This window comes from Ammospiza caudacuta, chromosome 14 (genome assembly GCF_027887145.1).
Source record: "Ammospiza caudacuta isolate bAmmCau1 chromosome 14, bAmmCau1.pri, whole genome shotgun sequence".
NCBI lineage: Eukaryota > Metazoa > Chordata > Aves > Passeriformes > Passerellidae > Ammospiza > Ammospiza caudacuta.
In genome coordinates, this window is record NC_080606.1 from 5,492,448 (window position 1) to 5,635,624 (window position 143,177).

At 43.5% G+C, this 143,177-nt stretch overlaps 3 protein-coding genes and 1 long non-coding RNA gene across 11 annotated transcripts; 2 read left to right on the forward strand and 2 right to left on the reverse strand.

Moving 5' to 3' along the window:
* Positions 1-5,820: 5,820 nt before the first annotated feature.
* Positions 5,821-27,062, reverse strand: IL13RA2 (interleukin 13 receptor subunit alpha 2). Of its 4 annotated transcripts, none has more exons than XM_058814231.1 (11): positions 26,904-27,062; positions 19,021-19,138; positions 18,001-18,136; positions 14,184-14,335; positions 12,034-12,187; positions 11,450-11,570; positions 9,556-9,740; positions 8,318-8,463; positions 7,420-7,564; positions 7,037-7,139; positions 5,821-6,146 (listed from the first exon to the last, which is right to left on the reverse strand). In XM_058814231.1, exons 3-11 carry the CDS (start codon positions 18,080-18,082, stop codon positions 6,104-6,106), a joined length of 1,131 nt encoding a protein of 376 aa, XP_058670214.1. In that variant the 5' UTR covers positions 18,083-18,136; positions 19,021-19,138; positions 26,904-27,062; the 3' UTR covers positions 5,821-6,103. The 4 variants fall into 4 exon arrangements, with proteins under 4 accessions (XP_058670214.1, XP_058670216.1, XP_058670215.1 ...); XM_058814233.1 differs by having other exon boundaries at positions 19,021-19,135; positions 26,904-26,936; XM_058814232.1 differs by lacking the exon at positions 26,904-27,062 and adding an exon at positions 19,823-19,865 and having other exon boundaries at positions 19,021-19,135.
* A 7,888-nt stretch (positions 27,063-34,950) lies between these two features.
* Positions 34,951-74,721, reverse strand: LRCH2 (leucine rich repeats and calponin homology domain containing 2). The gene is made up of 22 exons (XM_058813951.1): positions 74,436-74,721; positions 61,568-61,712; positions 60,306-60,432; positions 59,274-59,379; positions 59,035-59,171; positions 58,675-58,808; positions 58,462-58,549; positions 58,059-58,170; positions 57,646-57,743; positions 57,478-57,545; positions 57,143-57,247; positions 55,560-55,637; positions 52,034-52,102; positions 50,639-50,687; positions 49,404-49,520; positions 47,375-47,419; positions 46,929-46,979; positions 45,813-45,870; positions 45,054-45,166; positions 43,811-43,948; positions 43,437-43,514; positions 34,951-42,321 (listed from the first exon to the last, which is right to left on the reverse strand). The coding sequence occupies exons 1-22, from the start codon at positions 74,719-74,721 to the stop codon at positions 42,202-42,204; spliced, it is 2,322 nt and encodes a 773-aa protein (XP_058669934.1). The 3' UTR covers positions 34,951-42,201.
* Positions 74,722-82,693: 7,972 nt separating this feature from the next.
* On the forward strand, positions 82,694-94,803 carry LOC131563894 (UAP56-interacting factor-like). 4 transcript variants are annotated; one of them, XM_058814098.1, is made up of 9 exons: positions 82,694-82,865; positions 85,148-85,291; positions 88,984-89,126; positions 90,429-90,553; positions 91,385-91,469; positions 91,909-91,952; positions 92,034-92,108; positions 92,749-92,860; positions 93,618-94,803. In XM_058814098.1, exons 1-9 carry the CDS (start codon positions 82,784-82,786, stop codon positions 93,711-93,713), a joined length of 906 nt encoding a protein of 301 aa, XP_058670081.1. In that variant the 5' UTR covers positions 82,694-82,783; the 3' UTR covers positions 93,714-94,803. The 4 variants fall into 4 exon arrangements, with proteins under 4 accessions (XP_058670081.1, XP_058670083.1, XP_058670082.1 ...); XM_058814100.1 differs by having other exon boundaries at positions 91,912-91,952; XM_058814099.1 differs by having other exon boundaries at positions 91,388-91,469.
* Positions 94,804-97,491: 2,688 nt separating this feature from the next.
* LOC131564048 (uncharacterized) lies at positions 97,492-100,472 on the forward strand. 2 transcript variants are annotated; one of them, XR_009275341.1, is made up of 4 exons: positions 97,492-97,661; positions 98,052-98,251; positions 99,169-99,232; positions 100,020-100,472. It is a non-coding gene; the product is annotated as an uncharacterized LOC131564048 (long non-coding RNA). The 2 variants fall into 2 exon arrangements; XR_009275342.1 differs by lacking the exons at positions 97,492-97,661; positions 98,052-98,251 and adding an exon at positions 98,266-99,004.
* The last annotated feature ends 42,705 nt before the right edge of the window (positions 100,473-143,177 follow it).

Here is a 143,177-nt window from a genome sequence, read left to right on the forward strand (position 1 = left end):
GGGGTATTCCCATTGGGACTGCATTTCCTGGTGAGGCACAGTAACAGGAACTGAAATGCTTGTTGAGGGCTCAGCTCTTGCATTCACACAGGAATTTATCCCACAGGAACAGCAGGAGGGCCCAGGTCAGCCCATTTGTCCTCATCCTGTAGTTTGGCAGAGCTCAGGCACCAAGCCAGCCATCTGCACAGCAGCACCGCCCCAGAGACACCTCCCAGAGTGTGGGAGGAACAAACATCCCAAAGGGAGAACACTATTTTTGGGCTATGGCCCTTCCAAGTCCTAGCAAAGCCACGAAAAATGCTCCAATTTTGGAGGAAGGCAGGAGAGGCCGTGCCAAGTCGGTGCAACTCCCACATGCAGGACAGCATGAAGTCAAGGCATGGCAAAGGCTGAATGTTCCCAGCCCTGGGCCAGCCCCAAGTTCTATGAAGCAATATTTCATTTGCATTCTCAGAAGCATCCAGAATCAAGCTAGCCCGAGCCTGGCTGCATGCGGTCACAGAAGTATGGTTTGGTTTATACAACAGCATTTCCATGGACATTTAGTGTTGCTGGAGTCTACTCAGGAGAGCAACAGCATTGAGGTAATGTCCTTTTGGGCTGCCTTCAGCTGCTGTGGTTGAGCAAATACTGCTGAGAAACTCTCAGGGCTGAACCTGCTTCGTGCCTGCACTGCCTGGCTTTTTAAAAACACTTTTCTTTGTTGCTGTAGCCAGGAACTCCATGGTTTTTATTCAGTGAAGTAAATTGTGCTGTTGGCCTTTTAAGCTCTCTGTTGTTAAAAGTGAACTTTGCTGAACCTGGCAGGCAACAAGGTTATTGTTTTCTCAGCATGAGTGTTTCTAAACAAATTGGCATCATGGGCACAAAGTTCTGGGCAGCTACCAGCCAAGATCAATTTGAGAGTCCCAAAGGTTGGGACATATTTCCATTTCAACAGGTAAGAGCTGGAACATCATCAGGCAAAAGGCAAGGACTATTCTCTTCTGGGCTTCATGCATCAGGTGGGACCTCTTGGTGGCACCAGGGCTCCCTGGGCAGCCCTGGCTCTGCAGTCAGACCCTGCGGGGGTACAAAGGATGTTTGGGTACCACTGCCTGGTTGCATTTGTTTATGTTTAGAGCAGCTTCACATCTGTGTGTGCTGCTGCAGTTTGTGTCTCCTGCAAGACAGCTGTTGCTCTGAGTGGTTTAACATGCTGTTGGCATCTGCTTGCTCTCACCAGCGTGCCATGGCCATGCAGGGAGGGTGCCTGGGATGGGTGACATGGCCAAGAGCAGCCTTGGAGGGAGGCTCTAACCCCTAGGGATATCAGTCTCTGTGTGTCTGTTTGCTGTGCATGTTTTCTCCATTACTCCATCAATTCCAGTGAAGAGTGTTCTGCCACTCTTTGTTTGTTTTTAAATCCCAATGATATCTAAATAACATCAAAGGAACGTGTTCTTTGGTTTGCAAAAACCCCCTGGTATTAAATACTTCTTTTTCCCAAATGAAAATAACTCCTGCAAGTCGCTGGTGCTTGGGTGAGGTGAGACTTCCGAGCGCACAAAAGGTGTGACCTCCAAGCACACCAAAGGTGTCACAAGCCTTTGTCACCTCCATTCACAGCTTCCCAGGCAAGGAAACAAAACCCATCCTTTGTGGATGATCGCTGATGGCCATGGCTCAAACCCTGTCACTGCAGCTGCAGGAACCTTTCACAGCTTCCATCAAAGGCAAGGCAGTGCAACCTCGTGTGGCCTCTCAGAGAAGTCAGAGGTGCTGTGCAGGCTGTCCTTGCTGTCCCACATGAGTGCAGGCACCACTGGGGGCCACAGCAGCACTGCCACCGTGCTCATCCCTCCTCCCAGCCTAAGGAAGCACCCACACTCAGCCCTCCCTGGGCTGAGACACGCTCAAACACTGAGATTGTTTCCTGAGTAGACTCATCAAGAAAGGAAATATCAAAGCCACGTTTAATATTTTTCAATTATATCCTTTTTTTTTTGTAATTTGTCTGATGGTGTGGGACTTGCTGAAATGACATTTTATTTCCTGGATGTAGCAGTCCTGTGTTGTGTCTGGATGCAGATCCACACAGGAGGCAAGCAGCCCAGGATGGCAGCAGGGACGTGAATCCTCAGTTTGGGGCTAAGCCTTGTGGTGTGTCATTTTTCAGCTGGTTGTTTTATCTCTCTGTGCTCTGGGAAGGGTATCTTGACACAGACAGTTTGCAGAGCTATTTCAGCTGTTCAGACAGCTCAGCCACAATATGTTGCCTCAAATTGTTCTGTCAAGCACATGCATCAGCTGTATTTGCTTGCCTTGAAGCTGTGAAAACCAGAGACCCTCCTGAGAAAATTTAGCTTCTACATAGAAATAAAGAGGGTGACAATGTTCTCAAATGTACAAACGCCACACGAGGCAGTGAGCTGCAAACCTGCCATGGTCTGTGAAGCTCTTTAGATTTCAGATGAAATCATTAGCTGCTACAGTCCCAAGGCCTTGGCATGGAGAAGCTGCAGGAGAAGCTGCAGCTGAAAGGCTATGTTGTCCTTCCAAGGTGCCTGCAGTGGCTCAGGGGTGGCTGCTGAGCTCCTTGGGGGCTCAGGGGTGCAGGAGCTGCTGCCAGTGAGGCAGGGACACACAGCAGGGCACAGTCAGACCAGTTTGGGCTGATGGGACCTTTCTGTGCGTGCTCAGTGGCATGAGCATGGGGGAGGGCAGTGGCAGGGGCTGGTTTTGGCTGGTACATGCCCTGGGGGACCCAAATCTGGTCAGAGGAGCAGCACTGGGCTGTGGGCACGAGGCACAAGGTGAGGCTATCCCTCGGTCACACCAGAGCTGAATGATGGAGCAAAACTGTGACACTTCTCTGCTTCTCAGGACACTTCTCAGCTTCTCAGAAAGAACAAGGCTCCTGTTCCTTATGGTGACAGACACATTATCCCTTCTGTTTCATTTTTGTGCACTAAATACCAAATTCTGGCGGCACGATGCTGCACCTGCTTTCCATGTCCTCTGCATCCAAGCACAGAGGCTGACACCCAGTGGCCATGGGATTTCTAGCACCTGTACAAGATGGAAAATTTCAGCAGAGATGCCTCAGCCGGTGAGATCCAACACCCACCTTTTCATTCCTCGAGTGCAGGAGGAGTAAAGAGTTCCTGAGAGATCACAGAATGGGCAATTCTGTAAGGGAACTGGAGCTCATCTTGTTCAAACCCCTCTCAAGCAAGGTCCCCAAGTGCTCTTTAGTCAGGATTGTGTCCAGACAGCTTTTTAATATCTCCAGAGGAGACTCCACAACCTCTCTGGGCAGCCTGTTCCAGTGCTCTGTCTCCTTCACAGTAAAGTTCCTCATGTTCAGGTATCAATTCCTATGTTCCTATGTCAGCCTTGCTTTGTGTCAAGTTAGAGTGGTTGAAACACTTGTACTGAGGCCACTCAGAAAAATTAAAAAATATGAGGATGAATATGAGGAAAAAGAATGTAAGCTGATTTTCAAATTATTCTCTTGCTGGCAGCTTGAAAATACACCTCAGTGAGAGAAGAAGGGTGAGTTTGAGTTCAAAGACCTTGGTGTTCCTCTTCCCTGTTTTGCTACTTCCCAAAAGCAGCTAGAATATGGCAGACTAAAAGGATTTTGCATTTCCCTTGAGCATGCACAGGATCGTGCTTTTGTATGTGTGACAAGTATTGACATTCTCTAGGGAGAAAAAAGCTGGGTAGGAAAAGTTGGGTTTATTCTTCGACAAATGGCTCTAAGACTTTATCAGTCAAAGACAGAAAGAAGACTCTAAACTCATGGGTATGCAAAGACAAAGACATGTCTCACCAAACATGTGGAGCTTAGTTGGTAAAAATATGTGGAACCCAGACATGAGCTGGGAACAATAAGAGCAGAGCATGCCAAAGGAGGGATTTTGAAAGTGCTTTACTAAAAATATTAATTATGGAACTACAGCAAATGAATTAAAACACTCTCATGAGACAACTGTGTGAAAGAAATACTTTGGTGTAATTCTATAAACACAGGATAAAAAATCACTACTGAAATTCTAGCGAGGTTCAGGGTGTTAGGAAGGCAAGTGCCATCTCTTAGGGCTGGATTTTGCAAATGAGGCAGATGTGATTCTGTGAGAAAGCAGGAGGGAGGTGTTCTGGTGCTGCTGCAGTGAGGACCCTCTGCAGGGATGAGTTTGGGGAGCAGGGAGCCCTGCACTGGGGCCAAGCCCAGCTTTCCTCACCTAAATGCTCCTGTGAAGATGCAGCATACAGATACCATAAGTAGATGTACTTAATTTATCACTCTGTTACTAGGCAGGTTTCTAGGCAGGCTTCAGCCCAACTTTTATATTCTGTGGTTACTGAAATAGCTCTGATCTTTTTTGGGGTGAGTTCTAGCTGTGGAGGTACAACAGCCTTTCCTTTGCTCTCTCTTACTTGCACCCGTGCACTTTAATTCTTCCTTTCTTACTTTGTTTTGGGTAAAACCGGACTAGAGCCTTTAGCCCAGTTTAGACCCATCCAGCAGGTTGGGGCTGCTGCAGTATTTGCCCCAATCCAAATGCCTTGCCCAGCATTCCCACCTGGTAAAGTAGGTGAGATTGCACCAGATGTACCCAGGACAGCAGGCTGGGCTTGGCTACCTGCCCTACTTCTTCCCTTGGGGACATTCACAACGCACTCACATGTTTTTAGTAGATATTTTAACAGTTTAAGAGTCTGGCAGAACATCAGAGGCTGGTGGCAATTCTGAAAATCCACATCCAGTGCATGCTCACAGGTGTTTTTCAAAGTAAAGCCGTCCCGTGGTGGCTGCCCAGGAGGCAGCAGAGGCAGATTGTGTCTCAGCAGAATTACAGCAACCATGAAACTTCATTTCTGCTTCAGTTCATGCAGTGACCTTTTTTTCCTGGTTCTTTCCTCCTTAGGTTGCTCCCCAAATTACACTGGGCTGTTTCCCATTTAGCAGTGGAAGCAGCTGATAGTGATTGAATAATTTTGCAGTTGGATGTGTAAGACGTCCAACTGCTTGCATCCAACAACACTTGCTGTGTTGTTTTGTTTCTGATTGGATTAGTATGGCTCTTTACATAACTGATTGACACAAACTTGATTTTCTCTCTGGGCTTCCACTGTTCATTAGAAATTCCCAGTTTGAATGAATTTCCTTCAAGAAAATACATTTTCAGGGTTGTTGTGATGAAATGAAACCACACTAAACCCCTGTGTTTGCCTTGGTTAGTTCTTCAAGCAAAAAAAACCCAGAATGGGCTTGGAAAAGGGTATTTCATCCAGTGGATGCTTTTTAATTTTTTTTTTTTCTATCATCATCATCATAGGGAATCATTCCTAAAAATCAGTCAACAATTTAATCACCTGACTACATGAGAAACATCAGGTGTGCTTCATTGAATTCTGGTGCCAATGTCCAGTTCCTAGAGAAATTCCCAAGAAGAAGAGACCCTCACTTCTCTGAATCATCTTGCAGTAGCTGTGGTCATGCCTCTTTAAAGGAAAAGTTTCTCTCAGGGCCTCTGCACCTGAGCTTTTCAGCAGATGAGCTTTTCAGCTGATGAAATGGATATCTCAGGTAGCTCCTGTTCAGCATTTAGGTGCTCTCAGCAGGCTGAGTGGGAAAAGGGAAGACCTGGTGAGAGCAAGGTGGGCACAGGGGCTGGATGCAGGTGTTTGCACACGTGTAGCATTTGCACACGTGTAGCATGGTGTGTGAGCTGCTGCCCTTCAGTGTGTGTGTCCTGCTGACAGATTTCTGGAGTCCTCACAAAAGAAAAAACCCAAACAAGCCCACAGAAGAACATGTTATCTTTATTCATGGCAGTTTCCACTGCCTCTTTTTCTCCCTTGTCCTGGTATCAGAAACACCTTTGCTTCAGAGGCAGGTCAGATCTCTTTCAGTTTTCCTGCAGTCAGTTCAAGCCCCTCCAGTTTTCCTGGGCCTGTTGAGGACTGGGATTGCAGCAGCTGCCTCCACAAGTGGCAGCAGGCAGGGAAGACCCACGTGGGCTGCAGAAAGCTCAGGGCTCCTGGGCTGTCCTTGGGATCGTTCCATGAGCAGCCCACCAAACACCAGCAGTGCAGCAGGCACAGGCAGTTAGAATCCCACAGATGTGTGCAATGGCTTTCCTGCTGGGGATCTGAAAGGGACACAGGCTGTTATTCCCAACACTCACAGAGCTGAGGCCATGCTCCAGCGTCCCCGTCACACATCCCAGTGGCAATGCAGGAAGCATTTGCTTTCCACAGATTTCTCACTAGCATCTACAATTTGTTCAAATTTCACAAACCAAAACATTTGGAAGGCAGATGCACAGCAAAGATGAAGGGGTGTGATTCTGGGAATGCAAACAGGTGTCAGTTCATCTCTGGGGACCACACAAGGGTCTTTCTAGAGCCAGTTCTCCCTCATGAGTGATGCCTTAAAAGGCTTATTAGAGAAGCTTTCTGCTTGGTTATGCTACATAGCCATCAGTAAAAGAAAACAGTTATCAGTACTGGGGCATCAGTTCTCTCAGACCTGAAGAAATTATCATCAGTAAAAGCAGACAAATTCATCTACTCATCTGCTTTCCCCTCATGGCATCACTGACATGAATGTAAACAGCTGGGATGAGAGTACCAAAAGAATGAGGATTTAGCCCATTAAAATGGCACTGCTATAACACAGCTAGGACAAATCTCTGCTCTTGAGTGGTTTGGGGCATGATAATAGCTTTATTTATGCTGCTGTGCATGCAAGCAACTGCTGCATTTAACAGAAGCAGTCTGAGCTCTTATGAGCAGTATTTGAGTCTCTGCAGTGAGTTTATGGGTTGCTGTAGGGGCATTTCATATCAGAAACAGACACACTCAGAAGGGTTGTTTACTGAAAATGAACTCTTGTTTGCTGTCCAATCTTAGAGCATCTATTAATGTTTGGCCCTTAGACATTCAATGTGATATTTCAGTTACAGCTAGCTGTAGTTATAAATAGTTACAGACACCGACAAAAAAGCACATTGCTCGGACAGGCATCCTTGGTGCTTACCTTTTCTTGCACTGGCCAATCAACATAAATATTATGAGGCTAATTGACAAACTCAGGATTACTGGAATGAGAATAAATAGCTGCTTGTCCTCTTTTCTGGGCACTGCAAAGATAAAGGGCAGGAAATAAGAAGATGGTAAAATGGATTATATTACCTCCTACAAAGCTTGAGTTCAGACACAAACTCACCTTTTCCATGTTGTCCTACACCTTTTTATTTATTTATTTGTTTGTTACAGGTATATATTACTGTGTTGAAGGTGGAACTAAGCCAGCAGCCCGCCTGCAGGGCTGGACACCAGCATATCCCCAGGGCAGCACCTGCACCCAATCAGGTTTTATAAGCCATATTAAAGAAACACAATTTATTTTGAGTTCCATACCAGAGAAACAGTCTTGCGTCCATTCACTCCAGAAGCCTTGGTCTGCACAGAAAATGTTTGTTCTCCCCCTGACACGAACACATGAAACATGGCTTTGGTTTGCTCTGGAAATTGTTACAGCAGTTTCCATTTGGGTCGAAACAAACTGAGAAACAAAACAGAAAGAAATATCAAGGAATTACGTGCCACCACCAGAATCTGCCTGGTGTGGCCTGATGTTCCAGCACATTTTCCAGGCTCTGTAAACCTTTGGATTATCTTTTGGCAGTTTTAAATGATTTCACAATAGTTTTGTACAAGCTAATGCAAATAACATGACTATGAAGACAAATCTACTGAAAATACTTTTTGGAGGTGTCATCATGTATGTTGCCATTTATGCCTGTTAATTTATAGAATCTTTCTTTTAATTACCTAAGAGGACTCATGAGTGGAATACAGCAATTAAAAAAGAGATGTCCCCTATGATTAATTAGCCCTTTTTGGTTTTGCCTCCAAACTGAACCTGGATAACATACAAGGAAAAATCACCATGCATAAAATATATATTCTGTCCCAGGCCACTCCTTTTGAGAGATTAGAATTACAGTTTCATAGGTCCAAGTTATGTCACCCTATTCAGGGAAACAAACCGTAGCGACCTTTAAATTTCCTCGACGGCAGATTTCTGAGATAGCAGGCAGGAGGAAACGCTCTCTTGGAGCCTCCCGCTGGGCTCCGTTCCTGCTCCAGCCGAGCCGCAGCTGCGGGTCAGGGGGTTAAGGAGGAGCGTGTGCGGTGCAGCCGCGATCCCCGCGGGGTAACCCACACGCCCTGCCGCAGCCTGTGCCCCCGCCGCCGGCTCGGCCGCGCTCCCCGACCCCCTCCCGTCCCTGGGACACCCCGGCGCTGTCCCTACCGCCCAGGCCGCCGCGTCTTCGGCCACCTGCACCTCGTACTCCAGGCAGTGCGGCGGCACCCGCCCGCCCGGCGGGCTCCAGGCGGCCCTCAGCTCCTGGGCTGCGGACAGCGAGAGCTGCAGCTGCTCCGGGGCCGAGGGCTGGGCTGGGGAGAGAGACAGAGAGAGGGTCAGGGGTGCTGGGACAGCTCCTGGGCTGCGAACACCGAGAGCTCCCGCTGCTGCGGGGCCGGGGCTGTGCTGGGGAGAGAGAAACAGAGGGCCAGGAGGTGCTGGGATAGCTCCTGGCCGAAAGGCTGCGGCTGATCCCCGCCTGCCTCTGTCCCTGTCCCCGCTAATGGATTTCTGAGCGCTCCTGGCTCTCGGCCACCACGCTGGAGGAGCAGGATGTCACCGAGGCTGCAGGGTGTGTTGTTTATTTTAACTTAGCACACAGGCTGGCCGGGGTCCCTGCTCTGGGCTGCGGGGCAGGGGTTTGGAGGCGCGGGGTGTGAGCGCGGTGCCCGGCATGTTCCCTGCCCGCTCTGCCTCCCAGAAAATGTTCTGATTCCTCTCCCAGACCCAGAGCCACACGCGAAGCACGTGGCAGCACTAATTGAATTCAGAAATCCTGCTCGTTAGCCCAGTGGCTCAGCTGGATGATTGGCTATTTGTCCTTCTGGCATGTAGGCAAATGCACCAGCATGGTTTAATAAATATACACCGTAATAAACACGGAGTACATGTAGTGTTTGCACATCATGCTGTGCTCCGCTCCCTTTCCGTGTCTGTCACGGGTTTGAAATCCATCTCTGACAGACCCCATCGCATCTGGCACTCAGCTCACCCCAGACCTTAGCTTGGTTTGAACAGCAGAGCCCAAAGAGCTCTCCTGTGCTTGCAAGGAGTGCAGCAGTGGTTTCAATCCCAGCAGGAGTAAATGAAGAGATCTCTGTGACTGTGCTGCTAGAGCCAAACACCCATAGCTGCTCTGCCACATGCCCAGCAGGCCATTTGTGTCCTGAGCTGTCCAAATGCAGCACTTGGAGGCACCCACGCACCTCCAGGGCTATGCTGGGTGGTGTTGCTTCCCTGCAAACACTCCTGGAAACTGAAATCTTGCTTGGCACATGCCACAGCCCTTCCCTGGGGGAAATGCACACATTCCAACCACCCAGGCTCCAAAAGCACACATTGAATGGAAAGCCCTAACGCAGGCAGTGGCCCTGGGCTGTGTGCTGGCCAGCAGGGTCCCTTACCGAGGTTGTGCAGGCGCAGGGTGCTGTACAGCGGCCGGAGCTGGGCGGCTGCTGCCGAGCCATTGACGCAGATGTGGAGATCCCGGTACTCTGCCCGGCTCAGGTTGTGCAGCACACAGCCCAGGTTCAGCCCATGCTCCTGGATGTACTGAGCACACTGTGTTGTCTGCTCCAGCCCCTCGTACCTGGCACGGAAACAGAAAGAAGAACAAAGCAAATTACTGCTTAGTAAGATGGTTTTTATGAGATTGGACCTCAAGTACTGCCCATATCCCAGCCTTTGTCCTAAGCACAGTGCTGTGGGTCAGTCACCTGCACTCCTGCTATGGCACTAGTGTGGAGAAGAGAAAAAACCCAAATTAACATGCACAGACAGCTTCTCAGGTTGGTTTTCAGGTTGTGCCAGGCTCTCCCCAAGCCCATTCCTGGAGCACGAGAGGTGCCACTGTGTGACTGGAGCTGGGGAAGGATCTGGCCTCTATTCATGGAGACAGTCCTGCTCCTCTAGGGCCCTTCCTGCACCATCAGCCACGGACTCTGGAGTTGCAGAAACCCTCCCAAACCAAATTGAAGTGTCTTTGGGCAGGAGATGTGTGCCTGAGTGCTGCTGAGCTGCTCTGGCTGACTGCAGGTGGTTCCCATGGCTCTCCATGGGCACTCAGGGTTTGCTGTTTGTTACTTGCTGTGCAGCCACAACCCTGTCCCTCCTGCCTTTGGGGGCCACTCCCCAAAGCTGAGCTGCTGGCTGCATCCTGGAAACACTGACTGGTGTCTCATATTGTCTTTCAAGATTCCTGCTGCTCTGTGCCCTCACAACAGGGCTGAATTTGGCCCCTGTACTCCAGACCTAATGAAAGTCTCCTTGCACAGCACATTATGTTTGGGGGAAAAACTTCATGTTCTAGTACTATAAAAATTTGCTCACAGGGATCAAAGGATGCCGTGGTGTCCACCCAATCTTGTGATAAAATGGGACCCAGATCCAAATGCCTGGTTTTATTGAAGGCAATTGACTCAAGGTTGGGTTATTTTAGTGTTTGTTTTCCTTTAAGGCATGAATCATGCATTTCCATGGTTTCCTTCAAGCAGATCTTTGCAGTTAGCAAAATGGTTTTGAATTGGGGCTTCTCCTTTGAAGACTATTTCCAAGAACTCCATGGAAGCTCTTTAAAATGCAGCTATGCTTTTGTCCACATAGCCCAGTGGCACGAAACCCAGCCTAAGTCATCCTTTCCATAATATCATAGGAGCTGAAGCACAAATACAGTATTTACTTTGTCCCAAACCACTAATTCTAGCTGTGTTTTTCCTGCAGAACAGAATTTAGGCACCAGTTTAAAAGAAACAGCTGAGAATTATGTATTATTATTATTATTACCTTGTGGCAGCGTGTTTGCTTGTATGGGATGTGCTGAGGCTATGGAAATATATTTGAACACTAAAGCTCTGAGTTGCTGAGAAGCTCCACTCTGTGTCTAGGGTTCACTGAGCTCAGTAGCCTTGTGCTAAATCCTGTCCAATTGAGATATATGCACTGTGATCATGGGAAATGTGCAGCCAGAACTACCCAGGTGTGTTTAGCAAAGAGAAAACACAAGTCTTTATGGTGGACAACATGCAGAAAACACCTCCTGGGGATGAATAAAAGGAAAGGAGGAAGAGAGAAGACATTTCCTGGCAAAGATCAGCATGGGCCTGATTTAAGAAAGTAAGAAAGGATTTGGTGTTTTCTTGCCAGAAGCCATGTGTTGCTTGGGACATTATTTTGGCTCGTTCTGGGTGAACTGGGCAATAGCACTGCCAGCTATAAAAACATATTTCCTGTGGCATTTTTGTACTTTGAGTGGCTCACTTGATTGCTGCCTGGCTGTTTTCCTGTTTTGCTGTTACATACCAATAATAGAGCCCATAATGTGCACCACGCGGTGTGAGGAGACCGGGCTGCCAGGTGCACTTCAGGTATTCCCAGTCATGATAGATGCACTTGAAATTCTGGATCTCTGATTCAAGTTTTCCTGTCAAATGAGAAGGAAATAACCACTATTTAGCAGTGTGCAGCAAAACCACAGTTTTATGCCTTTGAACAACTGTGTGCTGCAGTTCAAAGATAAAAAAATGTAAAAAAAGGAAAAAAGAAAAGGCAGCCAGTCAGAATTATTAGTTTTACTGCCAAGTGCTCTGTTTCTCATAAAAGTCAGTCCACCTTGGAGCAGAAAGATGCTAAACTGACCTTTTCACTCAGCAGTGGAGCTCTTGCAGGGCAGCTGAGCCAAGCTTGGGCAAGGGCAGAGGGAAACAAGCCCCAGGGATCCAGTGACCACAAGCACAGCCTTTGGTAGCAGAGCTGCTCTAGTGTCTTAAACATCAGCAAACCCTGCAATAACTTATCCATCCAGGAACCCTCCAGCCAGCACTGGCTCATGCAACAGGCTCATGCAAAGCACCCAACTGCAGCAGGTGCCACAGGCTGCTCCTGACCTTGTGGTGGGATCTGAAAGGTTGCATAAATCCAGTCACTCTGCACCTCCACGTCACCTGTACACCTTCCTTTGAGCAGTGTCTGCAGCCTCACTTCAGCAGTCCTGCTGAGGTCAAATCCAACTCTGAGTTTTAGCTTCCTAGTAAAAATAACCTGGTTGAAAGACAGATTTTTTTAAGCACCTCTTCTGTCACTAAGTGGGCAGCAGAATTAGGTACCCTTGCTCTTGCTCCAGCTGCAAATTTGTGTGCTTTATTGTCTCTTTATAATTCTGTCCTGCCTCACTTGCCCAGGGCTCCTCCAGCAATAATTCAAGGCTGTGCCCAGCCTTGCTGGCTGTGAGCCCCCTCACCCCACAGGACCCAGCCAGGACAGGGCAGAGCAGGCTGATCAATGGCACCCCAGCAGCAAGGAGCACAGCCTGAGGAGGATACCACCACAAACCCACATTAAAGGCAATTTTTTATGGTGTGAAATAATGAGAAACAGAAAGAACAATGAGTCTTGTAAGGCTGGTTCCTGTGGGAAGTCAAGCAGCCCCTGAAAGGGTGAACCAGCAGCCAGGCAGAGCAGCACTGCCTCACCCACCGTGTGCCGCATGGCTTGCCCTTTGGGGGACTTTCTGAGCACCCCCTTTGAGGATTTTCTGGTTTTGTTTCCCCTCAGACTTATTCCCCTTCACTTTATGCGAGGACAACAAAGTTGATAAATGATGGGACAAAGTGTTGTGTTAGCTCATGTAGGACAGAGGTAACGTGCCCTAAATGCATCTGTGCCATAAAATGCAGTGGGAACAGCAGTGGCACAGCCCACAGTGCCCTCAGCACTCCCCAGGTGTGAGAGCTCTGGTGAGCCAGGTATTTCTAACAGATACCAGTGATGTTGTCATTGATCATCTTCTGCTGATGTCCTATGGATTCTCTTCAGCCTGACTGTTCTTGGTGACCTTATCTGAGGTCAACATTTTGGCAAGGTGTCAGAGGTGATTTTGCTCTAGTCTGTACATCTGCCTCATATAAGAAGCTTTTATTACTCCTAACTAAAGGAATTCAGATTTTTTTTTTGAAACTGCATATGGTTTTCCTTTAATTACAGTTAAAATCATCCTGGAGAGCTCTGCACTGCTGCACAGCTGGGAGCATGAGGTGCATTGTGACCAGCACCAGGTCCAGGAGCCCCTTTCCATGCCCTTGCAATTGCAATCCATAGCTGAAACAGGAATTTCCCCTCTGCAGGCTCCTCTGGGATGAGCCTGACACCATTTCTGTGGGGCTGAGCACAGCCCAGCAGCCCTGGCTTTGCTGCCCAGGCAGGTGAAGCAGTGACCTGTTCCAGCACTGCCAGCCTGACTGACTGCTCCTTCTCTCTCCCTGTCTCTTGAGCTGGCAAGCCCTCTAGCTCTCTTGCTTTAGGATTGTGCAAAAAAATCCCTTTTTCTTTCAGGATTTCAATCTGTGTTTTGGGTTGTTGAGGGAGATCCTCAGCATATTTTTCATGTGCTCCTCAGTACCTTGTGCCAACCAAACAGCCCCCACTGCTGGGTTTCTCCTCTCCTCGTTCCATTTACCTTCCCAACCCTGCAGCAGCTTTCATCTTCTAAGCACTCACAAAACAAATTCCAACAGCCCTTCCTGTGCTGTGCCTGCTGCTGCCCTGCTACCCATCAATGAGAGATGACTGACAATTTTATCAAAGAGCTGAGTTACAGTCAACCACATCTAAAGAGAGAAGTAAATTGCAATTAGAAACACAGTTCTGGATAGAGGGAATTTTAGAGCATTAGGATAATTAATGAAATCTAACTTTTATTTATTCATCGCTCTGCATCCCTAAGGATCTGTTGTTTCAGCTCAAGCCCCATAAAGATGCTTTAGAAAACTGTAAATATTTTTTCCTTTTACAGTGAGGAATGTTATTATTCTGGGCAGCAAACACCCAGCCCTGTGACAGAAAGAACCCCTTCCCTGGCTGCTGCTGCTGTTACATTTCAAAGCACATTCCCATTCAAACCACTGAACCAGTCTGGTTTCTCATGGAAAACTGGAACAGCTTTGGTTCCACTCCTGCTCAAAATGCAGACATGAATTTGTGCAGGAAGGAAAGGCAGAACAGCCCTGGTTTGGGAGGAGTAATCCATGCTGTGCCTTACCTTCCACTCTCTATCCCCAGTGCTGTGATATTCAAGCTTGTATTTTACTGTGCACTCCTGCAAGGTCTGGGCGTGGGGAGGAGGCTTCCACTCCACATCCAGGGAGCCCAGGAGCCCGGGGTCAGTGATCTGCAGGTCTTGTGGGGGAGCAACTGCATTAAAGACAAACAGAGGGTGAAACACAGAGTCCAAGTGGAGAAAACAACCCCAAAGCAGCCATGAAACATCAGCGTGATGCTTTGCTATGAATTGTTGAAATGCAGCTGCTGGATGTGAAGTGCTGCAGCCCTGGCTGTTCAACAAACACACATGAGCTCTGTCCTGCCCACCAAAAACCAGTTTTTGCTGGTGCTCAGAGAGAGCACTCAAGGATCATTGAAAAGGCACACAGAAGGCCACTTTTTCACACCCTTTTTCAAGATGTTTTAAGCAAAACTGCTGCCCTGGGATGACCTTTCATGTGCTGTATTTGCTTACCTTCAACCCCTGGTATTTACCAACCTTCAGGACACTTATCTCTGCAAACATTGTGTTCAGCACATCCACCAACACAGGATGGCAGATCAAAGTGTGCTGTCAGGGGGATTTATATTCCTTTGCCTTAATAGACACAAATCACCCATATTGCTTTAAATATTCCTTTCAAGTATATTAAAGATTATTGGGGGGGAAAAAACAGGGGAAAAAGGTAAAAAGCAGAGAATTAGAATAATTCTTATTTTGGACATCTATCAGCTATACAAAAATGTGCCTTTACAGCTGATCTGCCTTTTACAAAGGTATTTCAAGGTGCTGGTATGTGTCAATAAATAAGGAAGTGTGGATGAATTCCATCCTAAGACATGTCCTAAAGGTCCAGCTCTATATGGAGTTGTCATTCACATGACAAAAACTGTTTGGCTGCTCAGTTTTAGTAACTGAAACAAAGCCAATTTTTGTCAACATCAAAGGTCATTTTTCTCCACTATCTACAGGTGAGATTATCCATTTTGTTTCTATATACTCATTGCATGATACACTTTATTTCACAGGAATTTGGCAGTGCCAGTCCAGAATTACCACCATTCTCCCTTTGAATCTGGCCCCCAGATCATTTCTCTAACACCCTTTTCACGTCTTCATCAGGATTTACACCATTTTTTCCCTTTTATTCTTTTAATAAATCCATTGTGAAAGCAGACCATAAGGATATTTTTCTGTGGAAGATGGTGACATAAATCCAGCTTTAATGTGCTCCCTGGAAAGTTTGCAGGGTATATTGCTGGAGGATTTGTTTCTTCTACAGGAATTTTCCCAAATAAAACACACTCCAGGCAGCAGTTTGAAAATCCCACTGTTCCCAGAATGTGAAGGTCCATGGGAGATTTGTTACTACATTAGGTGGTGAAGTAGGAGATGCATTTAGGATGACACTGGACCAAGGGCTTGGGAGGCTCCTCCTGGGTGTATAAATGCTGAACCTCATAAGGAAAAAACAAGGAAGAAAAAAGCTGCTAGCCTTTGTCATGATAAGCTGTCAAGAGGGGATTGGATTGGTCAGAACTGGAATTTCTGTCTGGGTAGGACAATACTCTGAAATTTATTTATATCTTGAGCTTAAGCAAAACAGAAGTTTTTTTTAAAAACAATTGTAATTGTAAACAGCAATTCTTGCAAAAAAAATTGTCTGGATTTCAGAGAGAACAAAAAAGCTTCTCTTTGGGATGGTGCTTGCATTCTGGGATTTTATTGTTTTTAAATGCCAGCACTGCCTCCCGCAGTTTCTCATTTTCACAATAACACATTACCAGTCTCACTCACATCCCCATCACTCACACTGAACACAGGACTGGAAATGCACTATTTCATCATGCAGTCTTGAAGGAGAGCTGCTCCTGGATGTTTCTTGGAGAAAACCAAACCGACAGCTTCTCCCCCTGAGAACGTTTGTGGAGGTGAGTCAGGCAATGCTGAGCTGGCTGTGGGACAGCCACAGCCCTCAGTGCCACCAGCACCCCTGCTCTGGGGACTGCTGGGACCCAGGGCACAGGGAATGTTCCTCTGCCTGTCCTGAGAAGCCCTGACCCCCAGGAGAACACTGCTTTCAGCCTTCACCCATGGAGAAAGCTTCCAAGGCTTTGGGATGAACTGGAATCCACGAGTGTGTGAAATAGATGGTGGTGTAGTTCATCACAGGGTGAAAACCTCAGAGTTTTGGGTTTTTAGTTTGGAGGTAGATGGGAGACAAGATGGAGGATTTTGGGCATTGTCTGATCTCCTTCTCATTCTTCATCTGCTCCGTTTTCTGCAGTGTTGGTGGCACAGGGTAATTGGTTAGAAAGAGCCCCAGTGCAGATGTTGTGTGAACAGACAAATAATTAATTATTGGTAGAAAGGCAGAAATAAAATTAATTCTAAGAGTTAATTGGACTAAATAGTTTTAAAAGACCTTGAACCTGCGTGGCTTGTGACCTTTTTGGAGCCTTTCTCTTTGTGTGTTGTCTGGAATGGCATGCAGAACTGTTGATAAGAGAAAAAATAAACAACAACCTGAAGACTGACAAAACCAAAAGTCCCCTTCATTTCTCAATCCTGGCACAGAACTTTTTAGGAGTCTCCCTGTCAGGGGGATTTTCACAGGTGACAAACCCCTGCCTGTCCCCAGCTGCCCCTCACCACCTCTGTCCACAGCACACCCTCTGAGATGCAGGTAGGGTTTGCAATTTCCCACCTATTTTGCCAGTGGAAAAGCAGCAGCCTGCCAGCTGTCCCCAAATGTCCCCTCCTGTCTGCCCTTCCCTGTGCTGCTCAGAGAGGCGGAGGTGCCACTCATGTTTTCTGGAGCCCATTTCAAAGGCAGCAGGCTTTGCTCAGAGTGGCAGCAGGGGGTTTGTCATAGACAGGTAAAAGAACTATAAAAGAAAAGCCTCATAAAGTCAGGGTTGATAGCTGGCCTGTCATTTCTTCTAAGTGCAGCTAGTACTTTGCAACTTCCCATGTGAAAACAATCTTGGTATGAATAGTTTGTTAACATAACAACTTATTCTTGGGTGAAAAATAAGTCCACCTGCATAAACATTAGATCTGTTCCATGAGAACCCACAAAAAATGTAAACACCTGAACCTTAGCACGTACACACAAATCACCTTCTGACCAATAAATGGAGTAGTAAGAAAACTACCAGCCAAGAGATGTTGCACATGAGGTCTGTGAAAACTGAATAAAACAAATAATGTGAATAAAGATTTGGCTTTTCCCACATTAAGAAAATGGAGCCTTGCCTGATTCATTCTGACAGGGGTTGTGGCAGCTTTCTGTGCCTGCTGGCTGGCAGGACAGGCAGCCTCTCAGTGGCCTCCTGGGCATGTTCTCAGCTCTGCACCGTGCTCTGCTTCCATCAGGGAGGGCCAGACCTGCTCAGCATCTCTCTGGGTGCAAAAAAGAGCCAGCAGGTGCAGTGCAGCACAGGGATGCTTGAAGGGCCATGGCCATGAATGGCAGCTTGCAGAGCAGTGCTCTCTTAGCAGCATGACTCTCCAAGTGCAAATAAGCCTTGTGTTTCTTACACCAGCACTGTCTGTCTGTCTGTCTGGGACCATGCTCAGGAGCATTTACAGCAGTGTTTCTATTTGATATCTCTCTATCAAACACCAAAGGCAGTCAAATCCACTCAGAAAATAGCCACTAAACACAACGTAATCACACCACGGATTGCACGTTTATGAACCAGCACTCACACAGCAATGCACACACAGAGAAGAGCAGCTCTGGCTGAAGGACAAAGCCCCAAAGTCCCAATGAACCCAAGCAGTGCCACAAGAGCCTGCTGGCCTTTACCTGTGCTGGGTGAGGAGGAGGAGGAGGCCAGCAGCCAGCCCCACAGCAGAGGCACGAGCAGGGGCGGCCTCCAGGGAGCCATCAGGGCTCAGGCTGGCGCTGGGCAGAGGAGCAGTCCTGCAGAGGCTCTCAGGGGCTGTGGAGACACAGCAGAGGTCAAAGGCTTCAGCACTACCCTGCGTTCCCTCTGCAGGCTCACACAATCAGCCTGGCTTTATTTGTTTACCAAGGCTGATTAATTATTCCCCAGGGGAATTCTCTTTGCAACTTTTGGTGATGGCCAAACGTGGCTTCGTTTGAAATAGCTTCTGGCCAGCTAAGCTCACTGTGCAGAAGTGTGTCGGTGCTTCAGTCACCAGCCCTCTGTCTCATGCCTTCTGTGGAAAGTGATTCAACTCCCTGCCTTGGGAAGTGCCTTGGACCAGTGATACTCTCATTTAAAAAAAAAGAAAATAGAATGCCTGAGCCTTGCCTTATGTAGACACATGTTATGCAATCATCCCCACCTTTTCCCTTTGCTGTTTCAGGACTTGATAGGAATGGTAGGAATGCTTGGGAGAATTCTTCTTAGTTGTCATGGCAATATTTGAAGGGGACAAATTTCTATTCCTGTGCAAGTCTGCTGGAGGGAAGATGGGGACTGAGAGGGAAAGAAGCAGAGTTTGCAGGGAGGGGGCTACTCTTTCCTTCAGATTTCATGCTAAAGGTGGGTAGAAATTACTGTCTACAGACACCCAGCTCAGCATGCTTCCCTGTGCCAGAAAGCACATGGGTTCTGACAGGGCTTTAATTTTTTCATATAGATACAGGTGGAGGTATAGATTAGATAGAGATGGAGGATGAGAGAGAGATATAGATTAGATATAGATAGAGATCTAGGTATATAAATGGGTTTAGATAAAGACATTAATCTTCCTGGAACCTTGAGACCACTGCTTGAGCTCCACTTGAGCAAGAGCTTGGCAGCCTAAGTGTGAGCGTGCAATTCATCACTGAGATCTGTTCAGAAAACAAACTCACTTTATATTGCCCACACAAGCCTGGCTTAAGCAGGTGAAATCCCAGGTCAGGCTCTGGCACAGCTGCTTCCTCCTCAGCAGCCACAGCTACCATGCAGCAATGGGAAACTTGGGCTCTGCTGAACAACAGAACTTCAGGTCAGAGGGATCTTTGGAAATCTGAGGACTGGAGCCAACACAAACCCCCCATCATTGAAAGAAGTGGCTCTGGAGAGCCAGAGGAGGAGACAGGTTGTGCTGGCCAGGGTATCTGTACCTGTTTAAAATTAACCAGAAAGTCGAGCTGGCAAAACATAGCAGCAACTAAAAACACACAACAATTTTAAGAGCAAATGTTCAATTTAAATTAATAACAAATCCCCCTAGTCCATCACATAATTGTAACTATTATATCACATAAATCCATCACATAAATATAGTTATTACATAAGTATTATTATTATTATTATTATTAGAGCAATAGCAGCAATTTTTCTGTTTCACTGTGAAGCAAGAACGTGTAGGCAGAAGAAATCATAGGAATTACTTCTTTAACCTATGAAACACAGGGTAAAACCAGTGTCAGTACAAACCTGCAGGCAGTGGCTCTGTGTTTCAGAGAGCTCTGGGGTGCAGGGACAAAGGAGAGCTGCCCTGCAGAGCTGGGGGAAGCAGCAGCAGCATCCAAGGACTGTGCGTGCATGCTAGCACAGAAAGCTGCTCTTCACTTCCAGTATTTGAATATATTCATATGATTTCAGAAGGCAAGTAAAAATAAACAAATGCTTTCACAGGGAAGTTTAAAATCATCAGAGTGCTCTTACCTTGACCTCTAAGTGCGTGGGAGCCCATCTATCTCTGTAGTGTGGGGCTCCTCAGCAGCTCCATGGCTCAAAGCTTTGCATTTCGCAGAAGTCCTGTGGTTTTTAAAGACTCCTCTCTGAGCTCCCCAGGGATCAGATGTTGCATTGCAATGTGATGGCTTTGGCCACACGGTCAGAGGCTTTGCTAAGCATCAGAGGGAGCATTGCTGGCTTTTATGAGGTGCTGGTGCTAATTGTTGTTCTTATGTGCTCAAATGGGTCAAAGGTATGTTTGAAATATTGAAGTGATTCACGAAGATGAAAACCAAATGTCAGAATCAGCGCGGGCTGTCTGCTGGCGCCGGTGATACGCAGCTGTCCCCAGCAGGTGGCAGCCACAGCCCCTGGCTCCCTGCATTGCCTTGACCCCTGTGGCTCCCCAGGACCACCCCAGCGTGACCCACCGCAGAGCATTCCCATCATCTCCCTGGCTCTGGAACCAGCCCAGCCTCTCCTGGCTCCGGGGGCTCTGCAGGGAACACAGTGAATTATCTGAATTATCCCCTCCTCGCCCTCTGCTGTGGCCAGCATTCAGCCCTGACCTTGTGCAATGCCTGTCTCCGTTCCCTTCATCCCTCCCTGGCCCCGGCCTGGGGAGCTCTGCAGGGAGCAGGTGCTGCCCCCACACCTGGTTTAGCCCAGGTGAGACATCCATTGCCAAATACACCTTGCTGGAAAAGCATCTGATGGCTCTGCTGATCTGCCCAGGAGCGTTCAAGGTCATGGGCAGTCTCACATGAGTCAGCCAGGCCGTGGTGCCTCCTGTGAGCTGCAGGGGCGGGAGTGCAGTGGGTGCCCTCCAGGAGGGACAATGGGGATGTTTTGGGAGGAGCAGAGCTGTGCCCCATGTGCCCTGACATGCAATGGGCTGTGGCTCAGGCTGACTCTCCCCATGGCCGAGTTTAGGCTTGTTGGGAAAGAGTTCAGGCATACAAAGAGCATGAGAGATGGTGCCAGGAGCTGAAGGAATGCTTCTTGTTAGGAAGAAAAGTGTCCTCCAAGCACCTGTCCAGGACTTAGGGTATCACTGTTTGATGAGAGGCTGAAGGATGTGCTGTCACTTCCCAGTTGCTGTCAGTGGGAATGTTTTGGAGCAGCAGGGGTAGGATCAGGCTCCTTTCCAGCTGCCAGGTGTCCTCTGCATTTCTCTGTGTGCATAGACATGCAGAAATGTCTTGCACTAACACTGTCACCTTGAGAGCCCTGTGAATTCTGGGGGTGAGAGGATTATGGGTGACTTGTCCCTTCACTGAAATTGCACACTGCTGGATTTCCTTCTTACTTCCTGCAAAGGATGGGGAAAAAAGTCCCTTACTGCTGGTAAATGTATGGCCCTGCTTTCAGAGTTATGCAAGATTAGAATTTAGCATTCATGTATTCCTGTTGTGTAAGCTATTTAAAAAAGAAAAGGTCACACTGGACAAATTGTTTGAAACAAATAAGAAACATTTGCCAGTAGAGTGAATGCCAGTTCCCAAATGCTAGAACTGGGTCAATTCCTGAGAAAATTGGGTTGGAAAAAATGCACAGTTGGGATTTGCAACAATAGAGCTCCACCACCCATCCAGCAGCACTGGAGCACCTGGGAAGGGGCAGAGGGTGCAGGTCTGTGCTGAGCAGAGCCTGCTGGGCCAGCTGCTCTGGCCATGTCCTGCCCAAAACAGCCCCTGGGTGAGCTGCAGGTGCTTTTCCCTTCCTCTCCCTGTGCCATTCTCTTTTCCCTTCCTCTCCCTGTGCCATTCTCTTCTCCCTTCCTCTCCCTGTGCTGTCCCTGCTGCCCCTACTCTGTCCCTCCCTGGCAGGGCTGGTGCAGCCAGGCTGCTCCTGCAGGGGCTCAGCTGAGGCTCCTGGAGAGGATCCATGGCCATTGCAGCAGAGCTGGGGAGGCCCTGCCATGGCTGGGAGAGCCATCAGGGCACAGCTCAGCCCCTGGCTGGCTCCAGCCTCGCTGACAAGCTCTGAGCAGTGTCCCAGCACTGAGGGACAGGCAGGGACAAATCCCTGCCTGGGCTGCACCAGAGCCTCAGGGCCCCAAGGTCAGGGCAGGGACAGGCAGAGGATTTGAGTCTTATTAACTGTTGTGTAAAAGGGATAAAGCTGCAAAAAAAAAAAAAATTTAAAAAATCCATCATAAGGTGATGTCAAGATCATGGAAAAAGACGTAAATGAAACCAGAGCAGCTCTGGCTCACCAGCAAGCCCTGCCAAAGCTCTGTGCAATGAGCTGAGCCTGTGGCATCACTGCAGGCTGGGCTCATCCCTCCCTCTGTCCCCTGTGTCCCCTGGTGTCAGCAGCAAAGCCCCAGGGGCTGTGTCCCCTTTGCTTGTCTGCCTCCCTTGCTGCAAGGATGTGGAAGTTGACTCGCTTGCTTTGCTCATGAATGAGTTTTTAGGATTTGTCATCGGGGTGACAGACTCCTGGAGTCACTGTGTGCTCAGGAACACCTCAGCTTCCTCCTCTCCCACAGCCTGGCCAGCTCCCAGAGCCCCACAGCTGCTCTCTGGGGGCAAGAGTAATAAAAACACTAAAGCTTGTGAAGGTGCCACCAGGCTGAAAAAGAGATTTCAAAGAGCCAAGAGTGCTCTGAGCTGGGTTCTTGGACTATGACAGATATGCAGCTGCATGAAGAAATTAAAAAGGCCCTTCTGTAAAAATCTGCTTCTGTTTGAGGAAATAAAGGAACAGCAGCATCATTGCTGAAATACTTCATTGCAAATGGCAAAGCAGTTGGAAGAGGTCATTAATGGAGCTAAATATAAAAAATGGGCCAAATCCTTTTTGGTTGAAATATATTTGATATATTCATCCCATTTGTGCTAAATTGGTTCTGTCAAGCAATCCATTGTAAACCTAGGTTAAAATATTGGGATGCCATAGCTCAAAAGCTTTCAACTTTGCAACTTCCATGTTTAGAAGCAGCTTCCTAATCATCAAAATAAAAACCAGAAAGGCTCCAGCTATGAACAGACCATTTGGTAGAAAAGAGCAAGTTTCATTTGATCCAGAAGGATAGTTTTGAAATTGCCAGGGGCATGGAAAATGGATGATTTATAAAAGCCTCATAACTGCCTGGTGTTTCAGGGAAATCAGTCTCTTTTACAGAACTTGCATTAAACAAGCTCTTTCAAAGGTGCCAGGATGAAGCACTCAGTAATTCCAAGCAGACCTGTGGCCTCCAGCACAGGGTGATGGATTGCACTGCAGAGGGGATGTCACCACAAGGACAAGGGCTGGGAAAAGGAGCACGGGACACTGAGTGTTGCAAGGAACAAAATCCCTTCTTTACATTCATAAATTAAATACTTATGGCTGTTAGAGGATTTCAGGAAATGATGGAAGGAATCCAGGCTCTCTAGCAATGTCCAGTGTCAATATTTATTTTTCTGGTGAGCGAAGACCTCGGTTTTCCATATTTCTTTGCTGATGGCTGCTATCCTGGCTTGGATGGCATCTTGGGAAGGACAGCAGCTGTTGGAATGTGCCTGTGTCATGTGAGCCAGCCAGACTGGAGGTGGCTCCACTGAAATCTCTGCTTTCTGTAATCAGTGCTGCTCCCAGAGAGACCCATCCAGCCCAAAGTCAAACATGTCACACTCCCTCTGCCTTTCAGACGAGTCTGTGGCAGCCTCTCCACTGCCTGTGAGGCAGCCCTTGCACAAACCCATCAGCAGTTTCCTGCAATTCCTGATGAAATGGTTTCTGTGTGCTGTGCCTGCTGCCTGGGGAGCACACCCTGACTGAAGCATCCCCAACCTGCTGGCTCCTGTCGCCACTCTGAGTCAGCTCCTGCTCCTGGAGCCATTCCTTCCACAGCCTGCATGTACCTTTGCCCACACAAGGACTGCCTCTGCCTCTGCTGCAGCTGGCCTTGGGCTTAGCAGAATAATCGAGTTCTTCTCATGGCACAGGGCCAGGCTGGATCAGGAACTCGGTGACTCTACCCTGGAGCAGCAGTGCACGTAAAGCTTCTGTAGGAAAGCAGAAGTTTTCTACAAAGCAGCTGAGGAATTAGTGCTGACCAAAGTGCACAGCAGTGCCTGGGAATCAGCCTGCAGGAAAAACAGGGCTCCAGGGGCTGGGGTGAGCAGGGCAGGCTGGGGAGAGGCTGGAAGGGGAAGAGGAGTGCCAGGGACCAAATTCTGCCACTAAATGCACCAGGGCATTACAGAAGCAACTGAAGACAAAGCTGGCAGAGCAACAACTGCAACAGGCTGCAAGTACATCCAAAGGGAGATGTAAAAGAAGGTAAAAATTCTCTCCAGAACAGAAAGGCTCTGCCACAGAAGCATTAGGGGGGACAAAGAGCCACATTTGTGCAGGCAGCTGCTCCTGGCTGCAGCCTCAGCACTGGGTGCAGTGGGTCCTGCCAGGGGTCCTGCCAGGCTCTGCCAGGGATGTGGGCTAACAGGGAAGATCTGTGTATCCCTGTTCTGAGAAAGGGATTTCCCCTGTTGCTCCTGCTCCCCCCTGCCTGCAGACTGGGATCTCTGCTGCCCAGAGTCAGGGGCAGTGCTGACCCCAAGGCTGCTCCAGGACCACTCTCTGCTTTCAGGTGAGAGCAGGCAGAAAGAACACCCTGTATCCAACAGACTGAGCCCTGCTGGAGCACAGAAAATGGAGACACCCAAAGATAAATGGTGTCACCCACAGCATCTCCCCTGCTGTCCTGCAGGGTGGGCAGGAGCCTCCTGGGTCTCAGGCTCTGACTGTGCAGGTGTTCATTCAGAGTTACACAACACCCTCCTCTTTCTTCCTCCCACCGAATGCCCCAGCCTGTGAGGGGACAGGTGAGCACAACTGTTCCCTACCTGGCCCAGAGGCTGCCTTAAAATCTTCCCATCACATGGCTGTGAGCCTGGCTTGAAGGCAGAGTTTATCTGGAATGTCCTAAATCTTGCTGCAATCCTGAACCCTTTCCAGAGTTACAGGAGAGGGCAGAGCAAGCTCCCAGGCTGGCTGGATGGTTTTCTGCCACTGAACACCTGAGTGCAGCCCAGAGCCTGCTGCCTTTCCACAGAGCAGTTTTGTCCCCAGAGTGATGTGGGTGATGGCAGCCAGGGGCTCAATCCCTTCCTCAGAGCTAAATCCTGGGAGGGGCTGGCATGTCCCACTGGGACCCTCCTGCTCAGCCTTTCTGCTGTGATGGGTGCCCGGGTGCCAGCCCAGCCTCCTCCCTGCTGCCAGGCCATCACCATCTCCACTGGCACCTGCCCTCCCTTGTACCAATCCTATCCCAGCAGCATTTGCCCCCAAAAGTAATTACAACTGTGGTAAAAGTAATTGAAGGAATGATCCCCAGTGGTAAGCACTTCCAGTCTCCTTTTCAGGTTGCTCCAGAATTAGAGAGACATCCAAAAAACCAGGTTGAGAGTTGTTATTAAGGCAGAAATATTTCACATGAGGTGCTGTCCCAGCAGCTGTGACAGCAGGACAGAGTGACAATGGGGGAGGCAAAACAGGATCCAGGCAGGCAGGGATCAGCTGCCTCTGGTGGCTCTGGCACAGGCAGCAAAGGGGGCCAATGCTCCATTCAGGCCATCCTAAAGGGAGAAAAACCTCCTGGTTTCTTCTTCTCTGCCTTGTCTTTTAAAACTGATTTGCCCTCCACAAGCCTGTAAGCCCTTGGAATAAGGAAAATAAATTTCCCTTTCCTTCTCCTTTAAACTTCATGCACCAGAGGGTTTATGGAGGTGTTGGCAGAGGTGTTCTGGTGCAACCACTGCGCAATGGGACCAACAAGTGAAAAAACAGATATTCTGGTTTTAATTCATGCAGTTATTCATACAGCTGAACACCCTGACTTGGGAGCTGGCAATTCCCAATCTCTTCCTTTTTGCTTCCTGCCTTTGTCTCCAGTGGTGCCGTGGGCAGGGCAGGATCTGCCAGGGTGGAACAGCACCACAGTCACTGCTGGGGCCACAGGCAGGGAAAGGACCTGCACAGGGACGCCAGGACAGCCAGGCTGGCTGGGAGAATGGTCAGACAGGCAGCCACAACCCAACGCTGCCTTTGCTGCTGAGGGCAGGGTGTGGGATCCTCCAGAGGGATGGGCACAGGGTCAGTGCCTGGGCAGGGAGCTGGCACACACAGGGGAAAGATCAACCTCCAGGTCAGCCTCACAGACTGGTCCTTGAGCCCTGAGCTCAGCCCTGGGCATATAAAACCACATTTTCCCTGTGGGCAGGTGGTTTTCCTGGAGTCTGAGGGGGCAGCAGTGCTGGGCTGCTCTCCTGTGCCTTCCAGCATGCAAACAGCAGCCCGAGCCTTTATTGCTCACGTCAACAGCTGCTGGTGTTGAAAGCTGCTTTGTGAAATGTTAGATGTGCAGTTTGGTCTGAGAGTGAGCAAACTGAGGAGAAATTCTTTTAACAAGAAAAAGGGAAAGACAGTCCAAAAATGCTGAATGGGTTTGCCCTTTTCAGAGGCAGATCTTTGACACCTCCCCCAGGAGAGGAGTGCTAGCCCAGAATAAATGCTTGGCCAGACAGCCCTTGCATGATATCAGCTGACAGCTCTTATCAGCAAGCCAGGGCTGGATTAGGACATGCCTAAAGGCTGTCACTGATATGAAAAGCTGTTAAATCTTCCCATAAAAGAAAAAATATAGGAAGGTACTTAAGGAATGACCACCAGAAGGATTTCAGAATGGAGAGAATGTGGCTTGAAAGGGATGAGACAGCAACAATGGTGTAAACACACACGCACACAACTGTCTGAAATTCTGCAATTTAAACATCACCCTGCACTCTGAGCAGATACAACCAAAGTTATTTCAAGAACACAAACATCAGTGCCACTTAAAAATAAAGAGGTGCTGGAAACTCTTACAAATTTGAACAGAATTTTTTTCAAATTTATATAGAAATTCTTTCAAATTTATATAGAAATTCTTTCAAATTTATATAGAAATTCTTTCAAATTTATACAGAAATTATGGTATGCACAAATCCATATTCTGCACTACAACTGAACAGCTTTGGAGAGTTTCAAACACACACAGACACACAAAATAAAATCATAATCTAAAGTAACTACAACTTACCATCACACTTTGGGATTTTCCTTTAAACCAGGTAACGTGTTAGACAGAACACTTACTAGCTCTTTATAAAAAAAGAAAGCTGGAAGAGTGAAATGAAAAAAAAAAGTTCTGTGTAGATTCCTGTTTCTAGAGAGCGAGCTTTGATCAGCTGCGTCTGACAGGGCAGCCTGGGAGTGCTCTGTGTGTAGGATGCACATGAGGAAATAGGGCAGGCAGGGAGAGCTGGCAGACGTCAGGCTCAGCATCCCCTCCCAGCTCACAGCGGCCCCACAGCCTCCCCAGGGTGAGGGACTTTCCCTTCTCAGTGAGAGGAACAGCAAATTTGTCTTTCCAAACAAGCTGTGGGTCGGCTGGGAGATAAAATCAGCGCTGGGAGGTAAAAGAAACAATGGGAAGGATTCTGTCACAGACATCTTTTATGGAAAATCCTTTCCTTAGGGTTTTTCCTCCTGAGAAGCTGAGAGGCCTCAGGAACAAAATGTGAACAATGGTTATCTGCTGCTGTGGAATGCAACAGGTGCATCTGTGATTGGTCTCATAGAGCTGTTCGTAATTAATGGCCAATCACAGTCAGCTGGCTCGGACACTCTGTCTGAGCCACAAGCCTTTATCATTCCTTCCTTTTCTATTCTTAGCTAGCCTTCTGATGAAATCCTTTATTCTATTCTTTTAGTATAGTTTTAATATAATATATATCATAAAATAATAAATCAGCCTTCTGAAACATGGAGTCAGATCCTCGTCTCTTCCCTCATCCTTGGACCCCTATGAACACTATCACAGGATTCCACTGATTGATGAATGGAAAAAGAGATTTGCTTTTACAAATAAGCTTTAGGTTTGCTGATAAATGAAATTAGACATTGAGAGATGAAAGAAACAATGGGGAAGAAAAACCACTAAATTCCATAAGAATTAAAAATTAAAAGGGAGAGTTATACATCAGAGGGAAATCTCTGGTATCAGGTGCACTGGGGAGTCTGTACCTCTCAAGTACCTCAGAAATGGAGAAAGAGAGAAGGGAAATGTACCCAGGAAATTGGGATAAAAAGGAGGCTGCATCCTCCAAAAATCCCCAGGGCAATGCCCCATGGCCTCTCCCTTTATTGGAATAAAGCCAGAAAGGACTCCTCTGTCTCCTTTTTGGACATAAACCTCTGGTGTTTGTGGATTAATTTTCCTAACAACAGGATGCAGTACGGTTGGGGTAACCTTGATTAGTGTGACCTGAAGAGCCCTGCCTGGCTGTGGGACACCGTGGGGACAGCGCCACAGGCAGGGCCCAGCAGATGGGAAAGAAATCCTTGGCAATCCTGGCTCCATCACCTGTGGCTGCTGCAGCTCTGCACAGCCTGGACCAACATCAGCACCTCAACTGGGCACAGGCGTCCACAGACTGCTGGGCTTCTTCATTTATGGGGAAAACCTCCCACAAAACAAACACAAGTGTCAGAAAGTAAAACGCTTTTTATCCAATGAGAAATTTTCTTCTCAGCTTCCACTGGGTCCTTTCAAATTGGGTGGGGCTCCTTCATCAGGGAAAAATCTTGCTCCATTGTTATTTCCTGTGAGATGGGCTGTGAGCAAGGTCCTGCCCAGATGACTGCAGCTTTCAGACAGCAGCTCAGCAGCTCTGCAGCCACAGGTCCTTGTGCTAAGGATGTGCTCACGGGGCTGCTCCCCGAGGCACAGCTGGCTGCTCTTCCCAGCACTGACTCCAAGTGAAATCAGGCACAGCTTTGATCTCCCCTGGCTTGTGGATGCTCTTACATAGCTTTGCTCTGCTGCAGGAAATATGGAAATATGGTTGGGAAGTATGATTAGGGAAAAAGGGTAGACCAGCTGAAATAGGGGTCTCCTCTAGCCAGGTGTCAGAAGCTCTTGGAGATCTGTTTCACACCCAAGATAGCTCAGCTACCTTAGGAGGCATAAAATCAGCAGGATGGCTTCTGTGGTAGTGTTGGAAACAAAAAGGTTTTATTAAAAGGCAAAATAACAAACTCTTTACAAAGAAAAACAGATTCAGGTGCAAGAGGCCCTCCTGCCCCTGGTAAAACACCTCACAAAAGCCATTAGTTTCTTTGTTCTCTTCTTTTTCTGGTAAAGTGCCCAGGCAGGACTTTTTGTCTCCTGTCCAACTGGCTATACTTAAGTTTGAGGTGAAGTCCCCCAGGCCTATGAGATGTCTTTTCATTTAATGGAGGAGAGAAACTTCTGGGCTTGTTTCCTTTTTAAGGGGACAAAGGATAATTTTGCCACTCTGTGAGCAGGGGGCACACTCCTATAACCAGCCCAGGAGCACTCACACATCAGGGCACAGTGGAAGGGAAGCAGAGGGGCTGGAGCAGCTGCTGTGATCTCTGGAAGGTGCTGCTGGCAGGATCCTTCACCCAGCAGCTGCTGCAGGGCTGAGGTCAGCACAGGGAGGGAGGGGGGACACCCTGACCCTGCTGAGGGGGTGTCAGGCTCATCCCACCCAGTGGGCTTGGACAGGACAGCATTGGGTGCTGGGAGAGATAAGCTCTGGCCAGAGATGTGCCTGGGATGCTTTTGCCAGATAATTCACCAACAATTTATAGCACTGATAAAGGCTTGGGTCAGTGTGACCAGACCTGAACTTAACACTGTTCAGACCTCTACAAAATCACAGCAAATTTCCAAAGCCTGAGAGAGCCATTCCCATGTCAGTGTCCTGAGGATCCTTTTCCGTAGAGGCTGTGTTGGGCTTTCCTTTCAGAGGGGTTCACCAAGCACCATTTGCATCAACCACTGCACTTTAGCTCGGGTTAAAGGAATCTGAGGATTTTCATCTCTGCTGAGAACCAACACTTAGAAAACAAAACCATGCTGGGATGGCTTCATTGCAGATCTGTTGCTGGAAAGAAAGAATGAATGTTCCAGTTTCACCTTGAAAGCAGGGCTCAGTTTAAAAACTGCTTTTGCAAACAAAAATATTGCCTAACACCTAATTCTGACATTAAATTCTTGAGAAATTAGAGGTCCCACGGGTACAGGCTCTTGTGGGTGTGCAGTATTAAGCCCAAAGATCATCCTGTTATTTCCTAGTTGTTCCCTTTTCTGAATTTCCCTGGTGTTACGTTCTGTTCTTGGGGCTTGCCCTGCATTAGAGATGACTTCATGGATTTGAGTAATACTACTCAAAAGATTTACAACAGCAAAAACAAAGATTTCAACAAGCTTTAGTAAACATACCAATAAATCCTTCACCAGTGTAATTATCAACTGCCACTTGCAAGATGGATTCTAGCTGGTGGGGGAAGATTTGTCTTAATAGAGAAAATAAAAAATATTTATTTTAATGAAAGGATCTCAGTAGTTTGCCTGCTTTGTGAAAGACATTCCTTTACCCTGTGGGTGCAGCAATCTGCACTCCTCTAAAATTGACTTAATTCCCCACAAGGTGACTGAGCAGTGACTTTTTTAATCCCACTATGAGCCTTGAAACTTGAAGAGTTGCCTTCTTCTGAAGCATCTCCCAGTCCTACACCACCAGTTCCTGCAGGAAGCCCCTGGGAAGATGCCATGGGGGCAGAGGAACCCTGTGATGCTTCCTGTGTGAAGTCCTACAGCACACTAAATCCCTGGAGGCCTGAACTCCCTTGCTTCTGACATTGGCTCAGCCCAAAACAATTATATGGCTCATTACACACCAAAATATATTTAAATAAACCCATATAATGTCAGGAAAAGGATAAACAGGGAGAGTCTCCACATTGAGCCATTGAAGTGGGTCTGTTCCAGTGGATGCTCCAGGGCATCACCTTTAATTCCAAAGGCTGGGATTGCAGGGAGCAAAAGAGAGCTGGAGCTGCTGTGTGTGCTGGGGCAGGAGCTGCAGCTCAGCTGGGCACAGGGGTGGGCACTGGGGGTCCTGTGCTGGGCACAGGGGAGGGCACTGCCCAGAGCAAGAGGGACCCTGCTGCAGCTGGAGCTAAGGAGCCGCAGCCTTGGCTCATCCTCCGGCCCACAGCATCTGCCCCTCATTGGTTTCCTCTTTCCCAGTTTGGAAGGATCAGGCATAAAGCAAATATTCCTGTGCTTGTAGGTTTTGTTTCTGTGAATGTCTGGCGCAGAAAAAAATCATCAGAGGTCAGAAGTTCATCCCCTGTGAGAAGGACTGGTAAACAAAACAAGTTAACCACTGTCTTCTTCCTGCTGGGTGGGAGACAAGTAAATAAACTCTCCAGCCTTAATCAGTTCTGACAGCCTGATTTTAAATGCCTCATTTTGACTTCCAGTTTGTCTCCTACACTGTCTAAAAGAGCTCTGGTCTGCAGCAGCACTTTCATGGCACCACAGTGCGTGAACTGTCCACTCAAAACTGAGCCCAGCTAAAGAGTGTCATGTGGGGCAGGGTAAAAACATCTTTGGATTCCTCCTTTGGTCCACCAGAATCACAGCATGCCTGACAAATTACCCAGCAACTGGGACACATTTCACGTCAATCCAGCTATACAGTTTGAACACACCAGAGCACAGGATGCTTGTGAAGGAAGGAACATCCCACCCTCTGTTCTGCCAGCTGACAGGAGTACCTGTGTGCTCCCCAGCCATTTTCCTAAAAAACCTGTGGGATTTGTCACAAACCAGCATTTACAGCTGTTTAGGGCCTGCTGGCCAACAGGGACAGCCTGAGGCAGCATCCTGGGGCCCAGAGCCAGCAGGACACTGCAGCTGAGCCTGGAGGGGGCTGCAGGAGGTTGTCCATCCCACCCCAGTCCTGGCAGAGGTGCCTCAAACGCAGCAGCAGTGAGTAAAACCTGAGCAGAAGGAGCAGCAGTGAGTAAAACCTGAGCAGAACGTGCAGCAGTGAGTAAAACCTGAGCAGAAGGAGCAGCAGTGGGTAAAATCTGAGCAGAACGAGCAGCAGTGGGTAAAATCTGAGCAGAACGAGCAGCAGTGAGTAAAATCTGAGCAGAACGTGCAGCAGTGAGTAAAATCTGAGCAGAACGTGCAGCAGTGAGTAAAACCTGAGCAGAACGTGCAGCAGTGAGTAAAACCTGAGCAGAATGAGCAGCAGTGAGTAAAATCTGAGCAGAACGTGCAGCAGTGAGTAAAATCTGAGCAGAACATGCAGCAGTGGGTAAAATCTGAGCAGAACGTGCAGCAGTGGGTGAAATCTGAGCAGAAGGAGCAGCAGTGAGTAAAATCTGAGCAGAAGGAGCAGCAGTGAGTAAAATCTGAGCAGAAGGAGCAGCAGTGAGTAAAATCTGAGCAGAACGTGTTTCAGCCCTGCAGGGCAGGCAGGGGGGAGCTCACCTGACCTGGTGGGGCATGGAGGGATGCCAAGGCTCAGAGACACTGCTGGAAGGTGATGGAGAGCTGAGACTCCTTTGGGCAGCCCTGAGCAGCACCCAGGTGTGTGTGTTTGACTGCCACAGCCTTGGCTTGGGTTTCTCACGTTTATGAGCTGGGAAGGGTAGCAGCTTCAGTGGCATCAAGTGTTTATTTGTATAAACAGGCTGCAGAAGTGGCAAACAGCAGAATGCCCTGGTTCTAGAGATCAGGGTGCAGGAGAAGTTCTCTGGTCAAAGAAAAGGGGCTGCACTGTCTGTAGGCAGAGCACAACCTGCACTCACAAGGAAATATGGGATTAATTCAAGTTGCAATGCTGTCAAGCAGATGCAATCTGTCAGAAAGTGAAAAATACCTCATGTTTTTACCATTGTTGAGTAAGCTGTCAATTTGGACATGAATTTGTTGTGGTTTTTTTTAAAGACAATTATAAATTTAGTTTTAAAAATTTGTATTCACAGAAACTAAATTTACTCTTCTATGCATAAGGCTTTCTTGGTTTATGGGAAAGTCCAAGTGAGAAAAGACAGATGGTGGTGAGGTTTCTTTCCCCATCTGCACCTGTGGGAACAGAAGTGATAAGATCTGCTCTGTTTTATAGATGCCTTCAAAGCATATTACAGCAATTCTGAGTTTGTTTTTAGTCAAAACAGAACTCCTTGCAATTTGTTGATATCTGAAAGGGCAAATAATTTTGCCAAAAAAAAAAAAAAAAAAAAATGAACGCACCCATCTGGGGACCCATAAGTCCTGAAAGAATCAAGTATTTTTCCTAAATAAAATGTTTGTCATTTCAATTTATGCATCAAACACAATTCCTGAATTTGCAGTGAAAGCTCTTTGAATAAAATGTTAATGCAAGTTATCAGAAAGAGCACACATCAGAAGCAGCCTGTGTGATAAAGCTGTTTCTAAGCCAGTAGCAAAAGTAAAAATTGGGAATGGGAGTTTCAAAGTCCCCAAATACACAAATAAGGCTCAGTGATGCCATAGACAGGCAATACACAAAAACTGATAATCAGAGCAGTAACACTGAATAATAACTCATGGCTCATTCACTGGGTGGTCTATCTGATACCTCTCTTTTGTAATCCTGTTGCATATACAGGAGGAAGAAAACTTTGGGAATTCCCCTATGATTTCATCAGAAAAAAAAAGTATCGCTATCATTTAAACTAATATTCCTGGGAAACAGAAGTTTATGTTGCTTGAGCCAAAAATTACAAGATGATCACTGTCCTTACTGGAGAAAGAACAGAATGCACTTACTATTTCAGTACACAGTGAAAAGTGCAAGCTAGACACAGCACCCAGTGGTTTGTGGAGAAGAGCTTTCACATAAACATTATTTGGAACTGAATCCAGTAGTACTTATCTATTTGTAAATTATACCCCTGAGAGTTTTCAGAGATAATCCTTCTTTTGGTTCTGTTTCTTAGGGCTTGGAGAATACAGGGAGTGTGGGATGATTTATCTAATTAAGTATTCTTCAGAAGTTCATGCACTTGGAAGCTTCTGCTAGGAAAGCCTGTGTTGGCTGTTGCTTTGCCTTCTTCTCTTTCTGAGAGCTGGAGATTTTGGAAATCAAAAGGAAGAGGATGAAATGAACAACACAGCATCAGCTCATGGATTTATACCTGTCTGTCTGGAATGTCATATTCTTATTAACACAAATAAACATTTACACTGAAGATATCAGTACTTCTCACTCAAGCTGCAAAAGGATTTCAGCCTCCACTAACTGTGGAGAGGAGAAATATCTGGAATTGCATTAGGAGAGAAAGTAACAAACATCATTGGGCTGCTGAGGAGTAGGAAGTTTCGTTTCATGGAAGATAAAAATTTCTTTGTATGTCATTGTCTTGGTTTCAACAGGGACAGGGTTAACTTTCATCTTAGAATGGCACAAGCACAAAGGTTGGAAAAGACTCCTGAGACCCTTGAGTTCAACCATTAGCCCAGCACCACTGAGCTCACCATCAAACCTTTTTCCCAGTGCCACATCCCACAGAGCTCTTGCCCACTTCCAGGTATGGTGATTCCACTGGGCACTGTTCCAATGCCTGACCACCTTTCAGAGAAGAAATTTTTCCCAGTATTCAATTGAACCCTCCCCTGACACAACTTGAGGCCGTTTCCTCTCATCCTGTCACTTGTTACCTGGGGGAAGAGACCAACCCCCAGCTGGCTCCACCTCCCTGAAGGGGCTATACAGAGTGGCAATGCTCCCCTTGAGCCTCCTCTCCTCCAGGCTGAGCCCCTCCAGCTCCCTCAGCTGCTCCTCCTCAGACCTGAACTCTGTGGAGTTCAGCTCGGAACAGAGGCTTTTGAACCTGGCATCATTGCCCTTGAATGTCCTTTTCATAAGAGGGAAGTTTTCTTCAGAGCTGAAAACTAAACAACAGACTCAGAATATTTCAACTATAAATCCATCATTGGCAACTGCAAAAAAAAAGTTCCAGCTGCTGAGATGCTTTTGTCAAGGAATGGCGCTCACTTTCTTTGGAATGCTGCTCCTCAGTTTCTGCTTTACTGTCCCCAATGTGCCTCAACAAAGAGCAGCTGGGTGTGTGCAGGTGCAGAATAAGGTCTCACAGGGAAAAACATCTCTCAAAACAGAGTATTTATTTTCAATATTCAGGTCTAATAATAAAATTGACTACATCTTTAAATAATCTAAAAGAAATGAAGGTAAAATAAATTTGGTCCTATAAAACACTCTGTTAACCTACATTTGAATAACCCAATTCAACTGCAGCTCCAAAACCTGGCAGTTCAGTTTCCCTGAGCTGGATCAAGCAATTGATGACTGCAAACCACACAGATTATCTGTGCTAGTGCCAGAGCCAGCCCAGGGAACAGAAGGGAAGCAGATCACCTCTGTCAGGAGGAACTTCTGTGCTGCTTTAAGGTTATCATTAGCAAGACTCAAAAATCTGTGTTGTTCCAAATATAAATGTGAGAAGACATTGGGTGGTTCTCACAGCAAAGTGTGTAAATGTATAAAGATTGCTACAAATGAGGGCAGCTTGATCCTTGTGTATTCTCACCACTGTTGGTCAAAACCAAAATCCCAACACACTTATACATATGTGGATGTGTTCTACTTCCCTGAACCAGGAATTAGCTTTCCTTCTGTTTGTCAGAGGATGTATTTCCTGACAGGAATAAAGCAGGTCACTTATCTATCAAAATGAAAACACAGACATTTGAGAGAACATACAACAAATTCTCATTATTTACTACAAATATATAAACTGAAATGAAATCAAATTGAATAACTTGACTACATGAAAATTATGAAACAGTTTGTATTTTATACACAGCGTATGTACACTGGTTTTGGAAATGTGGGGTTTATCCATGCAAATTTAATACAAAACACTATTTACAAAAACAAATAACAGTAAGAACATTTTTCAAAAGAAACATGTATGTTGGAAGCTCCAGCAATAATGGAAATCCTGGAAAAAGGCTTAATACAGTATAGTACAAGTAGACAACCCTCAAAAGTATGAAAGATGCACTTTACAAGAACATGAACTGCAAAATCAATTGAAATGCACTATCAAAAACTTTGCAAGTATATACACAATTTGAGCATCTATTTTTAAGAATCACTCTCCTGCTGTGCCCTCAGAACTACTTCTGCCACATCCTGCACACATTTACATGTTGACCATTTGGTTACATGGCATCTTCTGAGTTTCATAACCACAAATTACAAAATAAAATAACTGAATACTAACTGAATGATAACTGTAAAGCAATCACATTTTCATTGTTCTAGACATTCCACAATAGTAAAAAGTATTCACATTACTCCCCAATGTATTCCACCAACCCACCCTTTCTCACTACACCTGTGTATTCCTCCTGGGAATGTCAGCCTTGCCAGGAACTCTCAGGATTTGCTCCAGGTATCACATCCCTTCAGCAAACACAACTGCATCAGCAAGAGCACAGTCCTGCACAGCTGCAGAATACAAATTAATACTGAACAGCTACTGCAAATTCCTGTGCCAGTCATGGCACAACCAAACCCTACACAAATATAGTCATTTTGGAAATATTTCACTGGTTCACTCATTTTAAAATGAAACAAAGTGTAAAGGTATCCTTGTGGCATTTCCAAATATTCTCTGTTTTACAATTTGCCTTCATAAAACTGTGATGGAAAAAGTTATGTTTGCCTTATTTCACTTAACTTTGAATGAACTGAGAAAACCCTCCTCAGTGCCAGGAATTTAATTTAAATGACTGACTTTGTACAGTAACTGAGTTACAAAACTCTGGAGGGAAATTCTGGTCTCACTGAAGCCTTACAATCATAGATATTTAGTTTGGAAGAGACTTTTAATGGATCAAGTTCAACTGTAAATATAACACTGCCAAAATCAAAACTTTTACAAAACAATTTAATTGCTATCAGTCCAAGCTGTTCTTCTGCTTCAGAATTTCCTAAGATACTAGAGTAGCCATGGAAAAAGTTTTTGGTTTTTGCTTGTTTTAAGATTCTAAAATGTAAAAAACACTCTGAAAATTCTTTTTTGAAAATGCAATTGGCTATATATAATTTGAACTAAAAATGATAGATTAGATGTCATTTTATGATAATTGGTGTGCCTTCCCTAAAAGCAGCTGCAGAAATCTTGCTGCCCTTTGCCTCTCATGCTGAAAAAATAATGGTCAAACCTAATGAGGGAACAAAGACTTCATATAACCACAATTTTAATACAGTATGTTAGCAAAACTGTACTATGTGAAATACTTAAAGACAAATAAATCCAAGGGCATTTTATTATGTAACAAACACAGGAGCCAGAACTGCTTCTGTGCAGTGGCAAGTTTAAACTAAAATTCAATTAATCACATCTATTCTCTATTTAAGCAGTGAAGATCAGTAGAATTTTTCTTCACAAGAAAAGAGAAATTTATCTTCATATTTTCCAAAACAAACCTGTACCATAACATTGCTCATTAAGAACAGACAGTTTACCTGTCCCTCTGTCTGTAAATGAATGACACATGACCAATGTGTGGCATATGGAACAAACCCAGCAGTTCTGTTTGCAATTCCTCCTGGAAGTGCACACATTAATCCCTTCAGAGCCACAGTGCCATTTGCAGTCAGAAAAGGTCTGCAGTTCCCAGAGCAAAAACTGCATCACCCACTGCTGGGGCAAGTTAAATATTGCTGAAGATCTATTAGTGATTACTCTCAAATTATCCCTTGGTGGTTTTGCTCAGGTTGCAGCACCTCTTTAGGAGCAGGGAGGTGTTTTTGTCAGCAGCTGTCCTGCACAGCCTCACTGGCACACAGGCAGGGGAGCACAGGTGGCACCAGCCAGGTCCCCTGCCCACGGGCAGTGCCCCCTGCAGCATCAGCCACTGATGCACCAAATGGCTCTGGGAACACAAAGCTGGCAAATCCCTTGTTCTGAGCTCTACTGAAAGCTCCACACACTCCAGGATCCTCAGCCCTCAGCTACAGAACACAAACTTCTTTACTGAGACTGAAGGCTTTTCCTGGAGTGATTCACTGTGAAATCAATTCAGAGCACTCTGCTTGGACAACTCTACTTTGCCTTTTCCATCGGTGGTCTTAATGACATTCTCTTAATTCCAAATTGTGTGTGTTGGGGTGTGCTTATTTACTTTTGCTTTTCAAGTAGAGATCCTCTAACAGAAACACAGACATTAGCTCGATTTGGTGAGGGAAAAGTGACATTTGATTTGCCAATACCAACCACATCTCCTATCTGCAGAAGGGCTAAAAACTCCCACAGGTTGTTTTCAGTTGAAATCAGTGGAATCAGCCTTTCAAATAAACATTTAAGGAATCAGCAAAGGGAAGAAGAGCCAGACCTTCGTCTTTGTCTTCAGTACCAACATGACATATAAAATTCCATTTTAGTGAAAATAAATGTCTTCACTTTTGTTTGGATTTAGCTACAGATTTATGTCAAAAGCTGATGAGACTGCTAGTAAATGATATGGTATTTGAAATGAAGTCTTTAGTGCAGTAAAAACCTAATAGCTGTCCTCATCTACAATTTTATTGAGGTAACACCACCTTCCCACCTCACTTCAATGTAATTTTTTCCTACCATCTAAATACTGTTTGGCTTATCAGAAATTTTTTTATTAAATTAATCCACGTAACATTTGACAAGTTCATTTGACTTACCAGGGGTCACTATTTTAGTCAATAATCTGACACTAAAGTTTGCTAGTGTCAAACAAGTTTAAGCCATGTTTGCTATGGTCTCCAGCTCAGGTGTTCCACAAATCAAAAAGGTGAGAATCTACTGAAGTCAAGGGTAAAATTTGCCTTGACTTCAGTAAAGCCTAGGATTAAAAAAAAAAAAATTAAAAAATAGATTCATGTCAGTTGTTTATTGTTTCAAATCCATTCCTCCCTATTTTATGCTCAGAGTTCTTGGTTAGATTTTGGAAGGACTCCAGATCAGGGGTCTGGATGGTTTCTGCATCCCCAGCAGTGCCCCAGTGAGCACAGTGGATTAGCAGTGCTGGAGAACAGATTAAAAGCATTTCTGAGACTCTCTGGGAAGACACCACACTTCACAACAATTATTTCACTGTCACTGCTGTAAGACCTCACCATATGTGGGACATTATTGCTCAAGTGAAAGATCAGCCACATGTGACATACTGCATGCAGTGACATAAAACACAGAACATACACAAGGCCAGAAGCCCTGTCACTATGCTGATCCACTCTGTAATTTACAGTTCATGCCACATTATTGCCAAGTTTATTAGGAAAACTTAGTGCACCTTCCTAAAGCTTTTAATGTTGACTTTCCTTCATGTTCTAAGTGAAAAAAGGAAGAGTGCAACAAGAACTGAGCAGGCTCTGTTTTTACCTACCCCTATCAGCTGTATCAAGTACTGAGTAATGGCATCATATCCTACACAAAACTGAAAATGAGTATCTCAAACACAGGAAATGTTTGGAGCAGGGATTCTGGAATCACTGGTACAAATTCTTAAAAAAATTCAAGAGGAAGAAGGGAAGTGGCCCAGAGTAAGCAACAGCCTGAATGCACTAGATCTGAGAATGAACAAAAGTAAGATGCTGGGAATCAAAAGGAAGGGGAAAAAGGAGTAGAGTATATATGTAAATTCTTGTACAGACAAGACACAACTATCTCCACAAGCTTCCTGGAAATGAAAACTTCAAATTCAAATCTTTTTAGTATCACTTTTGAAATTGCTGTTAAAGAAATCACAGTGGTACAAGCCAATGTTAGCAAGGCTGTAGACTATTAGTAGTAGTAGTAGTAAAAGCAGTTAGAGATGAGAAAAAGACTCATCCAAGCACAGTGGATCTTTTCTCAGACTGCTCCTAAGGGTACTTGAAGGCTTTAATCCTTGCTATGCTAAAAGAGAAGCCTTGGAAGAATCAATATTATTCTTCCCCATAAGCAAGAAGGCAGCCACAATAATTTCCAAGGAATGGCAAAGCAAGATTGTGGGTAGCAAGTCTGTGGGGAAGAACTGCAGAGTACTAAAAAAAAATTGTTTTAGTAGATTTCAGTTTAAAATGAGTACATCAGTTTCAAATCCAGTTTGCAACTTACTAAGGAGTTTGAAAACCCCAAGAAGTAAGCAGCTGCCATGCAAGGGAATTCTTAATGTTTATACTGTGATACAATTTAATAAAATTAGTTCAAGAAGGAAAAATGTTACCTTAAGATCAGAAAATGTTTTAAAATATGACTATGAAATAGCAGTGGAGATCAGTTTTCAGATAACAAAGTGACAATTTATATTTAGCATTTCCATGGCTAACACTGAACTAGAACTTTGCTCTGGTAGCAGCAACAACAGTGAAATGAAAGACAAGGATTTATTCTTTTTGAGTGGCTGGTTTTTTAAATGTAGCATGCAAGCATTTTGCTTAGTGAATTATAACTTTTCCTTTAGTTTTTGCATGACTTTTCAGATAGTGACACTAATGAAAATAAGAGACTGAAGTTGTTAAAACAACCATTAGAAGAGATGCAAGAACCAATCAGAGATAGATTTGAAATACAATATTTCAAATGTCAAAGCAATCCAGTTTCTTTAAACACATTTATCTAACCTAAGATTTATATCTAGGACTTTGCAAATTAATTTATACACCAGCCTCTCCATAAGCTGTGTTTTAAGACAACACTATATGAACAATAGTGGATTTTAGCTATTACATGTACACAAACTTGTTTCAATGGATTTAAAAATAAGTGGTACTTTTTAAACCTATAATCAGAAAAAGGCTATTTTTCCTGTCAGCTATTGCCTATAAGACTACAGTACAATAGTCAATACTCCTCTCTCATTTTTTAATGGATTATCTTACACAGGGTCTTGGTCAATTGGAAAGAACAGAATCAAATCTTGTCACATGCCTGGCAAACATATCCCTCAACTGAAAATAACTTAGCCTGAAGTAGAAAATCTGTGGCAGTCAAAACACTTTTTTAATTGAGCTACCTATTCATGAAGAACAAACTAATACAAACAGACCTACTACCAAAACGATGAAATTATTTGTAACTTTTTTGGAGAAGAACTCAACTGTGTATGGTTCAACACACCGAGAATTTGTTCAGAAGCAAAGAGATACATGAACTCAGAAGTCTCAAAAGAACACCACGGTGGAAATGTTTCATTTTCACATTTATCCATGGATCCAATGTCTCAGCACAGTGACATTTGTACAAACTGACCTGTGTGCTAATGCCACACTCATGGAAATGACACAATAAACGCTGCTAAAAAGATAAACACTGATATTTCCCAGCTAAATTATGGATATACCTGTTGTAAAAATGTCATGTGAGATCAGGAGCAATATTACACAAAATCCTGAACGTCACAGCGTAAACCTGAGATTTTGGCAGTTTTATCAAAATGTCCTAAATTACTCTGTATGAATCACTAGTCCTCATGTCTTATTCATCATGTGTATTTGTTTGTCCCAAAGAAAGAACAACTTTGTTTTTGTCCAACAATACAATAAACCAAAAGTAATTAGGTATTATCAAATTAAATAGCATAAATAAAAAGTATTTACAGTATTTTCTAATTATTAGACAACAATTAAATTGTGCAACAAACTTAAAACACCCAACATCAAAAATGTGAAGTATTACTTAAATCTTCACATACTGATTTTACAAAAAAACTATTAAAATATTAAAAAATTTCCATTTTATCTATTTTAAACAAAGAAACTTCAAAAATGTTTAAGACTATTAAGAGTTATCAATTACACAGGCACTTCACAGGTAAACAATCTACAGTACAACTGAAAAAAAATATTTGGCACCAACCTAGAAGACTGGAAAAACTCAATAAACTGTGTCCTTTTCTCACTGTATCCTGTTCTGTGTAATCACCAGACACTCAGACTCAATACTGGCAATGTTAGAAGTGCGAAGTTACAATCAGGAGTGCAAAAAACAAATATTAAGCTTTCAGAGAGTGAAAGGGGATTACAAGTCATCAGTTGCTCATATTTTACCATCATAGCATCGCTACATTTTTGACTTATCTTAAAATCAAATGATTGACTCAAAAATTAAAGTGACAGGGGGTGTGCTTTGTACTTTGAAAAGTAATTCAAATAACATTTTCAATGTAAAAAAAGAAATCCAGTATTTAACTCTAACACTGAGATGTTAAATGGCAGCTTTTAACTTATCTAGAAAGAGAACCTGATGCTACCACATTCTCTTAGTACATCCAATTACAAAAGAAAAAAAAAAAAAAAAGAACAGTTATGTTCCTTTAACTGTGAACTGACTCCAAGGTTTTCACACACAGCTCCAAAGTAAGGCTCTCTACAGCATCTGGACAGGTTTTAGTTTTTGATGGCTTGGGTGTTCCTGTGTAGGAGGCTGCAGTGCCTCAGAGCAATCCATAACAGAGCTTTAAATGGAAGCTGTCTGGCTGCCACCAAGTTGTGTCACATGGCAGAGAGCTGGGATACTTTCAATGCAGGCAACTCAAGCAGAGCTTGGACTGTGAGGCCAACCTTCACCAGACCCCTTTCCTCCAGAATGTGATGAGGCAAGCAAAGTCTCTCCTGCAAAAGAACACAGGACATTTAACCAGTTCTGTCCTTTGTCCCCAGGGCAGGTAACAAACACATTCTCTGAAGCCACACACATGTCAGGAAGAAACTTGCAGAGAAAACACCTTAGGCCTTAAATGTCCCTGTAGTTCTCTCCAGCAACAGAATGGGCAGAAACTTTTCATAGTTAGGATCTGTTTGAAGGGTTAAACTATGACAATGTCAGAAGATACATAAAAGACTCCTAAACTCTTAAAGTAAAGGACTTTCTTTTCATAAGCAGAGAAAAACAAGCTGGTGGGTGCTGTTGGCTCAGTGGCCTTCTCCCTTCCCCTGTTTTGCAAACTTATTACCAATCTTTCTCTTGGGATAACTTAGAAATGCTGATAGACTCAATAATGAACCATTCTGCAAGAAAATCATCATTCAGTCTCAAAATTCAGCACAAGCTGGACAATGTTCCCAACTGCCAGCTGGTGTTACAAGCACTTCAATGGTAAATCTCAGCACCTCTAGCTTCTGAATGGCCTGTGGCTCCACATGAGACAGAAGCTATGGCAGAGCAGTAAAACAGCTTCTAAATGCATCAACTAATTTTCTTCTTGCACTAAAGAATATCAAGGGAACTTTTTGTCTCATAATATGCAGGAAATTTTTTCTTTTTTAGGTTTTTTCTCTTCATAAAAGGAAGTAAGAGGATACACTTGGGCAACAGACGCACAAGTAATGGGCTGCAACTACAGCCATGCTAAAAAAGAGAGTCAATCATTCAGGCTACAGACTTCTGTAAGTGTAGGATATTTCCTAGGCAGACTGAATTCCTGCCAAAATGGTTGCTAAACTCAAGACTTTCCAGTAACAAAACAAGTCTCAAGTCCATTTCTTTGTTTAGATGACAATATATTTTATAAGGAGGTTAGTGTTATTTTTACTATTAAGAACTGACTAGAAACCCATAAAGTAGCTTCCTCAACTTCTGGAATGGAATTTCTGTTCAGATCTTCAAGTTCTCTGGTCAATGTCATAATCACTACTGCTCCCTAAACAAAGCTCCCCTAACACCCCAAAGTCAGTATTTGTTGACATTTTCTGTGGTTATTAATAAATCAATAAAGCAATTAGAGTACCTGTGGAACGCCCAATTTTTTACAAGCATCAAGAAAGTTTTCAACATTTCTTCGGCACTTTGCCATGCTGAGTTTAGGCTGTGGAGACAGGATATTAAATCTTCATCAGACATTCATGAAGGAGTGCATATTTCTGATGTTAATTCACTTACAGTTACTAAAACACAGGACACATTTTATGAAGACTCGGTATGAGGAAAACAGCTCTTAAACTAAACTTCTGAGCCTCGCTTAAGGCTTCTTCCAAGAAAAACGAAGTGAGTAATGTAGTAAATTAATGTGGTAAACATGAGTCACAGTGTTTAATACTGAAATTCAAAAACTTCTTTTCATGTAAGATGTACCAAGAATGAGATAAATGATTGATGCCTTACCACTGCTGGCGATGGGACGTGAATGCTGGCAACAGAACGTGGCCTTATGTGATTGGCTAAATGGCAAAGAACCACCCCATCCATCAAGGCTGCTCCAATGTCATCTGGCAGGATCACCTTCAACCTGGACTCAAGATTCTAGGAAAAAGGCCATAGGGAAGTTACTCTCAACATTAGATAGCTTTTCAGTTTAAAAGCATGGTATTTTAAAGCATGTAGATGTTTAAAAGGAACATTTTAATGCTAAAGTGAAATAAACAGAATAAATTTATGCTTTACTCAGTATAAACATCCTTTTCTCTTTACAGGCTCTGTGTTCCTTTTGTTTGTATTGTTGGGTTTTTCTTGTGTTTTATGTTATTTTGTGGGGGTTTTTTAAATGACACAACAACATACACTGTGAAAGACATTCTGCCAACAATGACCAGAATACACAGCTCTCAAGCCCATACAAAATTCCACTGTTCATAACTGGAAAGCACAGAACTTAAGGACAGAAATGGTATGCTGAATATGTGATCAGTGCTTAGTGGGCAGAATCTGTGAGTTGAAACCAAACAGGATTTTATGAGAAGGAAAAAAATGATTTTATGAGAATAAAAAAAGAAGGGAACACAACTGTAGGAAAAGTTGTGTTGCAAAATAGAGATGGCAAAAAATGGTTTTTCCCAGCCCAACAACAAGCCCAACTTCACTGCTCAGGAAGTGAACCAGAAAACAAACATCCTTCAGAGAAGTCATACCACAATTCAGCGCTGCCTTGAAAAGCAAAGCAGCTATGATTTAGTCAACTCTAACTGCTAAATGCCTTGAAAACAAAAAACAATTTACCAGATATCCAAAATGTAGATCCCATTCAGGATTAAGAAATTTGCAGCAACTTTTTACACTCAAAAAGCATTTGGCCATTTAGAAAACAGTAATAATTTTTCTTCAGATCTCAGGTCAAACAATAGCAAACACAAGCAGATTTATTGTGTCCCTAGAAAATTTAAAACCTCAGAAAAAAATTAATTTAACTTTGTTTTTTAGAAAGAAAACAACCCCAACTAATTCCCAGCTGGTATTTTGGTTGGACACAAACAAGTACCAGTGTAGCCTGTTACATGAAATTCCTTAGGAAGAAATACCACTACAGAGATGCCCTTTTACAACAAATTGGAGGCCTTTAAAATGCAGATTTAAATTGTGGAACAGAGCACAGCAAATGCACTGCACCCATGGAGTGAATGATGGTACCTACACTGCGAAGCTGCCTGATTTGTTCCCTCTCTTCCCTTAAATGTTCCATTTTCCTCCTCATAGTAAAGCCAGGATCCACTGCACCGTAGTCCTGGCGTGAGGCACGGCTGAAAGCTGTCAAACAGGAGGGAAGTCAGTCAGAATTCAGATTCAAAAACTAAAGATCTATAACTGACAAAAACTACAAAAACGGGAAAAAACTTGCAGCACTTCTAAGAACAAACATATTTAAGCATCCTGCTAGAAAAGATGCTGCCTATGAAACATCTTTCAAATAAAATGCAGAGATCATCTGACTTAAGTGTAAGTGGATAATTAGAAAATATGGAGACTGATGTGACCTCAGTATTGAATTATCAGTATGGGACAACACAACTCCATCTGCACTTCTTCAAGAATCTCCATCTGGCTTTGGAAGTATTTGCATTGTGTTTTACTTTTAATCAAGTATAAAGCTTTTAAGCCATCAAACCTTGAGAACAATTGTGTATTGTTTCTCTGTTCTTTGACAATTACTAAGTATGCACAAAATAAAGAAGTGGAAAAAAAAACTTTAAAAAAAACAATCCCCCCAAAAATCCCAAACAAATCACTCTGAAACTTGAGAAGCTTCCAATTATTTGTTTGCCAAAGCAGCTGTCTGTGCTTTCCCAGTACTCTGCAGTGATAAGTAAATGGAGTGAACTGCTGTACTGTGACATCTGCTATGCCTCTTGCAGCCTGGCAAATAAATACACTGTGCTAGAGAACAGCAGCTTACCTGACCTTGGTTTGAGACCAAATGGACCATGAGTGTTACTATCTGTCCTTTCATAATCCTGTTAAAAGAGATCAAGTCAGTTTTCTTCCACTCATTAAAAGAAAGAACTTTTGTTCCCATCAAGATACTGTTTAAATTATTTTTGCCTAAGATAACTGTAAGTCCTGCTTAACTGTAAGTCTTTCAAAGAGGACAAGATAAAATGAATTGAATGAATGTAACCTTACAACATATAAATAAAACTGTCATGATGAGAGAGGAAAGCAGCACCAGATTATCTAAAATGTATTTCAAAATATTTCAAACTACTGCAAATCATTCTGTGAACAGAGTTTAAGCCAGCTGTAAGCAGATGCAAATATTCTCCCAATATTTAGTATCACAACATTTCTTAAGAAATATCTACTTCCAACTATGAAGACCAGGTTTTTATCATTTCACCATCTGAAAAGGGAATGCACTCAATATCTTGCTATGTACAAGAGATAACCTTGTTTCATTCCTGTGTATTCTGGGAGAGGTTTTAATTCTGCTCTCTCAGGCTCCTCACAGACATGAGGAAGAAATGTTAATAATATTTGCTTTACTCTGAGCTAAGCAGTGCAGTGCTCTCCCAGTGACACTCCATGCACAGCCACCCCGTTTTTGCACCACAAAGGTGACACCCAGGATTGAGAAGGCTCAAGCTCCTCAAGCAGTGTCACCACCTTTGGGTTCCTGGTGATGTATAAAGTACTAAACCATAAACTTCAAATCCTCTCAGGGACTACGTGCCCTGAGGAGCAGTATTCTCTAGGAAGGCCTATCAAATATGGCAAATTTCATTTTTGTTTCATTAGTATTTTCATCAGGAAAGATAATGGAGACAAAGCAATGCACATTTCCTCACACCAGTCAAAAAGAACAACTCTAGTGGAGACCAGAGTTGCAAAGGTAAAACAAGTTGCAATATCTGTCTCTAATTTCTGTCTCTTTTTTAAATTTTTATTATGATGAAATACCTCTAATTGTAATTTCAAAGGAAACGAACAGCTTTGTATCTGCATGAAAACCTGGTGACAGCAATGAACACAAAGAAATGTTTGTTGAATGAAAAGCAAACCCACAAACTTGTACCTCAGACGACACAGGAGACTGTGGGGACACATTAGTATTATCACTGTCTTGCTAAAAAGAAATCAAAAAGATGAAATTATAAAAATGAAAATGATGATTTAACAAGAAACATGAAATTATGAAATCCATGAGACGTGTAACATTTATCAAGTATGCTACAAACTGGCAGCAACTAAATTTAAAATATGTAAGGCAAGGAACCACTGTTGGCTGTTTATCAAATACTAGTTTTACATCACCTCTGCTTGATAGGTGAATTAATTTTGCTATTACCAAAGCAAGCAAACATCCTACTGCTCCCCAGCAGGCAATCATGATCATTTTTTTCAAATAAAGGAGTATAATAGTTATTTCTGCTATGGCTTTGGAATGCAAAGTTAATTTGTTCAAAAAAGACAGAAGAATACATTTATTTCTTAGTATTTCCAACAATTACTACATCTCACCTCATCATTTTCATTTCCACTTGAACTCTTTCTGGAAGACTTATACTGCAAAACACACACAATTATTACTTTAAAATGAAAGCATGGTTTCCATTTGAACTAAAAGCTTTGCTTTCACTCAGATGTTATTTATTACTAATGAAGCTGCAGAGAAAAAAGGCTATGTTACAGAAACAAAGGAACAAAAAGAAACAAACCAGAAAAGAACATGACATTTCTAGGCGAGACAAGATCTTCATTAGTTGAAGAGATAAGTGCATTTTAAAACTAAACACTTTCATAATGTGAACTCTGCATGTGACAGCTGATCCAAGTGAAAAGATCTTAACAACTGCTAAATGAAGCATTATTTCTTAGAAAAAATTATGCAACCTGTGAAAGCTGCTTTTGTAATATGTTTTAAGTGACTAAGATTGCTTACACTTCAGGAGATTGACTTGACATTGCAAAAAATTAAATTGAAAAAGATTAAGGTTGCCTTTAAAACTTCAAAGCCTGATCACATCCTTTTATGTATTTAAGACAATGATTTACCCACAGGTTTGGCTGATCTGTTGTGTGTTGCCTTCAGCACTGTCCCACTTCCCTGATTATGCAGAAAGTGGAGATAATGAAGGAGGAATTGAAGGAAAAAATTTACAAAAGTGGTATTTAAAAAAAATAAATGTATTTCATTGTCTACAGATCAAGTGTAGTAAAAATTAGAGAAGCCCCATGCAGATTGAATTAAAGAGACCATCACCACAAAAGTCCAAGTTCGTGGGGTGTACACGGCCAGGCTACTCCTCCTCATGATGTGACACAAATCCAGGCTAAGCAAGAGACAACTGCATTGTCGCTGCTTTCTCACAACAGCACTGGTGTCTATTTTTTTTCCAGTTTGCCATGGCAAACAGGCTCTGTTTCAGTGGCTTATTGCCTTAGTTTTCCAAATGAAACCATGAAAAGTGTTGTTTGTTACTGCTACAGGCTGTTTAATTCACTTAGGAGACCCATCTACAGCTGTGTGTAATGTGATTTCAGGCATCTGCTCCCATCACAGAGCTCACAACTGACTGCTGAGTTATGAGCAACAGTTCTGTAGTGGTAGCACAGCTCTTTAACCAGGCAAACCACTGAATTCTGCTTTACTGAGAAGATTCTCTCTCCTTCTCCTCCAATGCCACATAAAAAATTAATTTCAGGATGAAAACCCTGGAAAGAGGATACAACTCCATATTCTCTTCAGGAAAAAAAAGAAAAAGCTTCTGTAAGCACAACAATATATCTGAGATATCTGAGATGGATGGCATGCTCTGTTCTCATAAAGAATTTAATTTCTTTGAAGTTCCCTGGCATTTCACAAAGATGTTTGATGGCAAAGACCAAGAAACTAATTTCATAAGTGACAAATTTAATTTCAATTCAACCTAGCACTGCTCAGAGCTCTCCTACTTCTCTACTTAGCCCAAAACAAATGTTTCCCAGTGCTGCTAGAACTTCCCCTCTGTTCTGCACAAAGCAGACACTGGCACCTGCTGACTGAGGGTGCACACTACAGCAGCAAGGGAACACTGAAAATACTCCTTCTGAAATGAAAACTCATGCCATGAGACCCAAAAGGCATAAATCATTCCTAGAACCATGCTGCAAAAAAAAGGCAATGTATCTTTTCTTTGCACTAAAAATAAGTACATAACTAGCTAAATAAAAATCCCTCCAAATAGATGGTGAAGGACCAGTGACAAAATTAGTTTTTGGTTTTTGCAGAAAATAATAATTAATTACTTTCTTTTCTTTAAAGGATAAACAAAATCTTCAATCATTTTTTTTCCTCTTGATTTTCCTGCACTCTCAAATTATCTTAAATACACACATATATATTAATCAAAAGAGTAAAATAAAAAATTGTACGTTACATGCAAATTTAAATGCATCACAACCTTTGAGGATCTACCTTTACTTAGTTCTATAGCTTCTTCTATTCTTATTTAAAAAAACCCAAACCAAAACAAAAAAAACTGTCACCCATCCTCACTCCCCTCATTACCTTGAAATACTCTTTTCTAATTTGTTTACTTCTCCTTCTTTCTTCATTCTGCCAGATTACTGGCTGTGTTTCTGGCCAGTGCTGCTCATCCACCAAATCCTTCTGGTTTTCCAGTGGCTGTAATAGTCAGAAATACTTTAATGTAAAATTTAAACATCCCTCTTGTGCATTAGCACAAATTATTATGAACTACAATTGTTAATTGCTTGCCTGCCTCAATCTAGCTTTATGACCTGAAAGTTGAACACTCTTAATGGTGATTCTGGTAGAAACCACTTGTATTTTAGAATTTGAAAAAAATATTTCACAGAAGAAAAAGAACCTATGAAATAATTCTTCAGAAAGTAACACTTCTCAGCATTGAGACTAATTTTGTAGGTAGGTAAGGAAACCACCAAAGGCTGCCAGAAATATCAATTTCAAGTGTGGTTAGCCACCAGCACATCTAATTTCTCACTGTGAATACTCATCACACAGAGAAAGGATGGCTACAACAAGACAGTTGGAGTAGTTGTTGGCTGTTTCTATCTAAAAGATTATACACCCCAACAAGCTGGAAGAGAAATCTCTCTTTCAAAGTATTGTATTATGTAATACATACTGAGGAGACAGCTGAAGTAGATTGATTCTTAAATAATAATAAATATATATGACTGTCTACTACATGAAAATTGAAAGTAGACAATCTGAATGGACTGTTTCTGAAGGGAACCACAAGATTTGTTTCTTCCTCCGAGAATATGAAGGCATTTAAAGCAAGTGTAGACAACTAACAGATTGAAAGAATAAGGTACTCTCTACAGTTTAATTGGAATTTTGTCACATCATGCAAGCTTCTCATTGAGGTATGGGAAATGAAATACTTCATACTTCAACCCATCCAGAAGCTGCATCTAAAATCCAAACTGAACATTATGGTGAGGCAATACCTTTATATGGAAGGACATACTAAACCAAAGAAAGTAAAATTTATGCCTCAGTAGTTTCAAGACCTTAAAGCTGGTACCACATGCTTTTAAAACAAAAGGCCTCCATTACAAACAAGTCAAACTGAGGCATAAGATCTCCAAAGAGTTCATATTTTCCACCACAATTAAGACACCTTCAAGAACTATGTCTATAAGCAACCATACAAATGCATAAAGTTTTCTGCCACAGAGACAAAATCAAGGAAACAACAACAACAACAAAACCACTCAGATATAAAGCCCCCACATTTACATTTGAATATTTACCTGCCAGCTGTATGGGGACACTGAGGAATTCACTTCATTTGTTGAAACACTAAAAAATAAGATGAAAGGCATTATGAAGCACACTACTTTTTTGTGTACTTTAAAACAAGTTACTTGAAAATAACAAAAAAGTGAACCCTTAAAAAGTGGCTTCTCCACAGCACTACAGTATTTTTTTTGCCATCTGTATAAGATGTCACAATGTGGATTCAAAGTATGACCACTTAACTAAAATCTGAAATCATATTTCACTCTCCTTTAATAGAACTTGACAATGGGTCTTCCATACTACAGTACTTTATTCAGATAAAACTTGCTTTGATTCTATTAGTTTGTTTTGGTTTTAAGTTTCAGAACTGCCTGTTTCATTAACAAAAAAGGAAAAGGCAAGTTTATTTCTTCCTGGATTACCCTCTAATAAAGAAGCCTAACAGAGGTGCACACTTGAACAGGTGACAGCAGCTCACAGAGAAGCTGTGCTAAGTAAGCAAGGCCTGGAAGGTTCCAGGTAACAGCTGCAGGAGGGGTCACACAAGCACAGCACATGATGCAGGCAGCTCTGCAAACCACAGGTACCACTGAGAGGGGAGACAGCAAAGGATGTGTCACACTGAGGGAGCTGCACTGGCTCAAGATGCTCCCCTGAGGTGCAGCTGAACTGCACAGAGCCATTCCCACCCCACTGCGACCCAGCACCATCAGCTTTTTTCTCCCCACATGGGTCTGGACATCTCCCAGTTCCCTGAAAGCAAGGCTTTGGGTATTTCTGATTACTGTTGATTTCTGGGCTTGCTGTTGTTTGGTTTGTTTTTTGGGGTTTTTATGCTTTATTTTGTGTTTGGGTGTTGTGCCTTTTTTCTTTATTTAAATTCAAAGAAAAAGCCTAAGTACAGCTTCTGCAGACAGTGCATTCCTCACTAACACACCCTCCAAAAACAATAAAGGTGCTGTAGGCTGAGCTCCCAGCAATGCTTTTCCAACAGCTCTGAAGAGCACAAAAGGATTGCCAAGGAGGAAAACTGGAAAGTGCAGATGCCCAAGCACAGCTCCTGTGCCACCCTGTGTCACACAGGATAAGGCATCTGCACAGCACCATCACCTGTGGGGGGAGCTACAACCTCCACAATGGAACTGGAGTTCTGAAACAAATTAATTGCTGCCATAATCAAACCTACAAATTTGTTTCTGTATGACATCTACTTTCCTAAATGCTCAGAAGAACACTTTTTTTTTTGATCTGAAAGAAAGAAGCTCAAGAATAGATTACTCTTGTAGCTTCAATTTCATCATGAGCTTTTAAAAGCATTATGACAGAAGGTGGCAGTAGTAACACAATGAACAAAAATGAAAGCAATAAAAGACTGAAAGTTGTGATATATTTAAGTATATCAATACCATTTTTCAGATTCCATTGGCTGCTTGGGCCTGTTCCTTGTGTTTACTGAAACTGAATGATTAAGAAGCCTAGGAAAAAAAAAAGGTATTTGAAACAATTTTCTTAGTATATGTTACTTTCACTGCATCACATTTCCTGTAAATAAAAAAAGTTTTGAACATTAAGTGGCACCTTCCATAAAACTAAAATGTGTGTGTATACACATGAAATCCAGGCCCATTCCTGCTTCCATTTGAATTAAGAGTATAATTTCCAGCCCTTGAAGTATTTCAAGTTCTGTACTTTAAGGAAGCAAAACTTGGTGATAGTTCAAACCAAAATGAAATCTCCTCTTATTTTTCTCCCTAAATAGATACTATTTCAACTGATCTCACACCTGTGTGAGATGTGCTCTAAACACAAAAGAGCACATCTAAACACCTGTGATGCTGCTCTAAACACAAAAGACCCCACTGTTCCTTAAAATTAAAGACAGATAGTCAACCTAAAGCAGACCAGCAAGGATAGAGAGAGACTGAGCACAAAAAGTCAGAAGGGGCAGATGAGAAGGTGGCTGAGAAAGAAACATCACAAGTGCAAAGGAAATGAAGGTTAAAAGGTGAGGTGGAAATTGAGGAACACAGGCTAAGAACTAAATGAAAATTTTAATGCAGAATTTAATGGAAATTCCATTCTTCTACATGGTAAAGAGCCAAAAAAGCCTGAACTTAGAGAGAGTCAGAAAGGTGCTTTCATCTGGAGCAAACACATACCACATGTTTGTGTGTGCACAGAAAAATGATATGAGCTATTATGGATGTTTTAAGTGCCAAAAATAAAATTATCAGTAACACTTAAAACTAAATGTGTTCAAGTTAGCATAACCTTGATTAAAGTGAAAAATTCTGAACTCTTGAAGGTAGCAAAATTACACTTTGACACTGAACTCATGGGCAGAAGTGTGATGGAAGTGTATTTATACAGAATTATATTGAGAACTAGAATGTATTAAGAATCAGAACTCAACTATTCCATGGAAGAAAGTAAAACAGCAGCCCCTTTTTATATTCCTTTACCATTACATAGTGCAGCACAGCCATTTACTTTAAATGACTGATGATTTTTCAATCAAACTTCCCTGATTACTGTGATAACTTTGAGCTCAGTAATCTCATTTGCAGTATAAACCTCTCATAGTGTGACCCTCACTTTAATGGGATTATGAGAAGTTAAGCCTGTAAACCTGTAAATGTCTGTAAAAGTTAAAGCCTGTAAAAGTTAAGCCTGTAAATGCCTGCTGCACTCAGTCTGTAGCATCTGCCTCCTCTATTCTGTGTTCAGAAACTAAGTTTTGAGAGGGCATTCCAGGATTAATTTATACTACAGCCTGAAAAAAAATGTAACCAAAAAGATATTCAGTGCATGGGTTATAAATCCAGAATATAAAGATGCTGTTTTAAAGCCATTGCTTTTTACAGAGAACCCCCATATAAACTAGCTTTGTCTTCAACTGAAAAAAATGAGAAATTCAGTGGGACTTTGGAGCAAACAACAATTACAAGTAAAGAAAAAAATTAGACTCAGTTTGATGCAACACTTGCACTAAAACTGGCACTGTAGTGTAAATGCAATGATTGTATATAATACAGGCTATACCTTTTCTATACTTATTATCTAAAATGCAAGGAAAAACTATTGAAGCTAATTCTAACATATATATACATACACTTTTCAGCTGCTTTTCACCATTTCTGTGCAACATGTATGTAATTAATGATTGAGTTCATAATGAACTTAAAATTATTTAAACAAAGTATATTCTTATACTTCCTAAAACAAAGCCAGTAATTTTTGAAAGCTCCTGTTTAAAAATTGAAGAATATAGATGGGGAAGTAACAGCAAGTTCAGCAGCTGACATGTTGCAAGCTAAGTTACAGAAATCTCAATTTCCTGCAGAATAATGAACTTGAAAGCTTTTAACAAAAAAAAATACTGAAGAAAATTAATCTGAATTTGCCAAATTGCAGACAACTGGCTAAATAATTTTTTCAGCTGAAAGGGGGTCAGGGGGAATCACTGCAGGCACATTAATTACTGTCTTCCAGGAAATACAGTGCAAAGCAGAGTATGTAACATGAAAGTAGTTTGAGTTCAGAAGTTACACTCAAGTGTGGTGTTGATGGCCCAAAATTTCAGCAACGGTTGTCACTCATGCCATGGCTCATTAAACTCAAATCTTTATTGTATAGGTCAATTATCAGGCTAAATACTGATTGACCTTAGTTCACTGATCAGTCCTGACTGATCCATGAACTAAGAACTTGCATAGGATAATTGAGCTAGAACTGCAATTAATTTCCTACTTATAATTCCTACAAATCTCACCAATTCTGTTGTTACAGAGGTAGCACACAAATTAATCCTCTGAAAGGGTTCTAAAACACAATTTTTAAAATCTAAATTACTCAACACCACATATTTATATATTCTACTTTTATACTATGCAAGCACAGCATCTACTCCAAAGTGCTTGACCAGATGAGAGAGAAAGGCAATGGCAAGAGCAACAAAGATATTGGAAAATATTTTATCAAATTTCAGGGTTTAAAGAGTGGAATCTCTTCTCAGCCACTTACACTGTCAGATTTTATGCAAACATAACAATGATTAACAGACACAAATGATGTGAAAATGGAAGTGTTACTTTAAGGTTAGCTATCTTCAAATCTAGACAAGCAAGTACTACCATGAATCTCTAAAGTGTAAAAAGACACTAGAAATCAGTGTGCAGTGAGACAAAGATGATTTGCTTCCAACTTGTTCCAGAGAAGTCCACTGACTTCACATCTGGCTCTGCTTTGTGACTGAAGCTGTGTCTTCTGGATTTAGACAGTTTTAGGAAATCACTGCTGCCAGGTAAGTACTCAGAGTTAATTGTGATGCAAATTCAAACAGGCTCATTTGGAACCAATGAAAATTATTTAATCTAAACTACCCTACTGTCTTTTGAAAAAGACAAGGAGTACCCAGACTAAGTCACAGAGCTTCAATTTATAAGGCAATCAAGTCTGAAATCACTTGATTCAACACTTACATGTTTGAGTATAGTCTACACCATCCTCCAATTTTATGTTACTGGTGGGGTTTGTATATTACAAATACTTCCACCATGGGTCAAATGCAAAACAAATTATCTCTGAATATCATCACTTTAAAACCAAAGTATCAAGCAAACAACACAAAAACACCAACCAAACAAAACCCCAAAAAACTGAAAGCACCACATTGCATGAGATACTGTATCTGAGGCTGTATACTTAAAGAAAAAGAAAAGCTTTTAGGTTTGGACTCAAAGTGCTCTTTGGAGAATTGCCTAATTAAATATTTTTCTTAATTAATATTTAATCCTAAAGAACAAAGAATGTATTACAAACTATTTTTGATAACAAAACCTCTTAGGCTACCTCAGCCAATCCCTTGAGCTCTGTGTTTGTTCAGGAAATGGCCAAGAGCATTTCTTTTGTCCACACTTGAACTCTTTATACCTTGATGCACGTCCTGCCGCCCTGGTCCTCTGGAAGAGCTTTTCACTGAATGAACTTCTATAGCTCAGCGGCCTTCGTCTGAATTCACAGTTCATGCACACCAAAGCCACAGACGGAAGGAGGAAGCAGGAGAGGTTGATGGGAGAGCACAGGGAAGTTATTAGCATAGCAAGCAAAAGGAGAGGAGACTGCATAATATTACAAAAACATACACTGAACAAACAGAAATGTGATTAGTAAGGAGTTATTTTGTGATGCTTAATTTCCCTGAGGATGGATCACTGTTTCACAATTTCCCTGTTCACTGACTGACCATATTTTCCACAAATAAGCATAGAAGTATCTTGAGTAAATGCTAAATAATATTCTTATTGCCAGGTAAAAAACCCCACAGATTCAAAACCAGGGCTAAATTTTCTATTAGAGGAGATTTTGAGCTCATGTACCTGAAAATACATAAGCCAACTTTAAAATATAAATGCTAAACAAAGAAATAAAACTTAAGAACTATTAAGATTGCACATCTGCATCATACAAGGCAAAGCAGAGCAATTAGCAAGACCACTGCACTAAGACACGACAACATATAATGAGTAAAATTCAAGCTGCAGTTACTTCAGCAGAGGAGTGGCTTGGCATTTCAAATGATTAGATAAGCAGGAAACACATAATCAAACAAGAGCCTCATGCAACATAAAAACCATCAAACACACTCATTCTCTCTTCCTTCATAGGAGAAAATGATGCATTCTTGGCCTTATTTGCAATACTTTAGGTACTGAGAATACACTGGCATTAAGATTTCATTCCTATTTTTCCCTTCCCTGTGAACAACAACCAATTCTTGAATGCAGGGCTTGGAGTTTTAAGTAAAACCTATTTCATCTTTCACACATGCACACTACTGTTACTATATTTACCTAATATAAAATGCTGGTGAATTTTTAAGACCCTGCAATTCATAGTATTGGGATCTCAGTTTCTCTGAGGGTTTCATGTGTATTTCACATGAGGAGTTTACTCTAGAAGTACCTTAGAGCATTCGCTCGCTTGTTGAAGGACAGAACAAAAACTGTTCCTACACCAGCCCGACCATTTCTATGTGACTCCAGCTATTCCTTCCTGTTCTTCATTTTACATAGTTGCTAACTTGTTCTATTACATTCCTTTAATCTGCTCCTTGTTCCATGGCTCCTTTTCAAGAATTGTTCTGTTGAGATGCCCATAATGAAGCAGAGAAAGGCAGGCAGTTGAAATTATTTATTTTTATCCATAGATATTGTCATTTGACAGAATAATGTAAAAACAAATTTCCCCTTCAGTCCACAGGATATTGACTGATGGAAGTACAACCTAGATTAGCTTGTATCTGAATAAACATAACCAGTCACAAACAAACTGTAGGGAGGTTGTGTAATTCAGACAAGAAACACAGGACAGGTATCTTGACAGAGTCTGTCACTTCACTCTTTAGCAGCTGGACAAAGCTCTTCTCAAAATAAGGTGTCAAAAGCTTTTGGGTATAAGAGAGGTTAAAGAATAAATTAATTGTAACAGAAGTTATTTTAATAAAATTGTTCTACCTGTGTTTTTGTTCTTGCTGCAACAACTGAGCTGCTATTTTTCTCAGGTCAGTCACTTCTTTGAGTTCATCATCATCTTCAGCCAGCAGCTGCTCTTTCTGAAGTCTGAAAAATTAAACATCAGTGATTTGCTTGGCTTCAGGGAAGCAAGACACAGAAATGGCTCATTATGGCAGTAACTAAGCAGTACTTCCTGTAAGCTTATGCTCTGTCCAGGAGGAACACTCTGTTCAGTATGAGAACTCCTTCCTCCATATGCAAGGAGCTTAAAAAACCCCACTATCAGCCCTGCCACTACTAGTAAAACCAACTCAAAAAAGATTAAGAAGATTTACCTTTTTTCATCTCGCCAGTCCTCATTTTGTTCTATTTTCTGGGATTTCTCAGGATGTTTTCCCCGTTCCTTCAACAAAATTGAAAAAAATGTCAGAATTTAATTAAGGCAGGAAAAAAGAGAAAAATCCAGGCTATTGAACAGTTTTTCTTTTGTCAGTCTCTGGTACCTTGACATAGGAGAGCAGGGTGCCAATCTGTGCCTCTCCCTGCTCAGGAAGAGCTCCCTCCTCTGCGTTGGGATCAATGTAGTCAAACGCCTCTTGGTCTAGGGAGGATTTATGAAGAACAGGAAAGACATCACAACAGTTCTCTTGATCAAATGTTATTCCTGAGAGAAGTAAGGACTTATGAAAAATGTCAGATAAAGATAAAACATAGAAACTGTGCCTTCCTCAGCTAGAAATAATTTTTTCTCCATTCTCTCAAGGCTTTTCTGCTTGTGATTATTACATTGTTTTCTGAACTGATGAAAATACAATACTAACACATGATCCTGTCATTCTGTGCCATTTTCTTACATTAGATTACCTAAGCAAAGTATCCCTGCTACCTAAAACAACAAATGCACAAGTGGTATTACCTTTCTGTGGATCCAGTTTACTTCCTATTACATGATTGTCATTCCTTAATGTCTGTTCCCTTGTTGATTCTGACACCTGGGAGTGAAGGCTGATTGTATCATCATCAGATGGCTGCAAAGACACTCACATTTAGTGCAGAACTGACATAGAAATGGTATTATTATATGATTTCCTACATTCCCATCATATCATAATAATTAGAATCAACTTTAACCAGAAAAGTTAAAGAAATATATAATTTGTGTCTGATATGGCAGTCTAAAGGTTTAAACTCAACCGTACACATACTGAAAGAATATCAGATGCAACTTACTGAGGTATTTCTCAAATTATATAACATACAGAAGGAAAAAGTTCTAAAAAAATCAGAAATTACAAATTCAACAGTGAAAAAATACTCACTTCTGTAGTGGACAACCTTTTATCCCCATTATCACTTCCAATGCCAGAGTCTGGTCCATGGTTTTTATTGGGATAAAAGTCTTCCATGCTACATTAAGAAAAATAACACACAAAATACCCACACAAGAATGAAAGAAACAGTTTTACTTTCCATAAGAAAATAAACATCTTTTTCAATATATGTTCTCTATACTCAAAAATCCCACTACTCACCTGTCTGTGAGGGGCTGGGAGGGGATTCGTTTGCCTAATGATGGCAGATCCAAGGAATCTGGTTTTTTATCTATTCTGAGGCACGCCTGGATACTGAGGAATTTAAATATATGCACTTTGCCCTTTAAACATATCTGTGGGGAAACACAGGAACAAAAAAAGTCTTAATTACACAGTATGTCTGCTGAGAATACACCCCAAGAAATACCTGCAGCACTGCATTTACAGCCACAACACCCCAAAAGGAGAAACACAAGAAATACAGCTAAAAAAAAGAGAAAACTTGATTGGCATAACTTAGAACAGCTTCCTCTAAAATCCTAATAAAAATTTTCTGTACTTGTGTGCTTTAATACTAACCTGTGCTGGTGGAATCTGCATTGGATTGTTATCCAAAACTATAACTTGTAAGTGACGTAACTTTCTGTAACAAATGGGAATTTCTGTAATTTTATTACAAGAAAAATCCAGCTTTACCAAGGGAAGGTCTCCTAATTCTGCATTCAGGGAAAAAAAGCAAACAAAAAAAAAGAATCAGTTATCTTCTTAACACTTTGCCTAATTTGCCCACATCAATGGAAAGAAGATGAGTAGCTCACCATCTGGCAACATATGGAGATTATTTCTTCTTATGTTCAATTCTCTAAGTGACTGCAATTTTCCTATTTGCTGGGGAAGAACTTGAAGTTCATTACAGCTAATATCCTAAGAAAGATATAATTAATAAATCAACTGAACATCTTAAATGAAATTACACAGAGGAATACTGTGATCAAAACTATTATAAAGCATACTATTAAAAGAAAAGAAATCCAAGAAAAGAAACCCAACTATCTTGGATTTTCCATGGAGATGTACCAAACAGATCTTGCTGGATCTTCAGTGATTCCAAAAATTCAATTCAAGAAGTTAAATCAATGAATGATGAAATACTGGGTTTGAAATGAATACTGTAGCCTAGGAATCAGAAATTCCTGGTGCAGTTCCCAGATCTGTCAAAACCTTCTTGTGCTATTGCTGCCAACTGACTGGCATTCTGCTCCTCTTCTACAAGTTCTTTTTTCCTTAATAAACCTTGAACCAACCCATGAAACTAAAAAAGAGCAGGCAATAGCATAGCAGGCTCACCAGCTTTTTGGATACAAGCACTAGAGGGTGACAAAGCTGCATCAAGTGAACACAGAACACAGCTATTTCTGACACTAATTTAATATTAATTTATGTAGACCAGAGTGATTGAACAATCACAGTGTCTTTCCAGCCTTCTCATGTTCTAAATAGGTACATCACAGGTACTGGAATCAAACTCTCTGCTGTGTCCTTAATCACCATCGAGCATGCATTCTGGGTTTCACAACTTGAAAAATAAACCAAAAATATCAATAAAACACAGTAACTGAATTTAAATTTTGTAGTTCTATATTTTATAAATATTAATAATTTATTATACTGAATATATAATGAGTATATAATATATATAGTGCTTATAAATATATATAAATATAGAATAAATATTTTATATATTATATTTTTATATAAATATAATATATTTATATATAAATATAAATATAATATATATATATATAGTGCTTTTAAGTGTACTGACCAGAAAGATTCCCACTTTTACTTACCAACTCCATTAGATCTCTCAACTTTCCAATTTCTTCTGGGATGGAGACCAGCTTGTTATTACTGACAACCAGAACTTTCAGTGGAAGATCAAACAAGTATTTTGGCAATGTTGACAAAAGATTTCGACTTGAAAGCAAGAAAAAGGGACAAGAAAGGCTCAATTATAAGTGAACAATACAGAGAAGTTATTTATGTAGATATGCATTAAGTCTCTTTTTATGCTGCATTTTGGGTAGATATGCCAGGCTTTTTTGGTTGAAGGCATGAGAAGCAAAAATATGCAAGCAAACTTTTTTTGAACTGACTATAAAAACATGGCAATGAAGCAGTTATTCATGTCCCTTACATAGATTTCCTCTGGTTTTTCCAGGTTTTTGGGGTTTTTAGGAGGTGCCTGCTTTACCAGGAAATGCACAATACACTTCTTCCACCATCTGAAGCCCAAATCAGAATGTGGTTTTCTCCTGTGACAAAGCCCCTGAGCTAGTCAGGCAGGATTTTAGCCTGGTCTCCAATGCTACAGCCCACAAGTTCCTGCACTGCAATCAGCCCTTGGACAGGAGCACAGAAATGAGGACAAAGCACAATTTGGCAAAGCATCATCAGGAGAGCTGACTCCTGCAAGAAGAGTTAGAATACACAGCATTTCTGTGTAAAGAAGTGTATTAGCACCTCAAACACCATCAAAAGAGAAATGGCTTCTGCTGAAGAAAGTTAGGCCTATTTCTTTCAGAACATACTGTGGTTTTGTATCATATTAATCCTCTTTAAAGTTGTGACAGGGCACCTTAGTTATGAATTCATACTGTAAGAACTGATATTTGCAGATTCTGAGACACAGTAGGCTCTGAGGATTTAAATAGCTCTTAACTGAGAAAACTGTTTTGGATTTGATGCAGTTAATATAGAAACAAGGAGTATTCTGGAAAACAGGGTCAGGAGAGTTTTCTAGATTCCCTCACCTTCCAGAGCTCATATCCATCTTCTGTGCTAGTGAGAAAATCCAACCATATGTTTTCCAAGTTTAAAAAGAGCAGTACAGCATGGATGTAAATAATGTGCAAAATGAGCAGGACTTTCTGGCCAGAGTAATTTAGCCTCTTGATAGCAGCAAATTTCTATAGCGGGGTTTCTGAACACTGTCTGTCTACATAGCATCACAAACAAAGGAAACTCTGCAAACACAATGACCTGATGAAGCAAAATGCCAACTCTGAGGAGATATGTTAAATAAAGACCAAAACCAACCACCATTACTCACCTAATGTTAAGGTAGGTAAGCATTTGCAGGTTTTTAATAGATTCTGGAATGGATTTGATGCAGTTGTGATACAAATTTAAAGTTTCCAGTGGTGCAAACAGCCAGACATCAGGAGGAATTTCAGTAAATCTGTTCTTTGAAAGATCTAGAAGCAAACAGGAAAAAAAAATCCTTTTTTAGTCAAGACTTTCCCTTCAGTAAGAGGAGATGAAAGTACCCACTGTTATTCTTGTCATGCTCCTAAAAATTAAGGTGTTGCAAGAAGTGTAAAATAATTCAGTTTTACCAGATGCTACTGCATATAATTAATACACAAAAGAGCCTTAAAATACTGAAAGATTATTGCTCAATATGCAATTACAACAGAAAGTAGAAGAGTGACAGGAATTCAAAAATACATTTCCTACTACACAGTTACAATGACACTGAATATCAATTATGATTGTCCCTCCTCTATCAAGTCTTTGTTCTGTGCAATTCTTGGGTTTCTTCCCCTCCAACTCTAGGCACAACAGTGAATCAAGGCAAAAATTCAAAGTTATTTCTCCCGTTTGACAGCTACATTGGAATCCAATGTCATTGTACAATGTATCTGCAATGCTAAAGCCAAGTTCCCAAAGCATCCTTACACAGTAACTGGCATTCTCCAGGTACACATTTGTAACTTAACTGAAAAGAGGATAAAGTAGCATAAACCAATGCCACAGGTGTTTATAGATAAAAGTCAAGATGCAATTTAACCTGACCTGAAAGCAGAAAGAGAAGAGATCTTTGACCATGGAAACACAATTCTTGAGCCAGAGTTATTCTGACAAAGCATGAGTGCATTATGCAAATCTGCATGCAGGAGTTATGACAAAACAAAGCATTACCAAAATGTACAGCACCGCTGACTGTATGAAACCTTGAAAAGAACCAGAAAATAGAAATGAAAAGTGACCCAAGAATCCTGGAAGTTATCAGCTAAACTATCAAAACCTGTGCCATCAAAAGTCCACCAAACTACCTTGGAAGGAAGAGATATTTACTTGAGAACAACTGCCTAGTCTGAAAGGAACTCTGGCTGCCAACCCAGGACATTTCAAAAGGATGTGGTTTCTCAGAAATGCTGAACAAACTCTTTTAACAGAGAAGTAATACAGATCCCTTGCTATTTCAAGCTTTAGTTCTCAGTTTTTAACACTCACATGAAATAACTGTTTCTGCTTAGCTCCCATCACATTATCACTGGAAGGAACAGTTCTGCAAAAAGTCTGAAAAGGATTGGAAAATTAGCTCCAAGTCATTGTCAGGTTCAAAGAGAGCTCAACAACCTGAAGTTTAACTGGCAAACAGCTATGAGCAGCATTTCTCAGGGCCAGCACTGGAATCAATATTGCTCAGCTTCTTCCTCACCAGCCTGGCAAACACGCTGAGCACAGAATGCAGGACACCAGGGTGTGCAGAGGGAATGGCCTCCACACTGTGCTGCAGGTGACCAGCAAACAAAATGGACTGGTACCATGAAACACCATCTTCCTGGGAGTGATTTTTGGCAGTAGCTTTAACTTTACCTCTTGAAGTCTAAAATTTGTGAAATTTTGTGTGCTATCTGACCGTCATTCCATTATTTCTTAAAAACATTCTCAAGCTTAAGTATCACAAAGTCTTTCTAAAAATTTGAGTATCTACTGCTGATGCAGAATTCTGCCAACTCTACCTGCAAAAAGCAGAAAAATATGTTCCCAGGTTGAAGGAGTGGCATTCCTAATGAACTGTGAGAAAAATGGAATAAAGTTAACTACAACTGAACATATCAACAAAACCTAAAAAGCTTATTTAAAAAATTAGCATGCTTGAGAAAGTTTTCACAACTAGTGAAGTTCATTTTCTCCTTTCCACTACATCAATTTTCAAAATGTTACAGAAAAATGACAGCTTCCACACAAAGGTTTTCTGCAAAACCCTTTTTAAACAAATGCTCTCCTGCTCTAATATTCAGCAGAGTGCAACACCTGCATGCACAGAGATGCCCACAGTTTTATTGCTGGCCCACTTTTACAACCTCCAGCACATGCTGAAGTCTTTAATATTGTGAAAAAAAAAAACCCAAAAACCAGCTTTAAGCCCCTTCCTGATTTGGTTTTATCAGCAGCTGCAAAGGTGACTGAAGGCTGGTACAAAGATCAGCCCACAAAACAAAAGGCAGGATCCCACCCTACTGCCACTGTCCCAGGGCCAGCACTATAGACCTGAACTAGAGGTTCAAGGGCACCACAAAAATTTTGCTGCTGTATTTGCTTCCAGTCACACCTCAACCACACATCTTGGAAAGTCCCAGGTTAAAACAGCCTTGCTCTTTCTTCTAGAAATAAAATCTAGAGGCAAGGGCAGACAAGAAGCAGAGGATGCACCAAGTCCCTGCTCTGGATGAGTGGAGCAGGGTGTAACACCCACAGGAACACACAGCAGCTGTGGTTTCCAGCCTGGCTGACACAAATCACAGCAGCACAGCCGGGCTGGAGCCCCTCAGTGAGCCCTGTACAGAACCCACACAGCTGCACAGCAAAATACAGACCCAGGGCACTGCATTGATGTATCACTGCAGAAACCACTTCTCTGGAAACAATGCCTTTGAAGGCACTGTGGGGCAAGGATTGCACTTTCTTATTATGAAACCCAGAAATCCTATTAGAATAGGAAATGACACCCACTATCTCTCAATAATAAAATAAAAAAGGTAAATAAAGAGGTGGGAGATAGCATGACTTCTATTCCAAGCAATTTTTCATTCCATCACCACAAAACAGCATTAGAAGAGCTACAGGGGTTGGTCCAGATTTTATGAAGATAAAGATTTGAGTATCTATAGTTTTCCACAATATTCTCATATTGAATGCACTTGTAGCTTTTCAAAATCAAGTAAAGCTATTTTTATCCAAACTAAAGGATGATTTCTACTCCAAAAACGTTTTCATAACAAGCAAGAAGTTTATGAGACAGTATTGCCTGTTATGGTAAATAAAAAGTAGATGTGAAACATGTGCAACTTAGGTACTTTTTGAAGACTAACAATACAACAGATGACCAAAACCAGTCTGAAAAAAGGAAGAAACTTTAGGAACAGAGAGCTCCTCTATAAACAAGCCAGCTTCCATCTCACCTGGAAGCAGGCTGCTAGCATTGAGAATGGCTTTGTAAGGGTTAATAGACTGGAGGAGCAAGGGAAGCTGCTAAATGCAGAACCACAGATGATTCAGGTTGACAACTCCTCTAGAGGTGAGATGATAGGAATCCTTTGCTTAACCAGTTTAGACTGGAGAAGTCTCAGTGGGAGTGCTGTGTGAGGACTAACCAGCAGACACTGCCCATGCTGCTCATGAATCACAGGGTATTTCAATACCTTATCTCTGCAGGAACAATGAAAGTGAGAAGTGCACCATCACTAAGGTTACATTTGGAAGAGGAACTAGAAAAATATGAAGAAGTTGGTTGCCCTTTAGTTTTCTTTTGACAGAAAAAGTAAAGTCTTTAGTTACTATAAGATGGTGATTAAAAAACAATATATAGAAAGATCAAAAGGAAAGAATTCTAGGAAATCAGTCTGGAAGGGAAGCCATAAGAAGTGAGAGGTTACCTTCTATCAATTTAAGCCATGATCAAGAGGGAAAGCAAAAGGCTCAAGCTGTCAGGTTACAGCAGTGTGCAGCCAGGTATTTAAGCAGTATTACCTTCACATTTGCCTTGGTTTTGCACTTTTCCCTAAGGATGCAGTACTGCTTCCCATCAGGAACATGCTGATATGACAAACTGGTTTTTTATTTAAACCAGAACAGCTCCTTTTATATTCAGGTATTACACACACTACATGCTGAAGGCTCAGCTAGGAAATTTACACTGAACCTCACCTTGATATTTTATAATATTTTTCATAAAAATACCTTGCTGATCCAGGATATTGGTGTTAGGCTATTGCTCCAAAACTGTGTTAAGAAACAGATCATAAAACCCCCATATTCCTCACCCCACAAAACCCAGCACTGCTCTCCTAATTCATCACAGATAGATTTTCCCAGCCAGCTTTTCTAGCAATGCTTTAGCTGAAGCCAACCAAAATCTAAGAACAGTTGTAACTGTAAAACAAATCCTACAGAAGACAAGAGATGCTTAAAAACAAGTGTTCGGACCTGATACCAAAGATACTCTTTTAGTCAATCTAAAGCTGAATCTGAGATTGCCACACAGAATATGGGTAAAACCCATTTGTCTGTCAGATGCAGGATGGTTCTGGAGAAGGAAAAAGTAACCTCAAACACTGCAGAGTGGTCTGTGCAGGAAGCACAAGTGTCAATGTCCACAAACCACGGACTGCAGAAAGCTTTGTTACATAAACAATGAAATGGGTTTCTCATGCTCAGTGCCATCTCTGTGGTCAGGCACAGCAGACAGATCTCTTCCTGCCTTGGGTAATTGCTCAGCAAACTGGAGAAGAAGCCTCAGGAGAAAGGAACTCTTCAGCTTCCCAAGCTCACCTCAAACGGGATGTCCCTCTAGCACTTCCCTCAAACTCTACACATCTACTTGTAATTTCACAGTTCCAATCTTAATGCATGATGAATGATAGAAATGTTGTAAAATTTTCCCTTCAAAGAAAAAACAAACACAGAAAATTAAATAATAAAAACCAGAATTCTTCAGACTTGCTTATGATGCAAAATGAAGTGCTGAACAATTAAAATACATCCAGATGTGGACTGATTTCCCATATTGATATAAACAGCAACCATTTCAGTTGCAAAGGAGACCAAAAATGTTGAACTTACTGGCAAAAATATTCAACAATTACAGCACCATAAATCTATGTAACTGTGAATTTCACATACAAATCAACATTTGCTCTCCAACATCAAGAGCAATGGTGAAGGACAACAGGGAACCATCTGAGCACCCATCAGCTCTCATGCACAGTAAGGAAGCTGAGAATGCCAAAACCCTGCAGCTCAGGAAACTAAAATGACCACAAATTGTCAAGGAAAGCTATGTACATTTGAAGTCTGTTCTTAAAAGCTTATGTAGCAATATTTAACTTGATTTTTATCTGGTGTGTACACTCAAGTCAAGTAGAAGCAGTCTGCCCTCTGTTTAAAAGAAAGAAAAAACACTCCCAGCACTAGAGGTGGCTACAAGCAGCTTTTACTTTTTTTCTACTGGGCATTTGACAGCATGGGATAGCTTCTGGTTTTGTGAAAAGGTATTACAAATAGGTATCAAAATGGTATTTGGATTCTAAATCCAACAAATGAAGATCTAGGAAATACCTGCTTTATGGTTATCCCCACCTCTAAGTTTAGTTACAGACTTGATCTGTGCAATTAAAATGACAAAGAAACTGCACACAACCACATAATTGAGTTTTCAAGTACAGAGGAAGGGTTCTACAGGCAACAAGAAATTCCATTTGACAGACCTGAGTTCTTGGCTTTTCAAGCTAATCAGCACTTCTGAACAAAAAACAAAATGCTTTTTTAAAACACACTTTTACTGCTTTTGAGATTTCAATAAAAAACAAAACAGCCTGTCAGACTGAACAGTTGTTCCACATGACAGAAATGTTTCTGTAACTGGCCAGACCCATCAATGGTTGTGTCTCACACTTCTGCTCCCAGGGAGAAAGAACTGAGACCCAGCACACTGGCTGTGAAATCAAAGCAGCCTTGGGAACCCACTACTCCAGCCCACCCTCACTAAACCCAGTCTACACTGGGTGCACCCACACTGAACATGTTTAAATTGGCAGTTTGGTTCAAGCAATTCTTGTTTTTCATGTAAGCTCCCTCTGCTCACATGTTGGTTCAGGTATGTGAGGCTTTTTCCTGAAATCTCTACCAGTAGAGAACTAAACCAGAAGCTCTGATCTAAAGGCTGGAACAAGGGGGGGTCATGCTGGTGCTGATCTGCTGCACAGCTCTGCCAGCGCTGTCCACACAAAGCAGATTTATTACTCGAGCTGCAACAAGCACACTTGAGACAGGCACTGATTATTTATTTCAGAGTTGTGCAAGCCTGGGTGCTCAGGGGTATACCACAAGTCAATCACACCAACTATCAAAACTTCTCACTATTTATACATTTTAGCAAAGAAAGGTATTAGTGTTCACTGGCTCCAAGTTACATAGTTCTCTTTACAATCAATATTCTATCTTCCATGGGCTAAGGACCTCTGTTGCTTCTCATGCTAATTAGTTTGTGTGCCCAGTCCCTCTTCCTTTGGCTCAGTGGGCTTCTTGGCTTGGGGGTCCATCAGTCACTGCTGTGATCTCCCCCTGCCACAACTGATCCACTCAGAACTGATCCAGCAGAGATGCTGAACTGGCTTTATGGGCTTCATCCCTATCTTGGGGGTTCTGCCAACTGTCCTTGTGGTCTGTAAGCCCTGCACTCCCTGTGCCCACTATCAGTGTCACATCCTTCTTCTCAAGCCTTGTCAGCTGCCCCACATCTGAGATCATTGACGCCTGTCAAGCCCTACATCTTAACAAGGCAATTCTTACACCACTAATTTGTTTTTTCAACACCTGGATGTCACTTGGTTCTTACCTCTACTAGTTGCTATTTCCCTCCTTGCTGAGCAGGCTTGAAAGTACACAAAGATCAAGGAACATCCTTTCTCAAGTAAATTTTACATATTCCACATTTTACAACATGAGGATGAACTCAACAGATGAACAGATGAATTCTTCAGCACATTGCAACATTAGAAAGGTCTGGACATTTCCAAAAGAAGATAACACAGTGCTCCAGCTCTGGAGTGTGTTCAGCTATTTTAGCACAGCATGATTTAAATGGAAAATAAAGAACACATAACCAGGATCACTCCTCAGTCTGGCATGTGAAGGTGTAAATTCACATACCATATCAAAAGGACATAATCCATTACTTCACATCAAGGATTATCTTTCTCTCCATTACTGAAGGTGTCTTGGCTCCATAAATCTTTCAGAGTTTGAACTGGTAAGCAGAAAATCCCACTGGAAGCTTTTTTGTTTTGGCACTTCAGTATTTAGTCTAAAGTATAGCTACTAAAATGCTTTACCGCCAGGAAGAGTATTTTCTTGACAAGTCAGCAAGACTTCTTAAGCTGCCATATTACAGCACAGGGCATCTTCCTCCCACTTAAACTCACCATCATTTATTGGTTTAATGCTGACAATTTCTTTTCTGGCTCTGAAATTTTTTAATTCCAAATTTCTGTCTCACAGACAAGTAGTATAAGGGAAAGTAATCCTCATCTGGCAATGAAGCAAAGCCTGCGTTTATTAAGGAATATCTCAAATATACACAAAATTCCCAAGACTTACACCAGCCTCTGTATGCTCAGTAACACACATCCAAGCCTTTGTCCTGACAAGCTTACAATCTAAATAGACATGAGACAAGATACAACCAACCTGCAGTAATCAATGTTTACTACATGACTTATCTTCTGTGCAGATAAAATGGTTTGTAGCTGGATAAACTGAGCAGAAACATTTTTGAAGTAAGCTAAACTGCTGGAAGACAAAGAACATTGGAGAACAAGGCAACTGCACTAAGAGGAGAGCAGAAAAAAACCTGAAGGAACTGGGTAAACCAGCAGTCCATGAGCACTGAGTGAACAGGGTCTAGTAACCATTCCAGCATGTTCTCCTGAGACCTGGAGGCCCCTGCTGCAGCAACTCCAGCATCTGCTCTGACTGGCTGGTGCCTCCCACTGGCTCTGTCCCACTCATGCCAGGCCCCACGGCAATGTTTAAGAACGGCCACAGCCTCTCCTATCAGCTCAAAAATCATCCTAGAGTACCTCTCATTAGTGCATGTAATAACAACCTGGAGCAAACACTCTCAGAAACATTTTAGTTCCAGGTCAGTCTACAACAGAAGTAGTTCTGGTCACTACATCCTGCCTATGGGAAGGGTGCTGAGGTGACAAACGGCAGGAGGGCTTGGTTTAACACCCAGATGGTCGAGGATTTGCTCCTGTGCAGTCACACCTGCTGCTCAGCTGCCACTGAGCTCAGGCTCCTTCAGCCTTTAACTGCACAAACCCTTCTTCAGAAGCCATTCACTGACACTTGGAAACACATTTGTGAGAATCATGTCTGCCAAGCACTGAACTATTTTAGTTCTCTATCAGGGTAAAGACTTTATTTTTTATTTTCACCTGAAGTGTGCAACCTCCTCTAGACGTGTGAGCACGTTATGCTAGCAAGTGGCAAACAATCCCAGGCTGGAAGAATGATGAACATCAGACTGTTGGACAGCCACAGAAAAGCACAGAACTCACAAGTCCCTTCCCACAGCCATTCCACTAATTTATTACACACACAAAAATGTTTCAAATAACTTCACATTTTCAGTGGAACTCCAGCCCTCAGCCCTGATTTAGTTACCTTTCTGCTAAGGACAGATTTCAGCAGTAAATGCCAGCCCTGCTGGGAATATGAGTAAGTACTTTTGAATCAGCTCCAACCAAGTAGCACAACTTAAATGGGAAAACACTTCACCAAAAAGAGTATCTCAAAAAGCACAAGCTACTCCATTATTCTTTATCACAAAAGGTTTTGCAATACAATTCACAATCTAAATTATGTGCCACCTCTGTAAATAATCAGTAACAAGTAAAAACATGTATCCAAAGAAGTTCCTTAGTTGATCAAACATAGAAATACTACAGACCTTAGATGTTGGATATTACAAAACACAAAAATAGTCAACACAATGTCAAATTTAATTTTGACGGATGAAGATGGTAAAAACTCAAAAAAATTACACATTGCATGTTTTTTGTAGGTCAGTATTTCAGATAAGGCTGTAACACTAAATTTATGGGGTTTTTTAACATTAAGATATAAGTGGTGTTCTTCATAATACAATCCTTTTAGGGAGGCAAATAGTAACAATCAGTCCTTTAACTGCAAGTCACTGAACTGAACCTGCCCATCACACCAAGTATCTCTAACCAGGACCCTTAACAGTGGCCCTCAGCAAGAAATCCTCAAGCACACAGAGCTCATTTCTGCCATGCCCAACCACAGGACAGGCTGTGAGAACACTGCAGAAAACTTCCAGAATTGTTTATAAACTGCGTCACTTCCTGATTTTGCATCAGATGCATTTCAGAGCATAAACACTGACTCCTCTCCCCCAAAACCACAGAATCAGAGTTCCTCTTTTTGTTCAAATCTGAAGGAAATGCTGCTGAAGAATCCTATTTTGCAATGTGTTTGATTTCCAGAATGCAATCAAGATTTAGGATATACATCCTATATGAATGTTTATTTTTTTAGCTGAATATTGGATTTGTTGTTGCTGTTCAGTCACCGCTGTCCTCAATTTAATCAACATCAGCTCCACCAACAGAAATAATTTTATTCAGAAAGGAAAATATAATTGGTTTAGAAGTGCATACTGTAGAGGCAGAACTGCATTATAAATTAACATTCTTATGCATTTCACACTCAATATTAAGCCCTGGGGGTTTCATCTGTAATCACATGAATGACAATGTACCTCAGAAGGGCCAGAAATAAGATGCAAAAAAGTCAAAGACATGCAAGTAAAGGTGACAATGGTTTCTGGAACAATGCCATGCCAAGCTGGCACTGGCCAGGACAGGAGGGCTCACTCCCCAGTCACACTGGAACACACTGGTGTTACTCCTCCATGCTGGGAGGGCAAAGCAGAAGCGAGAAAGGAGAAATTTCAACATTTGTCTATTTACATTCACCTACTTCTAATTGCCTGGGAGTTCCCTCAGAATTAAGAGGTGGAAATTGAAGCTGTTGTGACAAAGCCATAAACAAATAAGCCTGATGGCACCACTGCATTTTCTGGAGCTGTTCATCACACACTGTTCCTATTCACTAAATTCATTTCTTAAAGATGCTCACTAAAAAGGGGGAAAATCACTAAAGGCACAGGTTGACTTAGGTTCCTGTGCCATACTGTCAGACTGAACCATCTTTAAAAAAACAAAGCAGCAAACAGAACTCTCCAGCTAAGCAGACTGTGATTACACTGATGTGATAGACTCAATTACTTAACTGCCAGGGGGCCTAATGCTGTTCATGTAGACAGAAGCAAAGATACACATAAAATTACTGGAATATTCAAGATATCTCCTGATATCTCAAGAACTATGATTTTCTTTTGTTTTCAGAAGTTCATTAAAAGCAACACAAGATCTGTTTGGGCAGCCAGAAGACAAATTCAGATAAATAATAAAATAAGGATTTCCTGGCCAAAGTGTGGCAAGGACAATTCACAGTTAAAAAAAAACAAACAAACAAAAAGAGCTAAACAGCCAGACATGGTCACTATGTTTTAGACACATCATTTAAAGTACAAAAACTATGCCTCAGTATTTGCAAATTAAGTATTGGCAAGCCATTATGTAAGTTAGATACAAAATAAAATCCCAAGCTATTTTTGATAAATCAACAGAAGCTGTGCTTCAACATAGCTCTTGCTGACTTTACTGATATAAAGATAGAATATTCTGGGTTTACAGCAACACTGCAGATCCTACTGCCTAAGGGCTGGTGATATGGAAAAGAAATTGTTTACATCCACACTGGTCAGAGACTGTTTATTTAAAGTATTTGTTTCAAGTACCACAGAATTGAATTTCAGAGTCACTGACAGAAAACAGAAAGTGAAACCCTGGGAAGATCTGGGACCCAAGCCCCCAGCTCCTCAGTCCAGAACCTTGTTCTGGGGATATTTGCATGTGAAACAGGGAGAGCTGCTACAGAAATAGCAGTTACTGCTCGACTGCTGCCTCTGAGGCAGCTGCTGATTCCCCATGGAGCTCCAGGCCCCACTGACACTGCCAAGGATGTCCATGATTCACCAGAACACCATTTACCCACCTGACAAAAATTCCTACAGATCAAGCCAAAACACACACTACAGGTCTTTCTTACAAACATCTTTTGAGAGCCATCTAAAATTCCTATTTCACCAGGATTCATTCATAAACCAGGACTACACTAAATGAGGATTCTCCCAAGATGGGACTTACATAGATGCAGTTTAACTATTTCAGTACAGGATTTTAGAGCAGCAAGCAATAAAGCTATTTCTGCCAGAGACAGCCCTTAAAACATGTTCACACCACCATTCACAATAACAATTTAATCCTGATGGGAATGACTGAGCTCTACTACATCCTAGAATACAGACACAAGATCACTGTAGACAGGCTCTGACTCAAACCTTGAGATTCAAAATAAATGGACAAAAAAAACCCTACCAAAATGCACACAGCAATAATTAGAAGCCAACAAAAGTACAGAGCCTTGATTCTCCAGCTTCAGGATACAGAAAATCTTTTTAATAACAGATTACCCACATGCCTAGTGCTTTGGTTATTGAGTATCTACACAAAGCAGTGACCAACAATATTGCTAAAGACATTTTTATGCTGCTACAAGGAAAACTCCAGCTTCCATTATTTCATAGAACCTCTTTTTATTTCCAGCTGCCACCATGGACAGTTTCCTATTCCAAACAATATGCCAGCTATTCATAACCCACGGGGAAAGAAAGGCCCCAAAACAAACCTCCCACAGCACCAATTCACTCAAAGAACATTTTGAAAAGCCACTACTATTTGTGAACAAAAGATCCCGGGCCTCTCAGTAATATTTTCGTCTAGCACATTGTTTAAAATTATCTATTTTCAGCAACTACCCCAGCAGCAAAAAACCCCACAAGCAAATGGAGATGAGCCACAACATGAGAAAACCTCCGTGGAAAAGGTAGCTTTGTTTTCCAGGAACCGTATAGAAAAATGCCTCCATATTTACTGCACCTGAAAGCCTGGGTGAACGCAGGCCCACACTCACGATATCAACACACACCAAGCTCTCCAGGCTCACTGCTGGATGCTCACACATCCCTCGCACCCGCACTTGGAACCACCTTGCTGCTGAGCGGGGAGGGCGATACCCCAGGTTTTACACAGCTTCTACTGCAAGGGATGCGACACCCCTGAAGGTACAGCACAACCACAACGCGGAGCTCTCATTCACCGAGGGCGAACTCCAGCGCTCCCCTCACCCTGCACGCCCTGCTCCGGACACACCAGCTGCAATTCCCCACCTTAAGGCACGTATGGACCGACAGAGGTACAAACGCCCGGTTCCCTGAGACCGCCCCTCCTCCCTGCAGGCACACAGACCGCAGCACCTTCACAGCCCCGGGGCCCGGGCACAGCGACAGCGCCGGCTCCGCTGCCAGCACCCAGGGGACAGCGACTTCCACCCCCGAGCACCGAGCACGGTGAGCTCGGACACGCAGGCCGGGCTGTGCCGGGAGCCCCTCTGCCCCCGCATATGCAACACACACACAGAGCGTTGTGCCCTGCCACACTCACACACGCCCCTGTGCTCCCGCACACGCTCACACAGAGCCGCTCTCCCCCCGCCTCCCCAGGCACCGCCGGCTGCCCCGCTCCGCTCGCACACCGCAGGCTCAGCGTGCCCCGCTCACAGCCACACCTGCACGGACGCTGGCCGCACACTCACATACCACAACCGACCCCAGTGCGTGCAGAAGGGCCCGGACACTGCAGCCCCACATCCTCTACACCCCGGCACGGTGCCTGCACGGAGAGCCCCCCAAACGCGGAGCCTCCCCGCTGTCCCCCAGTGCCCTTAGCCAGCGGGATCCCCGCTCCTCAGCCACAGCGGCCGCTCCCGGCTCACCGCTCGGCTGCGCCCCCAGCCCTGCCCCGCCACCGCGGGGATCCCCCCGCTGCATCCCCGCTCCCGGGCCCCGCACCCGCCACCGCCCGGCCCCGCTGGACGCCCGCAGCCCCGGCCCGGCCATGCCGGGGCCCCCTCACCTGCTTGCGTGGTGTCGCTCAGGTCGCAGCCGCTGCCGGGGAAGTCGCGCAGCTTCCTCCCGCTCAGGCACAGGATGCCCGAGCTGCCCGCCTCCTCCAGGGCCCGCTCCAGGCTGCGCACCGTGTGCGACTGCGGCAGAGCCGCCGCGCCCCAGTGCGGCCCCGACGAGAAGGAGAGAGTCAGGTGCGCGGGGATGCCGAGCCCCGCCGCTCCGCTCCCGGCCGCCGTCCCGCTGCCGCTGCCGCTGCCGTTGTTGCCGCCGCCGCCCCCCTGCCCGGCCGCCATCTTGACCGGCCCCTCCACAACAACGGCCGCGGCCGCTGCGCAGGCGCCGCGGGGCCCGCAGGGGGCGCCGCGGGACGGGGCGGGGCCTCGCGGCGCCCCTCGGCCGCGCCAACCAATCCGCGGCGGCGGCGGCGGTGAGGGGCGGGGCTCCGTGAGGGGGCGGGCGGCTGTGTGCCCGAGGGCTCGTGTGCCGCTAGGGGGCGCTGCCGGGGCTGAGGGAGCGGATCGGGATTGGGATCGGAGCGGCGCCGGGATCTTTTTGACAACGGAGGCATCCTCGGAGCGGGGGTAGCCCAGGAGGAGGATCATCGGCTCGGCAACCCCGACGCCGCTGGGAGGGCAGCCCTGCCCGCTTCCCTCACGCCCCGCCCGGCTTTGCCGCTACCCTCACGCCCCGCTCGGCTCTGCCGGTGCCCCGGCCCCGCGCAGCGTCGGCCGCTCCTCAGGCCCGCAGCTCTCCTGTGCCGGGAGCATCAGAGCCTCTGTGGCCTCTGCCTCGCAAAGCCGGGCACCGGCAGAGCCGGGCACGGACTACAGAAATCACCCACGAATGGTCTGTGGCAGAACAAAGGCAAAACGAGCGAGCGTCACATGAAATGGGTGAAGGAACGCTCACAAAAGCCCCACAGACACGAATGCGCCGAGCTCGGAATGTGAAAGGGCAGTGGGGAGACATAAATCAGAAGCCCCTTGCAGGGTCCAAGGCCCAGTTACCTGAATAAAATGAAACAGACCTGGTGGTATACTGGGTGGATGGATAATTACTTCTCCTACCATGTAATCAGTCCATGCTAGGTGCTGCATATTTCTCTTCCAAAAATGGCTCTGGAGCTGTGATTAGAAAATGCTAAAGAAAGCCTCACTGCCCCACATTTTAATCCAATTGTTATATGTTTGATGAGCAGAATCTGCTTTCAAGCCTTGAACCTCAGGAAGATCCTTGAATTCTGGAATTGGTTTGGAGTGGTTTTGTTTATTTTTGCATGCATATGTCATGCCTAATTGGGGGATCAAGGGAAATTCCCTCTCCAGGGGCTATGGAAGAGACTGGCCTCCAGCCAGCAGCGTCACTGACAGACAGCTGAGCCATTATTGATCACTGAGGCCCAGAGCTGAAATCCGATGTGGCTGATGATGTCTGGGTGACATTCAGCACAACCACTGAGCCAGGATCAGTGAGCAGGTCCTGAGCAGTGCAGGGTTCAGAGCAGAGCTCTGTGGGTTTGGGGATCTCCCTGTCCTGGCACACAGATTGCCCTTCCAGCCAAGAGCTCTGTGTGCAAAATGCAGCTGTGGGGGAAGAGGTCCCATTGTCACCTGCAAACAGTGTGGCTGTCTGCCTCCTCTGCCCTCAGCTCTGCCTGCTCACGGGGGCTGTGGCATTCAAGCTTTCAGATGAATCCCTGCCAATCAGTCTGGCTGGGCCACAGCTTCTGCTCCTGCCCTGAAAAAACCAATCATTGCCTGGATTCCCAACAGGAAAATCAGGCCAACCTGTATAAACACTGCTGAGTGCTGCCCTTGGTTGAGGTTCCAGCCAGAGGGGGTGGAGGGTGAATAAACCCAGACTGGTGTTGGGCCAGGTGTGTAGGATGATTTTGTCAGCAGACATGGAGCAGGAGGCACAGTGGCTCTGCAGCTGGTGAGAGTGAAGCAGAGCAGGAGCCAGGACCAGCTCCAGCAAATAAATTTTACTAAACATTAGAGATAGTTGCTCTGAGTTTCCAAAGTGTGTGGCATAGCACAGGGCCAGCTCAGAGGTTCAGTTTGGTTGTCCTCCCTCTCACCCACATCACTCAGCCTCTTGCTCTTTAGAGCCCAACTTAGATAAAGAAAAAGGTTAGCTCTCTTTGTATGAAATAGGTCTGACAAATTACCAAAGAGTTAAAGCATTTTTCTGTCACCAGAGTTCTCACATATTAGTGGCCTTTTTATCACTGTGCCTGCAAGTGCCCATACAAAAAGCAAGCCAAGCTTGCTCGGTCTCTCATCTCACATCTTCAAAGGAACTGAAGTTTCCTATGCTGTGGGCTGGAAGCAATGTCTGAGGCTTTTCCTAACTGTTCACCAAAAATTCCCAATCTGCAAATTGTCTTCAGCAAATAGGTGCTGAGTCAGGTAAAACTTGAAAGCTGATGGCACATTCCTGTGGTAGAGCAGATTTACCTGTGGGGGTCATTTATCACCTCCAGTAGCTGCAGAACCAGAGCAGATGTCTGGAATGCTAAGGTCTAATTACTTTTATTTCTAATTTCACAGCCTTTCAACAGTTCTTTTTTCCCATGCCCTCCTTTCTTTGTCATTTCACAAGCAAAACCAGAGTTGCTAGTCTAGCGGCAGAAGGCTCCCCAAACCAACCTTCCTGGCACAAAGAGCAGTAAGCCACAGCTGTGCCCTCCCTCAGTTTCTCCTGGAAAACAGAGATTGTTGCATTTCTTGTTTATTATGGAAGTTGAGTAGAAGAAGAGGTGGAAACACTCAGATGTTGTCATGAGACTGCACAAGACAAACATATTTTCTTGTAGCCATGCCAGACAGAGTCAAGTTTCAGGAGTTTGAAAATTTCTGAAAATGCCACACTGCCATGAAGAGCTTCCACTTTGAAAGTCTTTGTGGTTACCCACATCTGCCCCAGATGAGATGAAACCTCATTAAGATATGACTTCAACAAATGTAATGTTAATGCCTGGAGGAATGAGATCTAGATCAGGCTTTGATCTATCTGACTTTCACCATGGAATGCAAGATGTGGTTGCTCACAACTCTTGCAGTGAGGCAGCCCTTGGCACAGCTCAGAACCAGGCAGTGAGAGCTGTGTGCCCGTCCTGCTGCTCTGCCTGCTGCTGCTCTCAGCCCTGCTCAGCATCATGGCTCACAGAGCTCCCCAGGGCACTGCCTTCTGCAGACAGCCAGACAGGATTATCTGCAGTGTTGCTGTGAAATTGATTGTGGCAGCAGGGACAGCAGGAGAGCAGTCCTGGGTCACCTTTGTCACTCTGCAGGCTGTGTCCCAGGGCAGGCCAGCACTGTGGTGAGGACATCAAAGCACAGTGACAGGCTGAGGTGCTGCCCAGGTCCTTGTGCAGAGCGATGCTCCCTCCACAGCTCCACAGTGCTGGCAGCTCCACAAGCTCTGCCACCTCTGGCCAAGAACGGGGATTGTACACAGCAGGGACACCCCTGAAGCTCCCAGTGCTCCTGAGTAAAGTCCGTGAGGTGGACACACAGCAAGGCTCTGTCAGTCTGGATTGCCATTTGTTTAGAGAAATTAAATACTCCTGAAATGTCAGCAACGACCTTTTTTGCATCCTTTAGAGACTTCCTTTTGCTTTAAGCAATTAAACAAGAGCTTTCCTACTGTTCTTGCTGTGCTTCTTTATAACTGCACTCAGTACTCCTCCATGGGTGAGACACTGAGGTAACACAATCACTGTTCCTTCAACACTCCCAGGATCCTGGTGCCATCTCCTTGATGCCTTTTCAAATCCTTTGTGTTTACTTATCTTATCAGCACATGCTATATATGTCATGGATATTGCTTTTCTACTTTGAGACCTGCAGGTGTGCACAGCTTCCCACAGGCAGTTAAAATAATCTCCAAATACCTGGATTCAAGATTCACACTAAAGTGGCACCATCTGGCCCATTTTGAAAGTGAAGTAAGCAAATGATACATATATTCCTTCTTAGATCAAAAGGCAAATGCCACTCTATCTCTGCTAAAGGGCAGTCATTTATCTGAAACACCATTTTAAAGAGCTAGAAATAGCTCAAAATACTCCAGCATCTGATGCTTGAATAGAGAAGAAGCAAGCAGGATTCGATCTGGCTGCCTTGGCAAGCAATATCTGTTCTTTAAGTCTTTTTGTACAGACCACAATGAGAGAGCAGATCCATTAATGAGAATATTCCTGATACCTTTCCCTTTGGGAGCATCTGATTCATTGCACAGCTAGCAATGCTTCATTGAGCACCAGGAAACAGTTCTGAAGGCAGTGGGGAGGGAGCCTCTCTCCTTAAAGGCATCATTTCAATCCCCACCTATTCCAGCTACCTGCACTGCAAATCTCTTCTTGTGGTGCTGCAGAGGCCTTTGTCCTTCACTGAGCATTTTGGTGTGATTTCAGTCAAGATTTGTCCTTTTATTCTATTTTGAATAACTCATTTGCTGTGCAGTAGCACACTTGTCTTGCTTGTTTCTTGGAGAGATTAGAAATGTTGCCCTTCCAGTGAAGGTTTACTTTAACATTGAGAGATCCCTAAAACCAGCATAAATTGAACTTACTCCTACATGACAACAAGCAGCAGAGCCAAGGGTGGTGTACCTGTGGATCTCCATTTACTGGAATGTTGCCTGGCTGGTCACAGATTGCACTGAAGCTTCCAGCTCCCTGTCATCCTGTTCACGTGCTTTTTTATGGGATCACTGTGGGACACTCTGCATAGTCCAGAGGTACAGCTTATGGGTGTTGTAGCAGTGGTTTTGCATGTGCCAGGCTGAGATGGCAATTTTAATACACATACAGAGAGAGAGGGAGAGAAAAAGCCAATAATCCCTCTCTAAAAAACTCAGTTTTGCTCTCTGCAGGCTGCATCTGCTAAATTGTAAGAAGCAAAGGATTTTGTCATTATATGTGATCTTGTTTCCCTGAGCAGAGCTCAGTGATGTGTGTACCTCAGCCACTTTATGGCATACAGTGCATAAAAACTGAATTATCATCATCAATGTAGTTCATTCTGGATATGGCTAAAATAAAGAAATAGTGGTGTAACTAGAATTTTCTTCCAAGAGCCTGAAGAAGTGTTTTGTTTTCTTCCATCTTCTCAAGAAGATGATTTTCAAGTGGTAACATATGGTTGAAAGGCCACATTCAGCATCTAACAATAGAACATGAGCTCTTTCTAGTGGTGCTTCACCAATTTTGGAGCAAGCTATTGTAGCTGTACTGCTACCAGTGTTTCTTGTGAAGTGCTGAGAGTGATGGTCCTGGGGTTCTCATAAATTAAAAGGCCTAAACATCCCCCTTGTGGGCAAAATACAGTGTCACAAAAGTGATCAGAGTTTTGGCCCATTGAATTAAATGATTGTTTGTGCTTTGAGCAATTCTGGGAGAGGCTGGAAAGCTTCCATACCCTCAGATAAAAAATGTGTGCATGCAGATTCCAAGCCTTACCTTGTCACATATTCCTACAGCCACCAGGGCTTAGTTCCCAAGAAAAAAAAAAAAACTTTAACATTTATTAGCAATTGAGTCATGTAGTTTTAGGTCCATTTCATGAAAGTGAACAGTCACATATTTTGCAATTTTGTATTAAGTAACTGTGATATGAGGTGCCCCTGGGAATAAAATACAAAGGGGCCAGTGTTAATTCTGAGATCACAGCATAAGATTTGTTACAACAATAAATCATAAAAAGTAATTTAACATGCAGAAGATTCCTAAATCTACTTAGAGACCAAGAACACATTTCAGATAATACAAGTGTTTGACTGCTGCCATGTGTTCCTTTCTCCTACTGAGTTTATTTTTATTTAGTTTTAACTAAAATCCTTCTAGGGCTCCTTGGGGTTTCATTGTATGACAAGCAGAGCATCTGATAAATTGAAAGGCCCAGTGCCCCAAAGTAACACTTGCTCTTTTGGAACAAGTTGGTCCTGCCTGTGCCTAACAAGGGAAGGAATACCTGGAGCCCTTGGCAGAGGTGCCCCAGTGCTCTTTGAGGGCTCAGCTTGATGGTTTGTTGCCACAGTATCAGTGAGTCAACACAAAACACTTCTAGAAGAAAGCATAACATAAATACTTCCCCCCTTTCCCCCTTCTTTGTTTCTTTTTTTCATTGTTCATTTATTTATCTCCCTTTTTAGTTGTGAAAGTCACATTTCTGACATTACTTTTTGAGGATGCAGAGTGAAGTCTGTCTGCCAGACACCTGCAGTCCTCTCCAGGGCAGGGGGATTGTGCTTCAGAGGAGGCTCTGGCTCTTCAGGCCTTTTCACCAACTCCACTGTTGATGTGAGAAATTGCTCAGGACTGAGGTGATGGCAGTGCTCAGACATACTAAGCAAATGGGACACTTGCCAAGATTTTAAGAGGTCACAGACTGGCAGTTGAGAGATAAGAGCACATATCAGCTCATACTTCCCAGATGAAGAAATATGGCTTGGAAAGGTTTTATCTCTGCCTTTAATGCTATGCATTTGAAGGAAAGCAGCTAATTAAACCTCTCAGCTGGTGAAGTGGAATTTGCTGCAAAAGCTGTGTTGTAGTTCCATGAAAAAATGTGCTTTGAATATTTTAGAATTGCCATTTCTAAACTCTGCTGTTGTCTTCCTTGGTCCCAAATGTTTGTTTCACTAAATGTGATCAAATAGAAACACCGCTGGAAATCTCTCAGCTGTTGTTTCCAGAGTTTCTGAAGATACAAATGTCCAAGATTTTACAGAAAGTCAGGAAAGCTTTCATGACACTGACCTCACAGAGTGACCAACTCCACCTACTGCCCTGTGTGAAAACCTGGGTCATTCAGCCTGTAGCTGAGGAGACTCCAGAGCCCGGCTGCAGCCCTTCCCTCTGGAGAGCTGCTGCTTTGCAGGACACTGCCAGAGCCCTGTCCTGCACCGTTCCTGGGTGTTAGGAAATGATACGGCTCTACACCTCCTCTCCCAGTACATCACTAAAAGCTGGGTTTATATAGATACTTCCAGTTCTTTCCCAGCAGCCACAGCTTCTCTGGATACCCTGGCTAAATTGCTAGGAAATCTCAGGGGTTCTCTTTGGAGGAATTCTCTTGGACTAGGGCAGCATTAGAGCCAGGTTCCCCAGAGAACAGCAGAACCCCCAGCACATCTTGTGTACCCCAGAACATTGCAAACAAGGTATCAACCCCAGCTCCTCACATCTCACACCAGTCTGCTTCCATGGTCGTTCTGCAGCGTCACTGCAAAATACAGCAAAGGTTATTTGCTGTCCCTCAGCACTGTTCCATTGTTTTCTTTCATGAAGGAACAACTCCCTTAACCAACACTTTCAGAAGCACTTGATCTTTCCAAGAGCTGTACACATACCAGGAGGTAATTCTTGCCCTGATTGATCTGCTTGTAGAAACTTCTCTCCCATTTGAGGTGCAAGATGGAAAACAACCACTGTATTGAAAACGCAGAACATGCAGACACTGTTCACTATTTATGTGGCCCCTATTATGTACGTGGTGAGAAAGTTTATTTCACAGCATTTGTCTTATGGAAACTTCAGAGAAAAGCATGCTCTTCACTTGATGTATGGTAGCCCTTTGGAAGATATTATCCTATCTCTTTTTTATTTCTTCACCTGTCTTTTAACATAGAGGAAGATGGTTTAGCTCGCAATTTGTATTCAAACTGTAGAATAGCTTTGGTGCCCTAACCAATGTTACAGAGACTGAAAGATCCCTGAAGAATCTGAGTTCTGTGTGTGATGGAGATGCTGCCCCAAGACCAGTCCCAAATGGGTGCTTCTTCCTCCAGGCGCTTACAAATAAGAACAGACTTCATGCACGAATATGAGCCACGAGTACCTCTGTTCGTAGAGTTGCTTGTTTTTCTGGTCTTCAGAAGGAAGCAAGGTCATTCCATCGTTCACACGGCTCAGAACTGACTGCCGGGTTGTTAAAACACATCTGCCGCTGGCATGAACCTCGGGGGAGGAAGATTCGGGGGGAGAAGCGGAAAAGTGTCAGTCCAGAGGCTGGGGCACGGTGCTTGAGGCAGAGAGAGATGGAGGGGAGGTGCTGATGGAAGGGATCGGCGGGGAGGGCGCGGAGGGCAGGCGGCCGGGGCAGGGCTGAGCGCGGGCGGGGAGCAGCGCTGGCTGCAGGCGGTGCCGCTCGCTGCGGGGACAGGGCAGCGGGGCACGGAAGCCGGGACAGCCGGGCGGGGACAGGGACAGCCGGACACGGCAGCCGGGACAGCCGGGCGGGGCCGGGACGAGGGTAGGGACAGCCGGGGCGAGGGCAGGAGCGGCCGGGGCGGGCCGGGGCCGGCACATTCCGGGCAGGCGCAGTGAGCGCACAGCGCTCCGGGCCCATGGAGGCGGCGGGGCCGCAGCCCGCACCGGGCCCCGCGGCGGGGCCGCAGCCGGGCGCCGAGGAGATCGACATGTCCCTGGGTAGGTGCGGGGCGCTGCCGGGCCCTCCGTGCGGGCGGGGAGCCGGGGGGCTGTGCGCAGCGACTCGGGCCGGGCTCGGGCCGCAGGTGGCCCCGCCGTGCGGGTGTCCCTGTCCCGGTGCCGCTCGGGCGGAGGGGCCGTGTGCGGGCCCGGGCTCGGAGCTGCGCTGGGCTGGGCTGGGCTGGCAGCAGCCCGGGGCTCACGGGACAGCGGCACAGGGGGCTCGGGCAGAGCAGCCCCGCTGACAGAGAAGGGGGCCGTGGCCTCGCCGTGCTATTTATAGCAGCTTGCTGCGATGCTCGCCATTCCTCTGGCACCGGGAATGTGCACTGAGCATAAACAACCGACAGCCGCCCTGCCGTGAACTCCCCAGGCCTGGATTCTGACGCATGGATGAGAGATCTTGGTGGATTATCGTGTTGGTGTCTCTGCTGTGAAAGGAAATCCACCAGCGCCTTTTGTTACTGGGTCAGCTTCCTAACTGAAACCTTGTGTCATTTCTTCCCAGCGAAGAGTCATTTGTTAGGAACGACGAACATTTTCCACTGCAAACTCAAACTGATCCCTTGGCGTATGCACCCTTGTTTTAATATCTCTATGAGGAGCTATAGCAACAGTGGCTCCCTCATTTTTGATTTATTTTTCTCACATAGTGTTGCACACCCTTTTTCTCTTTGCTGATGTGTGATGCTGCCTTTGCTTTTGCTCTCCCTTAGTGCTTCTCTGAGTCAGACCTCCTTTGGTCCAACTCCATATTCCATCCAGAATGCACCTTACTCAGGGTCGAAGAGGGAATTGGAAAACAAGATGTCCCTGGTGAAGAACTTTTTCCATCAGGTGGTTTTTCTATGCTTTCAGATACATTTGTGCCTTACATGAGTTAGCAGTCACAAAAAACTGCAGGAGTTACTTTAAAGCTGCCCTGATAGACCTCATTCTGCCTCGAGGGCATAGATGTACCAGAAATGACCTCTCAGGATCCCCCTGCAGCCTTGTGTAGTAGTCCATTACATCGGTCTGCTAATCCCATCATGTTTTTAGGCACAAAATGCAGGATAACAACTCATACCCAAACAGAAAAGACACTGAAAGGTGACAGATCAAGCACCTGAGCATTCAGCCCCTCTCATTTGCTCATGCTGTGGACAGCCCACCCTCGGATGAGTGTGGTCACCTCCCTGCAGAGCGTGCAGGGATGCTTTCAAAACGCTTCAAAGCATCCTGTGCTCCAAATCACACGTGCCCCAAAGGCACATTTCACTGAGACCATTAGCAAATTCATCCCAAGAACATGGCCCAGCATCTCCCAGCCTATTCTTTTCCTGGCAGACTTGAAAGACAAATCACAAAAGCAGCCTATTCTTACATCTGCTCTAGTTTCTTTTCCTTGGGCTTTGTATTCATTTGGATATAGGAGTTTCTTGATAGGAGATGACAAGGGAGCAGTGCTGGAGGTCTGATAATTCATGGTAAGCACCCACTGAAAGCTGATGGTACTTCTGTCCTTTGACTCCAGAGATACATTAAGGAGCTGGAGTAGCCTCTGCCTGGGAAAGGCCTGTTTTGGATGCTTCATTTCTTGCTAATTCGTTCAAGTTAAAACATTCTGCCTGCAGCTTCACAGATGTGCCTTTATTATTTGCAAAGTATTTTCTGGAAGATTTGAGGTTGAAAGAAGAAAATGTTGGAAAATATGAATTATTGAAGAGACATCCCTTTGCCATTCCTCTTCATCAGAAGAGCTTGAGTTAAGAAGATCCCGTTGATTGCAGACCAGCTGATTGAGAATGGAGGGGCCTGAGGTGTTTCTTGATAGAGCTCTGCACCTGGCACTGCTTTGTGCATGATCCAAGTAGCTCAACAGCTGTCACATCCTCCCCCCTTTGGCCACCTTTCCTACAGCAATTCAAGTCAGACCTTCTCAGAAAAGTTCTCTGCCCAGCACTGAGCTCCTGTGCTCCTGCAGAAATGTTTTCCCTAAGGCTTGTGGGACGCCTGCAGGATCAGATCCCTCGGTGGATGGGGTCTGAAATCTCTGTCCTGCCCGTGCTGGGGACGTACTGGATGGTGGCTTATTTGTAAATCATTTGCTGCACTCTAATCTCCAGCCCACAAAATTGATCCTATACTTTCTAAACTGAGCTTAATCTTTCATTGTCTGCCCAGCGGAGCTCACAGAGCAGCGAGCTCCGTGTTTACCACGGACAATTCGAGCACCCAGAGAGGGAATGGCTGTTGGTGGAAAGTGCAGTTTCCATGGATTTCTCCTCATTTCATTCCAGATGACATCATAAAGCGGCACAGGAAGGAGCAGCCAGATGCCAGCGCCGTGGGCGACAGCAGAAGGCAGCAGGTCAAGAACAGGAGCTCAGCCCCCAGCTATGGGCGGCCCCGGTACCGAGCCTGGAAGCAGAGGAATCTGCAAGGTACATGGGCACTTGAGGCAGCACAGCCTGGCCAGGCTGGGAAAGGCATTTTTAGCAAAATCCAGCTCTTCAATCCTTCTCCTATCCAATTTCTGTGTGCGGATAAGATGTGCTCAGGCCCTGATTAGCTTTTCTTCCCATAACAATGGAATATCAGGGCCCTTTCAGAGCATAATTCATCCATTTCTCTTCCTTCCACTCTCATGAATTACTAATTTAAAGTGACTTAATATCTATTCTCTATTCCCCTTGGCTTTGCATATTTTAATTATGCCTCTTCCTAATCCTCATTTTCCCAGAGCAGACTTAAATTATCCAAATTACCCCCTCAGTAACTGTATTTGATAGCTCAGTTATTGAGGCTAAATTGTCACTTTTGCCAAGCATGCTATTTTTAGGGTGAGGGTTTTTTTTATAATACTGAGTGATCGCACCTTTGTTTTGTTCCACTGGCTTTTACCTACAAACCAAAGTTGTCTGCTGCATGAAATGATATCTCTGTGAATTTTTTTTTAAATTACTGCTAAGTCACTCCCTGAAGATTTTAGTGATATTTTTCAGAAATATCTTTTCAGTCTTATATTGGAGTGCCAATCATACATCAGGACAATGGGATCACTGGGGGCAATCCTGCTTGTCTGTGTTCTGCCTCCCACCTTTCTTGGTGACCACCACACAGTGCCTTACTGAGGATTGTTCTAGTTCAAATCATGAAGGTGATAAATGCCCTTAGCAAATTGATTTTTCTATCAGAACCCACAGGCTTTGATATTCTCTTGCCCTCAAGCAATTACTGCACCCAGAGGCAAATCCAATAAAATATTTTTCCCTATTTCTTAGATGGGAGAGCTTTTCTGTTAATTTATATAATTATTTCTGCTAGTTTTAGTATTTCATAGGTTTTCAGGGAGTCTGAATTCAGCCCTGCCAAGTGCAGAGACCTGCCATGCTGTGTGGTGCTGATTGTCAGTAGCAATTTGGGGAAGCTCAGCATGACTGGGAATTTAGCCCATAATTCATCAGGGGCTTAGTTCACTTTGGTCCCTGCTGAAATGCAGTCCCTTCTGGGCTGAGATGTGATAACCATTATCAAAATGATGATCTGAGGAGCCCAGCACTGTAATGACAGAGGAGGGGGAAGGGTATTATGCTGATTAAACCAGCAAGCAAAGTGCTGTTAATCCCTCTTGGAATATGGCTTAAACCTCCCTAGTGGAGGAAAGATGATTTTTAATGACGAGAAATTTGAATTTCAAATCTCCTTGGAAAAAAGAGTCTGTCATACATGGGAACTTGTGCCCAGACTGGACTGGCTGAGCTGAGGTGCCTTTTGGCCATCCCAGGTGTGCTCAGGGCCAGGCTCTGAGCACACATCCAAACATGGGATGTGTGTGGGGGGTTCTTCCCCAGCTGCTGATGCTGTGGGGTTTTATTGAAGTGTTCTTACTTTATTAAATATCTGCCAGACCTTTTGCAGACATGAAGCCTCCCATGTGTCACACACTTCAGATGACAGAGCCTTGGTCCCCAGCTGGTGTGATGGGGTCCCCCTTGGAGGCTGATGGCTCTGTCATGTGTCATTTGTGTTGGGTGAGCTGTGCCTGAGTGCCCTGCTGAGCACAGGCTCTCTAATAGGAACAGACTGACAGGGACACGATTTTCTAGTCAGGGCTGCCTTCTGCAGCAGTCCCTGCCATTGCCCTGAGAGTATCCAGGAAAGGCAGCTGAGCTCAGCCTCTTGTCCTCCACAGGGTGTAGGAGAGCTGTGCAGCAAGGCTGGGTGTCCAGGAGCAGAGCAGCCCAGTCAACAGGCAAGAGATAGGGACAGGCCCAGGGTAGGGGCTGAAGAGAAACAAGGCAGGGCAAAAACAGACTGGGAGAATAGAAGCAGGAGAAAAAATCAAAGGGACATTGACTACAGAAAGTCCACATCTGGTCAGAAAGAAACAGTTTGCCAAAATTGAATGTTTGTCACGAGAGGAACATTTACACACCTGCACCTCTGCAGTGAGAGGGCATTGTCTGCAAAGGAAATAACAACTGGCCCCAGAGCTTGTGAACTGTGTTGTGTTTTTGTGCATGTTCCCAAGCAGCACCTCAGGCCATGAGGCACGAAGCACCCCAGCATGGTGTTTGGGGTCTGCTTCCCACAGGCTTGTCCTGGTGCCCTTCTGTTTAGAGCCAGAGCAGCTCAAATCATCTTCAAGCATGTCCCATTGTAAGCAGCTCAGGTTGGTGCTGCCTGGTGTGACACCCTGAGGCTGCAGCCTTCATTCTTTGTGGCAGTGGTGGCCCCTCACAGCCATGCCACTGCTGCCTCAGGACACTTCATTTGCAGTTGCTCCAAGGCAGTATAAATTGCTGTCACGTAGCAGTTGATGTGAGATCAATATATGCACCTCACTGCTCTGTGCTTTGTGTCAGTGAGATCCAGGGTTTGAGTGCACTCTCACTGCCCTCTGCCATGCACAGCTTTGTGCCTGATTTATTCACCCCAAGGTGTGGGCACACCTCACTGCTACAGCAGCTCTTGGGGGGAATGGGCTCAAAACAGAGGGGCTTCAGTGACCTTGCAGCTGGGGATGGCAAAGTGTGAAGCAGCAGTGAAGGAAAGCACACATCTGCTGTTTACCCTTGTGTGCACTGAGCAGTATAACATCTGGTTATAGATAATGGAGGTGTTTGGTAGGCTTGGGGCACCCTTCTGGACATGCTTGAGCTGCCTGCCTTGGTTCAGAGATCAGAGCACAGCGTGGTGGTGACCCTGTGCAGGCAAACCCTTGATAAACTGGTGTGAGGGGCAGCCTGGTGATTGTCCAGCCCTGGGCCAAGCTGAATGGTGCTGCTGACTGTGCCCAAGTGGCTCTGCTTAGGTGTTGCTTCAGGGATCTGCTGGTTTGTGAGGTAACAGAAAGAAATTCCATCCTGGCATTCCAGCTGAGGCTTTGTGATTGTTGTTGTTGTGCCTGTGGCAGCTCGCACCGTGACTCAGAGACTTGCTGTCTCATTACGACTACAGAATTTTATTATGTGCAGTAATTAGGTTTGGAAGCACTGTGCCTCAGTGTGACAGGGCTTTCCTGTCGCTCAACACTTCAGCACTCTTCAGAATCATCAGCAGGCTTAGGGGAGAAGGTTAAATGCAGGACGTACAGCGAGTGTGTGTGTATCATGGCAGAACAGCAGGACGCTTCTACTACAATAGGAGAAACTATGGTGTGTCAAGCTAAAAGAAAACAAATATATATATATATATATATATATATATAAATAAAAATTGTGCTTTGATGTGGGCCCTCAGAGCTGCTGTGGGGCTGGGTTTGGGACGCTCAAGTCATGTGTATATCTGTAGCTAAAGGCTTTTTCTGTTTCATAGTTAATTCATAGCAGTGTGAGCTCTGACAACAGATTGACAGGTCTCCTGATGTGGGTGTTCCTGTCTTTATGAGGAATCAGAATTGTGAAAGGCTTTTCTGTTCTGTATTCTTTCATATCAAATAATGTGTATGGCAGTCCTATATACAATAAGAGTGCTAGAGAGACGTTGGAAAAATTCATTATTTAAAATGAATCAGCGTGACTTTTGCACCACTACTTCTGTAGTATCACATTAAGTTAACCTTGTAATCTATTTACAAAACTGGAGTCATAAACCAAATTTTGAAGGTTGCTAAAGAGGGCTTTGTTTTTAGGACCTCAGCGTTTCAGAAGAGGCTTTGGACAGCAGCAGCTCAATCGGAGGCAGTTCAGGAATGCTCTGCCTGGTGGCAAGAGAAGAGCAGCTGCTGCATTCCAAGGAGTGAGCCCTTTGAACCGCCAGGACTCGGCCCAGGAGGTAGGGCAATGAGGAGGGTCTGGCTTTTCCCTAATGTCATGTGGAAATCTGCTCAATTTTATGATCCTGGATCACCCCAAAGAACAATCTGCATAAAAAAACACCATCTTTTAATGCCTGTGCACAGCATTTGTATGCATAGGTGAGTACAGACATACATGAATATGGAATAGCAATTTTACAGTTAGTTTTATAAAGCTTCTGACTTAGCATAATTTTACTGATCAGTTCCCATGGGTTTTGCTAAAAAAGATTTTTTGAAATTAGTATGAAAAGGTTTAAAAATATTTCCATAAAAATTAATTCCATGGCATCTCATCTTACTATTATCATTTAGAGGAGGTGTGTTAAGATTCTTTGTTATTTGTTCTCCACCCAGAGCATTTTCCTAGTTCCTGTGAAGTCAAAGGACAGACTTGGTGACTTGTCAGGTGACTCTGGTTCAGAGATGTACTTTCCACCAGAGACACTGATTGCCAGTGCTGTGACAGATAGTGTGAGAGGCAGCTGGGTTTTCCTGCACTGATGAAAATCCACTCAGTTAGGAGGTCATAGATGTTCAGTGAGCTTTTAAAAAAAATGCAAATGCTGAAGAGGATGGCACATTTAGTGAATGTGTTGTAGGGGTGTAAATAAGAAAGCCCTAAACTGAGCATGCATGTGCAAGGAGTGAGGTTATTCCTGAAAAGAAAGACCAGGATGACTCAGATATTGAGTGTGGCTGGTATTTACAGAGTAATAAGCAGTTGCTAGGAGGCAGAATTCTACAGTAGCTTCCACTTTGCAGGAATAAACCAAGGGGGAAGAATATGGAATAGACCTCAGTTAGTTGGTACTAACATGATGGTAGCTGTCCCACAGAAGTCACCAGGCTGGAGCCTGGGGCAGTGTGTGTTGGAACTGCAGGACAGACCCTGCTGAGGCTCTTCTGGTGTGTTCCATGCAGCAGGGCATGGTCCAGGCAATGCACCTTCCAGACAAGAAAGAGCTGATGACCAAAAGGGTGAACAGGGCTGAAACCTGAACAGGGCTGTAATGCACAGCTTCTGTGAGATTCACTCTGCATGGACTGATCTTTGTTTTCTTCTTTGGTTTCTGCAGCATTAGAATTAAATTAATTAGAATTAGAATGCAGCATTCTCCCTGGCACCTGCTGTTCCATGTGCAGGAAGCAAGGCACCCCCTGACCGATTGTTATCAGCAGAGAGCAGCCCCTCGTGTGCTGTCCCTGCCCTCACCCCCTGCTCTTGTACCAAGATTGTGCTGCAGGTGACAACTGCTGAGGTCTCCCTGCTCTTTCAGGGCACCAAGAAGAGCAATGCTTTTGCCAAAAGCAGTGGTGGGCAGCAGGAGGAACAGCCACAGCCATCTGCAAGCCCCAAGAGTTTCAGAGCAGATGCTGCCAGCATCCGTGCCCCAGGGAGGAGGTAAAATCTCTGGTAACTCTGGGTTATTTTGGCTTTCAGTGGTTTTTACCTGTGCAAATCATGGGATTTTTTTTACCTATGGGGTTTCTCTCTCTGTATGTGCCAGCTGGGTGTGGCTACAGCCATGTGCATGTGCAGCACCAGAAAAATACCCCTGGGTATGTTAGGAAGGCACTTGGAAAGGAAACAACCTCGTACTCATAGTTAATAATGCCTATATTAATCTGTGATTTTATTTCAGGAAGCACAGAAAATGTGACCTTGGTATTTTTAATAAACTTAGTCGCTTTGGGAAACTTTTGAAGGGTGAAATAGCATTTATTTTCATACAGGCAGGAAATACAGATTCCAGCCATAAGGGATGGGCAGACAGGGAGTGTGTCCCAGTGAGGGGCTGCAGGAGCAGGCTGTGCCCCAGGAGCTGTGGGGAAGGCAGTGTGCCAGGTGCTGGGCACTGTCTCATCGAGATCATTATGTTCTCTGAGCTCAAAAGGAAGCTCCTTGCAATCCTTCATCTGCTCTGAGCAGAACAGGGACTGAATAACATTGAGAGGTCCTTTCTGACCTGATTTTTTTCTATGATTTTCCTCCCATGTTTTTTGCTTTTAATGAGCACAGCTCAGAACACACAAACTGTTGCCTCATTTGAACAGGAAATCAAGTTCCTCTGAAATCCTTTGCTGGCAGAAAAACCTGTTGGGCTGAACTCTGTAACAAACTGCCTCATTTGCTTCTTACACTGCTTTTTTAGACCAGCTTGGGTTAGGTATTTTGGCATTAAGTGTTAGAGATACCTGGTATGATGCTGACCTCTTTGTCTCTCTCCTTTAGCAGGCCTTTCCTGCTGAACAGGGGAGCAGCATTCCAGCAGAAGCGGATGCAGCAGTGGTTCTACAAAGCTCCCTTCCAGAGATGGGTCAGTGCTTGAGCCATTTCCTCTGCAGCCTGCTGCTAGTGACAAACCTTCACGTTTTACCAGCCCAGTTGCAGCTTTGCTTCCTAAAGTAACTGGGAGAGAGATGCCCTCATTTGTTATGCAGACCTGAATGCTGCAGGTATTGATAGGAAAGTATTTGCAGGCAGTTTTTAATGCAGCTTGGTATTCTGGCAGCTGGGAAATAAATCCTGGGAGGGTGATAAAAATAAACCTTGCAATTTATAGAGCAGCACAAGCGGGGCAAGGTAAAGGCACCTCATACACATTACTGTGCTAGTGGGAAACCCCAGATTAGCACATTTCTTCACAACTCACAAGGAAGGAGCTCTTCAGATACACCAAACAAAATCCTGGAAAAGGAGTCACTGTTTCTGAGAGCTAATTCTTTGAAGTAATTGTTTTTAAATATATTTTACAGCAGATGGATTCTCAAGGAGAAGGGAAACCGCCAAGGATGAGAAGGTAATTGGAGAACAAAGGCACAATGCAAATAGGCAGTGCTCTTTCAGGCTTGAAGCTGGATAAATCTCCCTGTCTCGGCAGGTGGCAAGTGAAACCCAGCCCGGGAGCAATTCTGACGGTTTCTGTGCTTAATCCCCAGGCGGGCCAGCTCAGCCTGTAAGTAAATGAGGTGATTTGTTAGGGTGGGAGCCCTACAAAAGCCATTGCAAATCCCTTTAGCATTATTGCAGCTTCACTTCTGTAATGAGTGTGCAGTGGGTTCAGACCCAAAATGGTTGGCAAATGATGTTGTGCTTCCTTTCCCAGCATATCAGAAGGAGATAGAAATCTCCTCTATTTACCTGTAATTACATGGTAATCTGTAATTACACTGCCCTCATTTGTTATGCAGAGTGAGGAGAAATGGAAGCACCATTGTGGGAAGAGGTGGCAGGCTGGTTGTGCTGGTCGTGGGGTGTTGGGAGAAACAGCATGCCCCAAAGGGACACCCTGTGCTCGCTGTGTAAGAAGAGCTCAGAGGCTGGAAAGGGGCAGCTGCAGGACCTGGCACCCAGCTGGGGGCAGAGGGGAGGGTGGGTGAGGGCACTGTGCATGTCCTGGGTGCAGAGAGCACCCCTGAATAGCCTGGATGTGACAGTCCCCAGTGCTGGACTCTGCCTGCACGGCTGCTCTGCCAGGGAGACATGCTATGGGACAGATGGAGTGTGTGGCTGTGTCCTTTACTCCGTGCTGGTTTGAGAGGATGGGAAGTGCTGCCTGAGCATCCTGAGTGACAGCAGCTCTGTGCTTTCCCCAGGCCTGGATCCAAGCGCCCGTTCCTGCGAAGCCAGAGAGCCCCAGCACAGGTGGCCAAGCCCCAGCCCCGGGGGGTGCTGCTGAGGTTCAACTTCCGCGCCATGGCCAACCAGGTAGAGGATTGTCGACGGCACAGGACGCACCTGGCTCCCTGCAGCAGCCCCGCCACTGAGCTCTTAACGTCACACTCAGGTTTCTGGGGCTGCCAGCTGGGTTTATCTAACACAGCCTGGGAGGAAAGTCCCGTAGCTGTGTTGGCCAGGTTGCTCACAAAACTGAAGGCACTTGAGAAGACTGTTCAGCAACTACAGACTCAGCCCAGTTTTCCCCACTCTGATGGCCTGTCTTGGTCTGTCCGTGTGCTTGCTTGGAGCAGGGAGGTCCTGCTGATGAGTAGTCCTGGCCAGAGGGGACTGTTTCACTGTCAGTGCTTCCCATTCCTCAGAGACACGTGGCACTTCTGGGCTTTGCTCGCTCTTTGCTTTGGTGCCCTTCTTGGTGTCACATTTTACACTGAAGTATGGTCCAAGAGCCCTGGGGCAGCTGAGAAATCCTGCTCCACCTTCTTCATTGCCGGCGTCTCTTGTCTGGACGGTTTGGTTTTACCTGGTGCCTTGTGCTCAAATGCCATCTGCTTGCTCCTGTTCTTGCCGAGGATGCCCTGTGTCCTGGGGCTGGGAGCTGCTTGGAGGTTTTCCAGCCACACACAGTCTGTCGAGCTCCCTGTGTCTGTGTGCTGAGTGGTTTAATTGACTAACCAGCTGTGAATCACCAGCCTGACTGATGGGCTCTAATCAATACCCCTGCTACGAGTTTGGCTGTGCTTTGCAACAGGACAGGGGACTGACTCGCTCTCGCTTTCCCCTGCAGACCAGCCTGACTCTGGATGAGAGGTTCTCTGGTCTGAGGAATAAGAGGCGCTTTACAGCGGCCAGGAGCGCCCGGCGGACGGTCACCATGCCTTAGGACACGTGCTCGGCACAGGGGCTGCCTGGGACACTCCAGGCTCCCTGACACGGCCTCAATAAAAGTCCTTAGATTCCCTTTGAGATAGCTGATTTGGCAATGTGCTGTCTCCTTCCTTCCACACAGAGTGAATGAGTGAGTGAGGGCAGGGATCAGGCAGGATGAGCGTTTGGGCCAGAGCACAGGGCAGCTGGCACACGGGCAGGGAGGGGGATGAGCAGAGATGGATTTGCTGGGAAGCTGTAGGGCTGGCACCAGCCCTGTCCCCCTGCCAGGGCACCCTGTACTGACCAGGGTGATGGCTGATAGTGGGAGGGTGTACCATGAAGCCTTCCTACACTGTCTGGGGTGGGAGGCTTTGAGCATCATGTGCCTGCCCACATGGGAGAAAGTGGGGATGCTGCAGCTGCCCACAGTCACCAGCATCCACCCAGCTGCCCAAGTTTTGTTTGCAGGCATCCCTGCCCAAAGGTTTGCAGTGTAAGACCCCTCCATTCTTGAAAACCTGTTGCTTTGCCCTGCCAGTCAGGCCTGAGCAGCTTGCATTTCTCTGTGGATTGCTGTGCTGCCCTGACTGCTGCTGCAGGGACGGGGTGAGACGTGCCCTGCCGTGCTGCTGGAGTCACTGTCCTCAGCACGGAGCCAGACAGGCTGCCCCAGCCCAGATCACATTTTCTTTTCAGTGCTGAGTAGTTCTGCATTAGGGTTTTTGTAGTTGCAGCTCCACCCATACTCAAAGCAGCAGCATAACCAAACCAGCAGCAGCACTCTGATAAACATTGGGTGAGATGTTAATGAGCTGGGTTTAGACATTTGTAATGAAGCCCTGCATCAACCCTGAGTAACTGCTCCATCCTCCATCCATTGCTGGAACCCAGCACTGAACATGCTGGACACAGCCTGTTACTGGGCTCTGAGCTATACTTATAACAGCAAATATCTGATAGACTGCTTTATGTTTTACACCAAGCATCTTTAAGAGACTGGACTTGGCATTGGTTTTATAGGAATGTGTGAAATGTTTTAGTTGATGAAGCAGTGATGTATGAGTCCAGTGCACTGAATAAAAATCTTAACTTGTCAAATGTCACATCTAGTTATTTCCTTTCCTTCAACAGCTCTTTGGTGCAAGTTCAGCTTCTGTGTGACACTGGTGCTTTGGGGTAAACTGGCCCCCATTGGTGCCCACCTGCAGTTCACTGCTTTAAAAGCTGGCTCCAAAGCAGTGTCAAGTTTTCAATAGCTATTTTGTAAAATCTTTGCTGTGATCTCTTATGCCTTGAATGTTATTGGCAAAATTATCAGGGCAGTCCTGGCTACTCAAAATTGTATTTTTTGTTCAAAATTGTTCAAAATTAAACAAACCCAACAGTCAGGTTAATGAACTCTGGAGGACACATCACCCCTTCCTGCAAATAGTCTGTATGTCATGGAAGTTAAAAAGTTGAACAAGAAGCACAGTCACAAATGGCAGTAGCCCTGATTTCAGTTGCCTCCTGACTATAAATATGGACAGAAGATGGCAGATTCACTAGGAAAACCTGAGCACTTCTTCAGTCGGGTTGGAAAGGGATGGAGCCATTCAGTCCTGAAAGAACTGAAAGCTGAGTGGAAAACATTGTTCTGCTGTTCAGATCGCACCCTGATTCTATTCTCCAAAGAAATGCTTTATGGCAATCTGTACCTTATAATCTTTTAACCACTCTTGAAATTTATATTGAGGGCTTAGGTGATAAAACCTGCTTTTTTTCCTAGCTTGATTCCCTTGCAGTGCTGGGTGACTTTTTATGTAGCAGGAGATAAAACAGGCTTTGCACTGAATTCACAAGCAGCCAAAATGCATAAGCATCACACAAAAAACATACCGGGAGAGGGCACAGTGTGAGCTCAGCCCAACAGGCATAAAATACCCCATTCTGCCACAGTGGGATGGTCTCTAAACCCACAGAATGATGGTCTCTAACAGAATTGTCCCTGCTGTTGTGCACAGGGTGAGCTGCTGCACAGGGGGTGTTTGACACAGTTCAGCTGCTTCCTGAGTCCTCGGTGGGGCACACAGGGCCTGTGCTCATATGACATTTCAGTTCCTGTGCACTGTCCTGTGCTGGACAGGTGGCCCAGCAGTTCCCCACCTGGGGGGTGGCAGCAGCTGCTGCCTATAGCTGAGCTCCCAGCCAGGATGGCTGCACACAGGCCAGGGCAGCTCTGTGACCTGGAAATCTTCTGCTCTCTGTCAGCCAGGCAACACCACCTCCAGAGTAACATCTCCCGTGGTGACTGAGAAGTTTAAAAATGAAGAAGTAACTGCATAGGGTTAGAAGACAGTCCCCACAGTGCATCCCAGGGCAGGGAGGACACCAGCATGGGTGTGTGGCCCTGCTTGGTCACTGCACTGAACCCACAGTACCATTGACCTGTGTCTTTAGGCACAGGTATCATTGCGTTTCACAGCACTTGGTGGAGGATTCTTCCAGTACACTATTTCACTCTCACCAGCTGCAGAGCCACTGTGCCTCCTGCTCCATGTCTGCTGACAAAATCATCCTACACACCTGGCCCAACACCAGTCTGGGTTTATTCACCCTCCACCCCCTCTGGCTGGAACCTCAACCAAGGGCAGCACTCAGCAGTGTTTATACAGGTTGGCCTGATTTTCCTGTTGGGAATCCAGGCAATGATTGGTTTTTTCAGGGCAGGAGCAGAAGCTGCGGCCCAGCCAGACTGATTGGCAGGGATTCATCTGAAAGCTTGAATGCCACAGCCCCCGTGAGTAGGCAGAGCTGAGGGCAGAGGAGGCAGACAGCCACACTGTTTGCAGGTGACAATGGGACCTCTTCCCCCACAGCTGCATTTTGCACACAGAGCTCTTGGCTGGAAGGGCAATCTGTGTGCCAGGACAGGGAGATCCCCAAACCCACAGAGCTCTGCTCTGAACCCTGCACTGCTCAGGACCTGCTCACTGATCCTGGCTCAGTGGTTGTGCTGAATGTCACCCAGACATCATCAGCCACATCGGATTTCAGCTCTGGGCCTCAGTGATCAATAATGGCTCAGCTGTCTGTCAGTGACGCTGCTGGCTGGAGGCCAGTCTCTTCCATAGCCCCTGGAGAGGGAATTTCCCTTGATCCCCCAATTAGGCATGACATATGCATGCAAAAATAAACAAAACCACTCCAAACCAATTCCAGAATTCAAGGATCTTCCTGAGGTTCAAGGCTTGAAAGCAGATTCTGCTCATCAAACATATAACAATTGGATTAAAATGTGGGGCAGTGAGGCTTTCTTTAGCATTTTCTAATCACAGCTCCAGAGCCATTTTTGGAAGAGAAATATGCAGCACCGGGCTCCCGGTCTCGTCCCGCTCTCGGGATGCCTCTGTTGCCAGGAGGATCGCGGTCCCGATCCCGCTTGCGATCCCGCTCCGATCCCAATCCCGATCCGCTCCCTCAGCCCCGGCAGCGCCCCCTAGCGGCACACGAGCCCTCGGGCACACAGCCGCCCGCCCCCTCACGGAGCCCCGCCCCTCACCGCCGCCGCCGCCGCGGATTGGTTGGCGCGGCCGAGGGGCGCCGCGAGGCCCCGCCCCGTCCCGCGGCGCCCCCTGCGGGCCCCGCGGCGCCTGCGCAGCGGCCGCGGCCGTTGTTGTGGAGGGGCCGGTCAAGATGGCGGCCGGGCAGGGGGGCGGCGGCGGCAACAACGGCAGCGGCAGCGGCAGCGGGACGGCGGCCGGGAGCGGAGCGGCGGGGCTCGGCATCCCCGCGCACCTGACTCTCTCCTTCTCGTCGGGGCCGCACTGGGGCGCGGCAGCTCTGCCGCAGTCGCACACGGTGCGCAGCCTGGAGCGGGCCCTGGAGGAGGCGGGCAGCTCGGGCATCCTGTGCCTGAGCGGGAGGAAGCTGCGCGACTTCCCCGGCAGCGGCTGCGACCTGAGCGACACCACGCAAGCAGGTGAGGGGGCCCCGGCATGGCCGGGCCGGGGCTGCGGGCGTCCAGCGGGGCCGGGCGGTGGCGGGTGCGGGGCCCGGGAGCGGGGATGCAGCGGGGGGATCCCCGCGGTGGCGGGGCAGGGCTGGGGGCGCAGCCGAGCGGTGAGCCGGGAGCGGCCGCTGTGGCTGAGGAGCGGGGATCCCGCTGGCTAAGGGCACTGGGGGACAGCGGGGAGGCTCCGCGTTTGGGGGGCTCTCCGTGCAGGCAGCGGCGTTTCACTGAAAGGACTCCCGGAGGGATATTGTGAAAGCTGAACGCTCTCTCGGGGCTGCCTTGTTGCGTGGAATTTTCCAGCACTGACAGTTTTATTTTCCTGATAGCATCTGGTTAATTTTCCCTCTCCCGTTGCAGGTCACCTGAGGCGTGGCTACGGAGAAGCTGGTGGGCTGACTGAAAGTTCCTGTCAGTGCCTTTGTAGCAGCAGATGCTAAAGGATCCCTGGCCGTTTTCTCCTCTTTTGGTGAAGAGCTTTTGAACAGCTACAGGAATGATTTTGCAGACAGAAGATTGCGTGCTGCTTTTAGCCGTGGTGGAGTATTTAACTCACAAGCGTAAGTGGCAATGTCTACTTTAGCCCACTGTTAGTTTGAACACCCCAGAATGCTATTTCTCCTTAGTGCAGCTGAGGATAAATAAGGCCATAATTTTGATACAACTTCCTCATGCTACTGTCTGTCCACAAAGCAGAGTAGCTGCATCAGGGGCTCCTCTAGCTCTGTCTGTCTCCAAAGAGAAGGCTAAAGAGCAGAAGGACAAGGAGGCTGGGGAGGAGGAACAAAGTGAACTTTCCTCTGTTCTCGGAGATGATGGTGAACTTTCCACGGTTCTTGAAGATGTTGGTGAATTTCCCACCATTCTGGAAGATGCCAGCAAAGCTCCAGCAGTGTGGATCAAGGACAGGGAATGTCTTGCAGTGTAGGATGAGGAGTGGGAACATCCTCTGGCACAGGAAGAAGGAGAACAAAGATCTCACAGTGTGGGAAGAGGAGGGCAGACAGCCAGAGGTGTGGGACCAGGACAGGGGACATCCAGTGGCGTGGGAAGAGCACAGTGAACATCACACCATGGGGAAAGGGAAGGGACAGCATCTCCCTGTGTGGGAAGAGCACCATGAACTGTTTGGGAAGAGGATGGTGAAGCACCAGCTTTTTGGGAAGAGGACAGTGACCCTCTCTCTGTTGAGGTATCATGGGCTGAGCATTCTGACAGCAGCACAGCCTCACAGCCAGAGGGGAGAGGAGAGAGGTGCTTCATGCAGCTGAGCACATCTGCTCCCTGTCCTGTCTGCTAGAGCAGAGTGTGAGGTGTGTGTGCCTGAGCATCAGCTGTGCTCAGTGTTCCTCTGCAGCTGAATGTCAGAGTCCTTTGTTGCTCTTGCCCACCCAGAGCATGGAGCTGCATTTTGACTCTCCTGCAGGGTGGGGTCTCCATCTTGGAGTGACCACACCTTTCCTGTTGTTATTTTCAGGGAACACTGTGAGCCTGGGGGAGCCTGCCAGGAAACACACTGAAGCTGAGCCAGCTGGCCAAGGGTAAGTTTAAGTCAGTGACTTCTTGGCAGTGATATCTTTCAGAGCAGGACATGCTGGCGTGGTCTTAATCTCTAAAAATGTTAATGCACCAGCTAAATGCATGGTGATGTCTCCACAATGGGTGGCCAAGAAAATTTGGACCAGACCAATGGTCTCCTGTCCATGGGCAGACTTTGGGAGAGGCTGGGGTGTACGAAAACTAACTATAAACCTAACTGCATCATGGCTGGGCTGCTGCTGCTGGCGCCTGCCACTGCTCCCTTGCTCCCTTCTCAGCCCTACCTTCTCCCCTACTCTTTTTCTTTGTTGAGGATGCTAGGAAGATGAGATTCTTGTTTCCAAAAGCACCTATTTTGCCCATTTTTCAACTGCCTTGCCTTTCTGAAGGTTCTTTAAGCAAGGTTTTCCAGACAGTTGACCACTTTTGTGCTAAGTGGTGCATGGCCTCCTCCCATGGATAATTCTGAGAGTTGTGGAGTTACTGGTGGAATTGCTGAGTTAAGGTGGTGAACCAGCTGGTTCACCAAGTGTTGTGGGTTCCAGACTGATCTTAGGGTGTTCCTAAGCACATTTTTCACATGCTTGCCATGAAAGGCATCTCCTTTTTCACATCTCCTTCTCCTTTAGACTGTGCAGATTTCAAGGACAGTGCAGCTGCAGGAATGTCTCTCCATTTTACTCTGTGTTGATTTACAAGTGACCTGGAAGCAAGACTCCCCTGCAGTCTTTTCCATAAGGTAATTTAGCTGTGCACATTCTTCTCCATGCCATTGTCATCTTCTTTCAGCTACCACTTGATGAAGATCTCTGGTTGGTGATGGAGTCCATGGATGGAGGAACTTCACAGGATGTTGTTAGACAGACGTGTGGCTGAAGGAGGGATGGCAGCTGTCAGCCATGAGGAGAGGGCTCCTGCTTGTGCTGCCCATGGCTTGGACATGATGGTCCTTCAAAAGAGATGGTGAGAACAGGAATGGCTTCATGCTCAGAGCTTTGTTTCTGTGTTGTTTTTATGCCCTGGAGAAGAGATAGCCTCTTAAATGAACTGCCTGTAAGTATCCCTGCACTTCTGCTCTTTCTCTTCTAGTACTCTGTCATACTGTTGTTGTACTCTGTTGCTGTCTCTTTTGATTTTGTTTGCTGTTCTCCACTTTACTTTGGACCCTTTGTCTGGAGTTTGTCTGCACTGCACTCCTTGCCTGTTAAAGCAAAGTTTTTACCCTTGTGTTTTTTGAATAAAAACTCTGTTAAACCTCAATTCCCTTGAAGTCCCTTCCTTATCACCCTGCAATTCATCTGACCTGAGCAATGGGTGGGGAGAGTGGGCTCAGCCATGCCCAGAGCTGAGCCCTGGCAGAGCCCAGAGCAGCCTCAGCATCTGCAGAGCTGGGCTGGAAGGAGGCCCTTGATGCCTTCTCGAGTGCATCTGTTTCTTGTTTACAAACTCTGGGTGGTGAAAAATGCCCCTGGTGCTGGAGGAGGGCACAAGGAGCTTGGTCCCAACTGTTCCATGCAAGGGAAAAGCACGGCCAGTGGCCGAGAAAACCCTGTGCCTTTATCCCCTCCCACTTCGGCCAAAAACTTGAATCCAGGGCGAGTCAAAACAGGGCAGGGGAGGAGCTCAGGCCGCTCCGTCGCTGCAATCCAAAGCGTCCTTTGTGCGGTTCTGTGCCGTCCGGGCTTTCCTGGCCCCACGGGTGTTCCTGTGGTGCTGGCTCCAGCAGCCCGGGCCCATCCCGGCACAGGGTGGGTGCTGCAGGCTGTTGGCAGGAGATGCGATCCCGGGACACACATCTGGTGGCACCTGCGAGCCAAGAGAAGCATCGGTGTGAGCTCGCTGCCCGTCCCGTCCTCTGCCCTCCTCCTCCCTCCGTCCCGGCACTCACCGGGGATCCCCGAGCAGGTGCTGCCGCAGCCGCCGCTCCCCAGTAGGGAACCCACCCGTACTGCTCCGGCAGGGCCTTCCCCGCGGGCCAGACGCCTCTGTCAGGGCCGGCCCAGCTCCAGGACCCGCAGAGCGAGTGTGCCCCACGGCGAGCCAGGCGGAGCCAGACGTGGGACAGCCCCTGACGGCATCAGAGCTCCGGGCTCCACGGGTGCTCACCCGGCCGCGCCGCCGAGTGAGCCGAGACGGAAGGGGCGGCACCGGGGCCGGGAGGGAGCGGCGGGAGGGACGGGGACCCTGGCAGAGGGACGGGAGGAGGGAGGCGAGAGAAACAGCGGGAGAGCCGCCGCTGCCGCCTCCGCGGGGCCGCCGGAGCGCCGAGACCGTGTGTCCGTTAGTCCGTGTGTCCGTTGGTCCATTTGTCCGTTAATCGGAGTGCCGTTGGTCCTTGTGTCCGTTGGTCCGTGTGCCCGTTGGTCCGTGTGCCCGTTGGTCCGTGTGCCCGTTGGTCCGTTGGTCCGTGTGTCCGTGTGTCCGTTGCCCACCGGCCGAGCCCCGGGGCCGCGCAGGCCACGCGGGGCCGCTGAGCTGGGGGAGACCCGCCAGGCTCGTCCGTGCATCACTGGAGGTCAGTTAAAGACGCCGTGATTGATAAATCGACAGTGGGTACCTGCCCCCCTTAGGTTTTGGCTATCTCATGAGAGGCGAGATGCTCTATGGAATCTACACTCGCTGATCTACACTTTCTTGAATGAAAAATCCTTAATTGTGTGTAAGAGTTTTAACCGCGGTAGTGCACAAACATGCCACGAGATGGCAAGTTGTGCCTGCATTAGGCGCCTCAAACTCACCTCACAACTCCAGCGAGGGAGTCACCGGGAAAAACCAAACTACGATCACTGGGATGGGGAAGGAACGTTCACAAAACTAATCTCATGTTCCTTTTCTCAAGATTAAAGATAGTTTTGAATCTATTTTCTGCCTTTTAACTTGCTAGGGTTCTCTGACACACGAGGGCTATTTTCCACAGTAGTTTCTGCTTTGTTTTAAAAAGCAAAAATAAAAATTGAGAAACAAAACCTCAGATTCTGTTTCTTAAATATATGCTAAGTATTTTGGGAGCTACTTGTTAAAGTAAAAAGTAACGAACCTATGTTTATTGTTTCTTTTTGTGGGATACACATGAGTCAAAAGCTGAAGATTAGTGACTGTGTTCAAGAGCAGGAATACAAGAACATTCCTACCTGACCAGTGCCATTCCTGTCTGATTCTTACCACCATCATTATTTTCAGTGGAAAAAATCTGTTCAGTTTTGGCCAACAATGACTCATAGGTAAAATTCTTTTTGAGAGAAATTACTTATCAAAATGTGAGGTAATATAATTATTGAATAAAGGCAATTATTACATATCTTATAAAGCTAACATTTCAACAGAAAGGGGGCTACATTCTACACCTTGTTAAGCCAAGTCTTGATCAAACATTTGAAGTCAGTTTAACAAACAATATCAAGGCTGTTTACCAAACCAAAACTGCTGAAAGGCAAGGCAGGGGAGAGCAGCTGTAAGAGCTTGGAAGTAGCAAGTGTCCAGGTTAGGAATCAAGAGAGAAACCCTGGTTACAATAAAGCCTCAGGGAATTCTGCCTTCAATTTCCATGGCTTTCACTTGCATGTAGTGTGAACAACCCCTGTCAACATTTATCCCTGCCCATGTTTGCTACTTTCTCCTCAGGAAACGTCTCTGCAGTTCATCTTGTCTGGTAGGATTCATTGTGTACAGCAGAAATCCCCTCAAACTGCTGAGACCCGGCTCCTCCAGCACGGAATAACATTCTCTGCACTCTGTGAGCCTGAGTGACAGCCAGCATCACAGCACAGGGCATCCATTCGTGAACATTTACATCATTCATATCCAGCCCTTCATCTTCCAGCACCGCTGGGGTGGCTCAGTGAGCAGAGCCCTGGCAAAGCCCTGTGACAGTGACGGGCAGTGATGCCCAGCCTGCTGACAGCCTGCCTCACGTGGGCTGGTTCAAAGAGCATCGTGAGCAATGCCGCACCTCCAGCGCAGCTCCACTGCTGCTGCCTGATCTCACATAAACCCTGAAGGTCAAAACACACTCTGTTTTTGGAATACAGGGGGTGTCTGCCTTTATTCCAGTCCATGATGAGTGTCAAATCAACTCCAACAGAACCAGGGTTTTATTTAGGGCTTGACTTCAAACATCATCAAGCATCAGCTCCTCACAGGAAGCTGAACTGTTGGTGGTCTGTCTCACTTCCTGTGAAAAGACAGGACAAATTGGGAGTTTGTGCTCTAAATTGCTAGAGAACATAAAATTATTTACTTGTTCATCACTTGTCAACTCCCTGCTTCCTTGTATTCTGGTTTCTCTTTACATTTACTTTACATTTACATGAAATGCTTCGCTTCTGTTTGTGTACATAAAATATATATTCATAGAAATCAACATCCACAGGCCTTTTTTCCACAGAGATTTGAATAAGGTGCAGTTATATCTATATGTTTTATGTTTTGTAATATATCTATATGTATAACACATAGCTATATGTTTTATATTTAAAATACTCAGAATAATTTCTGAATTATTCAGTAATAGTTCTCTTTAGTTACAAGAAACAAAACCTTTATATTTATGTAAGATAGCATTCCGTTAACTCTAGTTGCATTTAATTTTTTTGCAGTTAAAGACATTTAATCCCCAATGCTAAGAAGATGTCTTTGGAGACCATTAATTTGAAAATTTGTTTACAACTTTTGAATAGGATCTGAGGATGCTGACTTTCAACCCTGAGAAAACCACCTCACTTTTTATTGATATTAAAATTTCATGGACTTAAAATCCAATTTAAATATTCATGACAAATATGCTCCTTGTTTGGGGAGAAATGCATGCATTAAAAGGCATGTTGATTAAACTCAATGTAGTTTTAATGGAAACAGGTAAACACTTGATTAGTGGCCAGTAAAAATCTGGTTTAATTTACATAAAAACTCATCTTCTCTTTGAACCCAAGGTCTAGCTCATTTAACTTTATGCTGCTCGACATAAATAATTTTAGTATTGTTGTACCATTGCTAATGACTTTCAGCAGAATCTCATCACATATTCTGACACAGGGTTTATAACTTTGATGTTAAAGAGAAGTTAAATAAATAATAATGGATGAAGAAAAATATTTTTTTGCTACATATTTCAGCCAGTGGGGAGTCACCTGTGTGTGTGTGAACACAGACAGTGCAACTCACAGCTGTCATCAATTTACTGCTTGTGGCAGAAATAACCTGACACCCCAAGAAAATGATTTGGCAAAACCGAAACACTTCAGAGTCATCACTCATGGCTCCAGCAGAGCAGAGCTGACTGGGAAAACAATTTGCTGTTGTTGTTTTTGTTTTTTGTTTTTAAACTGAGCATTTGTGCAGTGGCATCTTTCAGTTTAGGACTCGATATATGAAACAGAACAATAAGTTTTAGCATCAGCTATCAAATTCTTATTTAATATGTAGGGTTCAGAATTCAGCAATGAGACAAATCTTCCATTTTGCAGGAATCAATATCTAATTTACCTTAGCAGTACTTCAGAAGCATTGGAAGTTATCACTGAAGTTGGAATCTGTGCTGCTAGCTCATGCTCATTCACAACTTATAACTCAAAAATCTATTTTAAAGACATGTTATGCAGTATAAAATATTACACACAAATGAGCTCGAAAGAACTGGAATATGTTTCATTAGCAACTCTCATCTTGTGTATGCATTAATTCCACTGCCCTTTGTGCAAATGAATTTAGATCCTGTGTGCTCTGGGTCAGTGAAGTACCAAGGCCTGAACAGGCCCAAGCCAAAGCTGACCTGTACATGAACTTTCCAACTAAATGTTAAATATAGTTGCTCATTAACAAAGTATCATTATACGTGTTTATTTATTGGCAAAACATGTTCACCTTTCTGTATCTAGAAACAGCATAAGGCTACATCTGGCCTAATTAGGGGGTACAGGATCAAAGATCCTCCCCTAGATCCTCCTTGAGCCCTGGCCAGGCTTGGGGAGAAAGCTGACAGGAAAATGAAATTAGAAATGAGGCCAGCTGGTTTGTTTAGCAGTGTAAAACCCGGGCCACTGTCACAGCAAAGCGGGGGAGCCCCGTGGCCCCCAGAGGAGGAGGCCCTGCAGGAGCTCCCAGCTCCTGGCGTGGTTCTCCAGCCCTTGGCTGTGACAGCTGCCCCCAGAGCTGATGGCTCTTGGGCCTGGGTGATGTGTGATGGATCTTCCATAATCACTGTAGGCATTCTTTCCTAGCAATGATTAGCATTGCTCAGCTTGTCCCCTTGCAACTCTTTGCTCATGGTTAGGTGCCTTGCTTAGCTTCTCCTTTTGTGATTCTTTGCAGTTTTCCATCATAGTAAATGCCACCGTTCCTTAAGTTGGTGTCTGTGTCTCTGACCCTACTCACCAGCAGAACACTCAGAGAACACATACATTTTCCACCCAAAATAAACATTTCTGTTTGTTTCATTGTAGTGTGAAAATTAGGTTTGTTACTCAGCAGTCAGCATTTTAAAGATCTAATGATTTGTTACATTTTGTTTTTTCACACATCCTGAAGTCATTTGAGTGTATTTAACCACAGAAAAATCTATCAGTAGCTTTCAAATAGGTTATGAACTACTTAGTAGTTTTTTGCTCTTACCTATCACCAGTTATTTCAAAAGTAAACCCCAGTAATGCAATTTCAGTTAAAATAAAATAATCTTCACTCCCCAAATTAATTTTACAAATACCTGGAGAGGAACTTACAAATTTTCTGTATTTGATGCTTAGGGATGTATTCTCTTGAAAATATAAAATCATAACCAACACAAGCCACAAGGTGACACTTTAGGACTACTGGAAAGAGATTATCATCATGACAAAATAAATAATTTTGACACTGGAATGAACTGGGGCAATTATGAAGTACACAGCAAGTGTGAAATTGGTCTAGGTCTTTTCTGAAGGGGATTGATTGCTTGGCTGCAAAGAGGCAGGCAGCCAAGTGCTGTATTGACCCACAAGGGGAAGAAAGGAACTCAGAAATTTTTTATTGAGGGCTCTGCTTTCCTGTTGTCAAAGCCATAAACCAGTTTTATTTATGGAGATGCAAAGCAAATCAGAACAGTGTGTATAACTTGAAAGTCTAGCATTTTCAAGGAGAGCACCCCCAAACCTGGCACTTAGAAGTGGCAACGTGAAATAAATGTGTGTGTAGCTGGAAATCAACTGCACATTCAGGAGTCTATAGATCACTGACACTTGTTTCAGCAGCTGTTCTCCAATATGCCTCAAGTGAAAGAAACCAAGTGAGGGGATATCATTTTACAATGTGCCTTGAGGACAGCTCTGCCACAAGCTACACAATCAATATTGGGCTCTAACAGCAAAGTTGGTATTAGAAAACTCTTATTCAATACTAACCAATCTTTCTAGCCACCAGTTCTTATGAAATCTTTGATAAAATTTCCTTAAAACCCCAACACTTCTATAACTAATAGTGGCATAAACACTGAGCACAAATATATACCTATTCCAAAACAAGGAAAGAAAAAACCAACACACTTGTGATTGTTCTTCTTGTCTTTTCCAGACCTTGCTATAGTTTCCCAAAATTATGTTCCTCCAAGATGCCAGCACAGGCCAAATTTATACACTTGAAATGAGGTGCTGATGACATTCTAACAAAGTGCCCCAGGCTCCTCAGCTGAGCAGGAACTGGAGTTCCCTCTCACTGCTCTGTCAAGTGATCCTGGAGCTTGTCTAAGCTGAAGAACCCAACTGAGGTTATGTAGTTCCTTGAAGAGGAGATGTACATTATTTTCCTGTTTCTTTATTGCTCACTTTCTACCAACTTGATTGTCCTGCTCAGACAGGTAAAGAGATAAAGGATTTGGGAATTTCTTGGACGTTATTCTGCTGTGTTAGAAAGTGCAGTGCAAATCTATCCCAACTATTTTTCCTAAAGTCACAGCCCCTGTAAGACAGTGCTGTGTAAAGGAAAAAGTCAAGACTTTGCTTTTTAAAACTCTGAGCATACATTAAAAAGCAAAAGTAAACAAGACTAACAATAAATTTTTTGAGTATGGGTAAAAGTTTAAGAACACAGCAATACCATTTTTTCTCTGTAAATCTGACAGAGATTTACAGATTTTAAAACACTAATTTTTTTAATGTTAATTTTAGCTCATTCTTGTTTACTAGGAAAGTTTCCTTTCCCTACTGATTTTACCATTTTCCATTCAAGAGCTACAGATTTTCTTTTTCCTCCCATTTCCTACAGGGAATAGGCTATCATGGCAGACTTTTGCTTATTTGTTTATGTACCTTTGCATTATTAATAAGCCCTGGGAAGAGGGTTTGTTACTTAAGCTCCCTCTGCTGGTTCTTCAGCAGCAGAAACACAACAAATGAAAGGTTTTTCACTTGCATTCCCTTTTCATTAGTGTTGGAGCTGGGAAGCTGCAGTTGCCAGAGTTAGCCCTTCCCCACTAAGGAAGTGCATAGGACTTGGAATACTAATGTAATCAAGAGGCTACAGGAACTGGGGACAGCAGCATCGTGTATAAAATATTACTTAGGTAAGGCTGTACTTGCTGCTTGCAACACTCAAGCAAGGCACCCACAAGGTGAGAAATGCATTTCCTTCCACCTTGCATTCTGACCTGCTTAGGATTTATAATACCAGTTGTGTTATTGACAGTCAGAATTTGTCTTGTTCTCTTGTTAGGCAAAGCTTTCTCAATTAGGAATATTTCACTCCCACCATTTCAAAATGTTACCTCAGTGCACAATATATACTTTGAATATTTAGGTAATATATACTTTGAATATTTAGGTCCTCACAAAGACTTTATACAGACTTTGCAGCTTCTCAGATTGAAATGAGTACAGCTGTTCACAATTTGAGAGTGCATCTTTGGAGAATAATCACATTTTCAGTTGCAAGCTTATTTTTACAGTTTGTGGAAAAATCTAACCTATGACCCCTTCTGGACTCTGCACCCTCTAGTTATCAGAATATTTTCCCCATATTTTCAAGCATTTTAGTTATTTACAGTCCAGATAAAATATAGGCACTGTCTTGCCTTGAAATCTCCAGGAATATCCTCTGTCTATGACCTTTGAGTCAGATTCCCTGAAATTCAGGCACATCTGTTAAATGGCCTCTGGGTGGGCATGGAGTCACATCAGGCTCACAGACAGAGGAGCTCCTCCACAGACTGAGGTGGAATTTTTTTTTTCTCCCTGCTAATTCCAATTACATAATTAGTTTTCCATTTTAGGTATCTCATCGTACTGGGCCAATCTTGTTCCACTTGTCTGTTTGGCAGTGAGGAAATGAGGACTGATATCCTCTCTATTCATTCCCTAGCAGAATGCTGATGTAATTTCAAAAGGATCAGTATTTTACCTTAACATGTGCTTTGAAATTACATTGTTCTTTTTGCTATGCTGGTTTTTTATTTCTTGCTGGTTCTTCATTGCAATCTCAAAAGGTATAAAATTCCTCGTCTTCATCCCTGTAAGACACTAACACATGAAACACTTTCCTTGGTTTAAAAGCAAAGAAAAAGTAAAGAAAAAGTATTTTATTTTCCTCTGAATTCTGCTCCAGCTGTTCCACCAGGACTTCAAGGATATTACTTCCCCCCTCCAGGAATATGTAAGAGTCTTTTAAAAACAAAATAATATTCTAGAGTCTGCAACGAAAAAACCCAAGAATACCGTCTAACATTCCTCTTGATTCACAGCTTCATCACCTGATTTATATTAGCTCTCCACCTGCACCGAAAGGATCTGGAATAATTCAAAGCATATTGTTGAAGCCTGATAACTAAGCTAGGACACAAAAGCACCTTGAACGTTCTTGTAAAAGCCAAGAAGGATTAAACAGACATATTGAAATAAATAGGGATGTATAAGAAGTTAAAATCCATAGGGAATAAAGAATGTTGTTATTTTGGTATTTGATTTATATTTCAGTTATATTTAAGTTCATCAAAAGGACTGCCTGAAGACTTATTCTCTTGAGGAAAACAGAAACATCCCAACTTTGTTTCTGCCCTCAGTAAATGGTTTTTAAAGTCTTCTCTGAATATTCTTGCTCTGCAGGAATTTTAAGAAATGACAACACCCTCCCCAGTTTCTTTGCTGGAAGGATAAGGAACAGGCAGAGGGTTCATAGTGCTCTTTCCCTACTCAAGGCAGAAATCCCATCTCAGCTCTGCCCTGCATCTCCTCCCCTTCTCTTCAAGAGCTATGTATACACCCTAAGCTGTTTATGGCTAAACTCATCACTTGACCAAAAGCAATGGAAGTTTTCCCATTTATTCAAAGAATGCCTGAAGGTTTAATTGGGATGGCAAACTGGTTCCTTCAAGTGTTTGACCATCCAGTAAATGGGCTACTCTGTATGAAACTAATCCTATTTCCCAACAAGTTTCATGCAGGTCTATTTTTCATTACAGGACACTTGGAGCTCAGAGGTTCTTATGGACATGCCTGTATTTTGACACAGTCACAATATAAAGATATTTTAAAAGGACGGTCACGTTGTACAGATCATCACAGAAAGCAGGGATGCACGGGGAGAGCAAGGCAGCCTTGGCTCCAGGGCCTTCTGACATCAAAGAGCTCTGATCTTACTGCATTGCTTTTTTAGAATTCCCACAAGCCTGTTTTTAACCACAGCAAACACTTGCTGAAGCCTTTATGAACCATATGCTCAGGATGGCAAATGCTCCACTCTAAGAAAAGCCATAAATTCATTTGCATTTGTCAAAACTCCACAATCAGTTCATTCTTCACTATAAATTGCCAAATGGAAAGTCTCTTTCCAAGAACACAAGTGAAATTTGTGTTTTATTGCACATTTCATGCTGATGCACAGCCTTGTATCACTTAAAGCACTGGGGTTGTGAGCACCTTGAGGTTTACTCTGGGCTGGAATCATGAATGCTGGCTTGAGGAAATCCCAGATCAATGGATATATAGTTCTTTGCAATGAATATATAGTTATTTGTACTTCCAATAAAGCCTCCCTCTGTCATAAATGTGTGGATGTAATTTTTTTTTCCAGCAGAAACTCAATACCGAATTCTTCCTAAACAAAAAATTAGCCCAGTTTCACTGTTGTATTTAGAAATAATGGTAAGGAATATTGTTTAAAACTAAGAATTTGGAGTATTTGGCTTATCAGGATAGTTATAACCATGTGCATAAGCATGGTGAATATTCATCAGCATCTTACACTATTTCAAATGTAGCACATGCAGTTTAAGAGTCACTACCACTGATGTAATTTTGATTTCATTCATATTTTCTATTTATGTTTATGTTGCTCCTTCACTATTTCTCCTGTAAACTCCTCAGACTAGGTGCAATCTCTTAATCCATCTGTACAGTGCCCAGCATGCTGCAGATGAGTGCCTAAAGTAACAGCAGTGATGATTTCCAGTGGTTGCTATCTATCAGAAGCCATTTTAAGGCTTCCAGCAGAGGCCACAATTGCTCAGCAGTTCCCAGGAATGCTTTTCTGTACAGAAAACTAATTTCTGAAATCAAGGCTAGAAGATTTTACTGCATAGCTGAGACTTTGCTGCAACCAAACGTGCATTAGATTATTTATTGGTAAGGAAAAAAGATGTATCTAATTAATAATTGCCTCATATTTTGGGAAGCTAATGAAGTAGCTTTGGTCTCTTAGAAAAATAATTTGCCATAAAATATGAAGTCTCTGAACTAAAGCAAACCATTTAAAAGATTAACTGCAAATAAGTATTAATTTGCTTATGAAAAGGACACTTGTATTAGAGAGGATAGCTTTAATTTATGAAAAGTTAAGGGTTTCACTATTGACAATAAAAAACTACTTAGAGTTTAAACTCTGGATTTTCATATTTGCTAACAGCATTTTATGTATTCCTCTTTTATATCATAGGCCTACTTTGATATATACAAAGTCAAATTATTCTCATTATTACTGGATGAAAACTAATTATTTCTGTAGTAGAAAGAAAGAAAAGGCCCCCAAAATTACAAAGTGAAATAATGGAGAAAATGGCACCAGGCTTTTTTAGAGTTAAAAAACCAAACCAAGATAGTACAGACAAGGGGATTCCAGCTGAGTCAGTGAAAGTGTTGGGATAAAGCAAGATCAGAAAGAAAAGCATCTGGTCAGAGAGCAACTGGGAGTAAAATGAGAAATTAAAATGAAGGACAAAGAAGAGTAAAGTAACCTGAATTGAACTAATAGTGCAGTAAGTCATACAGATCACAAAAAATTTTCCTGCTAGTTTACACCTGATTCTTAACCTTGGTCAAGGCTGCTGCTCACTAAGGATTTCCCCATTCATGCAGCCCTTGTGTCAGTAGAGGCTCTGCTGGGATTTTTTCCCCTCCATTCTCTGACTTCACCTCCCTGATCATAATTTCTCCTTTCTGTCCTCCTGCCTCTCTTATGGATAATTCCTCACCAATAGTTTCCAGTCCAATTTACCCAGTGGCTTTGCAATTCCCATCTCACCCTCTCCTGTTTTTAATTCAGTCCTTGAAATAAGTTTTTAAATTTTAGTTATGCAGAATTCTAAAGAAAACAGAAATGTGATTATTTCTGTGTGTGACAGTCCCCATTACATAAGTAAGAAGAAGAGTGGGATACAGTTCTTGAGCAAAAGGTCACTAGAAAGTAATTAGAGCTATGGAAGCTTCAAAAAAATCTGCCTCCCTTCATTTTATTTTCAAAACAGTTACAGAATTTGAGTGAATGAAATGTGTAGAATAGCTAGGAAATGGAATTCATATCACCAAAATTAATTCTTTCTTCATGTCACCACCAAAAGGCAAGCTTCAATTTTAATCCCAGCCAGAAACAAAGTGGTTTTGTTTTTGCTTTTACATTTGCAAGGATGAGGAATAATTATGTGCATACCTGCCACAGGAAAGGTAAAGTATCTGCCAAGCTCTTTTTGATATTACAATACATTGTGGAAAAAGAAAGTCTAGCCACATTTTATTATGCATTTATTTATCAAGAATCTGTCATGCACACCTACCCTACCCTTGAAAGGTAAGAACAAAGGCTGTTTGTTTTGGGTAAAGTAATCTGCAGAAAAACTCTATTGCTGTACTTAGCAAATGACTTGCATCCTCTGCAAGGGCAAAAAGGGAAAACAAACCATCACCTCAGAGAGAATGAGATTTATTTCATCATTTTAAAGTTTCTTGAATGTAGTTTACAAACTGATTCAGTCTACTGTTATTTATTCAGTCCTCTTCCAAGGGCTATCAGATATAATAAGCTGCATAAAACTGAATTTTCCTTCCATTTCTTTTATGGGCTGCTGTTTGAACTGGGTACAGAAACTTCACCTTTTTAGGTATTAATTCAATGAAAACAGAGGTAAGCCCATATCAAACTAACTACTAACAGGTTCCTGAGTCTATAAAATACTATAAAAAATTTGAGGGAAAATGCTGAAAACAACTCTGGGATAAACAGCTCATGGCCCAGTGTCTAATTGCAATTTTCAGGACAGTTTCTGCAGAGCTGGGTACTGAATATAACAGAACTGGTAAAATTCATCAAATTTTGAACACCTTTATTCATTTGTGCTTACATTTTTTATTTTATAGAGAGCCTTATATCCATCTTGGAAAACATCTACTATATTAAACCTCCTACACTGATGACACTAATATTTTCTTGATAAATGAACCAGAAAATTAGCAAAAACTGATTTGGAGCTAATGATAAATGTTACTGTACAGATCATGAATGGCAATTTTCATACCAGCCCTAAAAGCAACACAGGATTTGGAAGAAAACATTTCTACCACAAAATCTCTTTGGCTACTTCAAGAGCAACAGCATATCCAACAAAATCCAGAGTTATTTTATAAAATAATAGAAAAAAATATTGGGTTTTGAAAACTTAAACATATGTCTCACGTGCCAATGTGCGCTGGAACACGAGGGTGTGCTCTGATGGTGCAACAATGTTCTGACCACAGAATGATGTGTAAAAATAGAATTTTGACAAGATCTCACATCTCCCTTGAGTTCTCCCTCTCCTTGTTGCTTCCCCCAGAAGTGCAGCTCAACAGCTCTTCAGGCACTTACCCAGAAGCACAAAGCAGACTCAGGCATGAAACACCTCAGAATGAAGTTCCTAGCTTTTGGTACAAAGCTGGTTCTGTGAGGGGTGGGCCTGTATACCAGTTACTCTAGAAAAAGATAAATTCTGCTTTTTCTGCAAGTGCGAGGTTCTATCCAGGGAGACAGGTAATAATGACAAAACCAGACAGGGCAATGGGATTCCTCAGGCACACCCACTGACAGAATCCCCTGGGTGAATTGGGTGAGTGATTCCAGCCCTGGCCCTGTGAAGCTGCATCTGAGGGAATCCAGTCCTGGTCATGTTGAAAAGCTGTAATGTGGATTCCCAAATTTAAGCAAGGAAAGAGTGCTCTATTTAGCAAGAACAGCAGCAGAGTGAGAGAAAACAACTGCACATTCACATATCAAGTAATTCAGTGACCTTTAGATGCACAGATTTTGATCTAGGAAACAATGTAAGAAAGTGAATGGACAGAATACAGGTGTTGCTTATTTCTAAAGCTTAGAAGGAGAAATCTTGTTCTCAGGTAACTCCAGGCATTGCTGGCCCTGTTATTTTGAGCTGCTAAACAAAACCCAGCTGAGAGAATATGAGACCTCAGTAGAAGCAAACTCTAAAACAAAAATCAGAGGGAGAAGAAGAAAAAATAAACAAGTGTCTGCAGCAGTCTGGGCACAAACTAAAGGCACGTTACTAACATGACAGATCATTCTGCAGTGACTGTTCTTAGCAGGACATTCTCCACAGAAGAGGCTCATTCCCAACTGCTGAGCAGGTCCTGTAGGACCTACATGGACATGGTCCATGTGCATGGTCCTGTAAGGTGCAAGATGGCAGAAGGACCCCTAAAGCTTACGGTGCACTGGGCATGGACAGCAAAGCACACAAATTCTTGGCACATTTTCTCCACAGAGCATGACAGCAACATAAGATGGGATGAATCATGGAGCTTATAACAGCCTGATCCAATCACCAGGGCTGAGATGCATTAACCTTGGACAGAGCTCAGCCTTCAAAGCAGAGGATCTGCTGGAAGCCAAGCAGGAGATGTTCTCCTGCCCAGGGGAAGGGAACACTGCCTAGAGCAGCTGTGTTGGAGCACTGATGTAAGGGTCTCCTCCAGCCAGGTCCTATAAGCTCTTGGAGATCTATATCACACGAGACAGCTCAGATGGCATAAAATCAGCAGGATGGCTTCTGTGGCAGTGTTGGAAACAGAAAAGTTTTAATATAAGGCAAAATAACAAAGCTCTTTACAGAGGAAAACTGAGCCAGGGCAAGAGGCTCTCGCTCCTGGTAAAACACCTCATAAAAGTGATTATCTCCTTTTGTTATTTTCTTTTTCTAGTAAATTGCTTACAGGACTTTTTGGTTTCTGTCCAAACGGCTATCCTTAAGTTTGAGGTGAAGTCCCCCAAGTCCTACGAGGTGTCTTTTTACCAAATTGAGGAGAGAAACTTCAGAGCTCTTTTCCTTTTTTAGGAGATGAGGGATAATTTTGTCGCTCTGTGACGAGGGGGCACATTCCTACAGAGCACCAGCAGTGCAGTTTTCCCTGGAGCACAGGGCTGTGAAGGGAAGTGTCCCCTGGGGAGGGGGGCAACACCCACTGGGACTGATGGGAGCCAAGGCCCTCACTCCTCACTCTGTGGTGAATTATTGTTTTTCTGCTGGATCCCCCTGAGGGGTTCTTTGGCCCTTTGGCTGGAACAGCTCAATCTGCTGGCTCTCTTGAGTGAGAGGCGTCCATGTGTGTGAGAGGAGCTTTGGGCCATGTTCCTGCCCATGCAGTAACTGTACCCTGGGCACAGCCAACCAGAAACCTGGGAGTTCACTGAAGCATCATCATGGATTCATCTTTTTTTGTCAGTTTTGACCACAGAATTTGGTTGTGAATTAAAGTTTCTTACCTGTGAAGCTGTTTTCCATGACATCAGTACATAGTTCATGTAGAAGATGACAAAAATCCTGTTTGTTTATGTTCTTTTGGCTGAGAAACAATCTTGACCATGCAGCATTCAGGTTAGCAAGAATTACTGATTAACCTCTCTGGCAGACAGGCTGGATAGCCATGATTAGCCAAATTGGCTTCCCAAGCCTGCTGTCTGAAAACACCTATTATTGGAACTCAGATAGAATTGGGGAGCTTATCTCTCATAAGGGATTAGAACTGCAAGTGCATCTGCAAGTGTATGTTTGTGAGACAGCTAAAAAAAGGTTTGTTACTCATTGCAAACAGAGGAACACAGCTGAGTGAAGGAAAAAGGATCATTTCATCTCTGTGCTAAACCCCACATTCCTACTGGCTTTCTCAAATGGTGACAACTAGTTTGATTTTTAATTAAAAAGGAAAAAAAATTTAAAATAGGAGATAAACCATAGTCACTCAAGACCAAATGTTGAAGATTTGCTCCTAATTTTCACCTTCAGTTCAACATTCATTATCAATTATGGTGACTATGGCTGAGTGATTATACAGTGAACCCAAATTGCCAAATTCTACCCATTTCTAATGGTCAGAACTGGAGGCATGATGAGAAGCTGAAGCACTTAACCCTGAATGTTTATTATGTTTAAACGCATTCTTGTGCAGCGATATCAATATACATAAAATTTGATAGATTTTGGAAAAAAACCTTGTAAACGTGTACATACATTTGCATATGTGTGTCTCTCTGTCCATAGATAAGGTATTCAGACACACAAAGTCACTCAGAGAGGCTTTATGGAACACCAGAGCTCTGGGCTCAGCTCTCAGTCCAATCCCAGCCACTTGCTGCAGCCCTGGGCTGTGAACATCCCCTGAAAACATCAGTGAAGAGATGAGCAGGTGAAGAAATGAAAGCAATTATCTCTCTGTGTGCACGTTCAGCTGCGTGTCTGCCAAGGCTCTTTTTGAGCTTCATTTCTTCTATTTAATCTTCCTTATTAAGGTTCAAATCAAGATCACCATCCAGATCAAGACAGGTAACGATAAAGGGAGAGCTGTAAGCATTGCGTATAAAACTGACTTTTCAGATATACAGACAAGGGTGAAAAGGAAATCATAGATTGTCTAGGCAATGGATACTTGTTTTAAGTTCACAGGAGGATCTTGGAACAGCATTTGTTTTAGTAGTGACAAAACTATGGGTAAGCAAATTCTGGAACAAGTGCATTCTTAGTAACAAATCTGCAATGAAGAGATACCTCAGTTCTGCAGAATCCAGCAAAGTGGAATGACCTGCTCATAAAATCCCTTTTAAAAGCTGACCCTAGAGCAAAAATATTATTTCAGTTTAAGTTAAAAAAAAAAAAAAAAGATAGATAAGATAGACTTAAATGGACAGTTATATATTATTTCCACCTCCAATATCATGCTACAATTCTCTGTTGAAGAAAATACCTATCTATTCTCAGGGCACCTATCCATCAGGCTGGAATAACCCTGATAATCTCTTTCTGAGGAAAGCTGAAGACTGTATATGTAGCAAGGCTTAACAAGGCCATGGGTATCACAGCAGGGTTTAAAGGTAGATTGGTCTTGCTGGAGCAAGACACAGAATTAAAGAAAACACTGCTGTGCAAAAAATTAGGCTTTATTAGATTGAAATTTTAACAATATGTAAGCAATAAAAGGAATTGCATTGTTCTTCTTAAGTGTCCTCTTTATATTGTGGCCAAACAAAAGAAAGCTTTCCATTTGGGAAGCAACTTTAACAATTCTTATTTTTAACTGCATTAAAAGTTAAAAATACACGGAAAGAAAAACATTTTAAAAACAAACATTGCAAAACATGATGTCACATAATGGAAGACCTGTTATTAATTTGAAGGGTATAAACTTAAAAGCCAGAAGAAGCTTTTAAAAGCTTCATTTAAAATATATATTTAGAATACTTCAGTAATGATTCTACGTGAATGCTAATATGAGATGAGGGCTAAAAGCTTGTACAAAAAGGTATGTTTACTAAGTGGATGCACTGATCACTGAACTTTAAATTTTAATGAGTGATTTGAGAAGCCTTAGTTGTTTATAGTTGTTGTCAGAACTGTAAAAAATCCTATGAATTTACATTTACAGACTGTTTATCTCTTTGTAAATGACAACATTTTAAAAAGAAATCGAACAAAACCAGAAAAAAAAAGTGCCTCTGATCAACACTAATGGCCATCTTGTGTATGCCAGTAAATACATCAAAACCTGAGTGGTTGGGAAACTTTTCTGTCCCGCCCAGCTGAGAGGGAAGGAAGCCAAACACACTTTTAGCAGAGTGCCTGTTGTTCTTACTCTGCATTTACTGTGTAACTTGAAGGCCTCACTGAGCCTCACTGGCTCAGCACTGAGTACTGAGCAAACTAAGAGCATTAAAATACTCAAAGCCTTGACTAGGACTGAGCAATGGGCAGAAGAGAATGCCAAGGGCCAGAATAGTCAAAATTATTCCAGTCACCAACTCAAATCCTGGGGATGTGACAGCCTGGTCAGAGACAGAGAAAGCTGGATAAGTTTCCCCAGAATCAGCCTGGGAAGCTGTAGGGAGCTGGAGATAAACCATGAAAGCCAATTATTAAAAACAACCTGCAGGTGGTGTTTTTCTGATTGCTGTTTTTCTGTTCTTCTCACAAGATTGTTGATAAATGGGTGTCTTGTTAATTAGCCAGTCAGGTGAAATGCATTGATTAAATGACCTATCAGGTCCAGCTGTAGTGAACTATGCTATAAAAGAAGAGAGGCTAGACTAAACAGGGCTTATGCCACTTTGCCTTCTGATCTGACTTTGTGTCATCTCTGCCTCAACAGTGACAAAAGCCAACCCAAAGCTTGCTGTGAAGAAATGTGAGTTCTTGATTTCCAGGGTGAATATTCCGAGACTTTACTAATTCAAAAGGTGGAACTCTCTTTCTGGCATAGTTGGATACGACCACATTCCTAATTCCTCAAAACTTATCCCAAGCTAAAGAACTTTTAAGTAACTCACCTAGAAGAAAACTAGTTTTTAGTCTGACTAATATATTGAAAACAACAACAACAACAAAAGAATCTTACTTTGAATATTTGCAGCATTGCAGAATATTTGAGCTATTCTGCTCCCCAGCTAATTTTGTTGCTTACTCTTTCTGTACATCACTTATCCAGGGGATGTACACAAGTATATCCAAGTGCCCAAGTGCCAGAACTCCCAGCTAACTATTTGAGAAAGTCTGTTCATTAATAAAGTGGAATAATAAAGAAAAGGTTAGAAATTATGTGGCTTTTAAAATTGCGCTTCAGCAGACTGCATTCAAAAGAATGTAGATTTTTTTAAAATGTACTACAATGTCATTGCTGTTTTTCAAAATGTAAACCATCAATACAACTGAAAAAAATAATCCAGGGATTTGAGTATTTTTAGACTGCATATATATAAGAAAAGAATGAGATAGAAGAAAAGATAAGTCATGTACAATGCTAGTAGTTTATTTATCTGATGTAGAAATACTTATTAGAATAAAAAATTCACTGAATCCAAAGAGTTTTTTTTGGGAAAGTAGTACTATTTATATTAACAAGGGTCCAGAGATTCTTACAGCTGATCTATGCCACTTTGCAAACATTAGCAAGCCACTATCCGAGATTTTAATGAGGTCCACCCACAGCAAAGCTGAATTAATGCTGTATAAAAGTGCTGTATACCCATATTTTTCCTTAATATCCAATTTTATAATACTGGAGTATTATCTATATTGCTGCTATAGGTAATATTATGCAAATAAAAAAACTCAATGTAGAAATGAACAACTCATAATAGATTTTTAAAAAATAAATATTTCAGTAAAATGAAGTGAGTTTCTAATGAAAATAAAATGAAATGCTGATGTTTGGATTAGCTTTATAATTGGACTTTAAGGCAAATATTGCAATTATTGTTCCAACTACATGTTGTGTCTTCTGGTGAAAAATTTCCCATCTTAAATATCCTTATTTAAAATCAATTCTTCTCATTGCCTCAAACAGAGGAGGAAATTGATCTATATAAAAATCTATGCTCAGAATGCCTCCTTGCTAATATTTCTTCTTTACTGGAAATATTAACTTTCTATTTAACCAGTAATGGAAGTTTAGATTTTGCTAAAAAAAAAAAAACCAAACCAAACTGTCAACTAAAATTCTTCTTCTCAATTGACCTTCCTCCAGAAAACACAATTGGAATGTGAAAAGTAGGCTTTCAAAAATGGGCATTTTTGAAATTTTTAAAAGCCCTGAGTTGCAGAAGTGGGAATGATAATTGCTATCATAGCATAGTGAATAAACAAAAGCAATTTGCAATTAATTCATTGGAAATAATCTCAATATGGCTGCTGTCATGAAACTTCATTTTTAAATAAATTTTTTGTAAACAGAATAATGGAAGGTTGTACAAAGGCTGCACAGGAAATGTGGCTCTAGGCTACAATCTGAGCTCTCAAGCATGGGTAAATCTTTTAAGCATAGGTTCAAAGATTGGCTCTTTAATGTCAATATACGTCTCAAAAGTTCTTCTATTGCATGAAATGGCAGGGCAACAAAGCAGAAAATTAACTACACATTTCTGGAATTATATTCCTTCTTCTACCACTGCACAAACCCCTCTTTTAATAAAACAAGGATTTTAACTAAAAGTTCAGCGTGTGACATGAGCTACCTCAAACTTCAGAGCTGTTCAAATTTAAATTTAGCTATTCTATTTTTAAAAACTGTGACAAAAAATAGTACATCTGTGAAGTCTATGAAATCATAATGCAGTACTCCTGAGTATATTTGCAAGATTCCAGTGAGATCTAGAGGTGGGACAAAAAAAAAAAAAAAATCACAAATTAAATGTTTGTTGTTGCAGTGGATCATAAATTGGAATAATTTCCATAGCAACACCTCTGGTCTTCTCTCAGGAAAGATTGCCACGTTTTGTTTGCTCCTTATTTAAAATGCAATCTTTTATATGCTACCACATGAATAATTTCTTCCATACATTCTGAAAAAAAACCAAAACCCCAAAACAAACCAGTCTCTTCAGTAAGTCATGTCAAAGGTGTAAAAGTTGCCCAGGAGTTACACGAACCCATCATATCTTAAAACTAACTGCAGATAATGTATTTACAAAATTCGTGCGTATGGAATATGTTCTGGTTTTTGTGTGGAATTTTGTCTGGGAGAGTTGGATCATGTGTAAAAAAGGAGGAACAGAAGTTGCGGTACAGCAGCTTTGGGAACAGAAATGGGAACTGTTTTTCCCTGCAGAAATGCAGAACAGTGCAGAGCTCGCTCCCCGCCCAGCTCAGCTCAGCCCCGCTCCCTCACGGCCTCCATTCCGCCCGTCCCGCTCGCAGTGCGGGCCCCGGGCCCCCCAAGCCCCGCCCACCCTGCGGCCCCGCCCACCCTGCGGCCCCGCCAATCCCGGCCCGCCTTCCTCCGCTCCGCCCAATCACAGCCTCCCTTTCAACCGGCCCGCCGAGCCCTGTTCGCTCAGCCCTGCCCCTCAGCCGGCTCTCCTGAGGCGCAGCTCCCGCTGATGCCGCCGCGGCTTCTGGAGCCGGCGCGGCCGAGCTGTTGGGGCCCGGGAAGGGCCGGCGGGAGCTCCCGTTCACGCCCCGGCCGGGAGTTCTCCCGGGGGTAGGAGCGAGCGGCGAGGAGTGGGCAGGGTCGTCCCCCCGGAGTGGCGGCGACCTGGGGGCGAGGCCTGAGAGGAGCGGGGCTCGGGGAGAGGAGCAGGCGGGCCGCGATTGGCGGGGCCGGGGGCTGGGCTCTGCCTCGGGCTGGGATTGGCGGGGCGGGACGGGGCTGGCTGTGCCGTGCACTATAAATGTGCGCGTGTGGGCGCGCTTCTCCGTGAAGCTGTGGGGCTGTAGTGGTGCGCGGTGTGCCTCCTGTGCCACCCGGGAGCGCCGCTGAGCCGGGACTGCGGGCTCGGGCGGGCGCTGTCCCGGCGCCGTGGTGCTGACCCGGCCCGGTCCCCGGAGTGCCCAGCGGAGGAGCGGCCGTGAGCCGCCTGCTCCGCCTTGCGGGGCAGTGCGGCAGCGGCTAGTGCGGGGCCTTCAGCACGGCGGGGGAAGCGGCCGCTGCCCAGGGGAGGAGGCTCCCTGAGGGAGAGGGCTGGCATGTGGCCCCGCGCGGTTGCGGAGGTTAAAGTAGTATGAAAAGTAAGGGCAATAAAACCGTTTCACTTTATTATTACTTTGTTCAACTTTTATTTTCTCCTCCTACCACCTTATGTTATTTTAGTGTTCTAGTTATTATTCTATTAATGTGTTATACAATGGCATTACTGTATTTTTAGTACTTGTTTGTTGTTTTTTTTTTTTTTCTTTTCCCGTTACTTGATCCATGATGCTTATTAAATAAAGGTGGTAAGGCTGAAACACCAATTGTGTTCACCCTGGGGCAGGAGCCAGCCCCAAAGTGATGTGGAGGTGAAATAATCCTGTGGGGAAGGGACTGCAGGAGAGGCTTTGGGGCCTCTAGACCCCAGAGGGATACCAAGCACGAATGCAGGAAATGTTGTGGAGCTGCTGGAGCCAAACTGAAGATCCTGCCCTGAGAACCTGGAGTAGCTTCACCTGCCAACGTTGATAAATGCAGAGCCGGAGCTGAAACGGCAGAGCTGGCAGGGAAATAAAGCTTTTGGGATGGAGCTGAAATGACTATGGGGCTGGGATAGGTATGCAGGAAAGGGGAAACAAGGCAGGGGAGGTGTTGGTGGGGCAGGGCATGGGAAGGTTGGGCTTGGCAAGGCCGGGAGGTGCAGGAAAGGAAGGAGAGGGGAAGGCAAGGAAGGGACAAGGGAGGCTGGGAAATGCAAGGAAGGGTTGGGCAAGGGAAGGCAGTTCAAGGGAGGGTTAGGAAAGGGAAGGGATTGCTAAGAAAGACGAGGCCTTCATTTGTTGAAAGCAGAGAGTGGTGCAGTGACAGGGGATGGGGAAGAAAATCCAGTGGTGCTTAATGCATTCATTTCTCAGTCTTTAATGTCAGGGCCAGTTGTCCTGAGGATACCCAGCCCCCAGAGCTGGACCATGGGGATGGGGAATTGAGTGTAGCCCCTGTAACCAGGGGGTGGTTGTTGATGTGCTCTGCCAGCTGTGTGGAGGGGATAGAATGTAAGAGAAGAGTGCAGAAGGCAATCTCACCCCTGAGGAGTTGCAGCTGTGCCAATCCCCAAAGAGTAGGAACAGGCCTGCCCTTAACAGGGCACAGCTGTGTCCAGTGAGGATGGGTGCTACAAAAGAGTGGGTTAGCTGGGTGAGGAGAGAGATGGACTTTGGTGGCTGTGCTGTGAAGAAGGAGTCAGTGCTATGGGGAGATACCCATGAGAAATCACCAAGAAGGTATGGAACTTTGCAATAAAATGACAACACAGTTGGATACTCATGGCTCTGTGGGCTCTGATGGGATCCATCCCACAGTAGTGAGGTAGCTGGTGAGAGAACTTGCCAAGCCACAGAGTTAAGGTGAAGGCAGGAATATATTCAGTTTACATGTACAGAAAATCCAAGCTGCCCTTGTTACCTGCTGCATACAAGATACTGAAAAACATAAGGCTATAAGGAAATGTAGTTTTTAATGGATTTTAATGTTAGAGCCTACCTTGTAATAATGCATGTATTACAAACTAAAAGGAATTCACTAAAATGACAGCTAAAATGTTGTCTCATGTCCAGTGACCAGGAGTTTTTGGAGTATAATGCAATTGCCTGTTACACCAGCATAACAAAAGGATGTAAACAGTTTCAATTTCAGTATCCATGCCTACTGCTTGAAGTAAAAAATTGCACTAACTGATCTAGACATTGTCCTATTAGAAGGAGAGCTGAGAAACTTTGCTGATATCTTACAGATGTACAATCTCTACCAGAGCACCCAAAGGTAAGGTGAAAACTGCTTTAAAGCTACTGGTGACACAAGATCATGTTTCTCCTTAATGAACAAAATAATATATGACTCATCCAGAATAACGGGAATATTTTACTAATTCTGAAGCAAGACTTAATGCCTCTCTGATCTTCAGATAATTATTTTTAATTAGAGCAAGTAAAGTGAGAGCAAATAGAGCTATAAGGGATAATTATTGAATGAGAAATATGCCAGTCCTATATTTCTGAGCACAATTATACAGGGATAAATTTGCCATGTTATGTTGCCTTTTATAAGATGTTAGAAAGAGCCTTACCAGCACATGTACAGACTCTCAAAAAGGCCTTGAGAACTGTAAGTCCTTCCCAAATTACATTAATAACAGGAGATTTTTCAAATGTACTGAACAGCAAATAGAACTATTAATCTCAGGGGCTGACAGCATATATTTCACCCAGGATTGAACAGTGAGAGAGAAAAGGCCACCTGGGCTAAGTGACCTTGCTGCTGCTCTGCACTTGGCTGTGGGGAAGGGGTTTTCCCTTGAAATGCAGAGTTATTTAGAAAAAAGTGCCTCCTTTTTTTTATTAACAACCTCATAATATCAAATTGGATAAAGCAGTGCAGCTTTAGGCACATCACATGTGAACACAAAGCTCATTATAAGGTGGCTGAATTAGAAATGTGGGGAACTGAAACCCTTTGAGTTCCAAGGGAGCTGCCGGGTTCCATAAAGGGGCTGTGTTATCACAGGCAGAGGCATCCAGGGGTTAAATTAACAATTGAACCCTGAGCCACTGGGGTCACACTCGTCCCAGTCATGCTGCCCTTTTCCCTAGAGAGGAAAAACACCATTTCTGCTGCAGTTACTGCCAGCACTGAGCAACCTGTGACATTATGGTCCATGAACAGGACAGATTTCAGCTCATCTGCTGTTACTCTTAATTAGTTTGTTGTACCAGTTTCAGCTTTTCCAACATTTCCCTATGCTTTAAGAGCAAGCAGTATGTTAACAGGGGTACAAGAGGGTCAAGTAGTGTTAAGCTCTACAAAATGAAACTCAGCAATTCATTCTGAGGAGTCAGAACTGGCCTCAGTCTGCTCCAAATGCCCGACACATGAATATTGTGTTAACACTCACTACAAAACATTGCTAAGGATTTCAAATGTGTTTCTGTATTAGAGTTAAATGATGTTTTGCTGTGTCATAGCCAGTCACAGGCAGCAACACTTTCAGCAAACCTTCTTTAGAAGAGGTAGAACACTGCCCTGCAGTGAATCTTAGTTCTGATGTGCAGACTTCTAATTTCTAGCCAGGTCACACTTGTCAAATTTTGGGCCAGCAATTTTCCCTAAATTCTCTTCCATTCCCCTCTACCCTTAAAGAATGACTATGTCTTTTGCCAAAACAAACCAACTTCTTTTTTCCTCCTTTTTAAATCAGGACAGTTTTCTTACTCCTGAAAATCTCACGAACTCTGTTTCATCCTTTATTCATCACTACTCAGCATGAGTGATTGGAATTTACACAGTATCTCAGATTAGATCAGTAATTTTCTGGTAATGTTCAGCTGTAACTTACCTGTTGCTTAAACAGTAGCAATAAATTAATACAGGATATTTCACAGAGTTCATTCCAGCTGTAGGCTGGGTAGGAATAAATTAAGACTCACCACTCACATCCTATATTATAACTTTTAAAATGTAAATTACTAATATCATAATAGCAGAACATTACACTCTGTTTCTGTTTGATGCAAAAAAGACACATTTCAGCATTATTCCTATGCGTCAATGGTGTTGCTGTTATGAGACTTCCAACTGATGGGGACATTTTGTTCTCAGTAACAGCTGTGGGAATTACTGAGGAAGACAAGAACAGAATCCGTCCAGACAAACCTGTCTTGTGTTTTTCCTGCACGGTGCTGAAAAGGTTTTTTACTAAACAAATTTAAAGCAAGCCATTAAACTAGTTGCACAATGAAATAAACCAATTATTTCGTAAACACTTAGGACTAGAAATGATTGGGACAGATGAAAAAAAAAAAAAGGAAAGGTTGTTGGAATATGTGGAATATGATGCCAAAATATTTCAGAGGTGGTATCTGTTCTGTAACTGGAAATATTTTTTGACAAAAAAAAGCAGTGAGAGTGCCAGCAGCCTGCCAAACTGAAATTTACCCTGGTTCATGCAGTGACTGCGGTGGGAATCAACAAAGGGATCTAATCCATATGAGAAAATGCTGCCCCTTAACTAAAGTTGATATTAGCTAAGGAGGAATTAAAAGAGCAATATAACGTTTTCCTGAATATTTGCCCTGGTTTGTAAAGTGAAAGCAGCAACTGCATGAGGCTGTTTAAGATGGAAGACCTCCTGCCTATGTGATGTATTATGCAATGCATGCAGGGCTTGTCTTAGAATTAAAATGTGGGTGGAGGGTCAAAGTGAATAGAACATAAAATAGAGACACTTTAATGAATCAGTGTAAAAATACAGTTTAACGTTATTCAAGGCACAGTGCATGAGACTGCTTTCTAAATTTCAATTTTTACTGGCTTCAAAAAGAGAAAATCACAGCAAGTACCAAGGCTGTGGTTCTCGTACTAATGTGGAAACTGTGCAATTTTGGCTTTGTGTAAAATAAGTGTGAATGTGCTCCTGAATATCTGCTACAGATTCTCTTTAAATGGAAATGTCAGTGAAGAGTTCAGAGATGAAGCAGGAGTAGCAACATTTCCAAGCCCTAATGTGTTTGTAGAGAGCACAGGAATAATTTCTCTAGAACACAATAAAAGCCCCTCAAGGTTAAGATCACAGAGGAATGTGAATGAATCACACACCAGGAATAACTTGAAATGTGGCTTCTATCTTAATTGTCTCAAATGCAGAAGCAGGTTTATTTCTGTCTGTAATAGTTGCATTTCCTGTACAAACATCAGTTTGAAGCTCCATCTGTTGCCAAGGACCTTTTGAAAATGTATGTTTCTTGCCTCATTTTTATGAGTCAGACAATGTACCAATTGTTGGTTTAAACCAATTATACAGAGAAATGCTTCCTGGATAAGTGTTTATATTTGTAAATTTAAGTTTTGCTTTTGCAAATGGTTCAGCTTTTATAAGCTGAAAATTCACTTTCCAAAGCATTTGTACCAATAAAGTTCAATACTTCAAGTAGTAACCAAATGCAAACAAATAGAAATTGAGCACAACCAATGTGTGTCTGTACATTTTATGGACAAAATTATTTTTTACAATATTTTCTAAGGTCTAAATAGGAATGACAAAAGAAATAGCCTAAGGAACACTATTTATTGCAATATTAAACTTGGCTGTTTCAAGAGCATACACTGATTTGAGAAAATGTAGAGGCACGCATATTCCAAAATACAAAAATTCAGTATTTAAAAGCCTTCAGAGGAGTAGTTAATGATCTGATTTTGGCCTCACTTGAAGGTTTCACGCTAGGTTAAAAGTGAATGAAAGCAACAAGTTATGCAGGGGTAATAGCAGTGCCACCAGAGCAGCTCCTGAAACAGCTGTTCTAAACCTCATTTAGCATTTCAGAAAATCCCCTGAGTAGAACACAATTAAACCTTAGAATGCGCCTATTCCTCACTCCCCAGCCAAGCCACATGTCCCATAATAACACTCCTTTACTACTTACTGTTGCTATAATTCTTATACCATAAATTTTTATGTTTTGCTGTCAGTTTTGTGCTCCTGGGATGGCGTCAGAGGTGAGGAGGAGCTGGAGCTGTGGGGAGCAGAGGGAACCCCCAGCTGCCCTGGGAAGGATCAGTCCCAGAAAATGAGCTGAGAGCTGCCTGGGAGCAGCTGGGGGTGAGAGTGCTTGTGAGGCTCTTGGTAAAATGATTAATTATCTGATGCACTGCTGGGGAAGAAGCCTGGCTGCTGGAGCCCGTTGATGTGGCTGATGGCTGGTTCTGAGGAGATGGAGACCCTGGGATTTGTTTCCAGAGCTGTCTCATAGGAGTGAATAAGTGATGTAAACCAATTAATCTTATTTACCAGTGAAATGATGTGGATAAATAAATCCAACAACAGCATTAGGCATGTCTGTATTTGTTTTAGCATCATCTAAATATTGTTAGTCTAAGATAATTGTCGCTGCTAATTATTTTGTAATTGCATCTGTGAAAGGACACACTATGGAGAAATGCTTTTCCATACATTTTTAACAGAACAGGTTATGAAGACTCTAGAGTGAGGGCTTCCTTCCAGCCAGACTGATTCTGCTGATGCACTGTGGGACTTCTGAGTCACAGGCTGGGGGTGGAAGTGCTATGTCTACATCAAATGGCATTGAAAACCTTTTCCCTGCAGAATTCTCCTTGTTTTCTGCCTTTTAATTACAGAAAAGAGCATTTTCTTCCTCGTGGCTGGTTTATTTTGCTGTTTGTTCTGTTTTGTTTGGGTTTTTTTAACAAGTCAGGAAGGAAGTTTTTAAGAGTTAACTTGTACTGGTACTTGCTATGTTGTCCTGCTTAAGTCTGCAGAAATTATGCATTTCTGTAATTGTGGAACTCCTCTGCCTGTGACTGAGAAAATTTAAAAAAATAACTAAATTCACATCTATTAGAAATAAAACTTTTAATTTAAGAAGCCAGGCATCACACATGAAAGCTGTGCCACAAGGAGAACCCGAGTTTTTAGGTAAATATGTTTTCAGGCGCTCTCTGTAGTGCTCTTTGTGTGTGCACCTGCAGGTCATGGTAAGAGTCCTTTGTTGGTAGGGCTGAGATGGAATTCAGACTGCAGGATTGTGTTTTGAATAGTAGCATGCTTTTTGGATAGGACTTGCTGAAAAATGAATTTAAATATTAAATGCACCAAATTTCAGATTTAAAAAGTGTGTGTGTTATGTGTGTGTCTGAACAACAACATGAATTTACCCACTGAAGGATTTCTCTAGAAAAGGAAGCACCTGTCTGTGTACTCAGGTACCCCTCTACATTTGTAAATGGAACCATACAAAACAGTTGCCCTGCTTGTCATATGCAATTTTTTTTTTAATTTGACTAAAAGCTCTACGGGTTGGTATTTCACTGGAAAGCTAAAAAGCTGGATACAATGATTAAAATAACCAAACCACAGAACTGTTTCATGAGCTGTGAGAATGTAGAAAAATTCAAAAGGTAGCAGGTCAAGTACCAGTTTGCATTTTGAGCCATGACTCCAGCCCATTTCAGTGTTTCAGGATTTTTTTTTGAACAATACCTTGTCTCTGTTATTTCAAGTAACCCTCTTGCACTGCTGAAGGAAATAGACTTGACTGATACCTGACTTCAGCATCACCTTTTGAATCCCATAATCTTCTTCAATTACTCCTACTGTGTCAGGTTAGAAGTGGAGCTTGTCTGGCATTGGTATTGTGAGAAAAACCAAAACAACAACAAATCCCCTCTCTGTTTTATTTTCAGCAGCATTATTGCTTTTTGTTTTGCTCCTCCATAACGTGCAGGGAGAGGGCTGAAGTTCTTGTGAGAGCTCCAGAATGGGGGTTCTGGGTTTTACGGATGGGTTTGATGAAATTTGCTAATATATATATAGGCAGATATTTCAGCAAGTATTTCTGACTCAGTTGATTGCAAGGCAGGGGTTTTGTATCTGTATAGAAAAAGTTTTGTTCCCTGAAGCATCCCTGTCACCTCCTTGTTGTTCCATATGCATTTTTGGGATGCTAAACCAGACTTTGGGGAATCTTGGTTGTGCTGTCTCTTGATTTCTCTTTTTGTCAGGACTATTAAGTGTAGTTTTTTGCTCACCTTCCCAGGCTACAAGGGCAAACTGCCTCTTTCTATCAGAGCCTGCCTCTTTCCCAAGCTTAGTAATATTTCAAGGGAGCCCTGAAATTTGCTGTTAATGCTGTTAACAAAATGAATATTTCATACCAAGATGAACACTGGTTCCTAGTCTAAGAGATTGTGTAGTACCAAACTTTAAATTAGGAAATGAAATATATTTAAATTATGTTGAAGAAGGCTCTGATTAACAGCCATTAGCATTAAACTTGGCATTTTATTAAAAACACATGACATGCTCAAGAAGAAGTCTGTATCTTCCTAGAAGTACTTTTCTGTGTACATTTGTCTTCTTTTTTATGCATTGACGTGCTGAGCACCTTACAGAGAGTTTTATAAGTACCTGTTTTACCTGATGCAGCCAGAACTGCTTTTAAAATACTTGAATATTGTGATTCTGTAGTGTCTCATTTATGATGCATTCTCTGAATCCTATCCCTGTGCAATTAATCTCATACTTTTTTTTTGCTTTCAGGAAATAAATTATATTTAAGTTTAGAGCAACTCATTGCCATGGCATGCTCCCTGATTAGTAACTCTGGTCACAGAAACAGTGAGCAGTGCCTCCTAAACCTTTTTTGTACCTAGACCCCTGTGAGGTAACATGGACTATGATCTACCCTTCAGCTGTGGCATAATTTTTTTAAAATTTAAGATTTATGTTTTATGTTTACAAATATGCCTTTTAAGGTAATGACCTTTAAGAGTATATGTGCCTTTGTGAAGGTACAGGCAAGAAAATTAACATTCAAGAAAGAGAAAAATAATCTGCAGTCTTTTGTTTCCAGGTTTACCCACATAGCAATTGTAAAATTTTATTTGTGTGTTTTTAAGAAGTTGACAAATATACTCCTTGGGTGAACAAAAAGTAATGAAACCTATTCCAGAGATATAAGCTGAAATGTTGCCTGGTTTTGCTAGTGGTGAGATAACTAAGCATTGAAACTAGAGGCAGCAAAGGAAATATTTCATATTCTTGACACATTAGGTGTCAAGGAGATAAATGAAAATTCAAATGAAAATTGTTAGCAGTGTATCAACTTCAAAAAGTCCACAAACAATAGTAAGGTGGTGTTATTACTTTGGTTTTATGCATGTAAAATAACATCCTTTGGAGACCAAGTTGGCTGGCACATAGCTGGGACTATTAAATGGGCATTGGCCTACTAAGTGTTGGTGGATTATGGCTGGTGCAAATTACTCTCCAATTACATTTTCTTGTAGAATAAAGCAAACAAAGCTCTGTATAGGAACTGATCAGATTTGTTGGATATTCTTTAAAAGGAGTTTTAGGAACCACATCCCCAAACCAAAGCACTTCTCTTTAGGATGCAATGTAGGTCTGAAAGCTGGGTTGAATCTTCTAGTTGAAAACTTGATATTCTCATGAAAACGTTTGTGTGGTGTACAAATAAAGCATAGATTATTTGACTGAACAGTAATAATCATAATAGCAAACCAGATTAAGCAGAAAATCCCTCAAAATGAAAGAACAAACAGAAATGTTATTGCACACATACTTTATTTAAAGATTACTATCATTATTTGTCTGTTGTAGATTTTACAGACAGAGCTTATTACAGCACTGCCAAACAAAGAGATGTGAGTTTAATGCATTCTACAGGAACAGCAGCTTTGTGCATCTTGATTTAGGAGCAGAAACTCATCCGTCCCCATGAATTATGGGGCTTTGAGTTGCTTCTTTAAAAATCTGGCTGCAAATAGAGCTGGCAGGTTATTGAGGGCAGAGAGGAGTTTCTGCTGGCTGGTGATAAGAGGAGCCTGGCAGCACAGGCTCCATCTGATAGAGGGAGGACAGGCTGAATGTCAGCACCGCCATGTGAGCAATGGCAGAAGTCACTGAAAGCAATAGTTTGCAGAAATTTCACTTGGTTGCTTCCAGTGTGGTTCATTTTCTGCCATCTGCTCCAAGACATCAAAACAATAAGATGAAACATGCAATTATCTGCATGTGTCATTTGCATAATGAGGATATAGATGTGAGCTGTCCTGTCTAACTGTTCAGCCTGGGCCAAACCAGGCTGTTTAACTTACCAGTGACCTGTTCACTCAATGTTAAAACATGGCTGAAATATTAATCAAACCTAGATACTCAGAGCTAGGAGTAAAGAGCTGTGCAGAGATTAAAGAGGGACAATTTCAAAAGTGTCATGTTTAGTTTTGGGTTGACTGAATAATCCACTGTGTAACAGCTTAATTTCCCATGCTTTAAAAGAGTGGAGAACATCTAAAACTTGCACTGTGAGAGTGAGTTAAAACCATTTACAGGAGCTCCCAGAGAGGCACAGAACGTGCCAGAAATCACCTGCAGCATCACCTGGAAGCTGGACTCAGGTATTAATTATCAGCTGTTTATTATTTCTTATCAGTAAAACAGTCTCACTACTCTGAGTTCGGCAGCTTTTCATTAGAAGGCACAAAATGGCCAACAGTCTCTTGTTACAAGGGCTTTTAAGACTGAACTATCCAATTAAGAACAACACCTGGATTATTTTCCCTTTTACCCCAATAACTGATCCCACAGAGCCCACAATGGGGACTTTTCTGCCCAATTACAAAATGCCACCCAAACCCATGGAGAAGAAGGAAGAAGAAGAATGAAGAAGAAACCCAGGACAACACCCTGTGCCCTCCATCTTGCTTCCATCCACAACACACTAAAAATCCCAAAACCTCAATTTCTCACTAAGTGATACACCTATGCTACTCTCTATAATCTGTTTCACACTTTTGTGGATTCCAGTCTATCTTGAAGTCCAGGAAACTTTCTCCATGAATGAGGGTCAAAGTCAGTGCAGAGAAATATTCCCAGTGCCCTGGGTATCCACAGAAGCTAAAACTGATTCATCAGGGTACCTGGGGCTGCCAGAGGTGAGGCAGCACAGGAGATCAGCCAGCAAACACCTTCCTTATGCCTCAGTATTCTGCACTCATGGTCACAAGGCATTTTTATTTTAGTTGCTTTAAGAGGAATATTGTAACTGCATGGCCACTGACGAAGGAAGGAACAATGAGGAGGACTCCATCTTATCAGAAGGCTAATTTATTACTTTATTATACTATATTATATTAAAGACTAATATACTATACTAAAGAATACAGAAAAGATACTTACAGAATGCTAAAAAGATGCTAGAAAATCTTGTGACTCTTTCCAGAGTCCTGACACAGCTTGGCCCTGATTGGCCAAGGAGTGAAAACAACTCACACCGGAGTTCAATGAAACAATCACCTGTGGGTAAATAATCTCCAAACACATTTCAGATGAGCACAACACAGGAGAAGCAAATGAGAAAAGGACTGTTTTCTTTTCTCTGAGGCCTCTCACTGCCTTTCAGCTTCCCAGGAGAAAAACCCTGGGCGAAGGGATCATGTTCAGAGAATGTGAATGCCACAGAGGAAAAACTCCAAGAGGACTTTATCCTTAGCGGTTGTCTAAAAAAAAAAAAAAATCACAGAAAGCTCCAGGGCTGCAGCTGTGGATGCAGGGAGTGAGAGAAGTGATGTTTTTAACTCTAACCCTGCCTTTTTCAGTCATCCCTGTGCTGTCAGCTCATTCTCACTGCCCCAGAGTGATGCTGAGTTTCAAATGCCAACGCTGTAGCCAGTCGATTTAAAAAGAAAACAGAGGTTTGAACATATTTTTACTTGTTGTCAATCAGTTCTGAAGCCGGGGGCTGGCAGGACAGGCTGAGCAGGGGTTGGCGCCACACGGTGGCACTGATGGCTCGGCAGAGGCTGAGCTGGCGCTGCCGAGCATCCTCAGTGCGGAGCTGAGCTGAGCAGCCCCCTGTGCCCTCCCTGGGGACAGCAGCGCTGTGGCACGGGCTGGCACAGCCGGGGGGGCTGGCACTGAGCACGGACACGGCCCGAGAGAGGCCCCAGCTCATCCTCAGCTGGGGCAGGGCATGGGCGGAGGGTCTGTAAGGGGGCAGCTGGGCTTCAGTGTCTGTATGTGCTCTGTAGTAATGCCTTCTCACTGATGATTAGGGGAAATACCTTATATTTCACCATTATTAGGTTTTCTTCTTCTCTCTCTTTTTAAAGTTTTAATATTTTTTTTCTTTTAATATTGCTTTTCTAAAAATGCTGCTCAAAATACAATGAAAAAATATTTTGACTCAGTTTTCATTAAGAAGCTGATAGGCAAAGTTTCCAGACCTGTATCCCCTTTGGTCACTTGAGTGCAGGACTGAATAAGTTATCATCACATTTTTATGTGGCACAATGTGTTTGAATTACTTTTTCTTGTAATTTTATTTTGTTTTGCTGATTGGATTTCTCCCTACAAGTTCATATGGGGAACTAGAAAATAGCATTGAATTCTGTAGTAATCTGATCTTATTTTCATCTCCAGCGTGCTTCCTTGTATTAGGATCAGAGAAGAGCTTACAACATAGCCAAGATGATCTCTTACTCTGTGATTGAATTCTTTGTACTTGGCCTTTAAAAATGTTTCTTTAAATAGCTGCCAGCATCCTGGGACAGCTTGTTTCCAGTCCTCACTTACTGAGAACTGTCTTCCCAAAAGCAAAATTGTTTTTATTGCAGTATTGGTTTTTTTGTCAGTGTTTTATTATTACTTTTTACCTGTCATCCCCTTTGACACCCTTAACCTTTTCTTTGCACTTTGTGTGACATCCAGAGGATTTCCCTTTTCACCACCATCTACCAAAAACCCCAGGAACCTGTGGGATTCAACAATCTGCAGATTAGTAGTGCTGAATTGCTTGTCCAAGAGCTACCCCTACAGACCGTGCTGAATCAGGTTTTCTGATTGTAGGACCTGCTGTATACCCTCACCGCTGGTTGTATCTGGGACCTTTTCCTATTTTATTCCCTACCTGGTCATTTTCAATGGTCCCAGTCATTCTTTATAAACTGGATCTCAGAGTAAACATAACCCCCTTTGCCATGCAGCATTTTCTGTTCAGTCTGAAGAGGAGAAGGCTTTGGGGAGAGCTTATTGTGGCCTTTAAATGTAAAAAAGGGCCTTATAACGAAGAAAGGCATTTAACCAGGGCCTGACAGGAAAATGGGGTGAAAGAGGGTAGATTGACTTGGATATAGGGATGGAATTTTCGTATGATGAGGGTGGGAAGACATGGGCTCAGAGAAGCTGTGGCAGCCCCATCATTGCAAGTGTTCAAGACCAGGTTAGAGGGGCTTTGAGCAACCTGAGGTAGTGAAAGATGTTCTGTCTGTGGCAAAGAGGTTGGACTGAAGAGGTTTTGGAATACAGTCTTTAAAAATTCCTTCAAACACAAACCATTCTATGATATCGCTAATATATCATCTTAATATAACAGTTGAGAGAAGCATCCATGAGAAGTTAATGTGCATTAGATCAGTGAGAGGGTTACCAAAATGTTTATTTCTTTTCAAATATCAAGTCTCATCTATTTACTTGCTATGCAGTAAGTGTAATTCATGTTTTATGGAAAATATGCACACACATTTGGAAGATATGCATATGTCACTGAAAAAAGCCCTGAAAGTAATTGCTGCAGATGAGAGTTAGTGCTATAATCTATCTTGGGTTGTAAAGTAACACAAGACTGTTTTTCTGAGCTTATGTTTTGGAGTAGGAGAAAGAGTGAGTTCAGTAAAGGGTCCTGATTTATATGGTGATTTTTCCCCCAACCTGCTGTGCAGTCTTTAAACAATGTTAATTATTTTGCTAAAATGAAGGAGAGACAGGAGGTCGTTTCCCCCACAGACAGGAAAGAATTCTGAGGAGAAAGATTTGAATCCTTCTCCATGTTAAGCCCATACATCTGCCCTTGCCTGGGACTGCTTGGGAGAAATTCTTCCAAGTGATTCTCTGTCTTGGCTACACAGAGGGGAAGAGGGCGAAACCATGGTGTTGTTCTGAGCTAGATAAGATGCTACAATGGGCTTTTAGACCTCTGTGAGAATGGCACAGTCCTTCTTGAATGTGGCAGCCTCAAAGGGATCCTGCTGGCATTTTGCCTCTGTTTTCTTTTCTGAGGCATTCCTCAGAAGCTTGTAGGTCTATACAGCTCTTGGGTTTGGATAACGTTTGCTGTGAACTTGCAAATATTTAGAAAATAATTTTTCATAAAACACAGAGGATGTTTCTAAACTGAACTGACACATCCCAAGTTGTTACAGCTTTTACTTACCACGTTTATATTGTTTTCACATGTCAGAGGAGGGAAATGTAACTTCAGAAAAACATTAATGTTCTGACAAGGCTTTTAAACCTTACAATTAACGAGGAAATTACTAGATATTCATGTCCTAGGTACATTGTACCTGGGCATCTTACAGACAACAGCATCTCAAAGCTGGTTAACCATTATAGGCTGTTTTCTTTAGCGACAAGCATATTTTCAGACTTCCACAGGAAAATGTATAAGACCTGTGTGACAAGAATTAATCAGAAAGCTGAAGATTTAAGGCTTAATTATAATTCTGCTCCAAAGCAAAGGACTGTGTGAACTGCTGGTACTAAACTGTACTGTGCAAACACTGCATACTGATGGAATGTGCTTGTCAACCCCAGTGGCATTTCTTTGCACTGAGCTTGTTGTTCTGTCACTCAGCTGCATCACGGGAAAAGATGAGTATCTCAGGGGAATGTGATCTGCATTTTTAAGAAAAAAGTCAACCTCAAAGATGCTACAGAAGGACTAACACAGATTAAAGATAGCTGGCTTATTGACTGTGGATTCTGCATGCTTCCTAGGTGATGACACACGTTTAGCTGCTAAAACTTCAGCTGAATATATCAGTTTTTGTGTTTCATTGCTGGTGAAATGATTGGTTAAAAAGTGCAGTGTTAAACAGTCACTAAATCCAAATGATTCTCAAAACTTTCTTAGCTGTTCCAAGATTTGTGTTAGTTTTCTTTACAGCTCATACCTTAAATTTGTGTATAATGTTCTCCTCCCACAGAAAGAGAACAAGACTCATGACAGGTATTTTAGCCTAGTGTGCGCAACAGCAAACTAGACTAAAACAGAGTAAAGGAAGTGAGACTTGAGCAAACTTCTCTTCTGCTTTCAAGTTAGAGCACTAGATTATCCTCAGAATAAAGAAGAAAGGGCAAGTTGAGGTCAGGTTGTGACTAAAAACATTAGTTCAGAGCTAAAAGTCAATGAGTAAAGTGATTCAGCAGCTTCTCAATTTGGTGAGATAAATTCTTTTAAACTCCACTGGCATTAGAAGGACAAATGTATGTCCTCAGGTGTGGGCTGCAGGGATGTAATCTGTCTTTCAATGCACTTGATGATGAATACAAGCTTTTCACAACTATTACTTGACTTTTCAAATTTACCTCAAGACTTTCTTCAGTTGTGTTTTCATGCCACACATTAGAGTTTCCAAAGAAGCAGCAGAGATGTTTTGCCTCTCAGCTATTTGTGCTGCAGAAGGGCAATTAAACTGGGAATATTTATGGGGAAGTTTGGTACCTTTGCTTTAATAGATACAACAGTGCCTGATTTTGCCTCTCTCCAACTTTATGGGAGATTGCAATTGATTTTGCTATTGGGAACAAAACTGGGCCAGGCATTTTGAGCTGTAAATATCATTGGCATTTTGAAAATGGAAGTACTGTTAAATTGCAGTGCTGACAATGGATTATCTCACATTAAGCAGGTTTCACTAAGTTTTATGTGTAGCCTAGCCATTATAATTCAAGATTTCTGTGTGTGTGGGAAGCCTAATACACTATGTTTTTTACATAGCCCTGTATATATGTAAATGGGGTTGTGGAACTCCCTTAATGCTTCAATAAATATGCCAAATGTCTGTAGCAACCTGCTGTTCACTGTGCCCAGATTGCTTCTTTGTAAGTAGGTATCAATCTTCAGCACTTGCTGCATTCAGCCTCTCCTGGTCCCTGATCAGGATCCATCTGTTCCACTGTATTTGGTAGTGTGGATTTTTTTATGATAGATATAGGTTTCAAAAATGTTCATCTCCAAGTGGTGCCTGATCCCTACTGGGTTGTATTTGTCAGCATAATAGTTTCAAATTGCAAAGAGATAAAGTCATGCACTTCCAGGTAAGAATGTATTTTGTGGCTCGGTACATTTACATAGGCAGGGTTAAATTTTTTTTAAAATTTTTTTTGTGACAATTTTTTTTCTCAGTTATAGCATTATGAATCTTAAAAAAAATACTACTTCTTTTTATTCTGATTCACTGGAATAAAGCTGAAAGAAATGTTTTTTTCTTTTTTGGAAAAGAAATGTTTTTTCTATATGGATATTGAATATTGGAAGACAAGACTGGATGCTTCCTGGGAAAATAATTTAATTGATTTTTACACAGTGTATCTTTTTCTTTGGTCTCTACTTTCTTCCAGAAGTGCTTCACCATGTCTGTTAATATGTGAAAAGTGTGGGAAATCTAAAGTGAGCACATGGATACATAACCTTGGAGGATTTATTTGAAAATGAATTGTTGAAGCATTAGTTCAAATTTAGAAAATATATTATAGGTGTGCAAGTGGGTAAACATGAGGTTCTGCTGGGAATGGTTTCACAGATGTATTTGTGATGTACTTGCTGCACAGAAATGCAGTTTTGTTCCTGATCTGATCTGCTTGCAGTAATGAAGGCATTATCATCTGCAAATGGGCAAATGCTATGTGTGATTGTGAGTTTGACACTCAGCATCTGTGCCTTAGGCCGTGGTTCACAAACACTGAAGCCCGTTTCTGTTCTGGTGGCACTGGGCTGGCAGGGCTGCAGCTGCCTGGCTCTGTGTGGTGTGTGGGGCTCTCCACAAACCTGAGCAGTGCCCAGAGGGAGAGCCCAGAACACCCCAGCCATGGGAAACAGGGCCTGATGTCTGGCCTGGACTGAGGATGGTTTGAGGAGGTTTTGTTGGGAAAAATGGTATTAAGGATTGCTGTGATTTGAAATTTATATGAACAGTTTTTAAACATGAAAAGAGGTAAAGAATTTTTCATTAATGCTTTGCAATGCCAGGTAAGACACATGTCTGAATAGTGAAGGATGCCAGAAGATAGCATTTAGTCCTTTAGTTTGAATTAAATAACCTCAAGCATTCACTTCATGCTCTGAATGGTCGTGTACCTGCTCTGGATATACTTAGCAACCCTGAGGCAAGAAATTTATCCTGAAGCTTTGTAATAAACTAAGCTTTCCCTTTCAATGAATTATGCAAATCAGCATAAAATTGAAATTCTAAATTGAATATATGCTTGCATATTTTAAATGTTTTCAGGTTAAAAATGAATATTTCATACTCACATATCCCTTATAAATAACATCTAAGACTTGGTTAATAGGATACATAAAACTTCTGAAAGGCACAGTAAGCCTGGCATATCAATGGCAGGGACTAGCCACGAATTCTTCTGCAATTTTACAGTGCTGCACAACTTCAGAGAGGTGGAGCTGATCCTTTATATTTCACAGAGGGGAAATTCCTCTCCTAGCAAGTCCCAAGGACAGGGTCACTACAGACTCTGCAGAGCTGGGCTTTTTGTCTCTTTGGCTGGGAGCTGATTGCATCACTAATTAACTAATTTACTCGCATGTTCAGCATGGTGGGGCCAAGGAGAAGGAATCACTCTGCTGGCTGTGCTGTTCTCTTTGGGGTTCTTGGCTCACACAAGGCACTGCTGTCACCGTCATATCTTCTGAAAAATCCTCCTGGGAAGCTGAGAAGCCTCAGAGGAAAAGGAAAACAATATCATCCCATTTGCTTCTCCTGTGTTTTGCTGTTCCGGAATGTGGCTGGAGATTGTTTATCCAACACGTGAATTGTTTTTACTTAATGGCCAATCACAGTCAGGCTGTGTCAGGATTCTGGAGAGAGTCAGGAGTTTTCATTATCATTCTTTGTAGCCTTCTGTCTGTATTAATATAATATAATATAATATAATATAATATAATATAATATAATATAATAGCCTTATAAGAACATGGAGTCAGATTCATCTTTCCTCCCCGTGATGGGGGACCCCATGATGACCACACACTGCAACTGCTTTAATATTTCTGAACATTTATTCTCACTCTTATTTTTCTTACCAGTCACAAAATAATCTGAGTTTCTTCATCTCCTCCACCATAAACTTCTGTTTCAGGGACTTAATATTTATTATAAATCTTTGCACACCACTGGCATTTGAAATAGCTGCTTCAGCTGATAGGTTCTGCTCTTGAGAAAATATTTCCATTTTTTAAAGTTTGGTCATAAACTTGGCGTCTTTGTGGCTTTTTGTGAATTGGCCAGTGTGGTAGCCTTATTTTTGAAAATGTTAGGAATCGTTCAATATCAAAATATTAGCTTTTTTTTTCTAGGAAAATACTAAATTCAGGAAGAAGATATTTTGATGTACATTTTTTAGGCCTGCACAAAGAGGTAAATTATCAAAAAACCAGTAGAGATAACCAAAAAGCAGAGAAGGATGTAATTAGAACACAAAGAAAAGGAAAGCAAAGCATCAACCCTCCTCCAAACTATAGGAGTGTTCTTTTCATACTTTCATTTTATTATCACTTTCTTTTCTACTTCATTTGACACTGAAAAGGGTTTTTAATGTAAATTTTCAACTCCCCATCACAACCACACACTCAGATGTAATAAATACACATAACACACATAAAGAATACAGGAAAATGATTTTTTTTTTGGTGTTGTTGCTGTGATTCAGGTCCATATCTACAATCCAGGTGCATACACAGTAGAGGCAAGCTGGAGGAATGCTCACTGGGACAGAAGCTGGTTGACTTTTTCACCCCAGCATTGCTCACATTCATCTCAGCCCTGAGCTGCAGCTTTGCCCTCTGTCTGCCCCAGCAGCACCTCTTGCACTTTGCTTTGAAACCCCTTAGCAGGAATGGGGGCCTGCCAAATGAGCCAATCTAATACTGCACTTCTTGTGTCCCCTTTTTTACTGGGAATAGAGTCAATCTATAAATAACTTGGTCTTAATACATAGTTAATCATATTACAAAAAAAAAGTCCAGGTAGTATGTGGAAATTAATTTTATTTACTAGACTTCCTGTAAAAGTAGAATAGGAAACACAAGTGTTTTTCTTTCCCTGCCTAACAGCCAGCACTGATGGCAGCTGAGTAGCTCTGTATCACATACTAAAGTATGATACTGATAAAGAGAATCAAGTATTTGTTTCTTTGTGGTTGTTTTCAAGGATGATTTTCCCAAAGTTCAAAATTGCAGATGCTTTGTATAGTGGCATATAAAACCCAACTTTGAACATGCTTTAATCCTGACATATCTCTAGAGGAGAAATGATAAAGAACCTGCTAAAGATTATTCCTGAAATTCCCATGAGCTTTTATAAAAACCTGTAAGAAGGTGAGCTTGTGTGGGCTGAGTGCTTAGCTAAAGCATGCCTGAAATTTGCTTGAAACTTAGCATGGAATTCTCTTTTGATGTGGGGAATTTTCGCTAATAGCACCTGATAAAGTCACTGCACTTTGTGATGCTGGGCCTAATTTTCCCTAGCATAAAAAGAGAGAGAGAGAGAGTCTTTAATTTTCCTAAATACTTTGTGGGATTAGAGTTTTCTTAAGCAACAAACCTACTTTGTAGTGCATCCACTGCTCAGACAGGCCATCTATAATGTATGAACTGATTGGTTTTTCCTCTGCCATTTTTACAGAAGCAGCTTTCTAAGTAGAAAGTTTGAAGCCAAACCATTTTCTGTAGCTAAAACCAATGAGTGTACCACGATTTGACCCTTCAAAAGTTCAGTTTTGCTTCACTTAAAATCTGCTTATTTATGGAATGTTACGGATGTTCAGCTCTTGGCTATCATGTATCACTTTTTAGAGCCCTTTAAGTTGATAAATGTCCATGTCTGGGGCACCCAATGGAGGAAATGAACCTGAGTCCAGAGGAGCCACTTGGATGGGCTGGAGCACCTCTGTGGTGAAGACAGGCTGAGTCAGGGGGAGAGGAGAAGGCTCTGGGGACACCTTAGAGCCCCTTCCAGTACATAAAGGGCCCACAGCAGAGCTGGACTTTTGACAAGGACAAGGGGAGATGGCCTTAAGCTGAAGGAGAGAGGATTTAGATTAAATATTAGCACAAAATTTTTTCTTCTAAGGGTGGTGAGGCACTGGAAGATGTTGCCCAGAAGGGTTGTGGACTCCCCATTCCTGTGTTCAAGACCAGGCTGATTGAGGCTTTGAACAGCCTGCTCTAGTGGAAGGTGTCCTTGCCCATGCTGGGGGGTTAAACCACCTGTGGAGGCTGTTCCTTCCATCCCCAAACCTTCTGTGATTTTACATAATTGCTCAGCAGCTGTTTGCCCCCCAGCTGTACTGATGGATTTTCCATCCTCAGCACAGGACACTGCATTTGTCTTTGTTTCAGCATGAGATTCCTGTCAGCCTGTAGCTGCAGCTCAAGGTCACCAGCTGATCAAGCACTCCTCCCAGTTTGTTCCTGTAAGCCACATCTCAGGCTCTGGCAGACTCCAGCCCACAGGGAACCCCAGCTGCTGTGACCCTGCTCCTTTTCTCAGTTGCCATGAATGCTCATAGTTCAAACCTTTGTGAGTTGCTGTTCCTCTGCAGAAACTCAGAAAATCCTGAGTTGCTTTGTTCAATTTCTTCTGGATTCTGCTGATGCCAGGAGCTGTAGGATGCCTCTCTTTCCCCTGACAGCCTGATTCAAAGATGCAGGGATGATGATGAGGTTTTATGCTACTCGGGGTGAGTCAGTTCTTACCTACTGAAAACCCTCTAAGCTGCTTCCTTGCCTCTGCCCCTTTTCCTTGGGAGCCACAGAGTGGGAGCAGCAGCTTTGCATGCCCAGAGTGATGCTGTGTGCTCAGCAGATGTCACCCACATTGCTGGGTGCGACTACACATCATCAGCAGCTGTGTGCCAGGCAATGCACATCAAAGGGAAGAATAAACTATGCTGGAGTTTCTGGTATCAGTGCTTTCCTCAGTTTATCCACTCTAATATTTTCTCTTGAAAAAGTGGTGACAAAGAAAATCAGAAGTTCTGTGTGATTGAAAAGTCATCATGCACTATTCAGATGAGCAATATGGTTACTGGATATTATCCCCTGTCCTCACTGGGCTAGTTTGTTGCACTTTGGCTCTTTTAATAACAGCTTTTTTATCTCTTGCATTCAGTGGTTAATGATTTTTGTACAAGAAAAACTGCTCCTTGGTCTTCAAAACAGTTTTACAGTACTGTGCTCATCAACACTGAAAACTCAATGTGAGTCACTGTACTTAAAAGATACTGAGATGGAGAAGTAAAACAGTAACAAATGGAAATTAAAAGTGGTAGAATGTCTTTTTTAATAGCTCTGAGGGATGATGTGCTTATGTAGTAATGAAAAGTTACAGCTTCTCATTCTTTTTTATTTGAGACAGTGAAATTGCATCTAGAATTTCAGAGCAAAGAGTGGAGCACCTCCATGATTCAGACACCACATTCAACCTTCCATCTCTGCAGCTACTTTTCCTGTTATTTGGTAGTCTATACAACATATTAGTAGATTTTGGGAATTCAGGTGTGACCTCCAGAGGAATTTAAGAATTTAGGTACTGATGCTCTGAGCTCTTTTGGAAAGCTTAGGGAACTGAGAGTTCAACATTAAGAACTGAGCCATATGTTTTCCAAAATCTATCCCAGTGCTCCAACACACCTGATGCTAGAGCTTTGTAACCACGTCACAGTGGTTCAAATTCAAAACTTGAATTCCTTCCAGAAGCACATTTTTACCTTTTAGGAAGGCTGAAGAAGATCTTGTTTTCTATTTGATAGAAAACAGGAACAGTGAAGGAACTCGAGGGAATACAGGAAATTTTTTTGTGTTACTACAAATTAGAGAGCTACAAAACAGGAAAGAGGATTTCAGAGTTGCAGAATAATAACTAACCTGCCTCTGACTGGCCAGGAGCTCATCTGGAAGGGTGCACTTTATCTCCTGAGTTTAGTTCTGGGTCCCTCACTTCAGGAAAAGCCTTGAGGGGCTGGAGCTTGTCCAGGGAAGGGAACAGAGCTGAGTAAGGGTCTGGAGCAGCAGAGGGAGCTGGGGTGGTTGAAAAGGAGTGTTGGGGGAACCTTCTCACTTGTACAAATGCCTAGAGGAGGCTGTAGGCAGGTTGGAGTTAAATTTCTTTCCCTTGTAAGGAGTGCCAGGAGCAGAGAACCCTGGCTGAGTGTGCACCAGGTGCTGAGGGATGCTCC

Excerpts from the sequence above, each read along its gene's own strand:
- LOC131563894 (XM_058814098.1), top strand. The coding sequence starts at position 82,784 with ATGGAGGCGGCGGGGCCGCAGCCCGCACCGGGCCCCGCGGCGGGGCCG. Across the intron at positions 92,109-92,748 it reads CAGGCGGGCCAGCTCAGCCT|GCCTGGATCCAAGCGCCCGT; the intron begins GTAAGTAAATGA and ends TGCTTTCCCCAG. Across the intron at positions 92,861-93,617 it reads TCCGCGCCATGGCCAACCAG|ACCAGCCTGACTCTGGATGA; the intron begins GTAGAGGATTGT and ends TTTCCCCTGCAG.
- LRCH2 (XM_058813951.1), bottom strand. The coding sequence starts at position 74,721 with ATGGCGGCCGGGCAGGGGGGCGGCGGCGGCAACAACGGCAGCGGCAGC. Across the intron at positions 50,688-52,033 it reads CCAATGGAATCTGAAAAATG|TGTTTCAACAAATGAAGTGA; the intron begins GTATTGATATAC and ends CTTATTTTTTAG. Across the intron at positions 43,515-43,810 it reads ACGTCCCATCGCCAGCAGTG|CCTAAACTCAGCATGGCAAA; the intron begins GTAAGGCATCAA and ends CTGTCTCCACAG.
- IL13RA2 (XM_058814231.1), bottom strand. The coding sequence starts at position 18,082 with ATGGCTCCCTGGAGGCCGCCCCTGCTCGTGCCTCTGCTGTGGGGCTGG. Across the intron at positions 14,336-18,000 it reads CTCCTCCTCACCCAGCACAG|TTGCTCCCCCACAAGACCTG; the intron begins GTAAAGGCCAGC and ends TCTTTAATGCAG. Across the intron at positions 12,188-14,183 it reads CTGGGGATAGAGAGTGGAAG|GTTATTTTTACTAGGAAGCT; the intron begins GTAAGGCACAGC and ends TCTTTCAACCAG.